Below are 136414 nucleotides of genomic sequence, written 5' to 3' on the forward strand. Positions count from 1 at the left end.
CACATTCCTTCTAGTCTCTAAACTGTTGTAGCCAAGCATACCCCGGAGAAACTCGGTCAAGTAGCACTCTCTCATGTAGAGATATCTCAGAAACTTTTTTTGGATTTTCTCTATCATAAGAGATTACTTCAGTTCATGTGGCCCCCAAGTCATCAAGTCACTCTTGAGTCTACTTCACATCAAGCAGTTTTAAATAGTTTTCTGTACACGTATTTGTTAGGAGCGCACTCAGCGGGAATGACATGTAACGTCAATGTGAGGTAATGCCAACTTGGAGCCGTTTTGTTGTTCTTAAAAACCTAGAAAAAGTAGACGTCATATCTTTTATCATTTAAAATCTTTTGCCATTAATTTACTTAATTATCTTGAAATATTTTTTTGCTTATACGTCATAAACATGTTATGATATTATTCATACAGTTTATACACAATAACAGAAGTTAACGTCATTCCATGTTTTTTCGCAAGGTGTTTTTCCATTTGTTTGAACAATTCAGCTTTTATCTTTATAAAGAATCATCATAAGATAGTGAATATTTGTAATCTTATCAGCATTTGATAGAAATATTGACGTCATAATGTACACACCTTTTTTAATAGAAAACAAATAAAAATAACAATATACCTACATAGATTTCATTGATTAATAATTCCCTTTCTGCACCCAGTGTGCATAAGGCATTAGTCCACCGACCAACAGCAACGTATCTTGATTATTTTTCGTTACACGAAGCTAAGAAGATCAGTCTTACGCTTAAGGTGCCAGTCTAAGAACTATAAAATATTATTGTATTAAAACACCTTCTTAAAAAAAATATTTATTTCAACCATGTTGGGAATCGAACATGAGACTTTTTGCATGGTAGGCAAACGCGCTGACCATTTGAAATATGGAACTTTAGGCATTTACAGGACTTGTGTATGGCTTATCATTTGCTCATTTAAATGGCTACTTTACACACTGTGAAACTTTCACTACTCTGCATAGTATGCAATATTCTGCATAATAAACATATTATGTTCGAACTATATTCGTATTACTTCAATTCTTTTGATTTTAACTGTTATTGTATAATATTAAATCAAATCCAACAAATGCTTGAAGATGGGCTTGTCAAGAGTAAGAATAGTTGGAGTGTGTGTATGAGAAGATGTATGAATGTTGAGGAAGCGAGGTCTTCATGCAAAGACAGAGTGATATGGCATTCTATCCTCTCTGCCTACACCTAAGAGAAAATGGCGTGATGGTTTGTTGTATTATATTTCTATCTATTTTTTTTTTTAATATTTTTTCTATCTTCACTGAGTACTAAATAAAAAATAATAAAATCTTATTAGGTAGGTACTTATTATTTGTTTACAGGTTTCAAAATGCATTATTTGAATTTTTTCTGTCTTGTATTTGTAATTGGGTTGAACAATTTAACATAACTTTATTGGTGCGGAGCCTTACTCACAATAATTTCAATTTAGTTATCATTAACAAACAAATACTTCAGTGCAATGTAACAGTTTTACGAAAAATGGTACATGTGTGTGACTGGAGTAAACATAAGTAATTTATTAAATAATATTCTCAAATACATTATACCGTTTTTTATAAAACCCTTAAAAACTATTTATATAAATTGTTGTCAAAGCCATATGATAATAACACAAAGAAGTTAATTATTTATATGCTCAAAATATGATTCATAAATAATAAAATATTCTTGGGTAATTGCAATTAACCTGCCAACCCTGTTCAAGATAGTTTGAGTTGACATAAAAAAAAATTATCAACTTCTTTCTGGATGACAACAGCGAATTTGCGATCCGTATTATAAACAACGCATATTTTATTATCTTGGTATTGATATGCTTACGATAAAAAATCTGAGCTTTGATATAATGTTATTGAATGCTGAGAAAATAGTCCCCAGCAAGTTTATCTGAAGGTCTTATGTCAAATTGAAAACAGATAAAATTGTTTGCTGGGGGTCGCTTATCAGTGCTAAGTTTTGTTTTTAAGGTTTTGTAAATAGTTTAGGCAACGTGAGATGTACTTACGTCATTGAACTTTGATTTCATACAAGATCAACAGAAGAGTGTGTAATTTTGTAAACATAAGGAAACAATATTATGACCATATGAGTTTGTTATGGAAATACCGATGAAGATTAAAATATGATGAAAAATTTATAGTTTTTCATCATTTAAGAATGTATTTGGTAAAAGATAAAAAGCAGAAATAATAATAGAAAGATAACACTGAACAACAGTGATTTTGTTAAAAGAATAATTATCACTGATTCTTATGAATTTGGCCTACTGAATCCGAATATGTCATCAGAATTTATCCACAAGGCACCATTTCTATGTTTTTGTTTGATTTACTTCCAAATAAGCATATCTTGCCTCTTTTTTTTTAATTCTTAAATTTTCAAAGCCGCTTTAAAACAAACTATGCATTTTTATTCTCCAAATAGTGTATAGGTCTAGATAAATTTGATTTTGGTGAATAACCTAATAATGGAATTTCTCAATATTAAATATTTGTTGGGTTTTACATGTATTTGTTATAAATTTGTAATTTTCTAAATTGTTCATTTCACTACTGTCATTTGAGAAGTGCGACAGAAGGTATGACCTGTTTCACACATTGAATAACCAAATTAGCGAACCAACTGTGTGAATAGTCTAGACAACCGTGTGTGGAGAAGTGACTGTCAAGCCTCAAAAGTATGAGAGCACCACGGTGAATGAGTTAAACTATTTCAAATACATTTATACATGTATTTTAATATTTTGTATCCACCTTGTTGAAATCAAACTATGTATCACATGCATAGAAGACAAATGTGCTAAGCTCCATACCACATAGCGCTAACCCTGTTGGTAACTGATTACATTTTTTCCTTATAATCGTATTTCATTAGGTAATAATATTGTGTACTAATCGGTCAATGATAGTATTGCATAATAAAATAAGGTAAATCATCAACCTATGTCATCAACAATATCTTTTATATCCCTATTGTATTTGTCCAAATTATGTTTGGTTAGTAGCTTAGTCTAGGACAATATTATCGTGTCCCAGCTTCGTAAATAGCCTTGACTGCGCATGATAGAACACTGGGACAAAAAAAATCAGCTATAGTTCACACTTGAAAGTCGCAAAAACTTTTTTTTATACCAAGATGTATTGGAAATCAATAGGAAAAATACATTTTCGCAGAAAAAAAGCGCGGCAGTGACACGCACACCCCGAGCAAGTCGCTATTGTTCTACAGTCCTGTCCGTGCGCGTTCACACTAGGACAATGTGGCCGGGCGCTGTGGTCAGGGAAATTCATTGTCCGCAGAGATAGCTCACCTGTCTATCTCTGGGACAATGTATTAGTCCATTGTCCTGTCCTCCAAATAACAGACAATAAGTAGGATTCTGGAACACAACAATATTGTTTTGTCCACGTGTAAATGCTATTTTAAGATTTATTGATATTTCAACAGAGATGGAGGACTTTTTTCAAAAGTGAATAAGCAAATCTAAAAGCCATGAATCAGGATCAAAAGCATCCAACTATCTTGTAAATATTAATTTCTATCTAATATCGACAAAAAAAAGAACAAAAATATTTTCACGGGGCGGCACTTTTCAAATATTTTTATCGCACTGCTCACCGTTTGTAGTCTATGGTTATCAGTTATCATCTAATGTCGCCTGCCAAACTAAAACGTCAAAAAATATTGTGCAATATCGATTTTTGCAGTGCTAAATGCCAATATTTTTTAGCATATTTAACTATCTATTAAGCAATGTCAACAGTTCTTAATAAACAGATTCCCTTAAAAATAGCTTACTGCTCACGAATTAATATAATTAAATTATGATAAATTGCGATTTCAATAAAAAAACATCTGTTAATACACTTAACCTGCAATTTCGAAATTGGTCAAAACAAATAAAATAATGAATGCGACTCGATTTTTAAATTATCCAGGCCAAGTATAGAGTATGCCGACGACCGTGGAAGGCCTTCCTCTTGATTTATCGCCTGACCCACCAATTGCTGACCCCTCAAAGATAAATCGACATGACGTAAGTTAGTTTTTGTATTTTTTTATTAAACGTCTACGTCTGCAGACATCTCCCCCCCGTAGCGCTATACAAACATTAATGTTATCGGGAAAACGTCTACTTATTTTTATAATGTTGTATTTGACGTCTTTGTTTTCGTGGAATAAAATTAATTTTGTTTTTCCATGATAGAAAACATGCATTATCACATTTCATAGAACTGTATGTATTAGCTGTATTAAATACTTGGGAGTATATGTTACTGAAAATGGCAGCTTTCAAAAAGAACTGGGAGTGCGGCTAGGAATAGCAAACGCCACATTCAACAGTATGAAGGCTGTCTATATTACTTAGTGAAAACCAAATGCCGCCTACATAACACCTGCATAACAAATACGCGAAATAATTTAGAAAAACGGAAAAGGTACCGACACAGAAAATTTCATTCTGATTCTTTTTCTAAATAAACAACCAAATCGGTTCAGTTTTGGTGTGCGGAAAATGGGACAACATAACGTCGATTTTGTTGATTTTAGTTAGGAATGCTCAGTCCGACGTGCAGTTTTAGTATTTGCGAGAGAGTGACAGAAAAAAATGGTCTAATACCTATTCATAAAAATTGTCTGGCACTGCATATCCTCTTTAAGTGCTAGATTTGATCATATCCAAACCGTCACAACACCCTTTTCTAATTTTAGTATTTTGCATGATTTGAATAATTACAAAAGGTTTAGTAATGCTTTATTTGTATGTGATTATGAATGTATCACTTGTAATTGTTCCTAAATAATAATGAAAATATGCATATTTAAGTATATTTTCTTATCTGACCTCTGATATTAACATTCCATTCCCTACTCATATTCCAACTCTCTTGTCCCCACTCAATAAACATGTATTTAAAATTCTATGTAAATATCTAGTAAAGTTTTCTAAATATTGAATACTAACACTAACTTGTATAGTACACCAACATATTATGTGTAAATATCTAAATAAACAAAAAAAAACATTAAAAAACTTGACACTGGCTGGAACACCCCAGTTAGAAGGTATAAAAGCCATAAAAAACGTAGAGAAAGAAGCTATTTAGTTTATAAGTTAATGTTAAAAAAATATATTATGGCAGCGCAGGTGTTGAAGTCTGGAAAACTAAAAAAAGAATAGTTTTATGTAGCCAAATATTCTATTCAGCAGTAATAATACGAGGACAGATTCATTAAGGCCCAGGTTACTATTTTAAATTACTATTTCATATTAATCGCTAACTAATGGAAACTTTTGCAAAGATATTCTAATATGTCTGTGAATTTTGTGTGGTTTTGGTAGCGTTATTTTGAGTGACAGATTCATCTTTATTACATTTAGATTACTCCAAACACCAAAAAATAAATTGTGAGGCCCAAAGTGGTGATATTTCTAGGTGCTCGGATCCTAATCAACTGATGCCTGAAGGGCCAAATTTCCTACCATGTAACAGTCGGCGATAGCCGACTGTTTCCTGCTAGTAAGATCTTAATATTTCACTTTATACAAAAACAGCTAGACTCAAATATGTTCTTCATATTTATGTTGAAATATCTATCAATACCTAAATTTGTATTGTTTTTAACGTCTACTCGTATCTTAATTGTTTTCTTTTAAATTAATCATATAATAAAATAGATTATTATATTATCGTATCATCATAATTGAGCGTGAGCATGCATTCAAATACTTACATGGAAACATCACTGGTCCATTTAAAAATAAGTTTCATTTGTATACCTGCAATTTATTTCATGTAGCTACTTTATGTTTCCAAAATATAAAAAATAAAATTTAGATTTAGCTGAATAGAAAATTAGCCATGACAAATAATTTACTTATGTTTTGATACATACAACAGGGATAGCATTATTTGTTTTTAGACTCATCAATACCAAATCTCGAGTGCTACACTGTGTAATAATCTATTTATTATTTAACTCTAATCAGTAATTCTCACTTATTTTTGTATCTGGGAGAAAAAAGTGTGACTCCGAGTAAAAAGTATATTTTTGTAACAATATGGTTTTTAACAACAATATTTTGTGTATGTCTTAATCCTTATAGACAAGTGCTGGTTTAAACTTTGATGAATTTCATTAAGATTCATCACCCCTTTATTTATCCCGTTTGATTTCATCATTTGTAACCCTGTCATACATTGATTTCCCACACATTTGTCTAAGAGATTACATTTTGGCCAGGTCGCTCTATCATCTTTTCTCTGCCGGCTTGTAAAATTAAATGGATGTTTTAAAAAGATATTCAATTACGGGTTACCGACAAAGATGTTTTAAATTTTCATACAAATATACACATTTTTGCACAGAAAATTTTACTTTATGGACAATTTAAATAACTCTGTTGACTTTCCATTGTAAATACCCTCAGGGATAAAGATTTATTTTATTTATAAAAGAACATTATTGGTTTCACAAATAATCACCATTATGTGGTATTTTTTCTCATTTTTTATGGGGCTGTAAAAACCTTTTTTTAAATCAGGTCTTTGTGAAAAATCGTTTTTTAAACTTTTTTAGTCTGGACATGAAACACCTAACACATGTCTGCAGATGTATTATACTTGTAATTCAGTGCAAAGCTTTAGTAAGACTAATTTTGTTTAGTTTACGCCTTGACAAAGAAACAATCGTGTTCTGAAACCAGTTGTCATGTCCATTTTAATTTAGTGATTTTGCATTTAAAAAATACGTAGTTAACTAATTTAAGCTATGATTTGTTTGTAGTTTGTCTATCAATGTCACTATCACACATATGTTGCCCTTGATATGTATTTATTTATTGACGGACTCATTCAGTCGATTTATTATTACTGTAATAGATAGTGGTACAATTCATAGACAATGATATAACATGCAATCGTTTCATTGAGAATAAAAATATTCATGATATTTACAATATTAAAATTAAGTTTTAACAGGGATAGAAAACTATCTTTACAAAGCTTATAACCTGTCATTGGCTGGTTTAAGATCACTACTCTTTGAAGTGAATAATTAATATCATAAATATTTTATTTACTTTAGCCAATATAGAATACAAATACATGGTTTATAAAAGAACATGTTTATACAATAGATACATTCAATATAATTTCCTTTTTATTTAGGGATGTAGCCACTCCACTGTCCCACAGGCACGTTCCGGAGTGTCAGTGTATTATTTATTTTATAAATAATTGTGCATACTTTCGCATTCATTGTTTTGTAAAAATTCAAAAGAAATATGAAAAAAGATTCTAAAACATAACATAACATAACATCAATCAAACGAGAAAAGACTTTCAAGAAATTAAAATTATATTCTGATATATGAAACATATTCCTCAGCTTCCTGTCTAGTTTTTTTAGCAATCCGTTTATGGACTCGAGCATTGAAAATATTGTTTTTCATTTTGTCCACCAATATGTCCTTGCTTAAAAAGTTGTATAGCTTAGGGGCCAGAAAAGTATAGTGCCTTTGTTTGTAATTTGTTTTTTTCTTTGGGAGCAGAAGTATTGTTTTTTGTATTTCCCTAGTGTCAAAAATTTGTTGTCCGTCATTATGTCTGTCAGAAATAATATTCACTATTCTGTTTATGTTAATTAATAAATCATTTAAGCACAAACCAGAATTTATTGGACAGTTAAATCAACATTGCCAGCAGTTTCAGCTAGATATGTCACCAAACAAGTTATTTCTAAAATGGCATTTACTGTAATATTCCCACGATCGTATTAATTACAGTATCGTTGGTACGAAATATACCACTATTGTACATTCATTTCATTTATGGTAATGATTTAAGTATTCAAGTTCATAAATGCCACGAAAAATATTTTGACCGCAATGAAAAATTACAATGCAGGTGAGTGGCTCGCTGTCTGTGCGATTTTATAAATTTTTCCGCATAATTCATTCTCCAATTATTGTCAATTTATCTTATCTTTCTGTACGCATAGCTTTCTATTTAAAATTCATGAACTGTTTATTGCGTGTATTTTACTTATCTTTATGAAATATTTATTCAGTGTATTTTATTATCAAGAAGTCAAACGGCTCACTCACATTGATACCCAAAATAAAACAAAAACCTTTGGATTTTCTCTTGTTGCGAAGTAATATGTGATTTTTACATCAATTAATATTCCTCGAATTAATTAAATGAATATATGTAAAATGACCTCTTTTATTCCAAGCCACGCAACTGTGTTTGCATAAATAGAAAATTAAAATGAAGTTGTTACGGTTCAGTAGTGAGTTTGATCTCTGACCGCCCCCTCTTGTGCTGTGCTGGGCCTCAGTGTCTGTTGGCGCTAGAGATAAGAGACTCGCTGTTTATATAAACTCGGAAACTCTGAACATATTCAGTTTGATTTCAAACCTAGTGCCAGTACCACCCTCTTTATATTATCCGTCGCGATCCTTCGCTGTTTGAGTTGTTTAGACTTCGAAAATAGTTAAGAACCAGATTTAATTGTATCGCTTCTCAATGAAGGATTTAAATTATTAGTGTGTTCACTCACACGAGACCTGTGCTAGAGCAAAGTATTACGAAAAACCGCCACGAAGAACTACATTTGAAAACAGTTGAAAAAGCGAAAAAGTTTTCTTAAAAGAACGCAGCGCTACGTTTTCCCAAAAGACTTTGTCAATCAAAAGTGTCGTACATTGAATTTAATTTTCATGTATTTTATCTCAGATTCATCAGTGGACAAAATGCATATCAGTCTATTCCGAGTGAACCCAATCTACTATTCCGACTATTCGGATACGATCACTGTTACCAGCTGTTATATTTAAAGCACCTGTCTAAAGACGTATGCTTCTTAATATTGACAGCTTTCTTGCAGTTCAAGCACACCAAGCGCAAAAGGCATTTTGGAGTTGTGTTTACTCCCGATTGAATGAGCTTCGACTGATAGTCCACGCTTTGACTTATTTCAACCTTTTAATTTTTTGAAAGAACTCGAAATATCTTTGAAAATTTCCTCGATTCATTCAGCATCTGGAAAAAATTACCAGACTTAATTGAGAGGGTATAATACCTGACGAAATTGATATTATTTGCTTTTGGAGAATCAAAATCTAACCTTCCAAAAAAGATGGATACAGCTGTAAGTGTAAATTCCTCTTATCACCTTTACATCCTTTAAATATTCGAGTCAACAGACTTGTAATGTGATTTTTCTAGAAACTAAGAGACATTTTATATTTGTTCTAGCTTCACCCAGTGCTTAAGGCATTCCTGGCGGGATCTGTTTCTGGAACATTCAGCACAGTTCTATTTCAACCGCTAGATCTTGTTAAGACAAGGCTACAGAATTTGGCTATTCCTGTGCAGACAGCTGTTGTGTAAGTATTAAGTTATAATACTAAAATAACTGCAAACATACTTCAAAATTTCAGTTTTGCATAATTTACATAAGAATATATTTGAGACTAATCATTGACTGTTTTTTCAGAGGTCGCAGTCAAAATGGATTCATAAATGTATTTACCAATATAGTAAGGCAGGATCATATTGCAGGATTATGGCGTGGTATGACACCGGTAAGTTTGTGATGCAATTAATTATCTAGTACTGATTAAAGTATGATGAAATTTTTCTACAAAACACCTCATCCTTTTTCAACGTTTCCGACGGCACAGATAATGAAACACATTTAAAAAAATATATGCATCCATAGTGTTCAATAAAAATTACTGTAATAAATGCAAATCTTACTCAATATTGTTAACTCAATTTAAATAAATTGAATACAATGTAATGTATAAATGTGAAATTATTTGGAACAATGGACAAATACATTTTTATAACGTGCATTCTTATTGTTTATTTAATAATTTATTAATGTGTATTCCACAATATATTTAAAATATAAATTTATTATTGTTAGGTATCCAAGAAATTTATATCAGTCAACACTAAATATATGTAGCTATTGATAAAATTCTGTGTTCTGTTTAAATTTGAGATAATTCATAATTTACTAAAGATAGCTTGTTCACATAGTTTCAGCAATTTTATTTCAATAATTATATCATGACGTATTTAAATATTTTATCAGACTTTGTAAATCTTATCTTTTGGGTCTGTTGACTGCTTAATTTTATCAAATCAACTATGATCCTCACATTTTAAATAATTGTTATCTATTTGATAAAAAAAGACGGCAGTTAGCGACAGAAAATAATACATTTGAAAGGTATTTTTCATTGTTTTTTTTCTCCATTTGTAAGCATAAGAAAAACTAGTAAACTTTCGAGGTAAAGTAAATGATAAATCAGCTAAAATATAATAGATACAAAAATACAACTAGCAATATGTACGTATAAAATTGATTGATATTGATACTAGTCTTCAATGGGAAAATGGGGTAAAAAAGGGAGAGATTGAAGAAGAGAAGGAAGATGTTTCTTCAGGCGTGATTTAAACAGAGCTACTGCAGAAACATCTTTGATAGTGGATAAGATAAGATTCCGCTGTCGAACCGGATGCACACAATATGAGTCAGAGAAGATTGTGGACTTGTAGCTTCAACTTAGAGGGTGCTTTGGTATCGATCTGCAGAAGTGCTTGTTGATGCATCCCTAATATAAACTGTAAAATGAAAAATGAATATTCAAACTACTATTTAATTAAAAAGGCACTCTCTTGTGACCCATGCTGTTTTCATTATTCTTGGTGTAGTATCTATACCTATGGTTATTTATGAATGTTAGTTAAACATTTGTTTCTTTTGTTGCAGTCTCTCACTCGTTGTGTTCCCGGAGTGGGTTTGTACTTCTCATCTCTTCACTTCCTGAAGGCGATGGCAATGGACGCTCAGGGGGGAGAGGAACTGGGGGCCCTGCAGACTGTCGGACTGGGTGTAGTCGCCAGGACTGTTACTGGAATAACACTCAATCCATTCACGGTCATCAAGACCAGGTAATAATTACATACAATCTGTTAGATCGAATGGTTACATATAATGGGGACTGTAGAATGAATAACTACAATAAAATTGTAATTTATTCTGTACCATCTTTTTTGGGTGATCTGATGTAGGTTAGATTTGTTCCGATGTTTCAGCTATTATTGCCATTTTAGGGTGTGTGACAAATTATATGAAAAGATTTATGAAAGAAGCTAGGAACGTATGTCAAAATAGACCTATGTGGCTTTGTATCCTCTGTGCTTACACCCACGGGAAAATAGCGTGATAATAGTAATCTATAAGGACATGGAAGTGTGTAGTAGGCAAGACGCTTGCCTCAGATATTCTGGATCCCGGTGAGATCACAATAATTGAAAGTTATTTTTTTGCAAGCCTGGGTATTTATTTATTGTGGTGCTTAAAAAACTGTAATTACTAGTCATAATAAATAATGTGTACTAGAAGGCTAACATTGCTTCATAATGCAGTAAGAATAGAAAATTGACCTCAACTTACCTTCAGATTCATTTGGAGACCGTGGCATTTTGACATTAATAAGTTGTTTTTTTTTGTTCACAGATTTGAGTCTGGAATGTTTGGTTATAACAGTGTTTTGGGAGCGTTTCGCTCCATTAGGGCTTCTGAGGGAGTTCGAGGGCTCTATTGCGGTCTCGGGGCCACTCTAGCCAGAGACGCACCCTTCTCAGGCTTATATCTCATGTTCTACACCAAGGGAAAGCAAAGCATTCCAAAAGGTAATTACCACTTTTATGTAACACAAAATGAGTCTACTTTCCTCCTTTATTTTTATTCGCTTTCACAAGAAGAATTGCACAAATAATTGTGGTCATCGTCTGTCAAATCAAATATCATCCGACCGACTTAAAAGTTCTCTCTAAAGCATTCTTGGCACTTTATGTTCCTCGGTTTCCACTCCAGAACACATCTGTTTATGTGGAACTTTATCCATCTATGATCAGACATTTGAGCGATGTGGCCTGCCTAGTTCCACTTCAACCGACCAAAACTTTGCACCAAGAAACATATATAATTTGTTTTGGCTGTAGGATACAATCATTTTTTTTTTCTCTTGATGTTATCTTTGAATAATTAATACAAGTTTCCAGAATGTCCTAAGATGTGCAGCGTTTTTAATATTATTTTCTTCAACAGAATGGCTCCAGTCTCCAACTCAGTCCAGCATCCTGTACTTCTCGTGTGGGATAGTGGCCGGTGTTCTGGCATCGGTGGTCACTAACCCCGCAGACGTAGTCAAGACTCGTATGCAGCTGTACCCCGATAAGTTCCCCACCATCCTCAGCGCCATCTTGTACATTAACCAGAACCAGGGTGCCTCTGGCTACCTGCGAGGAGTTGTGCCGAGGATGCTGCGGAGGACCCTCATGACCGCGATGGCCTGGACCATCTATGAACAGATCACTCGGTCCACGGGACTCAAGTAACACCGAGATAAAACTATATTTCAGAATATCTCCCATTCACCGCGTTTCGTCACTTATCACGGAACATGATTCAAGTGACTAGTGAAACGAACTTCTCAAATGACCGAAATAGCAGTTTCAACCAAAGACGATTTAAAGAGAGTGATGAATTAACCCAAAATCTGTCAACTTAAAGTCCATAGATAAACATAAAACTGGCACTATTGCCAGTGTTACTCACCACATGATTTTTCAATGGGGTAAAACCCTGAGCTTTGGCATCTCAAACTATTGTCAAAAGGCAGTTCAATCCACAGGCTATGGATTTATTTATTTGTTTACATGACTAATTTGACCATTTGAGTGTATTTTATTAATCACCGGCCTAGATAGCTATACCCATATGCAGCAATACTTCCAAATGAGTGTTGTATGCGAATAATATTTTCTCCGCCTGTTTCTCTAGCCAACCACCTCATGTAAACTTCAATTAAAACAATTTGGGCATCGAGTATGAGACGTAAATGTTTTATATGGAATTTCTAAATAAATGCAAGTACATGTTGAACTATGTACATCATCTCTCTATTATCTTTTTCAATCTTGCTTATTTAAAATCTTTGCTCACTTCAGTGTAAAAAGTATTTTTAAAAGTAAGTTTGTCTTTACATGATTAACTCTTTTTTTGTGCATTATGTAACATTATTTTTAAGATCAAATTAAAAACGTTACTCTATGCTGCAAAACACTCATTTTTTATGTGCAATAAACAATGTTATTCTTGGAGAAATATAATATGAATCAAAAGATAATGTTTTATATTTATGTACAATACATATTTTACAAGCCCACATTAACGTTAATGGAGAATAATCTCTTAATAAGTGGAATATGAAGATGATTCCAAACATCACTTAAAGTGTGATGTAATGACAATTATTATTACTTTTTCGCAGAGTTGTTTTTGATTGCTCAATTTCTTAAAATTATTTGTGTGATTTGGGATATATTTTAATAATCAATTATTATGATAATTTCTAATTTAGATTATTTGTAATTCTTTGAAATATTGGTGTTCAAGCAATGTACTCGAAACAGTAATATTATTTGAATCATGTTCATCTAACTCGATAAAAAAGATTTCCATGATTAACTCAAATAAAAATTAACCATTAAAAGATCTGTCATTACTTTTAAGTAGGTATCTTAAGTTTTTTTTTCTGATTTTCAGAATTTTATTGATGTTAAATGTTTTATAAATCTAGCCTCTCTTATTGAATGCGTGTCACTCAATTAGTGTTAATTACCAAAGATAAGTTAATATACTCTCTTCAATTTTAGATACGATTTTGATCTATGATCCAAAGGTTGATTTGACACTGAAATTGATACAATAGTAATGATTTGAATGCATTAAAATGCAGTGATATTCCTTCAGTTTCGTTCAATTAAGATTGGAATTAAAAAAGAAAATATGCTTGATTTCATATAAATTTACATTTTAATTTAATTGAACTGAACACTATAATATTAAGGCTATTGTAATTTTGTATAGCTTAGTGGTATTTAAATAATATTTAGAACAGAGTTTTATGTGTGATGGATTGGGAAATAATTATGAATATTTACTAAATTTTTTGCATATATTTTATGGTCATTCTGCTGTGATTTTTAATGTGATGTATACTGTCAAATTATTGTACATATTATATACTGGTCGGAGATGATTTTATTCTTGTATTATAGTTATATATAGTCTAAATAACTACTACACAGAAAAAATATAATTGCAGTCGGTAAAAATAGATTTTGGGTGTATTAATATTAATACATGACATAATACATTCAAATTTATTTTGGATGAAACGTATCCTGGTAAAAACATAATTCCAACATAGATTAACTGCGTTTGATAATCTTTGGCCTCTTCCCACATTTTGTTCACGACTTGTCTCGTCAGTATCTTAAAAACTTCTGCGCAGTTTGTTTTAACTTCAAACATATGTATTATTTATATCAATAAATTTTCTGACCTCTCGATTACGCAATGAAATTGTGTTACAAAATGTATTTATTTCAAATCAACCACAATGCGTTTTGCCATGCATAAAATATCACGAATTTAAAATAAAACTATGTTTTCTCAGATCAAAATAATATGTACGTAACAAGAACATCCATTGGACATTTAGATATTATTTTAAATCCTGCTTTTTCATTCTTTTGAATATTTCATAATCTGTGGGGGTTTTTACTTGTTCAATACACAATTGTTAAATAATTTATGTAGTTTATTGTATCCAGATAGTTACAATGTAAACGTCTACATAAAGTGAGATAAAATTGTGACCTTTGCTCTGAAATCACACATCAAATAATGTTGCGAGTCCTGCAAATTGGATATCACTCGGTTATAAGGAATAATATAACTCTTGACTGTATAATGAATGTTTGACATTAATTTTATTGGGAATTTTAATTAGAAATTAAGAATTTATGTGCCTATACAAATGCATGTTTGTAAAAAACATAAAAATGTAATCTGTTTTTATTGAAAATAAACATTTTTATACTACAAACAATTTTTTCTTACATTTTTAGAGTTTGAGAGTTGGGTGTTTTTTTTAGTCGGAATTGAGTTGAAACTATTAATTGAAAAAAATATTCTGAGGTATAAATATATCTAAAAATACTGTTTTTATAATGTTTTTTGCCTTTTGATATGGATTGTATATTTTCCCGATACATCCTATCTTCAAGACAACAATGGTACAAAAATATTTTGAAAAAACATGCAAACCTGTTTAAATTTTTATTGAACTTTCAAAACTCTTTTGAAGCTTTAAGAGAGCCTCATCAAGTTATTAAGGGTTAAATTATATTACACAGTTAATACGTTCGCTGAAACTTTTATCTCATAGGATCCAACTTATATGGACATCATAACTTTCTTATTTAAAAATAATATTTCACTTCAGATCAAACCGTAGTTGATGGTCTGAAGTAAATCTTATTTAACTAACACACTGAGACACTTTTTTGCTGACTTTTTTACAGGCACACAATATCTCCTCTTATTATATATTACTTCAGTCATTTCCTAAATGAGAAATACAGTTTCGACGGCTAAAGCCGGCCCGCAAACATGTTAAAAAAAAATGTTTTGGCCACTTGGGAAATAAGGTTTTTAAATATGGTTGCTTATGATAAATAGGGAGCATTCTTGACTTGCTGGGTGTTATTTTGACTAGACCATTACATTAAAAATATTTTTTTCAGAAAAACTAATGAACGGGGTTTTTAAAAATAGTACATTATAGATTTGTGACTTCTAGGCCCAAACAAATAATCCTATAACGGTTCAGTAAAAAAATACCTACTTTTCTTTGGATAAAAAGAACAATTACTAAAAAAAAATGTCAAATATTAATTTTTAGGATTTTAATTCTGAAAATATTAGTGTAAACTGTAGTTGACTGACTGGTTTATTTTACAAAGATTCTTCGGCTCCTATTTGAGACAGAAATCTACCGATCTGTCCTATCCTACCTACATGGAGGAATTTGCTAAAATAAAACAAACACAGTTCTTACTGCGTTAGTAAATCCAAATTGCATCAATAATAAAACCCCTCCAAAGATGTAAAATTCTGACTTACATTATTGGTTAAAGTAAAAATTCTAAATCAGTAAAGTGAAAATCGATTTTCATATTTCAGCTTATTGATACAATTGATTGCCACCGATATTTCTTTAAATAAGTTAGTAAACCAAGCTATATATGTATATTATAATTATGTCATTTTATAAAACATAGGTTTAACCATTTATTAAGGTTTTGTTTAATCACCTGTTCCAGTAAATCAAGAGTGTATATATTAATAATGGTAATTAAATATATACAGCTGTAACTAATTTATTCCAAATTATCTGTTTGCAAAATTAAAAATGACAACTGGGTAGCTAATTTTACAATAGAAGGCACTGGTACTTGATAATAATATGTACATTAAAATGTTGGGACTATGTTTTATTGACAAACCAATCATGTTTGTTTTTTAAACAAACATGATTACTTTATCCATAGGAAATATATTTACATATGGTGATCTACGTATAAAAAATATTAATTAAATTACAATATAAACATTACAAATTACGTAAATAGAGCTGCTTTTAAAAATAATACATTTATTTGATAAAAAATAAAAATATGTTTATCATTACAAGGTGTGTAAATGAAGAAATGAGACTGATTTATTTTCACTTACTTTTTTCCAATAACAAATACAGTTGCACATCGTCCCCTTTAAAGTTATCGTCTTGCACTGATGGCATATCCCTCTAAGTCCTGCCCGTCCATTACTTAATTTACACACTTCGTATGTTTCCAAGAAAATCGTAGATAGAAGTTTGATCAGTACAGAAAAAGAAATAAATGGAATCAAAGCAATACTCGTGTAACTTAAAATTAGATAGATAATGCTCAGCCTCCAACCAGTTCTTATGATCTTGATCACGACGAAACCCTGGTGAAAAATTAAAAGCGGTCAAAACTAACAAACATATTTTATTTTTTATAATTAAAGTGCTGTTTAGCCAACAAATATCATAAAATACTATGCTATTACTAATGCTATTACTCATTTATATTATGATTAATTGAAAAACACATCAATGTGTAAAATTTATTGCGGAGACAAACTCAGGTAAAAAAAAATAACAGAATAAAGTCACTTTCCGTACCTATATCAATTATAATATATATTATTGATTGCTTCGGTGTTTATTTTGTAGAACTCCATATTTAAACCTATAATATTAGAAATCAAACACTGATTTGAGTCTACTGAATACTTTATTTTACTTTTACAAATATAAAAACAACAATTGTCGCAAAGTTTTTATTTTTATATTTGTAAAAATAAAATAAAGTGTTCAGTAGACTCAAATCAGTGTTTGATTTCTAATATTATAAGTTTATAATATATTATATAAAGATTCTTATGAGCCCACAAAACGAGTTCATTTTATATAATTTTCAAAATATAAAATGGTATTAGGCACACGTGAATATTCAACAACATTAACATTGGGGAACACAATTTTCATTGACTTAGATCTCACACTTGTTTTTGACTAACTTTTGGCTTTGGAATTCAAAAATTACCCCAATTTTTGTCTAACATGTCAACTTTTTATGTTACAGGGTACCATATTTTAATCATAAAAGTCGTACGAAATATGTGTACAAAGAATAAACGAAAAGAAATACTAAATATACTGTTTACAAAGTATAATTTCATTCGTACAAATGCTATGTCATCGGTGATACTGCGTAATTATCGATTGATTTTTTGGTAGGGGATAGATGACCATGGCTGAAGTATACCTACCTCCACAGTCGAGGTAGGTATACTTTGGCCAATAGGAGAGCAATAGTGCTTCCTATGATCCAGCGGAGAGTGGTCATATTTAGATAAGCTGTAGAGAAAAAAATTGACACGATAGAAGAAAATTAACTACAATTTTGAGAATTGGCATTTTATTTTAAAACAGCTGAAAAATCAAACTTAACAGAAATTGTTAATAATCGTTCTCCAGTGTAATATAAGTTACCTTAAAACTTAAATAACAATATTCATTAAAATGTTATATAATTTCTAATAATGTATTCAAAAAGATAAATGCCATTTTGGAAATAAAACCATTTTAAAATTTCATGGAATAAATTAAAAAATAAGATGGATATTTTTATTTTTGTTAGACATATCCAAATTATTTTTAAGTGGTAGTTGGGCTACCATAACTAACAATACAGATATTTAAAAACAAAAATTGAACATATTATTGTAATACAGTGCGTTTGAATGTTTAATAACCCTATGTTGATGTGTTAGTGCCTGTCAGAGAACCAAGTAAACAAATTCCATTTGTGTTTATAGGCTCACTAGAATATTTTATTTGAAAATGTTCGGCCACACACACATAAGCATAGGTTTACTAAAGATTTGACTGGACTGTACAAAATATACTGTTTAATAAACTATTTGAAATAATGTATAAAAATAAGGGAGATATATCAAGTGGTTTTTTTTTTTTTTTAATAAAAATAAATATTTTGCGTTCTTATAATTTACGCAAATATTTCATTTTGAGGGCCATTTTCAACGAGTTGTAAATAACTCACTATTAGAAAATGGAAATCAAGTTGGGGTAGAGTGGGATTCGAACCACGGATCTTTGATCCGTGAGTCTGAGACACTAGCCACGGGACCACAACCCGATAAGTCTTGTTTTCTATGTACACTCGAGTGACGTCATAGTGGCTACACAAGATTTAAGCAAGGTTCCCGGTTAAACTCCCAATTTGGTAACCATAAAATGTTTTTTCACTGTGCAACAATTATTTTTGATCAGGTAGTATTACACACAATAAACTGAACTAACAAAAAAAGTATTTTATTTCAATGTAAAAATAACATTTTGATTAAATAACAACTTCGGGTAATCGAAGAAGATAAGTCCGCCTCGTAGCGTAGTGGTTGGGGCGTTCGTTGCTTGAGGTCCTAGGTTCGGTTCCTGGCAGGTTCTACCCTGCAATATTTCACTATTCCTGAATTGGACTTTGAGTGTAGGACTGATCACTTTCACATAACAGTTGACCGAGGTACGCTGCATTTGATGTTCCGATGTAGTGGCCTATGCATTACAGGATGGGGAAATGAAAATGAAAAGTGAACATTCAAAAGGTTTACCTATTTAATATTTGAATTAAATAGATTGTCGAAAAGGCTCTTTTTAGTGCTAAAATTATTAAATAAATTTAAATCATAACAAAATTGATACAGATATAACGTAATCGGAGTACCGATGCAGTCCCGTGTTGCAGTACCACTGAGTGCATAGGGAAATGATAAAGGTGATGAGTAAATACGGTAACATATTTTCAGTTCTATTTTCCCAAGCCATAACTACATCAGTACATATTTAACATATTTTATATCATGCCACACAGATTAGAAATTTTCTAGTCATTTGAGTCTCACATTTCCTTCTCAAGATGAAATTAATGGAATGACAGTGACTAAATGATTAGTAAATAAATTATAATTTGAACTAATTCATTTGGTACGAGGTTTGATCATTTCGTCTATTGCTGATTGGTCATTTGCATTCGGTAAGAAGTTGAAACAATTTGTCCATGGCTGATTGGTCTATTGTAATCCAAATGAATTCATTTGGTCGAGTTGGATCAATTTTGGTGATTTCAATTTTTATGAAGATTATTTTCATTAAAATAATGACTCTTTTTTCCTTCCTAAAATGACAATGCATTCTTGTGTCAATAGCAGTCCATACTATTGATATCTGTCGGTTCGTATACGGCGAGAATATCTTCGATCAAAGAGTTAATATCAGTTGAAATTCCAGTCCTCCATGCTTTCTTATCTGCAATAATTTTTCCATAATTGTTGGCTCGAACCGTTTTCAAAAACACTTCAGGCTCCACAAACATATTACTGATGTCTTTAACACCGTTAGTCTTAGCAAAATCATATTTATTGTTTTTTTCTTGTTGGTTTACCTTCATCTGATTGTTGTAGACGTTGGCCAAGAGATTGACATCGTCCGAGCATACGATGGATTCAATAACAGTGTCAGAATTAGCGTCGTTGTGAAATGATATGCAAATTTCCGTAGCGGCAACGTCATTTCTGACGTCGGCCTTATTTCTGAAGTGACTAATTTGCGTTATTCCTTTGTCTGTTTTGAAAAAGTTTTCATCCATGACTGGTCTTTTTATGACAGCTGATGTGTCTAAGATCGATGTTACGTCGATGCAGTTATACTTTTCGAGGAGTTTCATAAAATCGGAGATTATTTCAAATGATTTCTCCATAACTTCGATATCAGACTCGTCGTTCATGCAACCGAGTAGGGCCCCCAAGCCTCCTCTTAAAGCTAGTTCGTTTAAAATCTTCATTAACCTTGTTTTGATTTCTCTATCATTGAGTTGTACAATCTTTCTGTTTTCTTTGGAGAATGTGACAGAAGGAAAAACGCCGTCTATCATTCCTTGATGGCACATCTGACTGATGATTACTTTCTTCCAGAAGTCTAGGGCGGTGAGTTGGACTTCCCAATGCAGATCTTTGACAGCGGAGTGGAACATGGTTATAAAGATATCGTCCAGAGTACTGGCAGCAAACTTCTTTCCTTGGTACATATTGGTAACAACCTTGGCAGCCTCTTTTCGTACCAAACCTTCGGATTCTTCGTACAGAATTTTCATCATTTTAGCCTGTTAAAATAAAATAACAGGTTTTAAGAACAATTTTTAAAATGCATAAGTAAACAATTCGCATTCCCCCCCATCAAGGGTGCCATAAGTAAAAAAAAAAAAAAAACTGTGTTTTGTATGAGTATGACATTTAATAGAATTTGGAAAGTACCAAACTGCTTTAACTAAAAAGTTTAAAACCGCATACGGGTGTACACAATGGCACTCTAACATTATATTTATTTATTAACTGTCAATATTTACAATTAAAGATACTTTTATAAATAATTGTTGCTATCAAATATATACTAAGGTATAATTATATTGAGTATACTGTTTTAATTGATCTGCGGTTAAAACTTGCAAATGTCAAATTCTTCAGTCATTTTTCTCAGTTTGACGCATTTTGAGTTTTGGCACTCTAGACAAGGGTTGGATATGCTCTGTAGCATTTTTATCGCATTCATACATTTCACATCACATTGCGACTTATTTAGACTACAAACACGAGAAGATTGAATATTTTAATAATTTATTTGTTTGACTTTATCGTTAATAAAAATTATATTTTCTCATAAAGTAAAGATAATGATTAAAACCCCTTTCATATAGTGTATTCTTGCCCCTCAATTGACAACTGTAGTCACGTTGATCATAAAAGCTTTGTCACGTTGATCATAAATTAGCTTGTATACATAATTTCAATACGTTTTTGATTAAAAAAATTAACCTGTATTGGGTGTGCGCATATTTTGTTAATTAAAAAAAATGATTATATTTTGTACTAGTTCAGTATGTATATATACATACATGTAATTTTTAAACTTTTTAAATTTTCTTTCCCAGATTGCATAATGTAAACATCATTTTGAATTTATTTCCATGTCTAGTATTCTGTTTATTTTGTTATTTTTAAGTATTTTTCATACCCTTTTTAATTTGTAGTATATCATAATTTTAATTTTTCTGCTTTTGTAAATAATATTATAGTTTAAAATATAAAAACGTCTTTAAATAAATTTGTCATCTGTATGTCCCTAAATGAATTTTTTTTTAAAAACTCCTTGGGAATATTGTAAATAATTATGTATAATATGTTTTCAATTTAATAAAGAAAAAGAAAAAAAAACAGCTTTCTAATTTATTTATTTGCTTTACCACTAATTTTTTCGTACAAGGGGGTTAATTATTCGAATGAAGTCACAAGCTCTACTCTATTGAGTGTGTAGTGCGAGTAGAACTTCCATCAAGCAATTAATATTGCTGTTTTGACAATAAAGTTAGTTACCGGTAGATCAAGATACTTCAGGTGATTGTCCCAAACTACTTTGATTCGGACCATTGAAGAAATACACTTCAGAGCAGTAGCTCGTACGTAGGGTTCAGAATCTTCCACAGCCAGAGTGATGACCAGCTCTGGGAGCTCATTTTCAGTTATCTGCTGTTGAAACGGAGGGAACTCTAAAATAAATAAATAAAAACATCGGTTTCATGATTGAAATTATTGATCAAAAATGTTTTGAGTACGTCCAAATGTTTGTAGATGGTTGATTTCACTTCCTAGGGTTATTAAGATGTAAATTTATTGCAACAGAGAGGGAAAAAAATTATGAGAAGGGAATTTCACCGGCATCAATAAAGGTTTCAGCTCTTTTGCTTCACAAAAGTCAACAGATGAAAGAGTTGAGGAAATGATGTTTAAACATGGGCAGAATGGTGAATGTTACACAGTGTGTAAAGTGGCCACTTAAACCAGCCAATGACAGGTCATAAGCCCCATAATGCCTAGACTTTTATATTCCCTTCTCAAAAATGTTTTCCCTCTCTGTTAAAATAAATTTTAATTTAGTATTTTTTAATATCAATGCTATAATTTTAAGTTTTGTTATTATACCACCATGACATCACAAGTTCAATTCGGTGAGTATTTCAGACATTTGAAAGAAGAATCCAGTACCTGTCAAAACACATCAAACGTTAAAAAACATTGCTACCTGGAAGCCGGAAATCTATAGCGACACATAATTAATTGATTTTTGTTTGTACACTTGAACCTGTGACATTTCAAAGTAGTTCCATTAGTAGTGAACCGTTTTTATGAATACTTTAATACATTTTTGAGAAACTTCACGGTACAATTAAATGCACTAGTTTTTACCTCGTTTAAGAAAACATTTTTTTTATATTCAATTCCCAGTAACACTGAACTTCATTATTAGGAGCAAGCAGCTATCAGCTGATATACCCCTACCGAGTCTTTATGGTAAGCTTATTTCACTTCCTATGTATGTCCAATTTGTTTTTCAATGAATTAACACATGGTGCGAAACTATTTCTTGAAGCGGACCATTCCACGCACCCACAGATCTGCCAGAGATAAAATACTAGCCGGATTGAAGTTGGCTTCTCTGATTTCATAAAATACTATCTCAGTTGCATATTACGGCTATATGAGAAAATTTCATCAAGTTTGCAGTCGTAATGCTCGTGCATTTGATAAATTCCAATAAGTTCACCTCTTGCGTTTCTCTGTTCTAGTGTGGTCAGGTCAAGTATTTATTTATTCATTCAAAATTACACTTGTTTAAATATTAATGAGCTTATTAAGGTATTTTAGGCTGTGCCCGTGTCAAGCCATAATAATTAACAATAAAAAATACATAGTAAAATTAATTTAAGTAAATTATAATGACATGTGATGCAATAGAACAACAATCCAGAAAAACAAGGTATAAATACAAAATAATAAAATTCCGAAGAAGACAATGTAAAAAAATAATCAGATATAAATATTAAAACATAAATTATACAAATTTAAACTCATACAGAAGACTGCTGCAAGATATTGCATAAATTTATATACTATTAAGCGTGTTGTCCAGATGTCCCTTGAAATATATGTATGTTTATGTAATAATATTTCATTTTTGCTATTATTTAATTATGTATGTGCTTTCGCTTTCCATTATGTTGTATTCCAACTCAACACAGGGCTTGGGATACATTGTTATTATATTTTTTTGTTATATGTATGTATTTGTATGAATAAATAAAATCAATAAATAAATAAATATGTTACACTTATTTGTTAATAAATTTGTATAAACCACTTAATTTTTTTTAATTACATTTTGACCGGTTTCGAGGTTGCTACCTCATCGTCAGGAATTTAACTAACTTATAATTACACAAAGTTTATACAAATTTATTAACAAATAAGTGTAAAATGTCATACCACAAAGTGACAAATGTTTTTGATAACAATAAATAAATATGTAATAATTAATTTATTTTGTTTTTTGTAATTATGTAATCAAATATACAAAATAATAGTATCATTAAAATCAATAGAGAAAAAAATAATATAAAAACATAGTTGAAATGATAATAGAGATATGTTTTCTAGAAACTCAAACTATGCTATAGTAAGAAATGAGAGTGATAAATAATATGCCAAATAACAGTGAGTACTAAATTAAATAAGACAAAAATACATAATGAAAAAATATCAAGATATTTAAAAAGCAAATAAATGTATGGAAGAAACGTAGATTAGTAAATTTTCGCTAATCTCGAACATTAAAAAGATTGACAACCTTGTCCCTATTGATGTGCAGCAACCAATTGTAAACATTTTTATTAAATACATTGGAACTTGTAGAGTTCTTTATGGCTGTCGGAAGTAGATTAAACAATTTAGGAGCCAGGAAAATAAAGTTTCTTTGAGCTAGCTTTCAGTGAGTGGTAGGGCCAAGGTAATTAATCCTTCCCGCTGATTGCGTCTGTATATTTTGCTGTGTCCTGACTTTATCTACAGATTTCCAGAACTTCACAAGTGCCTCATTAACAAATAGCTGCCGCACATCTAGAACTCTACAATTTTTGAACAGTATTTTTGAAGGATAGCGTAAAGGAACTATGTGTTTATTTTAGTAAAAATATGGTAATAATCCTTACTACTTTCTCCAACATCCACAACAACGCACAGAAGTTCCATGGCGGAGTCTCTGATTCCCCAGTTCAGATCATGTAGCTTAGTAAAGATATTTTTCCCAATTTCTTCTATTATGGATCCTTGGGCTGTGTTCATCAATAAGGCTAAGTTTGGAGATAAAAATTTCTTTATTGTGAGCTGCGCCAGTTTAAACGCCAGAATGCTTAGCTGAAAAAAAGATATTGCTATATAAAGACTTAAAAAAAAAAAAAAATTTTTTAATAAAGAACATAAATTTATAAACAGAACATCCAAAAAAATTAGAGATTAAATCAGCAAAGGACTGGGACCCTCTCGAAACCGACGATATTTACAAACTAATGATATTCTGGTATTGAACTGGTACATATACTGACTTGAATTGAACTGGGACATATACTGAACTGGTATTCAGGTATAAAAAAAATAACATAAAAGCATAGACTGCGAAACAACACAGATTTCAAATTAACAAGCTCCATACATTAAGGCCTGTAACACGGTTTACATCCTAAGTACATAACGTTGCCTCAGAATAATAACGCATTACAGCATAGAGACGCCTTTTTTCTCTTTTGCATAGAACAAAAGCTTTATGTTCCTGATGGCTATTTCCAACAGTGTCAATGCAGGCTGTTTTACCTCCCGGCTTCCAGAACCAACCTGTCTCTGGTTATGCCGATTAGAAGAACAGTCAGGCAGCTGAACATTATCGAAAAGAGTATAAGAATGAAATTTTCTGTGTCTGTACTTTTTCCATTTTAAAAACATTATTTACTATATTTGTATTAAGTTAGTTCATAACATCTTATGAACTGATTTAAACTTTTATTAATATGACAATTTTTTATCAAAATTTCTCAATAACATATTTTTTCAAATTAATTTTAAATATTTAGTTTTTTTCTATCTCCTTTATTTCTTTAGGTAACTCATTGTACAGCTTCAATCCTTTGTACAATGAGTTTTGAGATTCTGTTTTTCTCCTCATTGGCAATCTTATCTTTGTTTACTCCTTGTTTCATATGTATATAATTTTGACATTGTTGGTTAAATTTTATTATTGTTTTTATTTTATTCATCTCCTTAATTATTTTATGCATAAAAATTGCTACATTATATTTAATTTGCTGCTTTACTGCTGTATATCGGACGTCTGAAGATGGCAGATAAAACTGGACAGTATTTTGGGTTATCGGACGATTCCAGCTCCCATACAAAAAAACTTTATCGAAAAAGCAAAACAATAGAGACACGCCAACGGTATATATGTATATTTTTTAAAGAAGAAAAATCGGTAAACATAAATAATTATTTAAAGTTTAGAAACATATACATACCTTAGGGTCCATATTACTGGTTTTTATTATACGTGTACAGAAATTATGTACACACAACACTTCAACAGACTCCTGCCAGGCGATACCGAAGTCCTCAATGTAAATATAAATTGCGTCTAATAATGTGTGGACAAGATTCACAGTTTCTTTATTATTGACACCTACAACCACATAGTTAGATATAACATTTTTCTCGTCGTACGAAGGGACGTAGTCTTGCAGGGCATAGAAGAAAGACTGGAAAATTAACACGGCTTGTGATTGGTTGAGATATTTTCTGAATATCACAGCGTGTTGAATAGCTTTGGTAATTACAGAGAGGTCATTTTTCTCTCTTATTAGATCACGGAATGAATACAACAGTCTCGTAGTGTGTTCGCATACGATAGATACTAGTTTATCAACATAGTTGTTCACAAACTCTGTTTGACAAAGTCTTAGAGAACACAGCATGGGCATTAAACACATGACTATTATTTGGTTCGTTAACTCCAAAGCCTTGCCATCTTTATCCAGCTCATACACTAAATTGTGATGAATGCGCACTTTTGCCATGAAAATAAAAGCAAAACTGCTGATTTCAAGGACATTTTCAGGATTCCGTTTAGAAATTAATGTTGTCATTGAATTGCAGTGAATCAAGCCGAACTCGAGAAGTTCTTTTGTTGTTATTTCCATTATGCGATCAGTGACAAATATTTTAGATAACATATGTAGATACAGCAATTTAGAGATATTTTCGAGAAGTTCTGTACTACGACAGAGTTGAATAAGATTGCACAAATGCCAATCCAAGTTAAACTTGGTGCTTAAGATCTCAATGATGATGTTAGATCGCCCGAAATGTTCCACATTATACATGACTTCATTTAAAATATTCAAAGATGGAAACAGGGCATGGTGCATTAAAGAGTTATCTTCGTCATCGATTAGCGTGCTCGACTTCCATCTGTTATCGAGAATAGGCGTAGTTATCACTTTGAGAATATTTTCGCACGCTTGCTCGTTGGATTGATCACTCAGTTTCCAAATAAGCGCCGAAAAGAATTTGCATCCCGCTCTCGAGAAGTAAATGGTTTGGTTTTGCTGACATAATTCGACACAGTCCATCCATTTACCACTTTCGTACAGCCACTGCACCCCTAAATCGTGTAAGGTCATTGCAGTCATGATCTCCAAGAGTGCAAGCTTGAAGGAGGGATTTTTTTCTGTCTTAAGGTCGAAAGATTCAAAGATATTCTTGTAAACATTGTTCATCAGGAACTTTGGAAATAGTGACTTGTTCTCGGTGGCCTTGGCAGTCAATCGGAGTATAAAAGATTTTATAAATTGATTAGCATCTTTGAGTGACCCGTTCCATTCTGAAGAGTAGTAAATAATCCATTCTGCTACGGAGGGTAACATTATCAGAGTATCAATGGAGCCTAAAAAATTAAAGAATAAAGGTTTTTAACAAAAGCCTCGTTGAACACTCTAAAAACTTCTAATAAAACGTTAGTAAAGACAAAAGGGCAATTTAACTAATCAAGTGAAACTTGATGTTACACATGACATTTCTGTAAAACTTTGAAAAAATCAAGTGCGTAATAAGCACGTAACTATCAATCGAACTACCGAAGCAATCAAATAAGTTGTGTAATTAGTTTAAAATTAAAAGAATGTAAATACCTGCTATTTTATCTGTCGACAAATGAGTCAAAAGACTCTCAAAACAAAAGTTCCCGCTGGGATTATACCCAGGCGCAGATAACTTGCAGAACACATCTTTAAGCTTAGTATTTAGAGTTATACTATCCATATTTATAGTGTTAAAAAAATATTTTGTTACTGTTCTCTCTTCATTTTTCGAAATCAATTGTTGAAATATTCAACATCTGTCATTGGCGGTGTTGTTACAAATGCGTATATTTACTCAATAGGCACTGAATTTACTTGTAAATCCGTCATTTTAAGTAGTCTACTATAATATGTATTATTATTTTAGGTAGAATATACTGAGCAAAAGCATGTATCGAAATAAGAGTTGAAGTCAAATGTCAAAAACAATCCAAATTAGACCGATAGCAGATGACATGGTTGATATCACAGATTACAGATATCTTTAGATAGGAAACTATGGTACTATATCTAAGCACTTTGGGCGTCGATCGCAGCGCTGTTTAGTGTGGCATACAAGAAGCTTTGACGATGGCGCGAAAATTCAAATCACTGCGTTGCATCGTATATTGATATTTATTGTACAATATCAATACAAAATTGCTTAATTAAATACAAGTATTAGCGCGCAATTTAATTTTTCTGTCCTGTATTTAAAAAAACAATTTTATATTGATATTGCACATTAAATTTATTATGGAATAGGAATACATAAATAAAAATTTAAAAAACATTTTTAATAGTTTTATTTTACTGTTAAAATAAATCCCTCGATTCTATTAGAAAGAATCGAGAAAGAAAACTGACACTCGTAAAATAATATTATATACATGTGTGGTTAGTATATTGGATTATCAAAAATAACAAAATTGTGCAGCATTGTGATCAGCATTGGATCCCTGCTATTCCTGGATGAAAAATATTTTCTTCGTGAAGATTAAGAGACATGGCATCAACAATCACCATTCTGAAACAAAAGAATATTATTAATGGTGGATAATTTATTTTATTTCACATTGACATTTCTAGGCTGCTGCTTAGGAATAAAACAGGAAGGAAGCATTTATAAGGTTACTAAAGAATAAAATGAAGTGCTAATATGCTAATATTGGATTATCAAAAATAACAATTGAGTATTATTTAAAAATTGTGCAGCATTGTGATCAGTATTGGATCCCTTCTATTCCTGGATGAAAAATATTTTCTTCCTGCACATTAAGATCCATGGCATCAACAATCACCATTCTGAAACAAAAGAACATTATTAATGGTGGATAATTTATTTTATTTCACATTGACATTTTTAGGCTGCTGCTTAGGAATAAAGCAGGAAGGAAGCACTTATAAGCTTATTAAGTAATGAAATGAAGTTCTAATATGGTAGGTAAGAAGAAAAGGGTATGCATGTATCTACTCTACTGTCTGCGCTTCTTATTCTTAAGTCTTTTATTATAACACTTTCTAGCTTGTAATTTGAGAGGATCAACAATGCAAGACTCTAATTTTTTTCGCCCAGTTAATAGAAAGTTAATTTGTTTACACCAAGAAAAAATATATAATTGCAATACTAAGTTAACAATAAAATCAAAAAGGTGGCCTCTATGTGCTGGACAAGATAAACATGCTGAATTTAATTTAGATAGTACTATTTCCTTCAAACTCGACATAACATGAAACTTATGGCAAATAGTCGGTAAATTATTTTTGCAGTGATTGACAATGGTATTAAAAACTTTATAGATTTTGATTGTTGGGTGGATTAAAGTATTTGGACCACATGCCCTAGAAGTTATTAAACTATGCCCCGGTAACTGTGTTTCAGATTTAAGATCCAGTCTACATTCACAACAAGATCCAAATTTAGATAAAGCCCGTTTTGCCACATAACCAGCTATATATTTACAAACCGCAACATATTGACTACTTTTCTGTCTTGAAGAACTTGTTGGTAAGGAGTGATCATCAACATGAAATTGTTCCTGTACTTCGATGTCCGATGTTAAAAAAAGTTTTAATGAATCTAAAATTTCACCGTCATCATTTTCACAATTTGCTCCAATGGAGTGAGTATGAGATAAGTTTGATATGAGAAGCGACTTAAAAGCATCTATAAAATTTGAACTAGAGGGGTTTATGTTACGTGCACCCTGACTTCTTACCATGCCAAAAAAGTTTTCAATGGGGTCTTGGTTAAGGTTACGTGGAAGCACAAAAGTAAATTTATAACATGTAAGTAATTTATTACTCAAATATGATATTGCTTCCAAAGTTGTAATCCAGTTACGCACTGTAGGTGGTACTGATATTTTTTGGTTTTTGGAATCTACAAATTTTACTGATTTTAAGATGGAAATAGCTTCCTGCCAAAATTTCCAGTGGGGAGATGTTAATCTGACTCCACAACGGTATTTACAAATAATACTATTAGCATTGAGAGAACTGCCATTTAAACTGTCGAAAAGTTTATTTATAAATAAGATAAGATCAGCAGTCTGTGATGCCCCATTGTCAATATCATCCACAGTATCTGCCAAAGATTTCATGGTAGTTCCTACTGTCCTGCTGAATACCTGAGCAGCAACCTTGACCTTCATTTTTCTTAGTTTGTCGGGGAAAATATGACTATCAGTTAATTTGTGCATTTGGAAAAAGTCTACCCCTCTTGCTTGATCGTATGTGTATGATTGTACAATATGGGACCACTTTGCTATTTTTGATACAGAATTTTGAACAAAATGTACATCTTTTACTAGCATATTATTTCTAAATCCCTTCAAAAGATGTGGCACATCAAACATTTGTACAATTTCATGGCCTTCAATTTCAAACCCGTGAACTCTACATTCAGTACCACCCCGAAGGTACAATTCACGGGTTTCCTGTTTCAGGATATTTATTGCACCAACATTTGAGCTACCTTGGTCACAAATTATTGAAACTAATTCCAAATTGCTACGAAAGATATTTGAGATTATTGATTTTAAGATAACAACCAAATCTGAAGATTTAATGGGTCCTCCTGTAAAAACAAATGCTAATGGTTGTTTCCATTTATTATATAAACCCTGTAGCATAAAAACACAAACGTGATCAGCAAAAGCTGGAGTACGTTTTCCTTCACCCAAGTCTTGGAATCCCTCAATAAAATCTTTATGTTTTTTGTACATTAAATTCTGACTAATTGACATCTCGTCAAACATCAAAGAGCATATTCGAGCTTTAGCAGAAAGATTTTGGGCGACCTCTTCCAAATGTTTAAATATATGCAAATTGGTACCAGGATTAAATGGGATTTTATTTAGCATTGTCATCAATGTTTTTCTGGATGGTAAGGAAAATATGCTTGAAATATATTTATAACTTTTATAGCCCTGCTTCATTAATGACAATGCAAAAACCTTATCGTTAGTTGTATATCTACGGCCCTGTTTTGTCCGTTTCTGAAGCCTCAATTGAGACTTAAAAAAACGGTATGTGATTTTATTTAATTTATTTTTAAAGGATACATGGCGCTCTTTGTTTAATTTGAGTTCCATCTTTCTAATCTTCATCTCCATGTTTCTTCTAGCCTTTTTAAACTGCAAACATTTCTTGTAAAGCTTCCTTTTCCTGGGTGTTAAATTTTGAGATTGGGTTTCATTTACATCCTTCAAGATGTGGTCATATTTTCGTCCTGTAATATAATATTTCATAATGATGCATTAAGGGTCCCAACATCATAATATAATGAATGCCTAACTATTATTGCAAAGAATGATAAAATGTAAAGGGATGCTGTTTGGAAATAAGCAAAAAGAAATACTAGCAGTTGGTTCTATTTACAATATAAAATTTCACTTCCAAGTTTGTTAATGAAAGTTCTTGGTTGAAGTTCATTGTATTTTATATCTTTAATAAATTTGAGTAGTATTAGGGTAATTCAACGGATACTAACGTCATAATTGAGTCTTTTTCAATGTGTTTTATCTATATAATGTAAAAAAATATTTATTCTGTATATCTTCTTTAGTTTTTTATTGGCTTTTTTCACTCCTAACTGAGGTGTTCTAGCCAGTGTCAAGTTTGAGATTAACTTATTTAAATATTTACACATGTGTTAGTACTATACATACAAGTTAGCATGTTAGTATTTAATATTACATACATTTTACATAATATAAAACTTATTTACAACTTAATACCATTTATAGCTACATATTTACATAAATTTTTTAATATATTATTATTGGGTGGGAACAAAAGAGTTTAAATAGTAATAGGGAATGGGACGCTGATTTTGGAGAGGTCAGATAGGAACTCAGGATAACATTATATATATTGTGAAGACGTCGACTCCCAAAGATTGTACAAATTGCACACTAATGCATCTGTATTCTGTATATCACTGTACATTGAACAACGATTAAGGAAAAATTTCATAAAAACAATAATTCAATTAGGTAATTTTTTTGATTCCCGATAGTAAATAATATAAAAATTGCACCACAGCAGGACAAGAGGGCCCATTACAGTGATCAATTACAGAAAAATCATATTATAATTTTGTGTTCTCTCCGGGAATCGAACCCGGAACCTTCCGTGCGTAATTCAAGCGTCTTAACCACTTAATGTTTTTTAACACCTCATGAAGTTTTAATGACGAAAAATTTATGTCGCATTTTCATGGAAACATCCGTTAGCATTATTCATAAACTGCATGAACATGATAGAAACAAAGTATCTGTGGATATTATGTAGAACGAAATCTCTCTGTCCAAGAACCAAGAGAAAATGCATTATTGAATACATGTCATTTGATACTAACTTTTTGGTGTACTCTGCTGAGGTGCACTCGGACCAGAAATATGCAGTGGGCCTGATATGTCATCAGCGTTGATATCTAAAAACATTATTAATTAGTAATATGTGACAATGTGTCAATGAGTCGGACAAGTAACTGTATGTATACATTTTAAGTTCTTTGAAAACACAAACAGCTTTAATATGCCGATTTGCTGGAGAAAATTATGGGTCAGAAATTTGTTTCAACTGAGAGGGTCACTTTCATGGTCATGTCATACGATATATATGTGCTATAAACTTTTTAATAATTAAAAAAGGAACGGCCCACGCTCAGACGATGTAGTCTTGGTCGATCACAAAAACGGCATTTCTCAATTTGCAGAAAATGTATAAAATTAATAGAAAAATGTAAAGATTAAACAACCATAGTGACATTACACATCCCTGTTTCACGCCTTTTGAGATCGCAAACCAAGATGTAAATCTCCCATTAACTCTTACACACGCTGAACTCTCCTGAATTTATTTGTATTGTTTATTATTTTTTTCTTTTTAACAAAGAAACAAAGATGTTTCTCTTTCTCTTATATATAAATATGTATATTTGTAAATTTTTATTACAAAAATAAAAAAAATATTACTACAAACCAGAAATAGGTTGGATGAAAGTCGTACCACTGCAACTGGCAACGCCTTCCGGGAGTGCACAGGGGTGTTCTTCAGTAACAGCTATGCCTACTGTAATTCACAATAAAAATAAAATGAACATCATACCAGATAACATAATGCAAGAACTTCAGGAAAAACCTTGAAAGATCGAGTAAGGCTTGAACGAATAGAAAAGAATAAGCTGAGATGGTTACGTGTAGAAAGCATTAACGACAATATAATAACTGAGATAGTACATAAGTCTGAAAGAAGGGGTGTAAGGAAATGTGAAAATTATAGAAAATACTTATCCGAACTCGGTTCACCGAGTAAATAATGAGAACTATTTTCGTTGGATGGTGACTTGTTAAATCCTATAAAATAAATACAAATTACCAACACCACATTGCGAAAGCACATCCTTACAATTGAAAACACACCATGCCACGACCATAACGACAATATAATAAATGAGATTGTACATGTCTGAAAGAAGGGGTGTAAGGAAATGTGAAAATTATAGAAATACATACCCGAACTCTGTTCACCAAGTAAATAATGAAAACTATTTTCTTTGGATGGTGACTTGTTAAATTTGGATGGTTCCCTATGAGTTGTAAAGATTGTCAATAAAAATTTGCAGGGCAGACAAACAGGACAAATAAACGTGCAACATGAGACAAATTCTTGAAATAATTATGTATGAAATATCATGCAATTTACCTGGCAATCCAATGGTAGGCACAGAGCACAATAAAAGCTGGATGTCATTGTATTGGCTAAAGTTGAATGCGTTGAAGTGTTTAATGCACACAAAACAAAGTCGATTAATTTCGTCATCTGATAAATTCATAAATTTGGGACTTTGAACACGATTGATCCATTCTTTAAATAAATGTGGATATCGTTTCGGAAAACGATGTAGTTTTTTCGTAGAATTACAATTCGGTACGCAACAACTCGGCATTTCGAAGAAAAAAGTGTAAAAACACAGAGAGCAGTGTGACAGCGATTTCGAATGGAAACGGATAAATTGGCGGTTCGTCTAGAAGGACGCCGGCCGGCACGGCGTGGCTGGGCACACGCCGCCGACAGTTGCGCCACAAACTGTATTGATTTACTAGCAAGTGGCTTGTGCGACATCGGAAGAATGACTAGAATGTCTTGTATTGGCTGAAAACTGCCTGGTTGATATGAAACGAAACACATGTCAAACAACATTATTATTATAATTTATTACAATTTGGCAAACTTGACATTTGCGAACACTAGAAAGAAAAATATGAAGCAGTGTTGCCGCCTTGTCATTTACATTTCCGCTAAAAAATATATTTAATCCGTCAAATTCCCGTAATAACGGATTTCCGCGAGATGTTCCGCTGAATTTAATCACTTTTTTATGAATAAAACCACCACACGACACTAAAGTTTTTGCTAAAATTTTCATGTTCATTCTTAAAATGAAATTATTATCATTCCTTTTTCGCACCTAATGGTGTATAGTGCACTGAATTGGTACACCAATCGCAGGGTATCTTGATCATTTCTGTTACCTACGTGAAAGTATATATGTCAAAAATGAATGGTAACCTGAGACAAAGATGACCAAGGAAGATGTGGCATGATCAGATAAACCGAAATCTTAAGTCTGGTCATGTCAAAAGCAGACAGAACCGAAGGACATGTATGACAAGATGTATGAATGTGGAAGAAGCTTGGAATGTATGCCAGGATAGATGTGTGTGGTGGTCCATTTTCTCTGCCTACCCCTACGGGGAAATGGCGTGATGGTAGTAGTAGTATTAGTAGAAGATGATCAGTCTTACGTTTCAGGTACCAGTCCAGGGACTATGAAATATTTTAGTGTAAAAACACCTTTTTAAATAAATATATCATGTCAACCATGTACAGAATCAAATCCGAGACTTCTTGCATGGAACGCAAATGCGCTGACTACTACACCACGAGGAAATCAAATAAAACTGCAATAAAATTATTGAAGTTAGACTGAATCCTTTTCATCTTTACTTTCCGCCGCCGCCGCCGTTGTTGGTCATCAAACTCAAATGTAGTAGATAGTAGTAATTCCGAACTTTTATTTTATACATATCTTTTTCCTTCAATTCCGCCAGGAATTCCGTCATCTTGAAAATCCCGTCAAATACGAAATTATCCCGCCTCGAGGGCGCTCTAATCCGCTAGATATGACGGAAAATCCGTCAAGATCGCAACACTGATACAAGGTGACCTAATGCATAGAAATATTTACCACAAAAGACACAAAACGACATTTATGACAAGCATTGATTTATACACCGCAAATGTTTTTTTTAACATTCATAGACAATTGCAATACCAATGCAAAACTTTTCAAGGTTATGCTTGGCGGTTTTGTAAAACTTTTTGAATCTAATTTTCCGGAAAAAGCCAATGAAATACAAACGGGGAAAAATATGAAATAAATTATTACTGAAAGGGGTTCAATCAATTAAAAATATTTAACTGTTAGATTCTGCGACCTTGTCATAAGTATAAAGGTAGAATTACATTGTTGTGTAGTGTTGAGGTGTGATCTGTCGTAATGGCGAGTTAAGGTAGAATTATATTGTTGTGTCGTGTTGTGGAGTGGTGTGGTGTATTGAGGGCTCTTTTGTAGTTTTTATTGATCATTCATTGTGTTTGCTTACCTTGCCGGTTTGCGCAGTGGTAAACAGAGACTCAAAATGCATTAAGGAGACATTTCTAGAAACATTATGTTGTGGTGCGTTGTAAAGCTCCATTACTCTGGGTTTATCTACTCGAATCACACAATTCAAGTTAATAAATAATTAACTTCCTGGCAAATTTAGTCCTAGTCTTTAGTATTTTAATGATTTACCAAGCTATTCTGGAGGTTATTTAAATACCAAAATAATAAAGGAAATTAATTTAACCCTTTAACTGACGGGACTTCTAGATTTCATTATCCATTTGATTCAGAATGAAACTTATTGTCATCAGTTTTATGCAATGCTCCTACATATATTGTATATTTCTATAATGTATATGAAATGGTTCTTCTTCTTCTTTGGCTTTTTTCACCCCTAACTGGGGTGTTCTAGCCAGTGTCAAGTTTAATTTATCTTAAGCTAGGGTTTCCTAGGACAGCGGTGCCCGTATCTTAACGGCCGTAGTGAACGGTGATGCGGTGGACAGCCGTCGTAACGGTGACTAGAAAATGATTTCCTAGGAAAACGGTGTTAAATGGTGTTGATAACACCGTTTTCCCAGGAAACCACTCTCTAGTCCCCGTTACAACTGCTGTATACCGCATCACCGTTCACTACGGCCGTTAAGATACGGGCACCGCTGTCCTAGGAAACCCTAGCTTTATTGAAATATTTACACATGTGTTAGTACTATACATACAAGTTAGTGTGTTAGTATTTATATTACATACACTTTACATACTATATAACTTATTTACAACTTAATTCCATTTATAACTACATATTTACATAAAATTTCAAATATCTGTTTATTGGGTGGGGACAAGAGAGTTAAAATATTAGTGGGGAATGGGACGCTGATTTTGGAGAGGTCAGATAGGAACTCAGGATAACAATCATTTATGGGGCATCCAAAGAAAACATGATTCAGATCTTCCTCCTCAAGCTGACATTCGCACATGGCAGAGTCCCGGACATGGATTTTAAACAAATGAGAACTATTGCAACAATGTCCAATGCGCATTTTGCTTATAGAAGATGTCTCAAATTTGTTCAGAATCACTTTGGAGAACCAAGGCTTTTCTGTTACATTTGGTTTCAATTGGAAAAGGTGTCTTCCCTTGGCTTGGGAGGAGGCTACCCAATATTCTTGCCATGTGTGAAGTTGCTTCTCCTTTGTCATAGCGAGGAGATCACCTAGTGGTAGAAAATTACTATAGGCAGGATCCCCGGAATGGACCGCCTCCTTTGCCAACTCGTCCACCCTCTCGTTGCCAGGAATACCACAATGGCTAGGGATCCAAGACATAAAAATACTTTTATTGGATGCCTCTGATAAAGTAAGAAGAAATCGAGTTTCCACGCAAAGTTCGTCCTCGGGATATGAGGATGGGGGGGATTTGATTTTTCGTAAGGCACTCAGGGAATCCGACAGGATAAGAAACATGCTATATTGTGAGCTTAAAGCGTATTTGACAGCTTCTCGGATTGCGATACATTCCGCTGTAAATACGGATGCATTCTTGTGCAATTTGTACAACTTTTGATAGTCGTCGTCTTCACAATACATAGCCGCACCCGTGTGGGTTGGCGAATCTGACCGAGATCCATCAGTGTAGATAATTCTCCAACCTATCCACCTTGATGACCGAATACGGTTAAATGTACACCGGAGCTGTAGGTGGCTTTCAACTCCAAATGTGAGTTCAATATTTGGGGCGTATATAGAAAGTTTAAATGGAAAACGATATAAGGGGAAGAAGGTCTTTAGGGTTAATGTTAAATTCAAAAGATTTGTAAAAATTAAAGCTGTTGACAAGTAAAGGGAGCAGTTTATGGGACCAGAAAAATGATGACTTCACACTGTCAGAGAGGGATTTTACTTTTTTGAGGAGCAGGTTACTCTTTTGGACGGAGCATTTTAGCAAAAACCTTTCCGCCAAATATTGTCTTCTCATTCCGAGTGGGGCATCAGAGGCCTCTACTTGTAAAGCATTAATTGGAGAGGACTTCATAGCTCCGATGACTAGTCTCAGACTTTGGGATTGAATCCGGTCGAGTCTTTGGAGATTCTTTTTTGAACATGGTTCTAAAAGGAACGAGGCATAATCGAGATGGCTCCGGATATACACAGTATAAAAAAGTCTCTGTATAAAAGGGTGGCTCCCCTACCATACTTGCGAGACTGCTCTTAACGTATTCAATCCGGCTTGACACTTGTTTACTATATGATTTATGTATAAGTTCCATGTAAGATGAGTGTCCAGAATTACTCCCAAGAACTTAATCTGAGTCATAAAAGGGGCTATCTCATCTCCATGCTGAATTTTTATGGTTGGGATTTTCCGATGTCTACAGAAGGTTATGGCATTACTTTTACCAGTCGACAGGTCTAAGCCATGATCCACTAACCAATTCCTGATATTTCTCATGGCTAAATTTAGTACATTTACCAGATTCTTTGGGTCCTTCCCATATGCATACATGAAGAAGTCGTCCGCGTACTGAAGCAAACTTGTCTCTGAGGAAACAATTCCGCCGATATCATGCGTATAGATATTGAAGAGTATATGAAATGGTTGTTACAGCTTGTTTTCAAAATTCGATTTCTTTTTATTAAATAATTGAAAACCTTAGATATTTTTTAATTTGTTGATTTGTGTATTTTTATTTTATTTTCTCACTCAAACATATTTGACAATTGTTCATTTTGATAATAATAATTTAATTGAATACATTATTTATTATATTAATTTTACGTTTTTCAAATTATTTTAACGGGATATTATTTATGTTCATAACTGAAGTAAGTATTATTTTCAAATTTTAAAATGCTTTATCGATTATTACACATTTTATTGTTGTTCACATACAATTAGTGAAAGATGTTTAATGTTTTTATTTTATGAAGTATAGTTATATATTTATATTTTTTATTGTATGTGAACCAAAAATAAATCACATACGTCTGAAAATAAATTTTTAAAAATACTTATAAAAAAATAAAAAACATTTAAGTTGATATAAAAATGTATTTATTGATAAATCAGGTATAAATATTGCTACTTCATATAAAAAATCCACAATTTACATTTCCAATATTTTTCCATATTAATTATAAAATACTCTTCGTAAAAAAAAAACAAATTAAGGATGTTTTTTTTTTACTTTTGCTTATTCTTATTATACTAGTGAAATTTTGTTTAATCGAGGTTAATCAATAAATTAATAAAATAAATATTGTAGATTTCCTTGCTTACATTTATTTTTTATTATTTAGCAATCTACTGGTTTAAACTTAACATTAGATGTATTTCTTAATTTTCTGTACAAAATAAGTTGCACTATGTACAATGTTTAACTCATTATTTCTTCAAGGAATGTTTGGAAAAAAATATTTAGATACATATGATAGAAAGGCACTATGGTTTGTCAATGAAAATATTTACATGAGTTTTTTTTTTTCAAATCGACCTACGGACATTTTTCAATAACATGTTTTTATTCATATAAGATAATACAGTAATCAATCAGATTTTTTATTTATTCAATGTAGTCATTCTGCCTAACCATTTAGAACCAACACATTCAAAATGATCGGTATTTTATTTTCATGTTGCTTGATGTTTGTGTCTTCGAATCTTGTTAAATGGTGTATGAAACATTGGTCTCGGTAGTTCATGAGATGCCATTGGATCAGCATGTATCGGGGGCATCACCAAAGTTTTAAAATCAGATTTATCTTCTGGTTTTTCATTGAAATATGCCCATCTTGTGGGGCTGAAACCAAAATCAAAAATCCAATCAAGATAACTTGTTATTTCATGGAAACATGTACGATGTCAAAAGAACTAAAAAATATATAAATATTCGCAACAAAATTTAATTCTATGGTCCCACATGTAGCAACCTCTTTTGGCAAAAAGCAATGGAATGTAGAACACCCCAAAATATTCAACAATATAATGACAGATATTGAGGAATTAAAATATGAGACAAATTTCAAAAGACTACACGTAAATAATGTAGCCATTGAATAATGTATGTGAAAGACTATTAAAATTAATTGAATTAAGTCCCAAACTTATTTTATTCTAGGGAAGAGGAAAAATGGATCACTGTACAAATACACATATCGTCACCGTAAACTGTAAACCTCGTAACTCCACGAAAAGCAACTTTTCAGGAGAGACTTAAAATGTAATTTCTTAATTATTATTTTGATGAACAAGGATATTTCTAAAACACATTTTGTTTTTTACTTACAAACGAATGATAATTTTTCGTTTTTAATATTGTATAATTTTTCATTACCTTTATAGAACCAATAAACGAAGTTACGAGGTTTACACTTTAGAAAACCAAACTCGACTTAGAAGTTACTAGCTAGTAAGTCATAAAACAGTTTTATTTATTTGTTTCAGAGTTGAGAGAGAAAAGAATGCACCGGACTCTGATCTCCAGTCAATTGACATGAATTATTTGACATCACATCGTCTGACATCACATCATCTGACGTTCTTGGAAAAAATAGCCCAATTGAGAAAACTCAATTATAACAATAAAAAAATAAGTAAACAATACTACTCTATAGGAAAATTACAGTATTAACTTTGATTTTAAAACATCTGTCAAATTATTAGTTTTTTAGATTGTATTTGAGAATGTTGAAGAAGATAGTTGATTTGCACCAATAATTCACTTAAACATTTTACAAAGCTGTTTTAGACGCCCACTCTTGTAAAAGATATTTTTTAATGTAAAAATAAAAAAATCCAATTAAAAATATGGACTTGCAATAAACAAGACGCTAAAAAATTAAAAGATTTCAATACAAAATGGCCGGAAAAAAAGAAGTTACGAGTATTGCATTTTAACTGATAAACGTGATGGAGTTTGGAGGTTTGAATTTTGATGTCAAATCATCTAAAACTATTTTATGCATTGTCGAGGTCACGGAAGATGTAAAATAGTTTAAACATTCAAATGGTATTCAAATCTCATTTTTGTCAAAATCGGGAGTTATGAGTTTTACAGTCTAGGGTGACAATATACATTATTTAAAGTCCTAATAGAAAATGCCAAAATGTCATTTTTGACAATTTGTGAACTTACAAGTCTTAAATAAATATTATATTGTGAAAGTACATTTTTTTTTAGCTGTTTTTCTTCATTGATATAAAAACTAACTATAATCTACCTATAATAAAATGCATAACCTAACCAGAAGACTACATATTCATGCTAAAATGCTCTTATGTTATACATGTAATATCGTGGGGTAATTACTACAACCAGGTAACTTCAAAATCAGGATTTTTGAGTTACCTACCAAAACACAAAGACGAGTCGGATTGAAAAAGTCCGTTTTTAGTGGCTAACTCACAAATGATGATTTTGAAGTTACCTAGCTGTAGCAATTACCCAGCTTTATACTATTATATTTTCTGGAAATAAATTAATGTATTCTATCAGTTTGTACGCAATATATAAAACATAAATGCAGAACTTACCTATTCTCGCTTGGTATGACCTCAAAGAACACACGATCATTCATTTTATTGGCTACTTTTGCTTGTGGAAAATTTTCAAGTACTTTCCTATTAACAGAATGTGATAATTCTAATTGCAAATCACCTTTTCGTTGCATGTCTTTGTGTGAGCCGCTGTTTTGACCAGATGAACTTTTGATCAAACTTCCATCATTGCTTTCATTTAAATCATCTTTTTCATCATCGTTTCCGAAAAAGTTTCTACGTTCATTTTTATCTGGTTTCCAGACATTATTATAATTTTCTTTAATAATGTCGTCATTTTCTATGATGCCCCCAGTTTCATTCGCACTTCTAGAAAGATATTGTTTCACGGCGTCATTATTCTGAGGATACTTATATAGAATGTTACCGATGTAAAAATGTTTTATCGGTTGTACTGTTGTGGATTTTGAGGGCGTTCGATGTACTTGTTTATTAGTAGTTTTTTGAGAGCTTTTGTATTTTTGATGAGGGTCAATTACTATCTGAATGTCGCTGGGGTGATGAGTTCCAAACTCTGAAGCTACGCTTATATCTACTGCTGGCTTTGGTCTAGATGGGCGCTGGGTAGTACGTCTGCTATAACTCGGTTTAGATTTATGTGTGAAAGAATAACTGTTATCACTATTGTCACTGTTGGTTACATGGTAGTTATCGTCTGGTCTCCAGGAAGAAAATTGTCCATGGTCACTTTGTAAAGGTTTGCTGTAAGTTTGGTCATCATTGTCTGGTCCTGTATGGTCATAATGGTCAGGTCTATAATTTGAAATGGGTTTTTGTGAAAATGGTCTTTGGTAATTAGGTCTTGTAAAAAGAGGAATATTTTCCTCGTCCGTAGATGTAGAAGAATAACCGTCATTGGTGCTGGTATTATCGTCAGACTGTGGAGGTTTCGGTCTAGGTTCGTTATTTATAAATATAGTTATGCCTGTAGAAACTGGTCTCAATGTCTGTGGTCGAATCGGTCTTGTATTAAACCCATAGTTGTCATCAGCAGATACTATTATTGGTTGACTATTATAGTTACTAGTTGTCTGGTCATTGTGATTGTTGTTTGAACCGTATTGTGGGCGAGGTCGATTAAACAAGTCAGGTCGTTTGGTTGTCTCTATATGACTAAATGTCACTAAACCATAAGGGTTGTTTTCTGTGGATTGATCGTAAGATGGTCTGTAATTGTTTGGTTTGTAATGGTTGTTGGGGTTTTGGTCAAAGTCATAACGATCTTGGGATATTTGAGGTCGGTAACTTGGATTTTGTGGCCTCAAATAACTAGGAGTATTTGTATTGTACGGTATGTCACTGTCAGAAGTTGGTCTATTATAGTCTGAAGTTGGTCTATTATAGTCAGAGGTTGGTCTATTATAGTCTGAAGTTGGTCTGTTATCGTCAGAAGTTGGTCTGTTATAGTCAGAAGTCGGTCTATTATAGTCTGAGGTTGGTCTGTTATAGTCAGAAGATGGTCTGTTATTGTCAGAAGATGGCCTGTTATAGTCTGAAGTTGGTCTGTTGTAGTTTGAAGTTGGTCTATTGTAGTCAGAAGATGGTCTGTTATTGTCAGAAACAGGTCTATATTCTAGTTTGTTTTGATTATAAACTGGTCTTTTGTTTAGGGAATAAGAATTGACATTCGGATATTGTATGTTAGGTTGATGTCCTTGTACTGTAATTTTTATTGATTGTTGAATTTTTTCATACTTTGGTGTTGTCGTCTTTGGAACTATATTTATTAAATAAGTATATTTTTCAGGTTCTTCCGTTGTCTGATAGTCTTGTTGGTACAGTGTTATAAGGGGTTTGATAACAGGTCGAAGGGGTCTGGTAGTTGTCTGTCTGTTATTAAAAAGGTTACCGAAGAAAGAGAAATCATTAGTTAGCATGCCGCCATAAGTTTTTACGGCGCTCTGAAGCTTATCTATAATACCTTCTCTAGAGGCAATTGTATCAGTGTCATTGGTAGTACGCTGTAAAGGAATGGTAAAGTCTTTTTGGTCAGGGATGGTAGAATTTAGAGAATCGTCAAAAGATCGTTTAGTTTCAGTAATTTTAGTTTGGTTATTGGATACTGCGAAAGAAATATTTTTTCCTAATAGTCTTTTGCTGAAGTCCAGTTTGTCATCTATTGTAATTGTGGTACTTCGAGGAGTAGGTTTAGTGGTCAAAGTTTGTCTAGTAAAAGGTCGGTTGGATGTTTTGGCTTTCAGTGGTTGGGGGGTTGATGTCTGTTTGGTAGGCTTGGTTGTTTTTGGTATATCAAGTTTATCGTCAAGTTGGATCAAGTCAGGGGTAATATCAGGTTTCTTTTTAGAGGTAGTTTTTTTATTAGAAAATAAGTCAGATAGTAGGTCGTTAAAAGTTTGGGTAAAGTCAGGTTGTCCGGTTGTCTGTTGTTTGGGTCTAGTCGTTCGGTCAAAACTGTTGATGTCATTGTCACTGTCGAAGTCAAAGCCTCGTTCAGTCCAAGGAGTCAGGTCAAAGTTACTCAGTAAAAAACTGTCACAGGAGATTCGCTCGTTGCGGAAATCGTCAGGGGGGAGGAAGACAAAGGGTTGAAGGGTTTCAACATTTTCCATAGTCTGGCAAAGTACTTGAGAAAGGGAAATTTTTCTGATTTGCTGTAGCTGGGCAGGGGTAAATGAGGATTGAAATCCGCCATTTTCGTACCTTAAAAGAAAATAAACCGAGGTTAAAAGTCAACAAATAAACTTTTAATAAAATAATTTCTTATATGATCAGGGATGGTTACCAAAATCGATCTCCTCTTCTAAGGTTAGAGAACTGTTGAGCAATGATACATGCAAATGTTGGTCCAACAAGACCTCCCACAACAGGACGCTCTGCCATACCTCCAGTAAACAGATCGATATCATCCACATGCCTGTAAAAAAATGTTAATAATTATTTATATATTAACTAAATAACTACATTTATTGATTGTCCTAGTCTAAATATTAACCTGTAAACATTTTCCATGTTCCGCACTGCTCGAAGTGGCATAATCTTGAGTAAATCTGACCAATTATCCACTGGCGTAAGTCCACAAGGTTCTCTCCAACTCACATACGGGGGTATTCCGTGATCCCTTCCTCTTTGAATATTGATGGAAGCCAAGTCCATACCGAATGTAAACCGACCGGATTGAAACAGGTGGTTGGTCAACTCGGGTGATATAAATTCATCCCTCCTCTGGGATGGTTGGTTGGTCAGACCCAGTAGGAGTCGATCCACAGCTCCAAAACTCCAAATGTTAGTGGGATTTGTTAGTTCTTCGTGAAGGGGGACATCTTAAATCAAAATTATGAAAAATAAATACCTTTATGAAAACAGCAAACCATTATAAAACAGGTTTAATATATGTAGATGCGAAATTGATGATCTGTGTTTGACATTTTTTTTTAATTTGATGGAAGATATCAGAAAAAAGTCTCACTGTTATCTGTAGGCTGGTGGAATTGATCATATCTCATGAAAGAGTCTTGCACGAGACTGTGACCAAATCGAAATGCTGCTGCTCCGAATGCATTTGCTGGATTAGGATTTATTTTCGAATTGTATCCACTGTAGAAACCTTTGTTCAACAGTTCCAAATCAAACAATTCGATTACTTCATTCCCTAGAGAAAAAAAAACAACAAATATTACGAGTTGAAGGGAAAATATAACTGCTCAAAAAAAAAAATATTATGAATAGGTTTTTCAAAAAAGTAAGCAATTATTGGTTTACCTAAGACAATGGGCAGGAATTCCCTGTAAGTGATATGTTGCACGAATGCACCAACTATTTTCCTTGTTTCTTGGTATATTTTTTCATCGCTCCAATGGGGGTTCAAATGTGCGAGCTCCAATGCAAGCCTGTAAGATCAATTCCGTACTGATTAAAATATTTTTAAAAGTTCCTTTCTAGAGAGCCTATCTAATGTTTTGTCTAAAAATAATAAAATCGTGTTATAAATAAGCCTTCAGAACGAGGAATTAAAAATTCATCATTTAGAATATTCAGATAGAATATCATCATAAAGCCTAAATGTAAACAATGATGTTTGCACTAATATATATTTTTTTTGGTTCTTGATAAGATTTGACACTTCAGAATGTAATTTTATGTTTAAGCAATGGCATGAATACATAAGTAATAATTTTGTGACTATCCATATATATTACAAAAAAAAAACATATTCCTAACTCGATGAGGCCAAGAGCCCTGTGTTAGTTGAGATACAACATAATGGAAAGTAGGAAGCATGTACATTATTAAAGAATAGCTAAATAAAAAATATTACAAAAACATATATTTCAATAAACATCTGGACAAAATGCTTAATACTAAATATATATATGCAATTGTGTAGTCACTTCCCGTAACATGTTATTTTGGGTAATATATAATGTTTTGTTGAGTAAATCACACCAACAAGCCACAGAAAGTGGCTTGGTGGGATTTTAGTAACTGTCAAAACACATTAAAAAAAAAAAAGTAAAATCTCGAAAGTGTATTAATAAAAAATACAAATGCTGAGAAGATGTAACAAGATGTAAGATGTATGATATTATAAAAACAAATTATGGTCGTCACATTTACTTTATACTTGATGTTTTAAAATTGAGCAAGATTCGAACCTGTTGTGTCTCCTAAGCCAAACGATATGCATGGCAACTAGACCCGGGTGTTCGTTGACCCTTCCATCTCCTGCCTTGAAGCAAGATGCATCCAAAGCTCCGCCTCTGCATAAGGCCTCAGTATCACGAGCCTCGGGAGGTAAAATGGGACGACGTGATTGTAAACGACCATACTGTAACATTCCTAAAAAACATAATAGATTTTCTTATTGATTCAGTTAATAAAAACTATAAAAGAACTATGATATCAAGGATGTATCAAACATTTAAATTTTGATGCTATTTTTCATTTGGAAGAATATGAACATTTCAACATAGGATGGTAGGTAGAGTTAAACTTTACATAGCGTTCTGTTAAGGTGTCAATCTATCTAGTGCTTATTTAGATAATTTTCTTTATATTTAAATGTAGAAATATTGTTATAATATCCTGCTTACCGTTTCTGAATATCCTGAGTTTGTCGGACTGTTTCGCCGTGCTGCTGTAGATAGGGGAGGCGTCTATATAGGCCGTCACTTGGTTCATCTGTTCCCTGTACCCCAGTTCACACCCCGCTCGAGGGGCTGGACTAGAGCGTACAAACTCCAGACAGCGGATTCCCCGAGGGCCGTAGAAAGGGTCATCTTCGTGCACAGAAATAGGCAGGCATTCAGGATGCTGGAATGTAAAATAACTTGTTAAATAGGTTTAAACTAAAAACAGGTAGCGTATATAAATAATATTAATTTAAAGAATATGTAGATATTATAGATGGATAAGTTTTTGAGAAGGCAATAAGAAAATTTAATAATTGTTTGTGATTTTCAGGTTTTAAACTTTTTCTTGTTATAATTTATTCGACCATTTAAAATATTATGAATAATATGCTAGAAAATGAGTATCATGTTTGACCCTCTGATCCATAGTCCACAACTCTACCATTATTTTTTTTCATTTATGGGCAAGGAATTTTACAAATGTTGCATGTGCGTTTTTATAAATATCACATGCGAGTTTTTACAAATCGATGGTAAAGTTTAAGTTATACGTGGTACACATATATAGTTCATCGTCTAAGAATTTTCAAACTTTTGCTGACCATAATAAATTTAAATACATTGTATAATGAAGAAAATTATTGCACAAATGTACTCGAGTACCATATTTAAGAAACTAAATTATGTTTCTCGGGGACCATCGAAATTACAGAAGCAAATTTTTACAATTTCACCCGCAAACATTTACAAGTTTCTGCTGAATTCTTTATGAAGAAATTTCAGATTACTAACCAGAAATTCACGCGACACGAATTCCCTCCCTCCGTTCCCACAGCACCTCGGCACGGATCCGTTGAAGCCGCGCGCCTGCGAGGACGACGTGACGTCATGGTCCAGGAACTGGCCCCACTGCATGAGCATGTGCGTGACGCCGCCGCGCGCGTCCGCCGGCGAGGCGCGGCCCGCGTGCACGGCGGCGCTGACGGCGCGCGCCGACGGCAGGCGTTCGCCGCGCTGGCCCAGCCTGACGTCCTGGACGCCGTCGGAGTAGCGCGCGGGCAGGAAGCGCTGGACCGCCGACAGGGCGGAGCCCCAGCGCGGGCGGCGCGCGTTGTTGCACGTGCCGTCGTGCGTCCGATACCTGTAAAGAAAATACAAGTATAAAATTCGTATGTAGTTTAAAAAATTGCTTGTTTTATGAAAATTCATATTGAAAATATGAATTATGATAGTTTGTTAGAAATTAATTTGGCGGAATGACATGAGCCGTTTTGTATGTACTCGTTTTTAAACCCAAAAATTATGAAAAAAAAACTTTTTTTTTTAATGAATTGAAAGTTGTCATTAGATTCGTAAAAATCTGTTCTAAATATTCAAAAATATTTTTTCAATATTATTTCCGATTTGTCAAAATACTCTATGAAGTAGGGAAAAAGAGGGACACTTGACCCCTCGGGAGACTTGTTCACCTAGCAATATTTCGACTTAACAAAAAAAAAAACTTCCTTTTTCGGCAACACTGGCCTGATATGTCGGAGTTCATTGAGAGCTGTCAAAATTCAAAATCAATCGAGTGAAGAACACGTCTGACTAAACTGTTTTCGCCAATTTTGAAACGAATTTCTTTAATATTTCAGCTTTAGGATCTGCTTTTAACATAAATGTAAAAATGATTGCTGTATTTATTCCATCTATGTGTGTATATTTCCGTTTATTTTATGTTAGCAGTCACTGAATCTTGTTCGTAGTTACCATTTAAAGAGGACAGAATACTTGACTAGTACTTGGGATATTTGATTTTCTCTGCTGTGGGACACTAGATCCCCTTTAGGGGCTTCAAATTATGAATAAGCTATCTAAGACAATTTTTTCATCTTTATGCAAGACAATAGTTTTTTTTGTCACTCACTTCGCAATATCAGTGTTGAATAATTTATTCATTTATTTATTTACGGACTTATTCAGTCCATTCAACAATGGTAAAAAAATTTCTTTACAATCCTTACAGGTACAATGGAAATAAAATATAACCAAAGAAAATAAAGCCAAAAAAAAATTCATAATAATTACTACCTCAAGACAATGTAAAAATGTTCTTTGGTTTAATTTTTACAAAAATACATTTTATGTCTGTGTTCAATTAAGACTGATTTTCTTTTCTAAATCATTTTTTGAGTTCTCTTACCCGTTTTATAATTTCAGTGTTATTTTCTTTTCTTTCATAAAATGATAATATCCGTAATATTATGTGTATGGTTTAAAGTTAATAAATTTGTTTTGGTTAATAAACTAGTGTTTTATTTATAACTTTCATGGTATGTCGAATGAAATTTTTCATAACAATATATATGAAACAAATCACCTTTATGAGGGGAACAAGTCACCCTCAATGAGGGAAATTGGTTTCTTTTCCCTTCTCTGACATTTTGGTTAATTCGTTTTTTATAAAAACAGTTATCTACATTTTGTAAAAGCAAATGAAGGACAAAATAAATTTGCCACCTATTGAGTTGCACAAAAATACCACAATCATAGTAGGAGAAAACTTATAATAAAAAATCCGAAGCGGGGATCAAGTGCCCCTCTTTTTCCCTAAATGTAAAAAAAAATTAAAATAATTGAAAAAAAACTAAATAACTACAATAATTAAATTGATGGAATAATAAATTAATAATTAAAAATTAAATTTGCTATTTTATCACGTTATGAATCAGATGAGACGCATTTTTTTAATTATCGACTAATAATATTATAATATAAAAATTACTGTTGGGAGCTATTTTTTGACGATGAAAAGTATTCAGAACGAGGAATTATAAGATCATCATCTTAAATTTCAGAAAAGAATTCATCATTATCTTCGCATCGTCAAAAACAAATAGAACTTTTTAAAATATTTTGTTTTTTCAATTTTCTTTACCGTTTTGATGCTGGGGGGCATCTAGGGTCTCCCCTCAGGGGGCATTGCTGTCGAAGGGGCGACTGCCGAAGAGAGGGGCGTGGAGGACGGACTTTGCCCTCGCCTTCATCACTATTACCATTGTCTTCATCATCATCATTCAATTCATCATCAGGTGTGACGCGGCTCTCGAGTTCATCGGGGAATCTGTTGAAAAAAAAGATAAGTAATTATTACAACATATCTATGTGAAATATTTTAATTTCTTTGTTTAAGGTGATTCTAAACGAAAATATGAAACTAATTATTCATAGATAGCTCTTTTATAATTTTTTATTGAAAAATGCTTTTTTTACGTTTATTTTCAATGGAAATTTTACAAAACTTGGTTTGCGGAAACTTTACATTTTTTACATTTACTTTGATTGTAACAAATACCACAACAATATAATTTAGGTCATTTTCACAAAATGGTGTACAAAACAAAAAATAAGATAAATAATTATTCGTTTTGTACACCATTTTCTGAAAAGGACCTAAGTTATATTGTTCAATTTTTTCAATTTTCAAGAATTATGGAATTTTTCTGACTACGCACTTATTTTTAATGAAATTAAATAATTTATTGCATTCTTAATTGTTTTTCTTCCATTACTTTATTTCCAATTTATATATTTTGCTTTATTTTTTTAATGTCGTTTAAACTATTATTTCTTTTCTTTATTAATTACTTTTGTTTACACTTCATGGATCCTATTTGATTTTTTTTTCTATTACAATTTACTTTTATATTTTTAGTTAATTTTAAAACTGCAACTTTCCAAAAAAAAAATTGCTCTTGTGTTTGGAAAATACCTTACCTACACTGTTATATTTATTTACTAATTTGAAGTTATATAATTTCAAATATACATGAAAAAATCAATTATACGAAGAGAAAAATATAAAATAACAATACTAATAATATTGAGTGCTGCTTTTACTCGGGTTCTAAAAATTAAATTAAATTTACTTTGAATTTATTTAGTGATCTATTATTTTTTATAGTTTTAAGCTCATTGGGGAGGTAATTATAATTTTTTATTCCTTTGAAAACAAAACTATTATGTGAGGAATTTATGAATTTTCATATTAATTTGGTATTTGAGTGACTTATTTATCTTTATTATTATTAAAATTACGTGTTTGTCTTATTTTCTATTAATTTTAATGATTGTATTATTTTGCATATTGGATTATGTTTACATATGCATAATTTATATTTTTAAAAAAGAATTTATTTTTAACGGGGAATTGAATATAAAAATATTTTCTTATACGCGGTAAAAATAAAAGCATTAAGCTGTACGGTGAAGTTTCTTGAAAATGTAGTAAAAAAATAATAAAAATGATTTTAATAAAAACTAACTACTTTGAACGACGTCAATGGTTCTTCTGATTCAACCAATGATAATCGAATCGAAGCTAATTCACCAATCAGCAGAACTCAACGAAGAGAACTTGTGAAGTCACACGCGGAGTAACTAAAATTGAAATTTTAGATACATGATATTTTGATCGGATTGTGGTCCGGAAGCTAGTGTATCGGACTCACGTCTCAAAGGTCCGTAGTTCAGATCCCACTCTACCCCAACTTGATTCTATTTTCTAATTGTGAGTGATTTACAACTCGTTGAAAATGGCCCAAAAATTAAATATTTGGGTAAATCATAAAAACTCAAATATTTCTTTACCAAAAAAAATATCTTACCTTTGTTACACATGTATTATTAAATAACTTAACTGTGTTGTATTTCTTGACTTCTATAAATTTTTAATATGTATGTTGTATATTGATGTGTTATAATATTTTTATGAATGTATTTATTTTAATATAGAAGAGTCCCGACTTAACACGGAATATTCAGGTCGGGTTCAAAAATTCGGGACACAAGAAGTATGTAATTGTACTATAATAAAATTGTGTAGTGTGTATTAAATAAATTAGTTAAAAAACTTAAAAAAAAAAAAACTTTTAAAAATCAAAGCGCTGATAATGCAATACGCAAAAATAATAAAAAAAAAGTGTTTTGTTTAGTTTGATAGTCAATTAACAAATTAAAAAATTGAAAAAAAACACCGAATTAAGAGATTATTCTCTTTTTAAGTTACTGCATTTTTCTCCTTGTTAATTATTACTGAATGTACTACTTAATATTACTTTTTAAAGTGATCAATTCATTAATTGACTGTCCTGATTTGCTGGAGTTGGTGTGTTTCCGTGTACCTGGTCGACTACCCGCCACAGATCTCCTTTTTGTTCTGCAAGATCTAGGACTAACTATCACATGCACTCGCCTATCCCTAGGCTCCATAGATATGGCAATCAGTATGAGGACAAGGCTGATATATTTGGTTCTGGACTTGATAGTTATAAAACGAGTCTGATTTCTTTTTTTCTCTCGCAATATTATTCTTAAACTTTTCTTTATATTTAAAAATGTTTTTCCTTTTTCAAATTTATGTATTTATTTCGTTAATATTTTTGGTTGCTTATGTGTATTAACATATTTGTTACTATTGTTATAGTTATGCAATTTTATAATTTTTTGTTATGTTTTTATGTATGTATTTTTTTTTTCATATTTATGTTCAATATATGTTAAAGGCAATTTATGGCGTTTATGTAAAATAAATAAATAAATAAACAAGTATAAACAAATGTGATTTGAAATAAATGAATATATATAAAAAGTATAATTAATCACAGACAAACTCTAGAAAATGAAACGCCAACACTTGTATGATACTAAAACAAATATTATAATATGATAGTTACTCAATAAACAAACATTTGGTTCTGTACACTTTCTAATTTTGATATCGTTATTTAAAACATATTTCACAGTAACTAAACGTATAAAGCATACCTCAACACAACATTCTCCATTCTCTCGTGCAAGCGACTCGTATGAAATTTAATGGATTGCTATCCGACCGCCATATTATATCCGAGTGACTTTCTTGGGTGGGTTATGGTCACGGTCTTAAACACCTACTCACTCGACTAAGTACTTGTATGTATTTATACAGAAGTCGGCAATAACTGGTTTGAGTGTCTATAGATAAATAGAAAATAAATCTATGGCTTGAAAATTTCTCCGCTGTGCCGTAAAATACAGATTTAAGTACGCTGTTAATTAAAATCATCGACAAATACATAGACATGCCCTGTACAGTAAAATATTTTTTAAAGTAGTGACACGAAAACTAAGTACTGTTTATTTATTTCAACGAGCATGAATATGCTACCAAAAAATGAAGGATAGGTACTCATTTTTGGTACGTAAAAAAAATTGTAGTATAACGTTAAGAATCGATATTCGTTTTTAATAGATCCCAATCAGGTTTTTTACTTAAATTCCTTATAATTTCGACCCATTTATTTCTTTTCACTGGATTTTTGGGAACGAAAAGATAATATTCACTCACGTACTTCTATCAGTGCATCATTGTAACTAAGAAGAGCTTCGCAATTGCGCCGTTGGGCGTAGTTTGACGTTTACAAAAAAATATATTTAATCATATTTCGCTCGGAGAAATTTCTCTTTTGTGGCCTCAAGGATGTTCAATGTCCTGAATGAACATATTAAGTTCTCCAAAACGAATGCCATTTTCAGGAGAGGTGTACAAGGTTGGCTTTTGTCTAAGGGAAGAGACCATTGCAGGAGACTGCTGCGAGACATTAAATAGATTTATCTGTAGTGCCATAAAGCGTGTTGTCGAGATGTTTATGTAATGATTTTTATTTGTGGTATTCTATAATAATATGTATGCTTCCATTTTCTATTATGTTGTATCCCAACTCAACACAGGGCTCTTGGCCTCATAGAGTTAGGGATACGTTAATCTTTTTTTTTGTAATATGTATCTTTAAATGTGAAGGATTGTTCTCTCCTGAGAAAAGCAAGGTGATTGGATTGACCATGATCAGAATGATGATTGAAATTCTCAGCAAGATATGTTGATGCGCAGGGGTTGCGAATAGTGTTATATAAAGAAGTAAGAGCAATTGAAAGTCCATGCGGTGATAAAGCAAAGCCACCTTAGTTCTGAATTCCAATTGTTGAGGGCAAAGCAATATTTGATAAATGTAAGATGCAGCTAGTGAGGGAGTGACGTGTCTATAGAATATACGTCAGTGCATGTGGTAATGTAAATAAATTCATACATACGTGTATGCATGTAAACGTTTAATGTACCTACGTATAAACAGTGAGAGTTCGTTTTGCGTTTCAAAATGCCGTGGATAACTTTCACTAACAAATGTGTCGTGCTACGAATGCCTGATGAGTTTTTTGTCGATAGGAATCTTCCGCCTTGGTGCGAACAATTTTTACCTCAAACGCCACTAGACGGACAGCACGCGGACTCGGAGAGATTATTAGAGATGATTATTATTAATGAGAAGCTTAGACGGCCACGCGATGAAAAAAAGAGAAAAATAAAGAGAAAGTGAAGGAGAAAGATGAAGTTGTTTATACGGTTTAACACGCTTTGTTATAAACATTACTAATTAGCTCCAGGAAACTGATAAAAACAAAGATTTACGACTTTTTTTCATGAATTTAAAAGTGTAATTAATTAAAGATTTAGTGTGAAATATTCAATGTGTTTTTTTCTGTTTTAATTAATATTTTAGTACTAACCCATTTGGTGCCAATGTTTCTATTTGAGACACTCCATTGATCGAAACGATTTCCTAGTTTTTGCAATATCGGAATACTGGTTTTTATTTAAATTTTGTGTGAGTTCCAGTTATTTTTGACCATCAAAATCACACGTTTGGCTTTGTCAGTTGTCATAAGAAGTGTATTTGTTGCATTTTTCCTTGATCGATAACTTTTTAAAATTATATAATAGGTATACTAGAATCCGCGAGTATTACCATTAAAAAAAAGGTCATGATAACGAGCGTTTTTTATTTAACTACAATCATAAACTACATAAAAAAGCCAATTTTATGAAAATGTAGATTATTTAACTAAAATGAGAACATTAGGACAATAGCAAAAAGAAAATATTTAAACATGAAAATAACGCTCTATTTACATCCAAAATTGTTTTAACTGTTTTTTAGCATCACGCGCTTTAAACATGTGTTTAAAAAAAGTGGTAAAAACATTTTAGAAGTTTATTGGATTAAGTATTATTTGAAGCATTATGTTTATTAGTTTGACTCCAGAAAAACCTTTTTTACAAACGGTGCATGCATCTACGAAACAAAATAAATAATGTTATTTGTTTTTTTAAATTGTTATTGTATTACAATATGTAAATACATATTTATTTTAATTTACTATATTTTTCTCTGTTAATCCGTATGGCTTAACACGGGCATAGCTTTTTAGGCCTTTTATGCATAGTGGCTTTTTAAGCCACAATAAGTTTGTCAATGTGTAAACTGTAAATTGATTTGAAATGAATCTTCAATTTTTTTTCCACAGTTTATGAAGTCATACAAATTTTTAAAAAAATTGCAGGGCGACCAGTATACTCGTAAATATGCAATATTAGGTATTTTAATAAATAAAAAATATAATAACTTATATTATGGTTTTGTGGATTTAAATACTAACGAGGTATATAAACTTATATTTTAACAGTATTTACGAGAACATAATATTCTTTAATTGGGCCTAAATAAAATACAAAAAAAAACAGTGAAATTATCACTATTATTACGTAAGGGTGTAAGGGTAGCCGGAGTGGTTGGATTTAAATGCCACAAGCATCTATAGCTAATGATTATTTTATTAAATAAAACTGAGCTACGCCGTCGGTGAAACTTTAGAAAATATGACATTTATGTCTCGAGAACTTAATAGGAAGTTGTAGAAAGCTGTTTCCATGTACAGTAGTTTAAGTAGAACCTAGATAGGTACGGTGAGAAAATAGCCTCCATTCAAACTAGAAATCTGTATACTTCTGTTTTCCTTTAAAATTACGTACTAAATACAAAGTACAAACATAGCAGGCTGTGGTAAGCAAATTGACATTATTTATTTTATCTGCACCGGAACAGGCCAAGAGGCCCAATCAAGTGGTGAAATATAAAATAGAACACCCAGGCTTGAGTAAAATCACATTGAATTTTTGTGATCTCGTGGAGAATCGAACCTTAACCCTCAGTGTGTATGGCTAGAGTATAAGCTATTACGCCACAGGGGTCAGCATTATAAATTGACCGATTGTTGACATTTTAAATATCCCTAAAAATATATTTTTTGATGTTTAGCTCTAAATTCCCAAAGAAAAGTGTTTTGATTGTTAATGATATTAGTCTATAGTTTTGCTATTTTTCTTGGAAAATTTAGTCTTTTCTTTTTGGTGGAAAAGAAATATTAGCGTTTTTATTATTACACAAATATTTAAATTTTGGTGGCCATTTTAAACGAGTTGTAAATAACTCAGTATTAGAAAATAGAAATTAGGTTGGGGTAGAGTGGGGTTCGAACCTCGGACCTTTGAACCGTGAGTCCGCAAATCTAGCCACGGGACCACAACCCGATTCATTTTTTAATTATTCAATTTTAAATCGGAAGGGAATTTTCAATATTCAATTGTCTAGTATAAATTTTATGATCTTTCAAAATGACAGGTTATTGTTGTATATCCAAATAAATAGTCCACAAATAACCAATTAGCAATGACGTCATCAGCTTTGCCTTTCTGTTAATAATGGTGCATAAGGCACTGGACTGTTGCACTAACCGCAGCGTTAAAATTATCAATTTTCGCTTCAGATGTCTATTAAAATTCTAGTGCAAAAATTCCGTTGAATCGAACCCGAGACCTCTCGCATGATAGGTAAACGCGCTGACCATTAGACCATAGAAATATAGAAAGTAATAAAATCACCCGTTTAGGCAGTTAAGTAAATGATTTATATTCATAATATTTGCAAACTTCTGTCAAACGTTATAAAAAATATCATCGAAAAACCAATATTAAAGACACATTTCTTAGGCACTATTGAATGTATTTTTGTTCTTATAATTTATTTTGTGCACATATTACAGATATTTGTTATTGACCTGCAATAAGTTTTTAAATGAGACAACATTATCTGCAAAATGAAATAAAGACAGATTTAACGTTGCTTTAACAATTTAAATACTTTTGCCAAAACCTTTTTATAAATTAGCATAAATACCAGTTTGTTACGTGAGGAGAGCTGTGGCGTGCAGGTATGCAATTTTATTTATTTTATCTTATGGCTGGGTATCAAAATTTCAACCTTCAGAATACCGACATTAATTTGTCTCGTATGCGATAAAACTCTTCGTAAAATAACCGTCTTATATATATTTCATATTGCATGTAAAAATATATGCAATTAAAAATAGTTTTTTCTATAATAGGCACATTGTAATTTTTTTTTTTTCATATTTTAATAAAATTATAAATTTTGGTAATTAAAGATGAATATTTTGACAAAGTAGTGATTTTGGGAAATTGCTGTGTGGACAACGAATAAAGTTTTGAGTGTGAAATAGAACTAGAACCCTTTACTGGTACTTTCGACTCGATAGCTACTCTCAGCTAAAAATCTCGAAAAAGGAAGTCGAGTGGAGTTAAGTCCGCCTCGTAGTGTAGTGGTTGACGTGTTCGCCTTCCACGTCTGTCTGGTAGGGTGGACGTGAAATATGAATAGTCAAAGGTACACTGCAATGTTTCATAGTTCCCACACGGGCGTAAGACTAATCACCTTACATCGTCTGTTTAAAAATGATCAAGATACGTTGTGATTGAAGTACCAATTCACTACCCTATGTATCACTGGATGCGGATAGGAATGATAGTGTGTAATTTTCGGGTTAATACAGACAACATCAATAAATAATATCAACATAAAATTTCATTGTAAATTACGAATAAAATAGTTTTAACGGGTGATAAATAAAGTTTAAATACATGGTTTTTCGTGGACAACGAAAAAAGAATTTACGTTATGGTTTTATCACTAATTTTATAATAAACATATATTTATTAAGATATCGAGGATTAATTCAATTTAAAAATAAATTGTAGAAAAATTAACCTCAAAATAAAAACGTGGTTTTCATCGATAAAAACGTGCTTTTTAAAGCTTGAAATTTCAGTTTATAATTAAGGTACAACAAATATATATTTAATGGTTTACTTTTAATCAGTTTTAATGAGATTTTAAGAAAAATAATAATAAAAAAACATTTTGTTCAGTTTTTTTTAGCAATATTTTTTTTTACAGAATTAGTTTAAGAGTCCTCCTTACTAGTAAACCTGTTCAAATTTAGTTTTACATATTTCACATGTATTTTAAATAAAATCTTAAGTATGAAATTTAGCTTGTATTTTGAGTCCAGTTAGTTGTAAATTTATTTATCGTTCTCATATCGTCAGTAAAAGTATTATATTAAATAACCGCTCGCGGATCAAGATGGCGTCAAATTAAAATTAAATTCGTAAAGGAGATTTTTTTATGGAATATGAATTTAAAACGATAGAACATTACAAACTTGTTACAAAAATAATACTTATTCAATTTGAAATTCACGCGGTTAGGTTAGGCTAGGTAGTATCATTTGAAATAAATGCTCGCGCATTAAAATGGCGTTAAATTTAAAATAAATTTGTAAAGTAGATTTTTTATGGAATATGAATTTAAAACAAAAGAATATTGCCGCGAAAAGATTGCTTGAATAATTTAAAAAACACGCGGTTAGAAAAATAACGCTAGAAGTTTTTAAATCACATTTCTTTGACTATAAGCAAGGAATTTGAAAATAAATTTACCATTTGTGTATTGGGGAATTTCCCGCCACGTTTTCCCGGCATTTTAATGTAGGCAGCGCGGTGCATTGCTCGAACAGAGGTAACGGCGACACTAGATATTGGCAAACGACTACGCTCGATGGCCGAAGGCAGCCGACTGATGAAATCGAAAACGATGCATCTTTTTAAATACAAGGCATCGTGCCACGCGAAGCCTGCGTACAGCAGGTGCTGCCAACTATTGTAACGATTATTCTCAGTCGAATAATAGTAATAGGATACAATTCATTAGTTTAGTTTACCTTGATAAAGAAGCTTGTATAGCTTTGAAATCAGTCAGCAGAAAAAAAAAGATTTAAAACAAAGTTGTTTTTCTTTATTCTATTGTAACGAATGATCACAAAGTTCGTGCTTCATATATACAATTAATGATATTTGAATTATTTCCATTGTAATTATAATTACTTTTTTGTTTTTGTGATTGAAAAGAATTTCATTGCTATTTGGGTTCAATATAGTTATATTTTGTGACTCTTTTTTTTAAAACAAAAAAAATGTTCTTAAAATTAAAAAAATTAAATGCAGAAATTGTCGAATTTTTCAAAATGTTTTTTTGTTTAATCTATATCTTAGCATATTATTTACAACATGAAACTGCCGTGTAGTATTCATGTAAAATAAAACTTTTTTCTTTATTTTTCTTTTTCACATTATATTGAAGATTTATACTATAATATATAATATGTATTTTTGTTAAGTAAAAGTTACTACGTGCCGGGTTTATCAATAAATAAATATATAAAAATCTGTAGGTCAAGCATATTAATATTTATTGCTATGTAAATTTATATATAAAATTGAAAAAAAAGTACAGTTTGATAGAATTTTACTGTTTTAGTATTCCAAAGTTCTGCTTATCAACAGACAAAGAGTTTCCCGATTTTTCCTCTTCCCTACTAGTGAGATTTTAGAGGTTTAGAAATTTTTTGAGATTTTATGACATTTTCAGAACAGAAAAAGAAAAATAGTTTGATGAAAATTATATTGTGATGATTTCAATAAGACTCGACATATATGACATATATTTCATATATTTCAAATATGAAATCAAAACTATTCAAAAAAGTACTTTTTTTAAGCAAGTTTTTTCGCAATGAAATATTAAAAAAAACCGTCGAAAATGCTTATCATGTCATCATCATAATGAATTACCCTTCCGTGCCTAATGTTTCATAGAACTCTGCTTTGTTATATTAAGAGCACCATCATAAGTTTTCGTTACATGAAGGTAAGGTTGGCGGCCTCCGTGGTGTAGTGGTCAAGACACTTGACTCACACACGGAAGGTTCCGGGTTCGATTCCCGGTGAGAACACAAAAATTAAAATGTGATTTTTCTCAAGCCTGGGTGCTCTGTGATGTAATTCACCACTGTAATTAGGCCTCCTGGCCTGTTGTGGTGCAAAAAAAAATGTAAAAAAATGTAAAATGTAAGATGATCAGTCTAATGCTTCAGGTGCTGGTCCAACACTAATGTTCTAGAGTAAGTCATATTTTTCAAATAAATATTGCACACCAACTATGTCGGGAATCGAACCCAGGACCTGGTAAGCAAACAACCTGTCTGTTAGACCGCAAGGCGGACAAAGAAAACGCATCAAATACGTCCTGATAATAGTTCTTAAAACAATAATTATGACTTAAATAAAAATAACACTCTTGTACGTATACTTAACATCTGAGCAATAATAATGAATCACTTCGAAAATTGATGTTTTTTAGTTTACTAGGTAAGTATGCAAAACTTTTCCTGTATATATTTTCTATTTGTACAACTAACGGCATGATTCTTAAATATAATTACGGGATTTAAATTTGTTGCAACAGAGAGGGAAAACATTTTTGAGAAAGAAATATGGGAGTCTAGGCATTTTAAGGGGGGAAGGCCTGTCATTTGCTGGTTTAGGTGGCTACTTTACACACATGTAATATTCACCATATTGCCTATGTTTGAACATCCACATTTTCTCAACTCTTCCATCTTTTGAATTTTGTGAAGTAAAAAAGCTGAAACCTTTATTATGTGGTTGAGATTCATCCGACTGAAACAATTCTCCTACCAGGCAACGCCTGAAAACAATTTTCTATACTTTATATTCTTTTACCGGGTAGTTAATTTAACAATGTTTTGAGTATGTCCAAATGCTTGCAGACTGGCTAAATTTCCTTTCTAGGAAGTTGTTCATATTTAAATTTTTTGCAACAGAGAGGGAAAACTGGTAAAAAAAGAAGTATAAAATATTGGAAAATTATTTTTAGGCGTTTCCTAGTAGGTGAATTGGTTCAGCCGGATGAATCTCACCTACATGATAAAGGTTTCAGCTCTTTTTCTTTACAAAAGTCAACAGATGGAAGAGTTGAAGAAAGTGGATGTTCAAACATAGGCAAAATGGTGAATGTTGCACAGTGTGTAATGTGGCCACTTAAAGCAATCAATGACAGGTAATAAGCCCTGTAAAAGCCTAGACTCCCATATTCCCTCCTAAAAAATGTTTTTTTCCTCTGTTGCAACAAATTTAATTATGAACAATTCCCTAAGGAGAAAATGCAGCCAGTCTGTAAGCATTTGGACATACTCAAAACATTGTCTAATTAGGTGGCCCCAAAAGCAAAAATATAAACCTTATTTTATGTATTTTAAAATAAAAGTCACAATTATTATTGTGCCATTGTTATCCCTAAAAACAATTAAACATAGAGAAGCGTGGATGTGTGTGTAACTGCTTTTCTGTAAAAATGAGCCATGCCATGCATTTTTCTTAGAATTACGTTTTACTTCATTCGTTAATGGTTGCCAACTCATGAATTTTGAGCCTATCATCATGTCGTCCGTAGAAAGTGTTTGTCAGGCTATCGAATACGATAATAATGGACAACGTAAAATAATAAAAACCGATTCGCATAAATAAGCAAAGCGCAATAATTGCATATGTGGATGCAGCATGCGATCAACAATTATTTGGACAGTTTTAATTTGTGTGTTTTTATTCATTGTTGGCTGAAAAAGAACAAATACAAGAAACGATGTTCTAAATGTTCAATTTAAATTACCGCGGAAATGCAAATTTTATTTATTCGCTTTTGTTTTTACACGAACATTGATCAAGTCATTTAATATTATGAAAAATATTGTTACATTTGACTGTTTTTAGCTCATAACCAGTACATACACTGGATCATGTCTTGAGATAGTATTTTTTTTGTCCTAGCTTCAATTTTATTAAGTTGTATTTTATTTGATTAGTACTTGTATTTTTCATAAGAAATTGTATTTACCATTGTTGGAATGGACTGCATAAGTCCGTCAATAAATAAATAAGTAGAAATAAGTTTCATCCATTTCCATTGTCATTTATTGTTGAACATAGAATTAAGAAAAGTCCAGAAACCGCATACGCGCATCAAACAGAAAGCGACTAAACTACTCATAAATGAGTAGGTTCACGTTTCGACCCATTATTTTCTTTGTAGACGTCGCTCAGTACGCAACTCCTGATTTGAATTCAACTATGCCGTGTTGTGTCCTTTTAAAGTACGGAAATACTGCTAGGATCTTAAAAAAAAGGATGCATCACATTTCATGTGTAATTAGCAAATGAATGTGTATGTAACAAATGCATTACTATCTTACTCTTGTTTCTTACTTATCTGTCAGATTGTCGAAGAAACAAAATGAACAGTTCGTTAGTGTTACTAGGGTAGTATTTTTTTTTACCCAACTTTGTTCATCTAATGAGAGAACTTATGAAAGTTGGATCTCGGATTAAACAACTCTATCGTGGACACTTGACCGACATTATCTTTAAAACATCAAATATTATTTTTACAGCTCCCCAGGGAGTTGAATCCAGTCCTTGTCTACAAAAAATCGGACAAACTCAAAATATTGTTGATAAATTACCTGGTCCATGAAGAAGTATAGAAATTGAAAAAGTAAAATTTTCAGGCGTTGCCTAGTATGTAGGTGAAATAATTCAATTAAATGAATCTCACCCGCATAAATAAAGGTTTCAGCTCTTTAACTTCACAAACATCAACAGATGAAAGAATTGAAGGAATATAGATGTTCCAATATGGGCAGAATGGTGAATGTTACACAGTGTGTAAAGTGGCAACTTGAACCAGCCATTCACAGGTCATAAGCCCTAGAGATGCCTAGACTTCTATATTACCTTGCCTTAAATGTTCTTCATCTCTGTTGTAATATGTTAATATAAACAGCTCCCCAGGGAGTTGAATCCAGTTCTTGTCTACGAAAATTTGGACAAACTCAAAATATTGTTTATAATTCAAGTTAAAACATATTCAATAGAAAATAAAGATAAAAAAAGCTAAATATATATAAAAATAGAAATAAATGTATTTGCATATAAATTACCTTAAATCAATACTATTACTCAATGGGAACAAGGAAAATGAAGAAAGAGGAAAGGCGGAGAGATTAAGGAAGAGAAAGGAGATGTTTCATGAGAGAGACATGACATGACTAAATTTAACTAACACTTAAAGATGGACTTCTCCAAAGTAGGAATAATCGGCAAAATTTTGTTTTTTTATTTCATGCTGAGTGAAGGTAACGGGATCAGTCTTAAGCTTCAAGTAATAGAATATTCAGAAACAATGAAGTATTGGAGTTTGAACAAAATTCGAAATATTTTTTTTGCGGAACCGAACCCAAGATCTCAAAAATGGTAGGCAAACGCGACAACCGCTTCACAACGAGACAGGCTTTTCTCCACTCGATTGCGGTTTTCAGGATTTTTACCTGAGAGCAGCCATCGAGTCGAAAATACTCATCCAGGATTCTGGTTCTAATTCACAGACTGATCTGTATTCTTCATTCGCCTGGATACAGAGTATAAGTTTTTGATTAAATTTCTCATTACTGTTTATTTCGTTTTCTATAATTTTGTTTATTTTTTGTTTCTTGTTAATATTACCACGAGATGGTTGACGCTTCAAGAAATGAAAAAAAGTTAAGTGCGACGCGACGCTCATAAATAAAAGAGAAAGTATTTTTTTATTTGATTAGAGATTTACTTATCACAAAATACTTTAATGAATTGAATTGTCACATAAGATCGCTTCATCGTATAGAATTTGTTATTCAAATATTAATATAAAACTGTGTGAAAAGTAGCACATTGATAGAAGAACACTTTTTACTATTAAGCCAATGATTTTGTCATATAATTTGTGAAATTTTATTTGGAAAAAAAGATATGAAAGTGTGAAGCATGAATTTATTTATATAATATTATTTTTAAACCTATGTGTGGCTATGATGTCACAAAAGTTTACATAAAATAATACAAGACTTGAAATCTTTTTCTTTTAAATAATAAAGTCGTATTTTGATATAAAAAAAAATAAAGTATAAAACAGTAACAGGCCAAATTTAGTATCATTTAAAAGTCGTCGATAGCTGACCGTTATTATTAAATATTACAGATTTTCTATTTCTATATTTCGCGTATTAATTAAACATCTTGCATATATATTTGATATATCCGTTAATTGTTGTGTGGTTTTGGTCGCATTATTTTAAGTGAGGAATTCTTCTTTACTACGTTTGTACTATATAGCAAAAAAAAAGCCTACAGGGCCAAAAAAAAGATGTCCGGAGTGGCGATTATATAAGGCCCGAGAGGCCGAATTTCTAAGCGTGTAATAGTCAGCGATAGTTGCCTGCAAGTGATAAATAATTCGCACAATATCGGAGAGGCATCTGCGACGGAGTAACAGAAAAAGTATGTTTAAATACTTATCAAACTTCTCTGCCATCGCATTTTCTTTTGACTACGCTCACCTACTCATACTATATAGGTACTTTACGTCTGTCCTGGGGTGGTGTTCTAAACGCAGAAGTGCGCATAGAAAACGCATTTTAACGTGTATTTACGTACTAAATACACGCTAACACGCAATTGCGTTCAGAATACCAGCCCTGGACGTTTGCTGCGTACATTGAGAAAGTACAGTGGTTTTTTATGTACTTTTTTTGTTAATACACTATCAATCTACGCATAAAAAAAATAAAAAATATCGTACTATCAGCGCTATGATTTTTTAAAGTTTTGTAATTTTGAAACTCCGGCCGTCACGTCACAAGGTCTAGTCGTAAAGTTCTGCTGTTTGGCGAGTTGGCTTCCCGAACTCCAGAAACAACACTCTATCATCGGTTGATAAGAAATTTTGACGAAGCTCAAAGTAGTTCATTTTTATTATTTTTTCATTCATTTCGAGATACTCCGCCGTATAATAAAATACTCTAATTTTTACTGCGTGTACGAAAACAGTTTTTATTTTCTAAATTCCAGTAGCACTGAACTGCCCAATTTTTCAACAGTTCTCTCAATCATTCCTCAAAGATATGAGTCGTTTTGGATTCTGCATGGACCATCTCCGGCGAACATTGATTAAATAATCAAGTTTTGTTTTCAAATTTAAAAATTTTAAAAAACTTATGGGACAAACGACTGTTCGTATATTTTAAACATTTATTTAACTCAGTGAAATGAATTATTTACAGAGAATACATATTAAGGAATAAAAATGTATGTTTTGTTATATAAATATATTATCTCGTCGTATAATCTTAATCTTTTAACACGTCCTTTAAATGTTTATTTGTATAATATTTTTATATTACGCAGAGATAAGGAAACTCAGATAAGGAACCAAAGGTGCAACTATTCATTTTGTATTCATACTTTATTAAGTCACTTCATAAAATCTTTTATAAAAAATATTTACGTAAACGTAAAATCAATATCAAATGTTAAAATATTTAAATTTAGATCAAAAACACACACAAGATTCACCCTATCCTAATGGTCGATAAGGTAGAAAATTCTGCATCTTTTAGAATATACAATATATATAATTTTACGGAACGTGTTTTAAATTGTAAAAATGAATGTAAACGATCTCCCTTTCCAAACTCAAATTTTTATTTTATTAGAGAGGTAAAAATGTTATTATTACGTACGTTATTTAGTACTTATTTTGCAAACAATTTCATCAATAGTAAAAAAAAAAACGACAGTAAATATTTGTATACAACCAGTTACCGACCTTTCTTTTTTTCCGGTTTCGAGACGTTTCCGTTTCTTTGTCAGGACAGTAAGTACACTAAAATGCAAGCTCTCACTTCCTGAATACTTAAGTTTTTTTTCCTCCCCCGTTCCTTCCCTCTTCACCACTCCTCTCTTCATAGTAGAGTGTAGATATTCAGTCAATTTTTACTTCTTAATTTTTTTTTTAAAGAAATTATTAATTAACCAACATTTTTTTCATATACCACTGATTTTATTTTTTACTGTTTTTTTATATATTTTTTAATCCAATCAACAGGCTTATGTAAGCCCTAACGGATTGGCATTAATGAGGATATATAACACTTAATCTAAACAGTCTTAAAATCTATTTACAAAAGGTATAAATATGGCGTAATATAGGCGGACATGGCAAGTGTGTCATCACGAGTCAGGAGTCAGGAGTGACAACAGCGATTTAGGTAGGTAGGAAGAAATTAAGGCAATATGCCTTAAGGCAATATGCCCGCCCTTATGCATATGTATGTAAACTGTTTATGTATATAAAGTGTTTAAATAAATCAAATAAACCCTACTATACAAACACCTTCACCATAATATTTGCAAAATTATATGAAATCAACGTTCTGATAGGACACGTGCTATTAAAAGCTAACACCAACGTGCACTGCAAGTTTTAGATTTTAATAGCATATGATCGATCAGCACGTTGGCTTTACATTTTTGTATAATGAAATAATAGAAAATTTGATCACGAAAAAATTGGGTAGGTGTAAATTTGTGAACTAGGTATATATCAACATATTATTTTATTTACCTCATCATTCCCATTTCGCACCTAATGGTGCAAAAGGCACTGCATTAGTACACCGGTCGCAGCGTATCTTGATCATTTTTGATACATGAAGGTAAGATGATCAGCCTCACGTTTTAGGTTTCAGTTGCCAGTCCGGCGACTATGAAATATTCTGCTGTGAAAACACCTTTTTAAATAAATATTTTTATGTCAACCATGTCAGGGATGGAACCCGAGACCTCTTGCGTGATAGGAAACCGCGCTGACCACTACACCACGAGGCTTATTTACTGTTTATTGAAATATTTTCATCCAATCGACACGTTTATTGAATATAAATATTGAACCTTTATGGATTGATACATAAATATAATTTAATTTATGAAATATACATAATATTTTCAAAAGAATATTAAACTGTGAACACTGAAAGTATACTTACAGAAATACACTGAAGTACATAACATATCTTTGCAAAAATTATTTTTTTTTCCAGAGAGGCGAGATATTGCTTGTCGATAAGTTCAGTAGCTCAATTACAAATAACTTTCGACGTGCTAATAAGCAACGTGATAACAATTTCTTTCCATGGTTGTTTATCGCATTCGTGATCACAATGGAACATCCGTGAATACCTAATATTAAATGTCAAAATATTTACGTTTCGCGTCGTATAATCCTGCTGCGCTATCACATAATTAAATTCCACAGGTCTAAATATGGAAAATATTCAAAAACTGCTATTTTTATTGATTTATAATGCTATTTATTGCATTTAGGCAGCGGTAGGCAAGCCAAATGTCAAGAAAAGCAGTCGCCATAGTAATTGTAATTTAATTTTCACTTTTTTGTATTAGACACTCCTTACTATTTTGCAAAAGCAATATATTGTATTTTTAAATAGTGAATGCCGATTTTTCGCCAGCGAACTGTATTTATTTACGAGGCAAACAAAAAACAAACCGACACGAGCGTTGACTTAAAGATTACACACGCGTTGACTTGTGACTGCGATAACTTAAGCATGTTAATTATTGTTCATTGTGATCGCTCAAATGCTTAGCATCTTTTTAAGCACGTCGATATTTGGCCAGAACACCCGAGTTGAGAGGTGAAAAGGCCATTAAAAAACGAAGAAGAAGCACGTCGATAGTTATTTGCGATTGAGCTACAGGGCAACGATATTAAACGCGAATTTCATCGGTACATACCGAGATGGTATAAACTAACATCTAAAATCATGTACGTACGTACGTAGACGTGTATATTTGTCTAAAATTTCAAAATATCTTAATCGATAACCTGAAATAGAACATGTTAAGAAAAAAAAAATGTAAAAATATTATATTTTTAATTTAGAAAACTTAATTTTACTTTGTAGATAAAATTAAAGATACATTTTAACATACCATTAGAATATGAACCCTGAAAAAGTGAGTTTCATTGTACGGGAACATAAATAAATATATTTGCTGTAAAAACACATGAACCAAGCTCTTTTTGGATACTTAATTGCAAAACCTGAGCATTCTTGGTATTGCATATTGGTAAAAAGAAGCCAGTGTACCATAATGTACTCCAACGTAGTCTAAAAACAGTTTTTCAATAAATACATCAGAATCACATTATCACAATGAATACATTGTCACCAGCAATATAAAGATTAGAAATCTCGGAAGAACTGTTTTATTGGGTCGAATTTCATGTATTTTTACAAAAAAGTTGACAAGTATTGCTATTAGGCAAATTCTACGAAGAAAAATGACAGAAAATACGATATGGCACCTTCGAAAGTGTATTAAAAACCGCGCTTTTTTGTCCGGACCACAAACGTTCGGTTATTCAATTTTCTGCGTTCTTTTTTCGAAATACAATATCTGAGCTACTTTCTCGTCTGCTTTTCGAATTTCAAGTTCACGGCTCCGATTGGCGATTAACAACAACAGCTGTGATTCGTGGTTTTTCATACACGATTATTTAAACATGTTACATATATGTCTAATGAGATTATTCGAATACAGCCAGGCGTTTAAGCAATATTTATTAGTACCTACTTATTTACTAAAGAGAGCGTAAAATCGGGATATTTATTGTAGTTTGTTGAACATTAATGTATTTTTTTAAATACAGAGAATTGTTTTTAATCTAATGACTTTAATTTACTATGTTTGCCATTACTTAGTTTTTTTTTAGATGAGCAGAATACATGTTATATTTTTAATCCTTTTTATTTAATGACACTTGCTTTCTCTCAAATGTTTGAATTTTTTGAAATTTCTAAGAAGTGATATTCTAAGAGTTGGTTTCGTAGTGGTCAGTGGATTTTCCCACGATGCAAGTGGGCTCGGGTTTGATTTCCGACATGGTTGACATTAAGTATTAATTTTAAAAGGTGTTTTATACTCGAATATTTCAAAGTCCCTGCACCGGCATGAAGCGTAAGACTGATTATCTTACCTGCATGTAACAAAAATGATCAAGATACGCTGCGATTGGTGTACCAAAGCAGTGCCAGATGCACCACTAGGTGCGGTAATAAAATGACGGTGGTGATATTCGAAGAAGTGAACCGAACCCAGGACCTCAGGCTTGGTCAGCGAACGCGCCAACCACTTCACTACGAGGCGGATTTTATCCACTAAATTTTCTTTTTCAGGATTTTGACATAGTCGTCGAGTCAAAAACACTCGTCCAGGGTTCTAGTTCTTTTTCAAACTCGGAACTGTACTCTTCATTCTCCCGGACACAGACATACAGTCTTGATATAACTATTATTGTATTCAAATTGCAATTTCAATGAACTTAAAATCAGAATTTCAATGTTTTATAAATCCCTTACATGAGTTATTTTACTATTTTCAAAACAGATCTTTTAAATTCAATGGACGTCAAATAAACTAAGTGTTCAAAAATAATTGAAAGCCGTCGAGTATTGTTCAATAAAATGCCAACAGCGATGCCAGGTACACATTTATAAAAACGCTTCAGATTCATTTAAATCTTTTATTTCGACTTTGTAGTTTGTACGCTTGAGAAAACACACAGACTGGATTTGTAAATGCAATAGCGCCGACTAAAGTGTAGGGGAACATGGTTAGGAATGAGCCATAGGGAGAAGTGAATCATCGACCATATGACTGTGAAATACGATTTAAAACGGGTCAGATACTCGCGTTCGTTCATTACATTCAGTTGTCTGGATCTGTCCGGATCTCGTCACAGGCGCACGAGCTGAGAGTGTCGTCCATGTTTTTCGATACGTTTCGATTTCGTTTTCGTATATCCTTCCTATTTAAGAAGCATATTTTTTGTTTATCATCATATTGATTTAATTTTTTGCATAATCAAATCCCATAGTGTTAAGATTTTTTTGTTTTTTAAAAAATAAAAGAGAAATACTTGAGTTCTTATTATTTACTCAAATATTTCCATTTTCAGACCATTTCCTAAAACGTGTTGCAAAGTAGAAATCGAGTTGTAATGGAGTATTTGAACTTCGGATCTTTAACTAGAATGTATTGAAATTTTGACAAAATGTATCAAAGTTATTAAAATATTTGTCTGCCGTATTCTTTCAATAATAATTCTATTTTTTTCCCCCTGCAAACAGCAAAAATAACAATTCACCGCTTTACAGTTTAATAATGTTTTAAATATTTGGTCAGTTAGCACGTGTACTTCGTGGTTTGGGAGCAAATTTAAGGTCATAACCATATTTCGTGCCAACACCTAATTTTCAGACTAATTCCTAAAACTTACTGGAAAATGGAAATCGAGTTGAAGTAGAGTAGGATTTGAACCTCGGATATTTAGCCAAAATGTATTGAAATTTAACAGAATGATTAAAAAATGATTAATTAGAATGTTTGTCTACCGTATTCTTTCAATAATAATTCTCTTTTGTCTTTTTCCCTCCGTGCAAACAGCAAACATTACAAATTAATCGCTTTACTTCCCATAAAGCATCCATTTGCATCAGTATTTAATGAAAGAATTTATGAATTTTGAAGAAAACATAAAATTATGAAAGAATTTTATTAACACTACCATGACAATCACAATGTTTATTTTTAGGTTGTCGAAACGTTTTTACGGGTTTTTTTCACATTTAGGCTCGCAAATCTTAAGTAAAATTAACCTACAATTTATAAATTGTTTGACATCTTGGCGATCGGTTCGAAACAATGTGAAGTGATCCAAAAGTAAGTAATGAAGTATGTAGTATCTAGAACTGTATTTGTGGTAAATATAAAATAACACATTTAAAAAAAAACTTCTTTTGGGTGCTTGAGGAGAACTAAACTAATTTTGATTGGAGAGGATTAAATCATAGTTAATTCCTACCCCGGAGTTACTACAATCTAAATGATTTTTTTCGTTTTTGTGTGCAGGTAACAAAAATGCCTCGAAAACATAAAAGAAAATTAAGAAATGCAACAACTGTCGAAAATATAATTAAAAATGCACCGAATTATGAATAAAAACAGCAAAAAAATATAAGAGAAGAAGAAAAAAAAAAAAACCTAATATTCCATATCCGTCATTACTGGAAGACGGTTAGACTGGTGATGATAACATACTTCTGGATTACATACATATTCTTCAGACTAATTGGTTTAATCCTACTCGTGTACAGTGAGCCAGCTATATCTTGCTATATTCGCTAAAATATACAATTACTTAAACGCATTACGAAATTCGTTTAAATATATACATTAAAAAATGCAATTAACTTTGCTAACATTGATTTTCTACCGCCCGCGTGCTCTGTAACCATAGGACATGTAATCTTGACTATATTTAAAAACGATTATTTAATAATTAAAAACTTTTTTTAGTTACATTTTTTTGTGCAGTATCAATGGATGCTAAATTTCCAAACGTCCGCGCGCTCTATAGCTGCAAGACGTGTTGTAATCTAGCTCCTATAAAAGTATAAAAAATAAGCATATTTAGAAATAGGGGACTAGGATCCCAACCACCTACGCGCTCTGTAGCTGCAAGACGTGTTGGGATGTTAATTGTACAGCGCCTTTAAAGTGGATTTTTCCTTAATTTGCTACATATGAATTATCCTGCATAAATCAAATAAATGAGCAATTTAATCTGCTGATTTATCTTGTTCCCTTTCCCCAGGACAACTATTTAAAAAAAATGGTTCACTCCTAACCGTGCTCCCCTATACTCGTCAAGTTCTTGAACTCTTAAGTTTGCTAGCTAATGGGGACACATTTAAAAAAAATGAACTGAATTCGGACTAATTTATTTTAAATGAAACTCACAGCACGATCGTATAAAATGTATCACGATTTTATTCTAGTCAAATTACTCGTAGATGCATATATATATAACTACTAAATAATTTGGTCTGTGTTCGTGTGAAATAAAATTGGAATCCTGGACGAGTATTTTTGACTCGATGGCTGCTCTCAAGTAAAAATTCTGAAAAAGGAAATCGAGAAATGTCCTCCTCGTAGTGTAGTGATTGGCGCATTCGCCTACCTTGTTTGAGGTCCCTGGTTTGATTCCTGGGAAGGTAGGCATAAAATTAAATTGCATGAAATTTAAAGAAATTTTTTGACCCCGAATAAAAGCATCATTCTATTTTAACTTTTTTATTTTTATTATTTTTTATTTGTAAACTTCTATTAGCATGAAACCAATACATAAAATAAAAAAAACTAAATCCATTACTATAAAAGAGCCGGGCTCTTGTGTTTGGCAAGCATAAAAAATAATATAAAAAAGGAAATAAAATGCATGACACAATAAAAAATATTAAATAAATAAGCAATTAAATAATTTTAAAAATTGACATATATCATATTTTCAATATACTACTACTACTAATACTATCATGCCATTTCCCCGTAGGGGTAGGCAGAGAGGATGGACCGCCACACACGTCTATCCTGGCATATATTCCTAGCCTCTTCCACATTCATACATCTTGTCATACGTGCCCTTTGATTCTGTCTGCTTTTGACATGACTAGACTTAAGATTTTGGTTAAGTAAACTCAGATTTACCCTCTCGCCTGATTTCAATAATGTAAGGAAATTTTTATTTTACTTGTCCTTAAATCTGTCCTTAAATTTATTAGTATTTGTATTTAACAAGTGTAACTGTTTTATTATTTGCTGTTTATCTTTTTATTTCGTGCATATTTTTTTTTGCTCGTGTATATTCTAAATTACATAACTTCAAATAACTAAATAACCGTAACAGTGTGAGTCACTCTCCAAGCACAGGAACTAGTCTCTTTTTCGGAAAGTTAGTCATAATATTAACTAAAAATATAAAAGTAGATTGTAATAGAAAAAAAAACAAGTGTCATTTATGTAACTATGTTAATTAACAAAAACATAAAAAAACATTTATTTTTCAAGACTGTTTTATACTAGTTTTTCATTTTCTTTGGATTGTCACCTGAAGCGTATAAATGTTCCAAACTCGGGGTCTCAAGCATAGTAGGCGAATGGGCTAATCACTACAATAGGATGCCGACTTATACCAATCCATTTCTCTTTTCAGGATTTTTACCTGGGTAGCCATCGAGCGTCTAACACTCGTCCAGGGTTCAGGTTCCATTTAACGCAGAACTGTATTTTTTATTCACCTGGACATTGAATCATTACAAGACTAGACATTCTCTAATCAAAAATGTTTTTCCTCTCAGTTGTAATAAATTTGAGTTTAATTTCGTTTTCAATGAATTGTAAATAAACCAAAGTAATTAATTGTTTTTTAGGTATTTTTATTTACATTTTAATGTTAAAACTACGGTGAATTGTTTTAAATTACTTATTTTTTTAGAGCATAACTAATTAAAAGTATCCCGCCGCGAACAGAATTTAATTTAGAACGAACATTTAAAAGCAGAGTTGTTTATTTCTGCTGTTTGGGGCCAATTAAATCAACATTTTACATTTTTGTTAACACAAAGAAAAAACCAGTCATTCGTAATTTGAATGCACAAAAAGTCTCTTAACTGGTCTAAAAATGGCACAGAATATTAGTAATCATGTTTTTTTCCTAGTTTATTGTATGAGAGCGCCTGAAGCTAGTGTAATTCGGTAGGAACTATTAAAGTCGCTAGTACATAAGCCTACATGGGTAAAAAAGATGGTCGCCCGATTAGACCACACATTTTTTATTTTGGCAAAAACGTAAGATGTTTTGTTGTTATTTTAAGTATAAACCGAATATGAAAATGAATATTACCAATTGTCTTGCAGAAACCAAGCGAATAAATAATTAGAATTCTAGCTTTCGAATAATTAAAAAAATATATAAATCGACGGCTCATTTCTATAAAGCAATTCCTCAAAAAAAATATTTTTTGAGTCACAGTATTCATTATTGTATATTTTTTTCACGCCCATAAGGATATCACATACATAAAAGTTATATATATAATAAGAGTACATAAACAACATAAAATTTAAAAAGTACAATATAAAGAAATAAAAGATAGAACAGTGTTGAGATATGAAGTTGGTAAAGAAAATATAAAGAAGCTGTAAAAGTGAAAAAAATTGTGTAAGATATAAAAAATCGAGTTTACCAAATAAAATACAAACATTTGAAAGAAAAACAGTTTAAAAGTTTAAAGCAGGTACATAATATTGCAATACAATATAGACAGAATTTTAACTTCTATTTGATATGGAACACATATTTGATTTTTTAAATTTACAAGGCTTACGTTAAATTAAAGACATCGATGTTGTTAGCATGTTGGTTCGCAAGTACATCCGTACTATTGGTGAATTCACGCTGTAATTGGTCGATGATGGACCGCAGTAGAACAGTGTATTACATCGGGTAACTCAACCAGGAACTCGCACACCAATAAAATTTCTGAGTTGACATCAATCGAACAATGATGTTATTATTTTTAATAAAAACTCAAGTCTTTTAATTTACGTATTAAATTTATGAAAAAAATACTTTTCGGAATTGGATACAAAAAATATTTTTCTTGCGCGGGGTGAAAATTAGAGCATTAAATTGTAACGCAAAGTTTCTTGAAATGTACAGAAAAAACATTTTGATAAAAACGCACAACTTTGAATGACGTCAACTATGATCTGAGAGCTATGGAAGATTTCCGGTCTGCTTGTCGCTTCTGGACCAATGGGAATAACTGAATGAGAATAAGCGGAAATGAACCTCTAAAGTTACACGCAGGGTTGTTTTAGAAATACAAAACTTTAAAAAATCGTAGCGCTGATTGAAATTGATGAAATGGAAATATTTAACGTAAAAAAACTATTAAATAATCGTTTAGTAATTAAGTAAAATTAATTCAGTTTAATATTATACTACAGCTTATTAATAGAAACCCGGGTAAAAATCTCGATACCGTGGCAATAGAATTATTATGTCAACCTCGTTTTATTTAACAATCTGACAGACGGTAAAATAATCGAATTCTTAAATTACATTATTTGTGAATTCGCTACTAACACATGAAATATGATCCCACTTTATCCCCTTTTAATTTATGCAGTATTTTGACACATAAAAAAGACACAACACGTCGTAATTGGACTATTATAATCTTATAGTTAATACTAAAAAAACATACATAATTAGATTTTTTTAAACAATGTGAAATTAATTATAAATTATGTTAAAAGGACTTGAAATTGCATTTAAAAAACAGCGAAAATACAGTCGATGTGTAGGAATGGCCATAAACGATAAAGTAATATCAATAAAAGGCATTACTGCACATCAGCCATTCGATATATTTTTTTCAAATCATTGCATTTCAGTAAATTACCTATTAATGAAAACTTTCGTTAATAAACCAGTCGTCAATAAATTTGAACGCACAAAACGTCTTAACTGGTTTGAAAAGAGGTATAAGATATAAGTTCCAGCTTCCAAATTACGTTTTCATTATTGCAGGTACGGAGGCTACTGACAGCGATCGTAATTCGGGAGAATCTATTTAATGTGGTACCTACTCGATTCAAATATTTAAATCAAATGAAGAACAACAGTTCTCAATGGAATATTATGGAATACAAAAAATATGGCGTCAATATAGAAAGTTGGTTATTCAAATAAGTGTAAATAACGCAAAAGAAAATAATTCTTATGAACGGTATTCGTAATAATTATCATAATTTAAAATGAATGATCAGCACAAATTTCAATGATTGTAAGTAAGTGTAAAGTATGCATCAAATAATCATATTTAAAGCGGGCTTACTAAATATAATATGCAACGACAAAATTGTTTTATAACAATATTTTGAATTTGTACATTTATTTGTAGACAAGGACTGGATTCCACCCCCTGGGGAGCTGTTAATATTTACATATTACAACAGAGATGAAGAATATTTCAGAGAAGGTAATATAGAAGTCTAGGCACCTACAGGGCTTATAACCTGTCATTGGCATTTAATTTTTTTTTAAATATATTATTTAATTAAATTTAAAATGGGTTTTGTTCAAAAAAAAATAATTTTTAAACACGTTCCAAATATTAGTTGTAGCAAAGGTTTTGTATAATTTATTTATTTAATGAAATGAACAAAGTAAATAAAAAGTGCCGTCAGGAAAACAACATATTTCAGAAAGAAGAGAAAAGTTAAATTTATGAATATTTTTTGTGTTACATGATTAAAAACACCGTTAATTTTTTTTGTAATTTATGTAATATTTAAATTATTGTTAGACGTCACTCCCTATTATGTACACGAGAATTGTTTTTTCTTTTACGTAGTGGGAAACAATAATGTAAATATATGTATTGAATTTATAAAAAAATTGTATTAAGTACTAATATTGTATACTTATATTTGTTTATCTGAATAAAAAAAATATACATATTTTTAACATACATATATTCGAATGTAGGAATAACTAATAAAGAAATACGCCTTCTCACTGGAAAGTAACAAATAAAAATACAGTGTTGCCATTTTCATTCAAAAAATATTTACGAGATTAAATCAAACAAAATAATATATGGAAATTTTATCAACAATGCCGTGCATACGGAAATAGAGATAAAAAAATAAGATTACCAATGAGGAGAAAAACAGTCTCAAAACTCATTGGCCAAGGGATTTAAATATACAATCAGTTACCTGAAGAAATAAAATAAATTAAATGATTGTAACAAAAATACTTTATTGGTTTTTTCCACTTTTATTTATAATTTTCACGAGTAACCGGATTTTGAGACTGGCGTCGGTCACGATATTAACCCGTCACTCGTGAAAATTATAAATAAATACAGTATTTTTGGTATCATTAATTAAATCGCAATTTAATCAGGAATGTGACTGGAAAAACTCAATCTATTTATGGAAATAAATGCCATCTTTGAGACTGGTATCTTTTTTTTATCTTCAAAAAAGTAAGAATGAATAATTCAAAATTTTATGATGGTAATTGAATTTTTTTTTTGGTCTGATGGACTGTTTTATTTGCTATATTATTCAATAAACAGCTTACACATTTATTTTTACTCCCTATTGCAGAACCGGTTGTAGTAAATTGACCAAGTTTTTTGGAATACTTTACTTTTCGGACTTCCTCATTGAAAATCATTCTGTTTAGCGGGATGAGATAGTCAATGACTTGATCAAAGATCAGCCACAACAATATACGTGCAGTAGAACTCTGTTCACCCGAACTTCAGTAATCCGGATACGGATCGTTATCAGGAAATAAAAAAATAAAGGAGATGTTATAATAACAAATAAAAAAGGGTTAATCTTGGTCAAAGTAATAACCAGCTCTCTAGGGGGTTGAATCCAGTTCTTGTCTACAAAAAATTGAAAAAAGAAGAAGTATAAAAATTGAAAAATATTTTCAGGCTTTGTCTAGTATGTGGGTTCAATCAGATGAATCTCACTCACATCAATAAAGGTTTTAGCTCTTCACAAACATCAACAAATGGAAGAATTAAAGGAATATACATATTCAAATATAGGCAGAATGGTAAATGTTACACAGTGTGTACACCAGCCAGTGACAGGTTATAGGCCCTGTAGATGCCTAGACTTCTATATTCCCTTTGCTAGGCATGTTTAAGTAAGTTTTTTTATATGATTTTAATTTGCCGTATTATTAAAAATAAATAAAAAGTGATCTTGAAGTAAATTTTGCATTATCTTAAAAAAAAATAGCCCTTATTTAATAATCAATTTATTTGTCCGGATTTCTGCATGTCTGGAAAACGTTTGGGACTCAATAATCTGGGTAATTGTGGCTTAACTTTATGTTTTTAAACTTATTAAAATACCATTACAAACTGTATTTACCCAATAACAATCTGTAAAAAGGCCCATGTATGAGCGAAAAAGATATGAAGATTCTCAGTATTTGAAAAACTTTTTGGCTTTGTGAAGATAGTGCTTTCACTGAAGCAAAACAGCTGAAACCTTAATTGATGCAGTTTATCTATGTATTTTGAAAGTATTTAATAAGATTTTTATTTTAAACATTACAAAAATTGTCAAGAATCGAATCTGAGGCTTCATGCATGGGATCCTATGCATCATTCGACGAATACAAAAATAAGACACCGTTGCAAAGTTATATTTTGTTGATTTTATTCCACAGAGAGAAACACTCGTTGATTTTATTAGCGTCTTAATTGTTGATTTCACAATCTTAGCATTTTTACTAAACTTTTTTAAGACATAAAAAGTATTAATCAACTTTTTCAACAGCACATTTGATTTTTTTCTCTATTGAGCTTTTCAAGTACTATAGGTGATCAATGGTTAAGATGCTCTACTTTCCTATTGTATTATATATAAGCTTTCACTTATTCTTGCAATACATAGTAGATGTAAACGTAAAACTTACACGCTTCACAGCTTTCCCCCATAGAATCAGAAAAAAGAAATAAGGAATACTTCTAATCGGAAATAAGGAAACAATTATAAATTAATTAGATCTCGTGTTCAAAAATATCTGACAAACTTAATATTTTTTGTAGTTTTTTTATTTTTTAATACAGGTACTACTGTGATAAAAAATAAGGTGAAATTTATAATTTAAAATACGTGGGATCTTTGATTCTGACAAATCTTTTTTTTTAAGGTTGGTAGTCCTGTCATTGACATTTGTGTCAAATTTCATGTCAATATCTGAATTCGTACAATAGTTGCGCACATGTTTTGTGAATAACAAAAAGTTAATTTAACCGTTTTTACAATGTCTGATTTTGTTGAGCAAAAAAGTTGCATTAAATTTTGTTTGTGGAATAAATTTTCTGCTGCAGAAACAGACCAAAACACAAATCCGCAAAAACAGAGCTTTATTTTTTTTTTAACAAAATAAGCATAAATAATGACCACAACTTGCAAAAAAAAAACATCAAAAACCCATTAAAAAATGTGTTAAAAATATTTTTTTAATTAAAATTTTATTAAAGAAAGCTTCCTTAAAACTCTTATACACTTAACTCAATTTCGTTATAAATGGTTTGCTGTACAAAAAACAAACTTGAACGACGATATAGAGCTAAAAAGTATGACCAAAGTGAGAAAGGTTTTTTTGATATTTTTGAAGCAAAAATGAATCACGAGATACTTGTTTAACATTGCATCATTCATCAAGAGTCGAAAAATTAAAAATGTTACGGATTTGGTGATCAAGATTGTCAACACAACTTCTCGTTAAATCTCATTAACATCGCTAATTTAAAAAATGTTTACTCATTAACAGAGAGTAAAAACGGAGATCTTCACCGCATAATAAGGTTTGTTGGCTTTGAAGAGGAAACAGTTTAAAACGAAAAGAAATTTGGTTCTCAAAAGAAATCTTAATAGTCGTAATGCTGAATTTGCCGACCACTGCCTTAGGCCAAAAATTTAACTCATCGTTCCACAACTATCTTAACTGCCTGATTGAATGCCGTGTGATTTTATTTAATTTAATTTTGTTGATTACATGTTCATCGTCGTTATAATTTCCCTATCCGTATCTTAAGAAGCGTAGGGCGCTGTATTTGAAATCCGATTGCTATTTGTCTTGATCAAATACAGTACAGAAATCATGTAATAAATGTAATAATCATGGCAAAAATCGCATAGTAGGCAAAAGCTCTAACAAGTAATACACGAAAGGGACTAATCTCCATTCGAGTTCTTTTTTGAGATTTCAATCTAAGATAAGCCAACGCCAACAAGCCGAAAACTTTCATCCAGGTGTCTGCTTATCCTATTTAACATACACAGGTAACAGTATTATTTGAGTTGATGAATATCAAACGGAAATAATTAATCCATAAAAATCCACCACAATGCCAATGTGCAACTGGAGGCGCGATGCAGAAGTCTAAATGAGGATTTACACATGTGCATGTAGTGATTAGTCATAGGGACTTGTCAAGAGAGGTATCATTATACATGACAGATATAGTGAAGGCAATGAAAGGTATCAATGGTAGCAGGACACCAAATGCGGAACACTGTTCAGGTGGATCGGAAGATCTGTTGACGAATAACAACGGTCCGCCTTCTTCTGACGAGTTTTCTGTGGTTTCCTCTTGAAACAGGTCACAGCCGAAACATCTTACTGATCCTTACATAAAATAACGAAATAAAGTTTTTCACTAAAGTAAATATTTTTAAGTAAACAAATAAATAACTATCGCTTTGAAGTATATATTAACCTTGTACATTACAAGCAAGGTAAAAGAATAATGCAACTACATATAAAAAAATGCCAATGTGGAATACTAGCTTCTTAATTGGAGTTTTTTGACAGTGTTTTCATTGTAATAATGAGGACATGTTTTGATTTAAATAGTACTGAAAAATATATTTTTTTGAATCACTACATTTTGTAGAACAGATGTCGAAAAATTATTTAGGTGGACATACCGGCGTCTGATATTTATCAACTCATTTATACTTATTTCACCTGAATACGGGATTATAATTTAAATTATATCGAAATTAATCTACCTATTTATTTCCCATAAGTGTTTGTGATTTGACAAAGTCAACATTCAAAGAAGTGGATTCACAATGCTAGGTTCATTTTGATAGTTCCCAACACCGCTTTCAACAGCTTTTACAATGAGAAACCATTGCTTTCTCCGATAACCGCATCTTTTATTTAATTTATTGGTATTCATTATCTTTTGTAACGTTTCAATAAAAAAACAAAGCTGTTGCCATTCGTTTCTCTTCAAAGAACTCCGAGTGCATTTTTCGTTGCATTTGTCACTATTAATAATTGCCTTACAATTACAGCTAATCGATTTTATTGTTCATTTCTTTAATTTTATATCACGTTTTTATATTTGAATCTATTTGCACTTGCATAATTATAACCTAATTATAAACTAGAGTGTTTTTACAAGTAATTTTAACTTAAACAAAAAATGTTTCGCCATTTCCATCAGATACCATGTTGAGTTATCGTGTACAAAATTACCCATCTGTCAACTTTAAATGCATTTATCAATATAATTTTATATTCAAAATTAGGTATGCATTATTTTCAATAATGTGAACGAAAATTTCAATAAATGTTAAACTAAATCCATAACTCAGGGTTCCCTAGTCTTTCTCTGAATTATTAATTACTCTGGAGAACGAAGATTAAATAGCGTAATTCCGAGATCGTTTAATAATCTCCCGAAAACCATTCTTTTCACGGAAGATTTTCAATTGTAGATTAGTCAATTCGTCACACAACTTGGAATTTTTTGGGATAGATCTTCCAGCTTTTCGCAGATCTCTCTGTCACTAAAACAGTGTGGGATGAAGACAGATTGGCATGGTTAAGTTCAAAGTCTAGTTTATTTATCGTGTTTATAAATATATTGTATACCCCGAAACTGAACCGATTTTAATTTTCTTTTCAATTTATTAGGTTTTTGGATTATCCTGGCTCCTATAAAAGACAATTTATACTAAAAAAAACGATAGGGACACAATCGTAAGTATCTATGATATGTAAAAAAAATCATCGCTCTAGTACGAATACCCAGGGAGAAAATACGAGAATGCGTTTGTATGAACAAAAATCAGACCGCGTATATTCATACGTACGTAGTCCAGTATTTTCTCCCTTGATTATAGCACGAGAGCGATGATTTTTTTAACGCACAATAGATATTTACTATTGACTTGTTTTTATTGTTTTGCTTTTTTGATAAATGATTTCTTACGGGAGCTAGTACCATAAAAAAAAGGACTTCATCCGGACGTAAACATTTTCGGACGCGCTGTATACAACTATAATAAATAATTTTGAAAAAATAAGAAGGCACCGATACAGAAAGTTTCATTTTGATATTTTTTCTTGTAAAAAAACTAAATAAGTTTTTTTTAGGGTGCGGAAAATGGGACAGCCAAACGTCGATCGAGAAAGTTGACAGCTTTAAATACTTAGGAGTTCAGATAACTGAGGATGGAAGCATGCACAAAGAGCTCGCAACCCGCCTAGGTTTGCTGGAGCAACTTCTAACATGATGCGTGTTGTCTGAAACTCTCGTCTATACTCGGTAAAAATGAAATACAGATTATTCAACTCTTGTATAATGCCAGTACTGTGCGAATCTTGGCACCTCATCAAAGCTCAGAACACCAAACTTCTGAGTTTTGAGATTAAGTGCTTGAGGAGAATATTATGTAGAAGTTTGATTTTATATCTAACATTGGAGTTCGAGAACGGACGCAGCAGACTCCTATAACAAGCGTCTTGAAGATGCAGCGGTGGTCTTGGCTTGGACGCGTGCTGCGCATGCCTCAGGAAAACTTAAACCCAAGTTGCCTCTTCTTCAACTCTTAAAAGACTGTGGTAAATAATCCCCTTGCGCACTGTGATGTAACATTGTGTTACCACTAGTAAAAGTCGGAATATTCTCAAGTCAGACATTAAAAAAAAAAAACATGGAGACATACTGTTTAATAATTCCTTCTCCATAATTTATCCAAATGAACATACAGTTTAGCCCCGTTGTAGAAAAATAAATTTAAAATCATAAATACATAAATACATATAACGCGCGTGCGTCGCCCATCGCTGTCATCAAACGACTAAAGACTGAATCTGTTTTGCGCAACACCCGACATAGAACAGCGTCTCTGTCTTCCTTGTTATGAGTTATATCTTTGTGCTCTCTCTTATACAGACGTGTTGTTAAATTAGCGGACATTCATTCTTCACGAAGCAGGATAAATATTTTTTGTAATAACATCCAGCATAGGTATACAGATTTTACTCTAAAAATCCGGTGTAAAAATGTATATTTGAAGATTACAAAAAATACATCATTTAAAAAAATAAGAAAGATATATCAAGTCTTGGGTCCTATGACGACTAGTGTGACATCATAGCCACACAAGAGTTAAACCTGCGGGGTCACGCCGTCTGGAAGGCCGTCAATGACGATCTTTCGACTCTATTCGGCGGAACCAAGAGGCGCTGGATTGACGCGGGAGGAGGCGAAAGTGATGCCTGGCGATAGGGTCTCCTGGAGGCAATTGGTGATGTCCACACGCTCTACTTAGGAAACGATGTGCAAAAGAAGAAGAAATGTCGACTTTGTATATTTTACTTTTATTATTTATTATTATTCCATGTCCGCTCCCTAGTTGGAGCATATGGTGTCCACAAAGATCTTTCAAGCGTCTTTGTCGGCTGCCAGCTCCTGTGCATCCTTCTAAGTCAGGTTCACGTCCCGTAGTTCGTATTTTTTTGGGTAAACAAACAGTATGTACACAAATACTGTCAATTTAGTTGTATATTAGTGTAAGACACTCATGCACACACTAAAAAAATTGTTTACACTTAATACGATAATTTAAATTATGTTCAATATAATAAATGTAAAAGAAACGAAATGAAAAAATAGGTTTTTAATAAAAAAATTAAATATCTGCTTCTCTCAAAATTTCTATGATTTTTTTTACCTAAATTTACACTCATTGTCTCAAAAAATATCAGTCTCGGTAAATATATTGTTATATTGGTCGCATATTCTAGGTTTTGTAGATTGTTTCAAATGGTTTGTTGATGCGTTTTCTGTGTAAAACAGAAGATTTTGTCTTGTCAGTCTAGACGGCACTCGGAATGGAAGTCTTTCAACTAGGTTAGAAAAATTAATTTGATTTTTTTTTAATTTGTATAAAAATAACTGGTCTAACATTATTCTTCGATTTTTAAGACACGAACTGCCAACAAACAGTCAGCAGTGTACGTCCAGGACGTCGAGAACTTGATGCTTTGTAAAGTAGCCAAGAAGGCATCCGCAGAACATGGCCAAGACAACCGTATCGCCTCCGCTTGATAACAGCTGTCACCGGAGTTTGTTGCGTTCGTTCTCTTATTACTTCATTCCTCACAAAGTCAAAGCACCGCACACCCAAGATTCTTCTGAGACACCTATTCTCAAAACTCAAAATTTTGCTGCTTTGGGCCCTAGTGAGGTGCCACGATTCGCATCCGTAGAGGAGAATACAAAGGTTTAATGCCGGCGTTTGATAGGTGGCATTTGGTTTACACTGAGTAAATATCCGATCTCCAGACAGCCTGTTTAATGTGGCGCCTGCTACCCCTAGCCGCACTCCTAGTTCTTTTTGAAAGCTGCCATATTCCTTAACATCTCCTCCTCGGTGCTTTAAACTCTCGACCCTTTCGATGACTTGGTTTGAGAGCCAGGGGATTTTGGGCATCAAGGCATCAAAATCATCTCCCCCTTCTTCTTCCCTTAATGTAATGTTTCATGATAAATATTGTAATCTTGACATACGTAATAACTGCGAAAACATGAAGTCTGAAAGATGCATAAATACCTGGGAGAAATCATTGACTGTCAACTTAAATAGACTAATCATCTTGAAGTAATTGTTAATAAACTAAGATTTTTTAAAATTGTTTAAAGACTAAATCTTTACGCCCAGCTAAATACGATTAAAATGGTATATTATGCACTTGTACAGTCATCGCTTTCCTATTGAATAATTGGATAAGAGGGAACTTAGAACAATCATATTAAACCATTAGAAACTGTTCAAAAATTTATATTTAAAAAAATGCTTCACAAAAATCGCACTTTTCCCTTTTTCCAATTGTTCCAAGAAGCTAAACTTTTAGACCTAAGACAAATATATTGTTTTCAATGTTTAAAATATATATTTAAGAACCAAAATTTATTTACAAGTAATTCAAATAGATCAAGTCAAAGAAGGAATCGTGTGTTAGAAATACCACGTCGTAAAACGAGGCTCGCACAGAGACATGCATATTTTATAGGCCCAAATTTTTTTTATTCTTTTTTTAATGATAATATTTCATTGATTACAAACTTCCAAATTTTCCTTCTTTTAAAAAACACGTACTATCCTGGATTCAAACTAAATATACGAACTCTTTTTTCTATGATATATTTTGTTGCCCTTTAACAATAAGGAATATTTTTTGTTTTTTTTTAATATTTTTTATTTCCTTTTTTAATTACTATAAAAAAAATACCATATTATCTTTTACAGAATATCTTATTTTTTCTTTCTTGTGTTACACAAAAATATTATAACTGTCCATTATTAATTATGGGAGCAAAAATTCATTAACATTTTCTTGTATACCCACGAACAGGCCATGCCTTTGTGGGATTTTTTTGTTTACTATTTTCACTATTAATATGTATTTCATTGCTATGTAATTATGCTTTATTTTTTTTATACTCAGTTTTATTTATTGTAAAAAAACAAAAAATTCGAATAAAAAAAAAAAAGGCATGAAATGCCACACAGTACATGGGTTTTTGCAATATTTATTTTTAAACCCATGCATGCGGAGTACTTATTACCTATTAAGGCTATCCTCAATGGCTTGAAGACCCCTACTAATTATTATTATTGTATATTTTAGTTAGGAAAAATTAGTCCGGCTTGTAGTTGTCTATTTCGCACAGGATTGGCTAGGCATTTGCAGAATATTGGCAGAAAAACGATGTTCAAATACCCATTCATCTAAATTGTATGGCATCATATGTCCTCTTAAAGGAATGACAAACTCGACTACTACCAACAGCTGTTTTAGAATCCCGGTGGACTTTCATGGCTATTATTTTTAAAATTAAGTTGATGACCGTGACCCACGCTTGTCAATGGTCATCAATTATTTTGTACAATCTATTGTACGTAGTGGTGTTTGGTTTTCGCCGTGAACAGAACGGAGCTGGACGTGGGTAGCTGAGGAGAAACGGGGACGACCAAAAAACGAGATAAGAAAGTGGATTGGCGAGTGGCGAGAAACTACGCGCGGTACTAAACTTGTACGAGTACTCTAAGAGCTGAGAGAAAGCAGACTACTGATACAAGTGATGCTCTGCAGATCGATTGCACGTAGTTATGCAGATAGCAGCCAGCCATAGAAAAGCGAAACTGAGATAATAGCACTTTTGTGAAAAGAGTGAATAATCAAATCTACAAAAAAGTTGTAATGCTTAAAAAATGATAAATAATACATACATTTGTTTTTTAATTGATGTAAAAAATAATTTAACAATGTATTTGAGCCGTTTTGATGATTTTTAAAGTCTTAATACGAGTATTTTGCAGAAAACAGACAGCAATAGTAAAACTCCGATATTTGTGTCATAAAGTAATAAAGATGTTATTTTATATTTATACGAGCTGAACCCGGCAATGCTTTGCTCTTGCTAAATTTGAGTACATACTCATATATATATATAACACTCTTTCCTCTATCGTTCTTGCTCTAACTATAATGCTTTTTTTTCGTCTATTGATATATTTAACACGCCCCTTAATTTATTTAAAAATAAATTAAAACTCATTCTTTCTAGCTGCGATACGATCCTACTTGCTATTGATGATGCTCACACTTAGACACACCTAATCACTTACTCCCACACAAATACACACAATCACACATCTACACTTTACTCTCATACAAATACACATAAACACACCCTTTTGTTGTATCACAATTTAATATGTATGATTTTTATTTAGAAACTTCGCTGATCTGTCTTTAAACCGTATCTTTTTTATGTTATTAGATCATTGTTGACTGTTTGTTTCTGTAAAATAAATGAATAAATAAATAAAAATATATATTAAATGAACTCAATCGAAAGTTTGATATTAATTATTGTATTTAGTCCAAATTATATATGTAAGCCACGCGGCGTAGTGATCAGTGCGTTTTTTTTACCATTCAAGAGGTCTTAGGTTCGATTCCCGCCATGCTAATCATGTTTTTTTTAATGTGTTTTTACACTAAAATATTATTTCATAGTTCCTGGAATGGCACCTAAAGCGTAGGGCTGATAATCCTACCTTCATGTTACAAAACTGATCAAGTAACACTGCGATTAGTGTACCAATGAAGTGCCTTATGCACCATTAGGTGCGAAGAGGGAATAATGATGACCTAGTTGTAAATAAACACTTATTTAATTTGTTGTATAAATAACTTTAAAAATAATGTAATTATCTGTTAAAGGTATTCCAAAAGAAAATATGAAACGAATTATTCATAGATGGCGCTTTTATAATTTTTTATTGAAAAGTGCTATTTTTACGTTTATTTTTAATGGAAATTTAAAAAAACTTGGTTTGTAGAAACTTTACACTATATTGATTGTAACAAATACCACAACAATATAATTTAGATTCTTTTCACAAAATGGTGTACAAAACAAAAAATAAGATAAGTTATTTTTTGTCTATGTATATTTATAAATATATAAATATTTATATATTTTTATTAATTATTATACAGTTATTTAAATGATATATGTTTTATTTTTCCAAAACAATCTGCTTTTATAAATTTAATTAATGTCATAACTTTAACTTTCCAAAAAAGAGACTTGCTCTTACAGTGTTTATTTTATTTTAATGTGTATTTTATTAGTGTTTACATGTAATATTTGAAAAATAAGTAGTCTTTTTTTTATTTTAACATTTCGGTATTTTAAACATTGTTTTTCATTGTTTGTTGACCATCTAAATAAAAAAAAATTAAAGCAGCCATCGACTCAAAAACAATCGTCCACGGCTCTGGTTCTATTTCACAAACAGAACTGTATTCTTCACCTGCCTGGACACAGAGAAAACTGTATTTACAACTATTGAAAAAATACTGTTTTATTTTTTAAATGAACAAAATATATTATTTTAATTTCCGCTCGGTTTTAATATTATACAAAACATAGAACTGTATTATTAATTCCGCTCGGACACAAAAAAAAGAACCACCTGTTTATTTTCTATCGAAAGAAATGAATACAGTAAAAAAAATAAGGCCTTGTTTAGCCAATGCAGGTATTTCATATCGTTAACAACTGCCAGTCGATTCTACTGATTGACAGCTGCTGTCTAACCCCAAATTATTATGAAAATAATACATGGTTTACAGATTTCTAAATATGGATTTATAATTGTATTACAGGTGATTTAAATGGTAGATAGCAAGAAAATAATTGAACAAAGCGTATGTACATACGAGTAATATAATACAAACGAAACATCATTTTGTATCGATTAATTATGAAATTATTTTTGTTTATCGCAGTAAATTAATTGAAACGCCTATTTTATTTTTATGGACCACTTCTATTTATGATTTTTATCAAACATATGTTTTAAACACCTTTGAAAAGATTGAGGCATAGAATTAAGAATAGTCTAGAAACCGCAAACGCGCATCAAATAGAAGGCGACTAAACTACTCTTAAAAGAGTAGTTTTACATTTTGACCCATTAGTTTATTTGTAGACGTCGCGTCACTCAGTACGCAACTCCCGATTCGAATTCAACTATGCCGTGTTGTGTCGTTTTAAGTGTAGAAATACTGCTGGGATCTTAAAGAAACAGGATGGGATCACATTTCATGTGTAATTAGCAAATGCATGTGTTAGTAGCAAATGCATTACTTAAAAATTTAATTACTTTTCCATCTGTCAGATTGTCAAAGAAAACAAAATGGACATTTCGTTAGTGTTGCCAGGGTAGTATTTTTTTTACCCTACTTTGATCATCTAATGAGAGAACTAATGAAAATTGGACCTCGGATTCTTTAACGCCGTGGTAGATATTTGACCGACATTATCTTTTTTTAAATATTATTTAACACGACATAAAAATATCCGTTTTATGTAACATAAAATTTATTTTATATTTAAAGTTTAAAGTTCATTAAAATCAATTACTCTTATTAAATGACCCTTTACTTATCTACTCTGTTATGTTAATCAACATTTCCGCGTGTACAATGTTTTTTTTACCTTACGTTTGTGTTATAATTATATTTATTCCCATCGTGCAACATTACGCGACGGCATCAAAAATGCGCGCGGCGAAAGTAAGGCATTGTAGGGGAATTATTGGGCACAGTCCGATGTATTCAAATATGATTCTTCTGGACTATCCTTAATTCTATGGATTGAGGTTATGTAAGTTTTAATATTCTTGGTATGATAGAATGATGTACTGCTATGGTGGTGGTGTATGGTTCAGGGTTCAGTGATTGTTGTTTTACATGAATCTTCAACAGATATACTGGTTTTTCCGGAAATTGTTTTTTTAAAATTCAATCGTTTTCGTTACCATGTTAGTTTTTGATGAAGTGAAAATTTGAAATTTGTATAGTTTATAAATATTGATGATGAGTATAAAGTTTAAAGATAGTTAGAAATAAGTTAATATTAAGACTTTTATTTATTTTGTTTGTACTATTTTCAGATTAAAATATTTATAGAGTAAACCTGATTATATTGTCGGCATCGCCCTGGTAATTGGTACTCTCATATTCAAACTTAGGAAAGAAGGTTAGTAATTTTAGTTTTGAAAACGGAGTACTTAAATTTATTATTAATTAATTTATTTATTTAAACGCCTTTTACATGTTTTTACATAAATATTTACAAATAAAGAAAGACATGTATTTTACAAAGAAGTAGCAAAAAATATATACAAATGATTTTTAGAAGAAAAAGAAAATTATCAAAAATATCCTCTTTACATATTAGTATAAAAGTGGAAATGACAGAAGTACATTTTTATATATGAAGACAAAAATGCATTTTACACAAAGAAAAGAGCAAAAAAAAAAATGAATGAATCATTACCAACTTATCAGTAGAAAATATATGAGGATACATAATTATACATACATATATTGCAATAGAAAACAAGAGTACATTTTTTTCGTATAGGTTGTATTAAAATAATCATAAAATTAGAAGAAGTTAGAAAAATGCTTATTTAGAATACATATATAATTCAATAAACGGTAAACAATTGAAATCAACATAGTATTATTTAGGTATTACAATTTGAATGAATGATTTACTGATACACTGCCTTTTAAAATTCAAAAGTGTTATATTAAATATATCTACGTCATTTGCGTATTCATTTGCAAATGTATGAATTCTCCTTATTGGCGAGTGTACACTGTAGTTTGTTGTAGATACATTTACATAGAATAGTTTATTAAATCGGGTAACCCGGCCCGGAACTCGCAAGTTAATCAGTTGTAACAGTACGGAACAATCAAATTTTGAATTTAATATTTTAAATAAAAATAACAAATCATTCAGTTTGCTTTTATTTTCTAATGTTTGTACATTTAAATATTTATTTAAGTATGAGTAATTAATATCTTCAACTGAAATACCTAATTTAAAATTAACGAAACGTAAAAATTTATGTTGAACTCTTTCAATATTATTTATATGTACTTTATAATATGGTAACAATATAACAGAGCTGTATTTAAGTTGACGTACTAAAGTACTAAATTTATCATGATTAATTATATTGTTGAATACTGGCCAAAGTTAATCGTTATTATTATGTTGGTATTCCTATTTAAAGCCACCTGTCAATGTGCTCAATTAAAAGTGCGAGAAATCGGAAGTTTCTAAAGATTTTTTTAAGGACAGCTGTGTTGAGCTTCAATTTTCAGCAAGGTATGCCTAACAAAACATCTTCGAAAAAATTGTGTGCCGAGATCTTGAGTAGAAAATTTCATAAAAGTCGTCGTGAGCCTAGCACCGTTTTGACAAATGATGAGGAGCGTACTTACTTGTACGATCTTAATGTACGATCAAGGGTTTCCCAAAAAGAAAAATAGATTTTTTAATCAGCGTACAAGAGTTTATGGTAAAACACAAAGGCTACACCCTTTTAAATACAATTTTCCAAAAAACAAAACAGTCGAAAACAAGTCGAACAAAATCGTCATTTTATCTAATAAATCTGTCAATTTTAATATCGATGAAGATTTAAAACAGTTAATAAAAAACAAACCTTGACCAAATTAATAACTATTTTTAAAAATGTTGGAAACAAATTTAGAAATAGAAAGAGCGTTAGTGTCTTTATCTGATTCATCATCATCATTCCCTTTCCGCTCATAATGGTGCATAGGGCTCTAGATTGGTACACCAATCGCAGCATATCTTGATCAATTTTGTAACATGAAGGTGAGGTGATCAGTCTTACACTTCAGGTACCAGTCCAGGGACTATAAAATATGTTTGATTATGTCCAAATGCTTGCAGACTGGCTGGATTTCCTCCCTAGGGAGTTGTTCATTCACAGTGTGTAAAGTGGCCACTTAAACCAGCCAATGACAGGTCATAAGCCCTGTAAATGCCTAGACTTCCATATTCCCTTCTCAAAATTTTTTCCCTCTCTGTTGAAATAAATTTAAATATGAACCCTGGGGAGGAAATCCAGCCAGTCTGCAAGCATTTGGACATAATCAAACATTGTTGAAATACTACTCGGTAAAAGAAGAAGTATTAAAGTTGGAAAATTGTTTTCAAGCGTTGCCTAGTAGGTGATTTGGTTCAGCCGGATGAATCTCACCCACGTGATAAAGGTTTCAGCTCTTTTACTTCACAAAAGTCAACAGATGGAAGAGTTGAGGAAATGTGGATGTTCAAACGTGGGCAGAATGGTGAATGTTACACAGTGTGTAAAGTGGCCACTTAAACCAGCCAATGACAGGTCATAAGCCCTGTAAATGCCTAGACTTCCATATTCCCTTCTCAAATTTTTTTCCCTCTCTGTTGAAATAAATTTAACTTTAAAATATCCTTAATATTCGAAATGTATCATACCAATCATGTCGGGAATCGAACCTGAGACCTTTTGCATGGTAGGCAAACGCGCTGACCATAACACCACGAGGCTGACTAAATCTGACGACATCTGATTCAGATTAGGCTAAACGTTGTCTTTTTGTCAAAATATTAATATCCGTTTAATAATTATAAAAAATAACAGGTCTTTTATTTTTTTTCCGTATTCACGAAAATGTAAAGGCGCCAATAACGGATAAAATTGTTTTGCCAATTAATAACTCGAGGTGCCAGTAAATGGCTGAAATTGTATATTTTCAATTATCTTTATGTATCTTAAAAAAATGAGGGATCCTCTGAGCACTAATTAAAATATTAAAATCAACCAACATTTGTTTATGCGACAAAAAAATAGTTAACATTAAAATTATGAATGTTTAATTTATAAATAAATATTACCTCAATCAATACGTTTGAAGTGATAATCATTGGGGAGTTATATATAATATATATATAAATATACTCGTAGACCCATTAATTTAAAACTCTGAAATCTCTGTAAAAAATTCTTTATTGATTTTAAAATCTGAGTAGGCAGATCAGAATTTGTTTATACACAGAAAAAAAAACATTGTTAATATAAATATAAATAATAAAAAACAACGTCATAGAATTGTTTTAATTTCATAAGTGATTTTTTAATTTTTCTAATTGATTTTCTTACTGCTGATATTATGTCACGTTCATAATATTTTTCGTATTTTTTTTTTATATGTTCCATTTTCTCACTCTTGAAAAATTGTTCATTTAACCTTTGCATTTCATTTATGTATTTTTGTAACTTTTTGAATATTTTTATATTCTTGGATTAATTGTTAGTGTTTATTTATTTTAAAATCTCTATTTACTTGTACATATATTGACTAATGGATTTATGGCCCTAGGTGTAAAAGGTACAATGTACCTTTTATTGAAATAAAATAAAACATAAATAACTTTTCGTATACCTGTTTCGATTGAATCGTTATTTCTACTAGTCTTAATGCGTTTGCTAAAAGAAATGTTTGACATGCCATACGGGATAATGAATACTTTCTAAGCTCAATTAATGACAGGTTCACATCATTGTATCATTGTATGTAGTAAGCATGTACATACTTAAATCTCTAGTAAAGTTACTTCCTTTCCAGCAAGATTTCAACCATTGTGTATGAAGATGGAAGCCAATCTCTTCCTCTCACTAAATGCGCAAAAAGGAAAATTACTTGAAAATTAACGTGAAAAAAAACTACACACTTTCAAGACGGAAAGAAGACTCTGAACAAATTAACGCTTTTAGACCTGAAAATATATTTAAAAAATAAGAAGGCTTGTTACTTTGTAATATGTATATTTTTCTATTTCAAAATACAACGATTCGAGAAATGTCACTTAACACTTTGGGTACCGGCCGGTTCTTAGATTGGGATTCATTGGAGTTTATAATAGCTTTGAAGTGGCCACTTTTTATCACAGAAGCGCATTTAAAATAAATATAAATCAGAACTATTTTAGATTTTCATTAAGTAAGGAACGAGGAGTAAATTTTCGGGTTCATTTATTGGTTGGATTCGATCATATGAAGTTGAGGTGACAAGTTGGTAGAATATATCGAAGTGGATAGATATAGTACAGAAGTAAAGTATACCGTCTCGGTATGTACCAATTAAGATAGCGTTTACAATTGCAGCCCTGGGGACCTAATTATGGCAGATGATAAGGCAATAACCATCGCCGCATGTTCGAGTGACAGGATATGATCCAGCCGAACACGTTTAGTAACTAAATCTTTGTTTGAGATGGCAAAATATAACATGTCTATCATATCTTGCTTTGTCGACCATTAGTCTATTATCTATTTTTATAAACCTTCGTAGATTGTATGCCATGTCTATTGAAAGATGGCTAAATATAGTATGTCAAACATATCTTGTGTTGCTGTTTGTTCTGGATGGCGAAATATGATATGTCTGGGAAGTCATGTAAAAAAAATGAATTTGCAAAATTGAACATGCCTTGATACCCAAAATCCCCTGATTCAATCAAACCGAGTCATCGAAAGGGTCAAAAGTTTCAAATACCTGGGAGTATATGTTACGGAAAATGGCAGCTTTCAAAAAGGACTGGGAGTGCGGTTAGGAGTAGCAGCACCCATTCAATTATATGAAGGCTGTCTGGAGATCGGATATTTACTCAGTAAAAACCAAATGCTGCTTATATAACGCCAGCATAACACCTATTTTCCTCTACTCACCAGGGCCCAAAACAGAAAAAATCTGAGTTTTGAGAATAGGTGTTTCAGAAGAATCTTGGGTACGCGGTGGTTTGACTTTGTAAAGAATAAATTAATAAGAAAACGGACGCAGCAAACTCTGGTGACAATTGTCACCAAGCAGAGGCGATACGGTCGGCTTCGCCATGTATTGCGGATACCTTCTGAGAGCTTTAACCACGCTTGCTTACTTTACAAGGCATCAGGTTCTCGTTCATGTCAGAACTACGGGACGCGAACCTAACTTGGGAGTATGCACAGGAACTGGCAGCTGACAGAGATGCCTGGTTGATCTTCGTGGACACCATATGCTCCAACTTGGGAGCGTATATAGAACGAATGAAAATAATTGAAAACTAAAATTCTAAATTTTTCGGAACCTATAAAACTTTAAAGTTGCACTTCTTGAAAATTCATAAAAAGTTACGAATCATAGTTAGCCATTTTTTCACTGATTTATTTTAAAGGTTCACTGCAATATTTGACTGTCCCCGGTCTGGCATCCGAAGCGTAAGGTTTGTCATCTTACCTTCATTCAACATATGAACAAAATACACTGCACGCGGGTGAAAATTTTGCTGGAAGAAACCGAGTGGAGATTAGTCGGCCTCATGGTGTACTGTTTCGTGTTTTTACCTGCCTATTGATAAATAAAATAATTAAAACAAAAAAAAAATCTCCTTATAAAATTGTCAATTAAATGTAAATATCGAAATCATAAATGTATATATATTCAATTACACTGTTTAATATTTGTGCTTTGTTTATTAATTAAACTTATTCACAATGAAAACAGATCTACAGAGATTTGAACACGATCAAAATATCGTAAACTTTATATTTATTTATTCTTTTTTACTTTATAATAAATTTTAACAGATGATGATGGAGATAAAAGCTTTTCTAAGAACTCATTTACTATAATTAGGCCCACATAAGAGAAAGGAAGAAAATAAAGATTCTAACGATAATGACCAAGTACCTACATGCGTTTTATAACGTACGCATTTTCATAATGAAGAAATTACCCTTTTTCTACGAGAAAAAAATCTTACGGCTATCTATGAAGCGTGGAAAAAATTGTATAAACAATAAACTTATGCAATTTATGCGTAACACTTTCTCTATGGTTATTGTTGATTTGTTCTTCAAACAATGCAAAAATAATACATCTTTACCTCAGAGATATAAAGCGCATGCTCTGAGATCTTTAGAATATACTAATTGAGGTAAATTGTGCGAAATTGTATTGTCAAGTTTTTCACATGAAATTTTTGCATAGAAAAAAGACAATTTAAATTCATGGATTATTTGATTGTATATTATGAATTTTGACTTTTTATGTAAGGAAAGTCAATCAGAATTATTTGAATGATACTTTTTTATCGTCTCTTTGTATACAGATGAATACTGTATTGAATTTGTTCATTTATTTATTTAACAGAAACAAACAGCCGACGATGCTATAATAATATAAAAAAGATAAGCTGTTAAGACAGACCAGCAAAGTTTTTAAAATAAAAATCATACATATTAAATTGTGGTACAACAAAAGGGTGTGTTTATGTGTATTTGTATGAGAGTAAGTATATAGGTGCGTTTGTGTTCAGGTGTGTGTAAGTGTGAGCATCATTAAATAGCAAGTGAAGTCGTATCACTGGCAGAAAGAATGAGTCTTTATTTATTTTTAAATAGATTTAGGGGCGTGTTAAACATATCAATAGATGAAAAAAAAAGCATTATAGTTAGAGCAAGAACGATAGAGGAAAGGATTAGTTTAGGATTTTACTAAGTATAAAAAATGATTTAAACAGGGGGATTTTTTTTATTTATTTATGGTTTTTAAAGTAAGTTCATAATGATTTAAATCATAATATTACAAACATTTAATTGAATCACATTTAGGATGCGGTGGTACAGAAATTCGTTAAATAGGTATTTAAACATAATTCTTTTGTCACTCTCTTGCAAATGCCTCCCTTACATTGTGCCTAACTAAACCTAGAAAAAATCAAGGTTTATTCCCGTTTTCCGCACCCCAAAACTGAACTGATTTAATTTTTTTTTTTAGTAAGAGTATCTGAACGAAATTTTCTGTGCCGGCACGTTTTCCGTTTTTCAAAATGATTAATCATGTTTGTATGCCGTACGACCTAAAACTGGGCGCTTTTATGGATTTTTGATGGTCCAAGCTACCATAAGAAATAATTGATCAAAAAAGCAAAACGATAGAAATATGGCAAACGCAAATATTTTAAGTGTGTAAAACTGTTATTTGCCATACACGGTTTTTCTGGACCAGACCGCGAAACTTTAGAGGAACATTGTTCATGATAAGCCTAAAAAGGTCGTAACAAAATTTTCCCAAAAAGTCGTTTTAACAAAAAAAATAAAAAAATAATCTCAAAATGTAATAAATCCTTAATTTCTCGGACAAGCAGTCCCTCCACAAACCCCTACTCCTCTCCTACCCAGCCGCATCCCTTGTCCGCGTCTGGTGCGTATCGCTTCGTTGGTCAATTACGATTTTATCGCAATTTTTTTCGTCGGGCTGGGGTAGGGATACTTGTCTGAGAAATAAAAGATTTACTCCGTTTTGAGATCATAAATAAAAAAAATAAAAAAATAAATCTTTTGGAAAAAAAATTTAGGATTTTTTTAAAAGCTTACCATGAGGAATGTCCCTCTGAAGTTTCGCGGTCTGCCCCTGAAAAACCATGTTTACAGGGAAAAAATACTGAATACGTTTGTTTGAGAAAAGTCAGACTGCGTTTCTCTTAATGATATAATTAATTGCGTCTAAATTTTCTATCATAATTTTCATTCTTGTGTAACTAATTCACTTTTAGTTTCATAATATTTCAACCGTGGACGGACATAGTAAGTACTAAAGTAAATAGAAAATAAATGATAATATAATTTCTATGGATAAACATACAGTTTTCACTAAGAGTATAATAGGTGCTTGTATATCACAGCGAGCAAATATTTTCTAAAGCTATTTCATTCAATTCAATTTTCTGCCTGATGATTTCATATTAAAATAATAATAACTTACATAACTTTTCTCTTCATCACTATCAATTGTTTTCAATTGCGACTTTTCTATGGAGGCAATGTATTATTTTTATTAAATTAATGGCTTATATTGGAAACCTTCTTTTTATGTTTGATTTCGTAAGATTTTTAACATTTCTGTAACGTCAACAGAGATGGTGAACATTTAGAGAAAGGAATATGGAAGTCTAGACATTTACAAGGATTTGTCATCTGATTTCTAAACTGAATATTTATTTTTTTAAATATAATTTTAATTTTTTTCCACAATAAACATACGGGGTAAAACAGAGTATTAAAAAAAATAGAATAATTACATAGCAATGAAATACATATGAACAGTAAAAATAGTAAACAAAAAATCTCACAAAGGCATGGCTTGTTCGTGGGTGCACACGAAATGTTTATGATTTTTTTGCTCCTGTAATAAATAACGACAGTGTTAATATTTTTGTGTAGTATAAAGAGAGAAAAAAATCGGTTAAATCTTCAGAATCCTTTAAGGTTTTTTTTTTTTAAATGTAATTAAAAGAGTAAATAAAGAGTATATAAAACATAAAAATAATAAGGGTAACAAAATATATCATAGAAAAAAGAGTTCATATCTTTAGTTTGAATCCAGGATAGTGCGTGTTTTTTAAAAAAAGGATAATTTTGAAACTTATGAAAGAAAATTAGCGAAATATTATCAGTAAAAAAAGAATGAAAAATTTTTGGGCCTATAAAATATGCATGTCTCTGTGCTAGCTTCGTTTTACAATGTGTTATTTCTAGCACACGATTCCCTCTTAGGCTTGATTTATTTGAATTACTTGTAAATAAATTTTGGTTCTTAAATATGTATATTAAACATTGAAAACAATATATTTGTCTTATTTCCAAAAGTTTAGCTTCTTGAAATAATTGGAAAGAGGGAAAAGTGCGTTTTTTGTGAAGCGTTATTTTAAAGATAAAATTTTGAACAGTTTCTAATAGTTTAATATGATTGTTAAAAGATCCCCCCCATCCAATTATTCCGTAAGGAAGCGATGATTGTACAAGTGTACAAGTATATATAATTTTAATAGTATTTAGCTGGGCTCGAATACTTAATTATTTTTTTTTAAATTTATTTATTTAACTTTTTGTACATAATGTTATTTTTACATTGGCGGGCTTATTGCCAAATGGCAATTTCTTCCAACCAACCAATAAAATAAAAATTTTATTTTTATAATTTAAAGTACAGAACATATTCATTAGAAAAAAGATTAAAAAGCTGAAAGTATATAAAAATAGAAATAAACGTATTTGTTTATAAATTTCACCTGCACACTAGGCAACGCCTGAAAATTTGTTTTCAATTTCTATACTTCTTATGGACCATTCCTTGTCTACAAAAATTTGGACAAACTCAAAATATTGTTGAAAACAAGGTTTGCTTGATGTATCGTAAACTGTTTATCATTACTCCATTTCAAAAGATAGAATGTTACGTCTGTTGTTATTTCATATTTGTTGTTAAGTGCCCTACCTATCTCAATTTTCCATCTTTGGACATAATATATGGCGAAGAAATGGCATGTTTTGCCAGATTGTAGATATCATCTCATAACTCAACATGTAAACCCAAAAAAATGACATAACACACTTATCTACCTTTCCACTGAATTATACGTCTCAATAAAAGTACTTATTTATTTTTAGATTGAAATATTAAAAAAAAAAAAATGATAAAGCCCATAAGTGTGGGCCGATAATTTCTTTTTTCTGAATTTCAAAATGTAAGGGGTCTAAAAACTTGCCTTTTGGATTACTCGGAATGCAAAAAATTTTTTGATACTACTTTTGGCCCTTAACCAGAGCTTGAAGTTTTCGAAAAAGTAATTTTTTTGCGCTAAACCAGCTGTCATTTCGTATTTAGGGAAGAAAAGTAGTCCAATTAAATTTTATAATGTGCATTAAACCTTATTAAATAAGCATCTCAGGGCGTGAGGTGCACTTTGTTTTGTAATAAATGGGTAGCATTATTTAAATGACCCATTGTTTTCGTCAATATTAGCCAGGCGCTCAACGGAATCAGTTCCGCGGAGTGTTATCTTTTTGCATTTCGGTGGTCTTAAAACGTGTTTGAGTTTTTAATGTGATTAAGTTATATCTTTATTAAAAAAAAAATAACTGTATCAATTTAAATAATTAGCAAAATATACAGACAGTTATACACTTCAAACCTCTGTTGAGGGACAAAAGTATTATGGAATATTTTTTTTCAATAATTTTTACGTCCAATGTGACCCAAAATGCAACTTTTAAGATCCCTTGACTTTGATGTATAAAAAAAAAATTCATACATCATCGGCCTACTCTATTGTATATGTATAATAATAATACATAAAATATTTCTTTAATTCTTCTAATTTTTTATTTTTGTGAAGACCTTTTCGTATATTGATGCGGGTGAGAATTTGTGTTTTACTACACGCCGTTTATGAAGACATCTTCAATTAAAAAAAATATAAACTTACTTGTCTTTAAGATGCATAGAGGCTTGCAATGCAGCGTATCCATACATGGAAAGGTTTCTGGCCTCTTCGGACTGCCAGTTGAAGGTCGCCAGATATCGTGCTGGGTTATCAGCCTCTAACCAAAGTCCTGCACATTTATTTTTAATTAATATTATTGTGCATATTCCTAAACATTTCAAATTTTTCTGGTGCAAATAAAGTTTCAATAAAAACATCCCCTTTCCGCACCAAGTGGTGAAAAAGACAATTTATCAGTAAATTAAATGCGCCGTATCTCAATCATCTGTTACCTAAAAGTAAAGTGATCAGTCCTACACTTCAGGTGCCAGTCCAGGAACAATAATATATCGTGATTTAAATAACCTTTAAAGTCAATATTTCACGTTCACCCTGAGACAAATCGAACCCAGGAACTCAAACATGGTAGATGCAGACGCTAAACACTACTCTGCGAGGCAAATTTACTTAATTTCATTTTTCATGATTTTTACCTTCAGATTTAGATTTTTATGCGTCCAGAAATAGGTCCAGAGTTCTGGTCCTATTCCTGGATGCATAAAAAAATAAAAACATGCAATTTTACATAGTCAAAAATAATCTGTTTTCAAAATAAATAAAACAACTTCGTTTTTAACCACTAATTTATTTATTTTTTCCACCTACCGGTTTCAAAGCAAACTAGCTTCTTCGTCAAGGTTTACGTAACTAATTAATTAATTCCTATTTTATGTTTATCATGTTAACTTAAGTTTACTGAAGTACTAATTAGTATTAATAACGTGGATATGTTTTTTTAAAATTCTACTTTTATACATCTAGTAAATCTTATCACTGTAACACTCCAAAAAAGAGACTAACTCTTGCTTGTAGAGTGACTTACACTGTTGTAGTTGTTTATTTATAAGAATTTATATAATTTTAATTATACGAGTATATGAGAAAAAAAACAAAAAGATAAAATATGTAAAGAAAAAAACATAAAATAATAATACATTCATACTAATTAACATTTAATGCAGTTTTTACACGTGTTCAAAAAATTTCTTAAGATTTACTTTAAATCTATTTATTGATATATTATTTTTAGTTCATCGGGAAGATTATTATAATTTTTTACACCTTTGAAGACAAAGCTGTTTTGACCATGACTTGTGTGGAATTAAGGAGTGAGTGACTTATTCATCTCAAAGTTGTTTTATATATTTTATTACAATGAATAACCACAAAGTTAGTGCTTCAAATATAAATTTTATAATCAGTATTCATTCAAAATATATTTAAAAAAACAATTACGTGTTTAACGATGTATATTTTTAAAATTTAACAATTAATATTGTACTCGGTTAAATTAATTAAGATGCTTACAAATATTTTTTTAAAACAATAGTTTTTTTTTTTTAACTGATAAGGAACGTACAAGATTTATTATTTTTAAAAAGCTACCAGAGAGCAATATGGTAGCAGAGTTGAAATATATGTATTATAAATATTTTATTTTGATTTTTTTTCAATTAGTTTTTTTTATTTAATCAGTAAACCATTACATTTGATATCTGAAGTTAAGGTGATACTTTACTAAATACATCAATAAACAGGGGATATACAACAATTATTTTAGAAATGCAAGTTATTTTAATAAGTACCTAAGCATGCTTTCAATTTTACTGATTCGTTTTTTTACAAGTTTTTAGAACGTTTCAGTTTGTGAATATAAATGATGGTTTATTTTATAATGTTAATTTATATTATAAATTTACGTTCTGTAAAGTTTCTTAAGAAAAGATGTAGTAAAGTAACCTTAAAATCAAAATCAATTAAATCTATTTTTACATAATTTTGAGGTATGGCTAACAACAACAATTTTATTTTATTTTTATTTTTTACTTCACAACAGTTATTCTAATAAAATAATAGCTATTCAGCATTATTAAATTTGACATTATGAAAGCAATTATACGATAGACTACAAGGAATCAAATTACTGATAAACTAAAATTAATGTAAATGTAATAAGTAACTCACCTAGATTATAAAGCATCGGCTCTTGTACTCCATAGAGTTCTTTCATTTTATTGAGGCCTACATCTATTGCTTCAAGGACATTCTCGTCTTCCGATATGGTTGAATTTTCAGGAGCATCATTATCAAATGATGATAAATCTATATCGTCACTAGTTTTCGATGAAATTGTATCATTATTATTTGTAACTGAAATATTAGTAACATTTGGATAAGTTACTGATTCTTGAATAACATATTTTGGCGTCACAGTTATTTGATCGTGTTTATCTGTTAATGAAATTGTAAATGATTGCGTAGTTACATGTCTATTAAATTCCTCGCTGTCTTCGACGAATTGAAAAGAATTAGCCGGTTGTTCAATGTCAATTTTATGATTTTTTGGTCCTTCAGTTTGTTCACTTCGGATATCGTCGGTGAGTGTTGTCCAGTATTGAAAAATGGTGTCATTATTAATATCCGCGACTTTTCTGGACGTTTTTTGCTCTGGTTTTGCAGTAATATCATTTTTATCGGTTGTGTCATCGTGAGATTTATTACTCGCGGAAAACGCGCCATTATCATTTCTATCAAATGAGGAAACGTGTCGCGTATCGTTGAGTATTGCGTGATATGGCTTTTCTTCTGGTTTTATTGGCCCATCATTAAGTGTTGAAACGTTTGGTTTGGGTGAATAATCTGCATTGGTTCTTGAGACAGTATCTTCGCTGCCGGTTTCGGCTTCAGAAATAGAGAACTGGTCGGTGATTTGTCGCGGTAGTTTTTGCGTTGTGTAATCTTCCGTTAGCATTACGCTTGTTGACGTTACGACACTCGAAGTCGAATCTTTTCCGGTAGAAAAATCATCGCCAATTCTCTCTGTGGTCGACTGGGTATGAAGATTGTTTATGTGTTGCAACTTCTGCCTTTGACTTAATTTGGATAGATTGTCGTCTGCGGTATTTTCTGATCTCATGTCACTGTGGTCCAGAGAAAAAGAGTTGTTGTGTACGGAGTAAGGAGATAGCGGTGGTGCGTCAGGATGCTGGCTAGAGGAGCTGTGTGCTGAAGAGAGGATAAGAAGAATGACAGCAAACAGCGGAGCGATCCTGAAGAATGGTGCACTGAAAAGAAAAGAAAATATCCAACTTGAAACTTTTTTTAGTACAGATTTGATAACATGCGGACAAAAAAAGTATTTTGGCCGTGGATAAAAGCGTTGATTCAATTATAATTATTAAGTATACCAAAGTGATCATAAAGCATAATATTTTAATATATTATTCTTAAATACAAATATTTTTTCTTAAATATTTTTTTTTGTTTATGTTATAGAGCGAGAAATGAACTCTGAACTCTAATAAATTGATTGCTAATTTTTTTTTTTTTAAAGAGAAATACTTGAGTTCTTATTATTTATTCAAATATTTTAATTTTCGGACCATTTCCTAAAAGTCGTAAATAACTTGTGCTGGAAAAATGGAAATCGAGTTGTGGTAAACTAGGATTTGAACCTCGGACCTTTGGCTCGTGAGTCCACAATACAACCACGGGACCACAACCCGGTTCAAAAGTTATTAAAAAGAATTATCAACGACGTTTTTGTACGTAAATTTTTACACACTTAAGTTTATTTTTTAAATTCCTTTTTCAGAATAAAAAGTTTTTATGGCAAGCATCAAATATCTATACTTATTAGACAAAATCATTTTTTAATATTTAACTCAAAATAAAACTAGATTAAATAGCATATTTCCAATAACTAGATAGTATTCGTTTTTTCGAAGGACTTTTTCAATGTACAATACAAAATTTAAAAATATAGATTACACAAACATCACTCTGTCAGATTTAAAATTTACACTAAAAATGTATTATGTAACTTAGTTATAGTTGTAACTTAATAAATATGTACATCTACCCTCCCCTCCTTATCTTCTCTTAAAGCATTTTTGTCCTTATCCCGCCCAATTTACAATAACTTAATGTTCTTATAATAAATATTTTAAAAATCTTTGATTATTGAGTACATGAAAATAAAAATTTTATATGTATAAAATGTATGTATTTATTTGATATGTAATATATTTTCTTTACTAACTTTGTATACTATGTGGAAATCTGTTATTAGTTCTGAGTTTATACACTATATCTGTTTGTTTACTAAAAATATGTATGTAGAACTGTTGATTTCCCAAATAAAATAATATAAATAGTTTATCCGCTTAGAAATTTTTTCTTCTGTCCCAAGTTCGTTTGTTTAAAAAGTCTCAGGTTAAATTTCCAGCATAGTTGACATGAAAGATTCATTTTAAAACGTGTTTTTCCAAAATAATATTTTAAAGAGTGATCATCTAACTTTCATGTTAAAAAAAATATCATGGCACACTGCTGTTGGTGTACCGATGTAGTGCCCTAACCACCATTAGATGCGGAAAGGGAATGACGATGGCGAGGAAGGAATATTTCCTTTTTATTTTAAAAATTTCAAAATTTTAGTCTGATAAAAAGTCATAGCCTATTTTGTTTACATAAAGTGAAAAAACATTGCTAATTATTTTATGTTGTATGAACAAAAACATTACATGGTTATCTAAGTAAACATGTATATGTTAATTAAAATATAAAATAAGATGTGAAGGTACGGTTATTTATAATTTTTCAAAAACACAAGGCTGTCATTATATAAATAAAATTATGAAAACACCTTTAACAGTGATGCAAAACGACTATTATTTACTTACTATTTTCCGTAATGTTTTGGCAACACAATTGAAATAAAAATAAGTAAACAAGAGTACGTAAGGGTAACAAAAAAATCTAATTATCTTCACTCACCATTTTGAAACACAAAACGAATCCATAATTATACACAATTTGTTGCACGAAATTTATTTACTTTTTGTCAAAATACGAATTACGTCATCTGCTTACTTTGAAAAAATAAATACGCTGAGTATTGCGCAATCTCGTAACAAGTTAAGTAGAAAATATTTGAATAATTGATTTATAAACAATTTATCCATTTGACATCATTTTGTAAGAAAACGTAAAATTAGCATTTTCAATATCTCTCTTTCCGGAACGTCAAAGTGTCAAGAAAAAATTGTTCATGGCAATTTAGTTTTAAGTGTCAAAATAGTACGAAATTTCCCGCCGAGAGTAATGTCAAAATAGTATGTGATTTCCCGCGTAGCAAAACGTCAAAATTCACCGCTGTGACGTCCGATTGTTTATTCGCGTTCTTGAACTTGAAAATAGTGATGCGACTTATCTAAACAGCAGTTTGACTCGAATTGGTCCTGAGTAAGTACTTCTCCCGATGAGGAAGTACCGGACGCTTCAACATGGAATTACAGTTATCCGACCTCAAGTCTAAACTATCTTGTGTCTCATCCTGTTCTTGCTGCGATTTGCACCGCCAAGAAGAAGAAGAAGAATCATCCGCATGTCATTAAACTTGATCCGAAAAAAGTGTGACAAAAGGCTGGAGGAAAAAACGCAGCCGAAAAGCCATTAAACATGACGAGCAAGTTACAAAAGCGACTGATTCAAAAATCAAGAATCAATTCAAAGAATGTGCATTAAAATGAAACGTTGATCGGGGATTTTTTATGCTTGCTCGGTTTGGTAATTGGACCTAAAGAAATAAAGATCTACACGTTGGTATTACAAAACAACATGGAATCGGAAATTTGTTTGTATGCAGTAATCATACGGTATGCAGATGTAAAGTTTAATGTTCGTTCTGTTATTTGATTGGATGGTAAAATGATTATTATGCTTGGGGCTTAATTCAGCCGGAATTGTAATATTGGTGTGTCCAATTTCCACAATGGAAGTAAGAACTGTTAATTATTGTGATTTTGACGTCTCTGCTATAAGTTGTGGTAACGGTGTCTCAACGTAACACACGATCGGCAAAATATTTTGAATTTAGAACTAATTATCTATGCACAGAATAAAACAAAATAACGAAATCCAACGCGATTTACAAACTGGTATGTTCATATTTTTTTTTTACTTAAATGGAGTCTAAATCATTGAAGAAAAGGTATGGATTCAATAATTATGGGTTTTATCAAGAATAGTATTAACACGATGGATTTATTTAAATATGGATATTCATACAAATACAAATACAAAATGGTGAGTGTTTTTACAAATCAGCTCATACTACTGTATATTCTTAAACTACAATCATAGAATTAAGAATAGTCCAGAAGGAGCGTAGAATCATATTTGAATACATCGGACTGTGTAAAATAATCCCCCCCCTATGCCCCACTTTCACCGCGCGCATTCGTGATGTCACCGCGTAATGTTGCACGATGGGAAAAAAAATTATCATAACACAAATATAAGGTAAAAAAAAAGCAATCTCTCAATTTCTCTAAAATTTTATTGTGCACGCGAAAATATTGATTGACACAACAGAGTATATCTACTACTTATCAGTAAAGGGTCAGTTAATAAGAGTAATTGAATTAATGAACTTTTAACCTAAAATATAAAACAAATTTATTTTGCATAAAACTGATATTTTTAAATAATATTTCATGTATTGAAGATAATGTCGGTCAAATGTCCACCAAAGACTTGTTTAATCCGAGGTCGAATTTTTATTAGTTGTCTCATTAGATGAGCAAAGTAGGGTAAAAAAAATACTACCCTGGCAACACTAACAAAATGTTCATTTTGTTTCTTAGACAACCTGACAGATGGAAAAATAATTCAATTTTTCAGTAATGCATTTGCTACTTAAAAATTCGTTTGCTAATTACACATAAAATGTAATATCATCCTGTTTCTTTAAGATCCTAGCAGTATTTCTACCCTTTAAAAGGAAACAACATGGCATAGTTGAATTTAAATCAGAAGTTGCGTACCGAGCGACGTCTACAAAGAAACTAATGGGTCAAAACGTAAACCTACTCATTTATGAGTAGTTTAGTTGCCTTCTGTTTGATGTGCGTATGCGGTTTCTGGACTATTCTAAATTCTATGACTACAATATTAATTTCCAAAAAGTTCTTGTTTCTTTCTGGAGTTTCGTCAAAAAGTACAGAAATCGTTTCATTCAATTGATTAATGAGTTTGCCTAACCAATCAAGAATGTGGCTCTCGTTGATTTTATGTATGCTCCTCCCTGGGGTACAATTGTGAATCTTCTCTATCCCCTAGAGAATGGTTAGTTTGGTGATATTTATTTTTTTCCATGCGACTAATTTTTGCATCATATATTGCCACACTGATGATAAAACGTCAAAAAATATGAACACGTCAAATCAAACATAATAATTTTTAATATTAAGTTTATATTTGAAGCACTAACTTTGTGGTTATTCATTATAATAAAATAAATAAAACAACTTTGTTTTTAGCCACTAATTTTTATTTTTCACCGACCGGTTTCAAAGCAAAATAATAATATATAAATACTCCCTTTTCTAACTAAGTTTAAGAGTAACATTTTTTAAATTGTTTTTTTATTCACAGATTCAACTGGCAAAAAAATTTGTAAACATATTATATTTCTCATACAAAAAACTTAATTTTACTTTGTAGATAAACTTGAAGATACATTTTATCTTTCCATTATAATCGAAGCCCTGTACGAAAATGATTGAATTCGACTTCATTAAAAAATCACACGTTTTCTATGCAAGACTAAGTTCGATACTGTGTGTATGTGTTCATAGCTTGTCAGTTTCCGCTCGACATGCGACATGCGACATCGTGACTTGTCATATAACACCCTACAATAACGATTACGGCACTAACAGTCAGCTTGTTAGTGCTCAGTTAGCTTGGCAGAAGACAAGCAAGCTTTAAGATGCGATAAATAAAAAAATAAAGCCATGTGGAAACAAGCAAACTGAATAATTGAGAACATATCTAAACTATTTTTTGAGTTCGCCCAAATGTTTGTAGACCAGTACTGGATTTCAGCGCGTAGGGAGTTATCAAGATCAGAATATTAAAACAGAGATGGCAAAAACTTTGAGAAAGGGAATATGGATGTCTTAGCTTTTACAAGGCTTGTGATCAGTCATTTGCTGGTTCAATTGGCCACTTCTGAAAGCACTTTTACCTATGTTTGATCATCCATATTTCTTGAAATCTTTTATATCTCAATTTTTGTCACTCATATTCCCAAGAAACTGTTTTAAAAATATGTCGTTTTATAAATGATTTATTTATTAACAAATTACAACAGGAATATAGAACAGTTTATAGAAAGAAGTTAAGGCATTTACAGGGCGTATGACAGTGACATTTTATATTTTTGTATATTTTGTAATATTGTAATAAAACCAACTGGTTCAAGAAGTTTAAAAATTGAAAAATTGTTTTCAGGCGTTGCCTAGTATGTGAAATAATTCGATAAGATATATCTCTTTACAACAATAAAGGATTCATTTGTAATATGTAATATGCCCACGATACCATAAAAAATGTTATGTCTAATGCCCACGATACCATAAAAAACATTATGTAATATGCCCACGATACCATAAAAAACATTATGTAATATGCCCACGATACCATAAAAAACATTATGTAATATGCCCACGATACCATAAAAAACATTATGTAATATACCCACGATACCATTAAAAACATTATGTAGTACGCCCACGGTACCATAAAAAACATTATGTAATATGCCCACGATACCATAAAAAACATTTTGTAATATGCCCACGATACCATAAAAAACGTTATTTAATATGCCCACGATACCATGCATATGTGAGCATTAACATAAAAATATTTTTTATTAAAATAGGTTTTACATGGACCACTCGTTAAAGTTTTTTTTAAATGCGATTCACATTGGCTTAACACAAAGACGAAGTGGATGGCATTTGGCAGAGCAGACTACTCCAGCATTACTTTACGGCTAGGAAATGAACTGTTGGAGATCGTAGACCAATTTAAATACCTGGGCAGTATTATTACAGTCTGTAGATCCAGTTGCGAAGGTAAAACGTAGGATCGAAATAGCCCGTAGCACATTCAACACAATATATTTTGCAATGATTATTTGAATTTAAAACTTAGGCAGAAAATGGTGATGTTGTGTTTGGTCTATTCTGTTGTATGGTTTAGAAACCTGGACTTTGAAAGCAAACACTATGAACCGGTTGGAGGCATTCTAGATATAGCTTCACAGAAGACTGCTTCGTATACCGTGGACAGATTTGGCCAACAATGTAGAGGTCCCTAGGAGAACTAATTATAGCAGACAACTGTTAAAATGTATAAAGGTCCTTAAGATCTCCTATCTGGGTTACATCCTGTGCAGATACAAGTATAAAATCCTCAAACTTATACTATTGGGCAAGATCGAGGGACAACGTGGACCTGCCAGAAGGCAAACGTCATGGCTGCGCAATATAAGAGACTAGATGTGTGAAGAGTTGTTCCGGGCAGTGCAAGACAAAGAGGCCTTTTTAGAAGTGATTGCCAACGTCGGGGACACTTGATACACAAAATACTTAGTGAACCTTACAGACTTTGTCCTGCCCGAACGTTAGCTTGCCTGCTATTACCTTGGAAAAAGACTTTTCATTTGTTAGTTGGTACCTAGGTACTTGTTTATGGTTGAATTCCAAACCATAAAATAATTAATTTTCAAAAATAGAATTCTTTTTGCAAATTTCAAACTCGGCTCTTCTCACAAACAGGGGTACACTTTATTAATGAATACGATTTAAAAAAAAAGGGTATTCAATGTCAGTTAATATTATTTTAGTATTACCAAAAGTCTGGTAAAAAGAAATAAATGAGAAGAAATTATAAGGAATGTAAGGAAAGAATCTGATTGGGATCCATAAAAAGCGAAGCTTGTTTGTAAACATTAAAAAAAAACCTTTTTAAAACACAAAAAAATAACATCCTTCCTTTTTTTCTGTAAATGCGTTCTCGTCGAATGCAACCCTGGTAGGTCGATGAAAAAAATATTTTTAATATCTACGAACACGCGCAGCGTAAAGATCTACATTTCGCTGAAAACCGCACGTTAATCGGTTAAGCAGTTAAGGAGGAGTTCAGCGACATCACACGTTCAGAATAATTATTTATATAAAAATACCAATTTTCGTACAGAAAGTTAAATTTTATTTAGACAAATTAAGGATAATGTGTTAACTTCCAATTTGAATGATATGAGTCTTGGAATGAAATATTATGATAATACGATACAACGATAATAGAGACATTTGTTCAGTGCCAAGATCAGATATTCGTTTGACATTACTAGTTAATAAGTAGAAAATCTGACATTCTAGTTGATTGCTTATATGACCATGGTTATAAGTATTAATATACAGGTTTAGATAGAAAATACAAAGGGTTATTGACTGTTGGACACGGAGTGAAATCACAGAAGTGTAGAAAGTTACTACACATATCTTTCAAACAGTAGATTTATAGATTTATGGGTAGAAAAAATGTCATTATATTGCTGTTTTGATGTCATTGTACTGGTCTTGTACATAATCAACAATATTTTGAGTATGTCTAAATGTTTGTTTAAAAAGGCGGGATTCCATCTCGAAGGGAGTAAGAAGATTGACCTTTAGAGTTGAAAAAAAATTGATGACTAAAAATGTATGCGTGTGGAAAAATACCGAACACAAAAATTTGTTATAAGTGTTAGCTTTTTCTATCATCATTATCGTGTCCCCTTTTTGCACCCGGTGATGCACAGGAGATTGTTTTTTTATTTAATTTTTTCATTTAACAAAATATTTTTACTTTTCAAATTCACATTCTACTGTTAATAATATTATTTTTAACATCTTCTGTAAAGGTTGTCTGAGTCTTTTGTTTAGTTTGTCTGGTGGTTTATTGTGCAATTTCAGTTCATGGTTTATTAGTCTCGATTGTCCTTTTCTCGTTTAAGAAGGTTGTATAGGATATTTTTCTGATATTCTCGTATTGTGTTCATGTTTACTGCAGCTTTTTTCGAGTTTTAATTCTTCGTCTACAAATACATCAGTGGCTAATTTATGAATAAATATTAAGGATTCTAGATTAAAGAGTTCATTTACATTTAATTGTTTAGTTTGTTTAAAAAGTTCTTTAGTTGCTGTTAGATAGGGTAGGTCACATACTAACTTTAATATTTTATTTTGCTGTCTATGTAGTCTGTTTATGTCATTTTGATTTCCTTTTCCCAATAGTAGATGCATATTACATATTTTAGTTTTCACATAGGCTTCGTACATTATTTTTTTTTCCTTTTTTGGAAAAAAGTTTTTGATTTAAAAAAAAGACCCGATAAAGTCGCTTTTTTGCTAATTAAATTGTTTAACATCTTCTGTAAAGGTTGTCTGAGTCTTTTGTTTAGTTTGTCTGGTAGTTTATTGTACAATTTCAGTCCATGGTTTATTAGTCTCGATTGTTCTTTTCTACTTTAAGAAGGTTGTGTATGATATTTTTCTGATATTCTCGTATTGTGTTCATGTTTATTGCAGTTTTTTTCTTTTTAGTTTTTTTCTTCGTTTTAATTCTTCGTCTACAAATACATCAGTGGCTAATTTATGAATAAATATTAAGGATTCTAGTTTAAAAAAATTAGTTAACGTAATGCAGTGTATCTCGGTCATGTGTCATTCTGCGATCAATTGCATATTAATTTGTAAATTTAGAGCACACAATTTAAATATGAAAACAGAGAATTTGTTTATTGAAATACATTTTGCTACGGAAAATTTTAGCAAAATATATATGAGTGCAGGCTGCCACAACGACTCTCTGCCGTGCACTGGTGAGGTAAGGTCAAGTTCAGTAATATAAGGTAAGTAAGGAGATTTAGTGGAATGCTCACAAACACAAATACCCGAAGGCACTACGTCATGTAGATTTAACATGTTAGAAATTGTAAGTTGCATAAATTGTTTAAATTACTTAAGTTAGTTTACATATGTCTTGCAGAATCAATTATATTATACGGAATTGGGGAGGAACTTACAAGTCATACCTTGATAGAATTTACAATCTTCAGAAAAACTCTTTATTGCACAACTGAACAAGGTACAATCAATCTAACATTGTAGTGACCTTTAGCAAAATGGAAAGCGCTTTCTAATAGATGCGTATTATATTTATATGTAGGTGTAAGTACTAATTGAATTGGTGCGATGATACAATATTTTATTTCATATTAATGATAAATATACTCGTTATAAGTAGAAAAATCATTTGTCACACAAACGTAGAATTGAAAAAATAAAGAAAAACTTGCTTTTAACAACACTGCTTGTTTAAATGTATAAACTTTAAATGAAAAGCGTAGTTTTTTCTCATAGATTTAGATAACTACAAAATTTAAAATACTTAAATCCATTTTTTTATTATTAAATAACTAAATAAAGCATTAATAAATTAACAAAATGAACTTCATGAACTCGGAAATAGTTATTACAACGTATCTGATATATGTAGTGTAGGGTATTGTTCCTATAGAACAAACCTTTTGAACTTTTTCAAAGATGGTGAATGTTAATTATATTATTTATTCATGCATTTCATAATATACACAGTTTATTGTTCACTTTGCCCAGCTGTATGAAACAGTACTTATGATTTTCTTGTTGTATTACTGTAGAATGTTTTATTATTGAAACTTTCTACTGAATATGCTGGATAGTTTTTAGGTTAATATAAATATTGGGTAAAAATAAATTCATGTTTAAAAAAAATAAATATAAATATTAAGCCAAATATGTTAGTATTATAAATGTTTGTAAAAGGCAAATTTGCCGTTTATGTTTATAAAATAAAATAAAATAAAATAAAATAAAATAAAAAAATAAATAAATTAAATTCGAACAATTCATTATTACGACAACGGGGAAAATTAAATTTAACGACAGGCACAATTTAGAAACCGATCACGTTCGTCATATATAATAAGCAATTGTAAAATAACGTTGCGTAGAGAAAATCAAATAAGGTTGACATACTTCTGTTACAACATGTATTTGGCTGGTTAAAGTATTTTTTATTTTTATTTTTTGTTTTTTAAAGCAATAACCCGCCATGCCTCTACTTTGAGGCAGCTTATGAAAAATACACCACAACACCCAGACCAACTGAGAAATAAACCTTTCTTGCAACTTTTTATCGATATTTTTTATTTATTATAAATTGTTACCCTCGAGGTATATAATATGTATACTGAATTTTTAATAACTAAGCGATATACTCATGCGGGTGCAGAAAACTAGAGTTTAAAGTTTTGTATGTTACCATTATACAAGTTTTATACAACTCTTTGCAAAATAGTATATTGTTTTTTCCCTGACATTACTTGTCTTGTTTTTGCCTTTTTATTCCTCTTTGGGATAAAATATTTCATTCATTATTCGTGAAATAGCGGAAAATTTTATTCACTAAAAATTCCCTCTGGTTCAATTGACTGTTCTAAACTACACTGCAAACTTTCTATCAATGTTCCTTCCGAAGTTTTAAGAAATAACCCTCTTCTTCACATACCTCTTGTTTTATCTAATTATGGGCAAAACTCATATTTATGGCGAACTTTGAATAATTTTAATGCAATAAATAAATCATTTAACAAAGATTTATTTGCAAACAATCTTAATGACGTAAGGCATTTGCTTTCGAAATAATTCGAAGTATTTTTTCTTTTGAATTAACATTTAATTACTATTCATTTTATGTCTGAGAATCTTTTTTAACTAACTGTGATGCTATTAGTGAAAACCTGTAATTGGCTTATTTGTTTTGTTATATATATATATAAGATAATTATAGCTGTTGGTTATCCAAATAAATAAAATAAAATTATTTTTTTAAATTCCGCCTTGGAAAAAGCTTAAATAATCAATATGAACATTTTTTGGGTGATCTCGTGTAAGTTGGATTTTGCTTTGATTGCAGGGTGAACTGAGTGTTTTGTAGAAAATTATATGCGTTTACCTACTAGTAATTTGTACCGTGTCGCAGTCGGCACATTCCGTGTCATTTTCACAGTTAGCCGTCTAACCAACTGCGCCACGGCACCTGTCATTAATTTTTATTTTGTCCACAGCCGCACTGAAGTAAGATTTGGTGTTTTTTTAAATATAACCAGCTGGTCCAAAAATAAGTATAAAAATTGAAAAATATTTTTGTAGTTATGAAATATCTTAATAAATCATAAATATTTAATTATTTTAACTTATAAGATCCATGTGTTCAGATTTAATATTTGTTAAACACTGTTAAAATAAAATAGGATAAGATTCATCAGTTAATTATACCTTAATAAAGAAGCTGGAACTGGCAGAGGAAGGATGAAAGCCAAGTGAACGCGGTTAAAGTGTGATCTCTTAGACAAATGTGTAGGAAATCAATGTATGACAGGGTTACGCATGATGAAATCAGGCGAGAATGTAAATCTGAGTCAAGTATAATTGATAAGATTAAGAAAGGGTCTCTGAGATGGTTTGGTCACGTAGAACGAACGGACGACGAAATAATGGTAAAACAAGTATATATGGTGAAAATGAATGGCAACGTGAGACGAGGACGAACAAGGAAGACGTGGCATGATCAGATAAACCAAAATCTTAAGTCTAGTCGTGTCAAAAGCAGACAGAACCGAAGGGCATATGTTTGAATGTGGAAGAAGCTAGGAATGTATGCCAGGATAGACGTGTGTGGCGGTCCATTCTCTCTGCCTACCCCTACGGGGAAGTGGCGTGATGGTAGTAGTAGTAAAGAAGCTTGTGTAGCTTTGAAACCGAAGGGTAGAAAAAAAATAAGTGCGGTTAACAAAGCGGTTTTATATTTATTTTATATATATGTTTGGATAATTTAAATAGCGCCATTTTTGTAAACATCGCCTCACGGGCGCTGTAGAATAAATAAATATCCCAGCACGTCTTGCAGCTACAGAGCGCGCGGACGGTTGGGATTCTAGTTCCTCGTCTCCAATTATAAAATATAACAATTTTGATGTATAGGAGCTAGATAACAGCACGTCTTGCAGCTACAGAGCGCATGGACAGTAAGAAATCTAGCCCCTATTTACATTTTTTTTTTATTTAACAGTGAAGCTTAAGATATATTTTAAAAACAAAATAAAAAGCAAATTATAATGATAGAAGTAAGATAACAACAAGTCTTGCAGCTACTGAGCGCATGGACGGTTAAAATTCTATACCCCATTTACTAAATTTAGATATTTGATAGTTGATAACATTTACAAAATATGATAAATATAATATGATAGCTAACATCACAAAAAGTCTTGTAGCTTTAAAACGCATTGACAAGTGGAATTTCAACAACATAAGAATGATTTTAAAAAGTTAACAATAAAAATAATTTTACAAAACACAATAATAATACATCGAGCAAAGAACTAGTAAGTATGGCAATTAAATGAACATGTAACAGCACAAAAAGTAAACGATAAAAAACTAAACAAAGATAGCATTCCTCAACTTATAATTAAGGTTAACAAGATGATAGACGCCACTCAAACACGAAGGGTACTTTTTTATTTAGGTTTGCAGTTTACAGGATCAGTTATATCAGTTTCATCAATTTTAAAATAGATGCCATTTTACAATGTAGGAATTGTTTATAATTGTTACCTCACGGCTGATGTTGTTTTGTGTAGAGTGACATTAAACCGTACGTGTTATCATACGGATGTTACTATGTTTTATTCAGTTTTACAATATTTACGTGTTGAGAATGCTAATTAAGAACGGAATATCACAACAACATGAAGAGAACAATATTTTGAGTTTATCCAAATTTTTGTAGACACGGACTGGATTCAACTCCCTAGAAAGCTACTAATATAATATGAACATATTACAACAGAGATGAAGAACATTTTAAAGAAGGTAATTTTTAATTTTTAAATTTTTTTTTTTTTTTTTTATATACGCCCGATGGGCATTTTTATGGACACATTTATACATAGAAAATTATTATAACAAAATAAGAAAGACTCGATGGTTTATAGTAGACTTTGTGGAAGCGGGAGAGAGGTGTTTATACTTGAATTTGATTCAGTGATCGTTTGAAAAAAGACTTGTTATCAAAGAAATCAAGACTGGTATGTTTGTTGGCAGACCTTAAAATTCTGGGTATAGGGCAATGAAAACCATGGTTAGTTCTATGGTTATCGGTATGAAAGAGTAAGTTTTGTCTGAGGTTTCTAGTTGGGATATTTAATTTTATTGAGCTCAGTAGTTCAGGCGCATCAAAGAGTGAGTTGAGAATTTTATATAGGACTATATGGTCGGATTTATTTCGACGGTCTTGAAGATAAGATATATTCATGGTAGTTTCTAACTCATTATACGTATATAAGTCTTTAGATAACCCCAACAGTAATATAGAAGTCTAGGCATCTACAGGGCTTATGACTTGTCATTGGTTGGTTTAAGTGTCCACTTTACACACTAACATTCACCATTCTGCCCATATTTGAACATATATATTCCTTACAATTCTTTCATCGGCGTTTACTATGAAAATTAATTCAATATATTGCATTTGCAAAATAGTAAGGAGTATCTAATACAAAAAAGTGATAATTAAATTACAATTACTACGGCGACTGCTTTTCTTGACGTTTGGCTCGCCAACCGCTGGCTAAATGCAATAAATAGCAAGATAAATAATTAATGAAAATAGCTGTTTTGGAATATTTTTCATATCTACACCGGTGAAATTCAAATATGTGATTGCGTAGCAGGATTATACGTCACGAAACGTAAATATTTTGACAGTTAATATAAGGTGTTCGCGAATACGATAAACAACCATGGTGAGAAATTGTTATTACGTCGCTATAGCATGTCGATAGTTATTTGTGATCGAGCTACTGGTACAGTAATAAAAGAGTGCTTGGATATTTTCCTTTTTTGTTTTATTTATTTAGCTCCGAAAAACAGATAAAATTTTCGCAAAACAAAATACAGCGGAAGTTGACCGGCCTCATTATGTACTAGTAAGTGTGTTTACTTTCCATTAAATAAATAAAATAATGTATTACAACAGAAACGAAGAACATTTAAGAGAAGGTTGTATAGAATTCTAGGCATCTTCAGGGCCTCATAAACCAGCAAATGACCTGTCATTGGCTGGTTTATGTGGCCACTTTAACTGTGTAACATTCACCATTCTGCCCATATTTGAACATCTTTATTCCTTTAATTCTTTCATTTATTGATGTTTTTGAAGTTAAAGAGCCGAAACCTTTATTTATGCGGGCGAGATTCATCTGATTGAATTATATCACCTACATACTAGGCAACGCCTGAAATTTTAATTTTTTAATTTTTATACTTCTTCATAGACCAGGTGGATTTATCAACAATATTTTGAGTTTGTCCAAATTTTTGTAGACAACTCCTCAACAACCAGCCAATGACAGATTGAAATCATAAATTATACTATGTCGTATAAGTCCTGATGTAATAGACCTCGAAACCGGTTAACGGTTTACAACTCAAAAATTTAAGTGGTTTACACAAATATTAGAAATAAATTTCACAGAAAATTAAGAAATAGGCGACTTATCAACCAAAAACTCCCCATACTAAATAATCAAATTAATTTAATTCAAATTTGTTGCAACAGAGAGGGAAAATATTTTTGAGAAGGGAATATGGAAGTCTATGCAGTTACAGGGCTAGTTGAGGAAATGCGGATGTTAAAACAAAGGAAGAATGGTGAATGTTACACACTGTGTAAAGTGGCCACTTAAACCAGTCAACGACAGGTAATAAGCCCTGTAAATGCCGTGACTTCAATATTCCTTTCTCAAAAATATTTTTTTCTATCTGTTGCAACAAATCCAAATCTAAATAACTCCCTAGGGAGGAAATCCACCCAGTCTTCAAACATTTAGTCATACTCAAAACATTTTTGAATTAACTAACTGGTAAAAGAGAAGTATAAAAATGAAAAATTGTTTTTAGACGTTGCCTAGTAGGTAAATTGGTTCAGTCGGATGAATCTCACCCACATGATAAAGGTTTTAGACTTCACAAAAGTCGACAGACGGAAGAGGTTAGGAAATGTGGATGTTGAAAAAAGGATGAATGGTAAATGTGACCCAGTGTTTAAAGTGGCCACTTAAACCACCCAAAGACAGGTCATTAGCCCTGTAAATGTCTAGACTCCAATATTTCCTTCTCAAAAATGTTTTCCCTCTCTGTTGCAACTAATTTAGATCTTAATAACTCCCTTGGGAGGAAATCCAGCCGGTCTGCAAAAATTTGGATAAACTCAAAATACTGTTGAATACAATTTTACTTTGAGTCCTATCTGTTTCTCTCTCCTCTCATTCTTCTGTTTCTTTCATTCAATATTTTATAATATAAATAGCAACGCGAGTAATTCTCAGTTAGTTCAAGTCCTGATGATGAAGAAGTAACCTCGAAACCGGTCGACGTTTAAAGTTTAAGTTAAGTGGTTTATACAAATATATAAATAAATAATATCGGTAAAATGTCATACCACATTGGGAAAAACGTTTTTTGATATTCAAAAACAATGATAATTATAAAATATTATTAGATCAATTGTATACCACTGCATATTTTTTTCGCAAACGTCAATAAAAATATAGAAAATATATATCACAAACTTCTCGTACAACGCCACCTGTTAACATTTTCTTGATATAGAAGAGGCTCTTTACAAGACGACTTTTACGATGGAAATGGTTTGAACCTTCGCTATTTGATAAATAATTGATCTACTGTTGAAATCCTAACCATAAATATCGCGTGTTAGTGTCGGAAAATTCCGATAGAGCTACGCAAATATTTTTAATTAGTTTACAATAGTTTCAATACTTTTTTTGTTATCGTTATCACCGGCAACCGTAAATTCATGACAATCAAATGGAAATTATATAAGTGTAGGGTATTTTGTTAAACTTACATTTTGTTAATGGGTCCTCCGCGCCTCCCGCGCAGCCCTTTCTTGAAGTTTTAATTCATTTATTGCCGCCACGGTTCCGAAAAGGACTTTTGCCGTAACTTGTTGCTGAAATAAATAAAGGTTTTTTAAATTTACGTTGTAAATCTGACTACATATACACGGTTTTTCGAGGTCAGACCGCGAAATTTCAAAGGGACATTTCTCATGGTAAGCTTTAAAAAAATCCAAATATTTTTTTTCCGAGAAGTAATTTTGAAATTTTTAATTTTAGTTTTTTTATCTAAAAATGTAGTGAATCCTTAACTTCTCGGACAAGCAGTCTCCACAAACCTCTACCCATCTTCTACGCTTCACTTGTCCGCGTCTGGTGGGCATCGCTTCGTTGGTCAAATACGTTTAATCTATATTTTTTTGCTAAGGAGGGGTAGAGGTTTGCGTAAGGGATGCAAGTCCAAGAAGTTAAAGATTTATTCCATTTCGAGATTATAAAAAAATATGTTTTTTTTAGAAGCCTTTTTAGCAAATATTTATTAGGATTTTTTTAAAGCTTACTGTAAAGAACGTTTCTCTGAAGTTTCACAGTCTGGCCTTGAAAAACCGTGTATATGAGGGTATTAAAAGCAAACTTAGATATTTGCGAAAAACTTTGAAAAAATAAAATTGTGAGATTTGTAATTATGCTTCACTAACTCAATGGAAAATGCTGAGTTTGCGGTGTCAAGTAGTATAATTAAAATCTATTTTTGCAAAATTTAGAGACGATTTTGAATTACGCTATTATTTAGGTGGGTAGGTTTTTATGTATAGATTATTTTGGCATCAATAACTAATTTTCCTTTTTTGGTGGATATTTCTAAGTTTTTTTTTACATTTTTTTTTTGCACCACAACAGGCCAGGAGGCCTAATTTCAGTGGTGAATTACATCACAGAGCACCCAGGCTTGAGAAAAATCACATTTTAATTTTTGTGTTCTCACCGGGAATCGAACCCGGAACCTTCCGTGCGTGAATCAAGCGTCTTTACCACTACACCACGGAGGCCGCCGATTTTCTTCTTAAAACCTCCCTCATGTTGCCAAAATGAATGGAAAACGAGATACGAGATATTAATTTTGGGGAAACCATATGAAGATAAATTATAGAAAAAAAAATTAAGTGCGAACATACATTCAACGCGTTATTTTCCAAGACGCACACCAATTTAATTTACATGCTTAACTTGAATATTATTTGTGTAAAGTATTTATTAAAAAAAAATATAATTTAAAATAAATCTTTCACTCCGGGTTCACGAAAAATACATAACATTTTATTTTATTTATTTTAGGAAAATAACGAATTGAACACGAAATGGATACAATATTAACAAAATAATGAGGAAGTTCAGTGGTACAGGAAATCGGATACAAAAATGTTTTCTTACTGGGTAAAAATGAAAGCGTTTGATTGAACGGGGAAGTTTCTCGAGAATGTGAAAAAAAATATTTTTTAAATAAAAATCGATTACTTTAAGTTTAAAGTTACGTTACAACAGTTTAGAGAATATAAGGAATGTTTATTTGACTACTCATTTTTATCGCTTGTTGCGCGATATGGTCGATAATCCTGAGATTACAATGAGCATTGGTTTGTATGTATTACCTAAGACAGTGTCAGCAAAGATTGTTTCATATTTCGATTACTAGGAACTACCTCCCGATGGCTATGCCTGTTGGAAAGGCTACCGCTATGCTGAAAAACATCGTTCTGGATGTTGATCTGTTCCATGTATCCGAAGGGATTTTCCGGAGTAGGATTCTTCTACTATTTTAAAAAGAGTTTGTTTATAAATTTTTTGTCTTTTTTTATAAAATGTGTGTCTTAAATTTTAGTTTGTTATGTATGTATTATTTCAAATAAATTAATTGAATTTAATATAAAAATGTTTCTCTTTTATAAAACTTCATTGTTGTAATATGTCAATTTTATTAATAAATAAAATATATGACGACTCACTTGATAACCCTTGTTGCTGCCTCCTGATCCTTTAGTGTATGCTTTGGCTGTGCATCCTCCTCCGGAGTACATGTTGTTATTGGCGTCCCTTTGCGATGATGAGAAGGGTGATTCGCAGTTTTGAGACATGACGGTAGTGGCAATTAGCGATGATTCAAAATGCACAGTTTTATGTTTTGAATTTAAAAATACACTTTAAAATTATTGGTTTGATTTTTGAACAACACCAGAAATCCGAAAGTTAGTTTTTCTCAATTTTTCGAAGCACCTTTTGAAGCAACTGCTGAAACAATAGAAAATTTCGTTAATGCAACCAAAAGTGCTTACAAACAAACAGGTAATACCAGACAACCCCAGAGAAATGATTTGCTAGAGAAGCTTTTTTGCTCTTTTGCATAGAACGAAAGCGTTCCAAATTTTGGTTTGGTTTTAAGTTAGGTTTTTAGTTTAACGACAAACTTGTAACGGACGTTTTCAGTTCGCACTTGCAATTTTCAACAATAGTACCAACGGTTCGTTGTATTGCTGTTATCTGTAGCTAACTTCGTAGTTAATAATCAAAGAATTGTTTATCTCCGTATAAAAGACAACAGACAACACTACCACGTAAAAAGAGCAAAGACTAATACAGGACAGTCGAAAAAACCATACAAACACTGCAATGACTTGCACGTCAATTTGATAAAATATTTTGTAGGCAAATTTACAGTAAACTTTAAAAAGCTCACGATGACTATACTGTTCTCATTAGCAAACAGGCAGGTTTTCGACAAAAAATCATAAAATATGAGGTTATGTGCTATTCCATGCAATTGATATGTATATGGCAAAAAGCAGCTAAGAAAAGTTTTAAGTACAAAAAACGAGATAATGTTTTTAAAGTGTTTTAAGCAGAGCATCTAGAGATTTATAAGCAAAAACACGATCCACTCTAGATATGACACATACAGGTTTTATAATAATGATAATTAATTTTATTCTAGTGGCAGAGCAGAGTCAATTTGACCTTATAAAATAAAATCATATTTAATTTTTACATACAATTTAAAGATAACTCACAAACCTCTCATGCACGCGTTTGTCCAATATTAAATGTAAAAAAGTTAATCAAACAGGAATGTTGCGTAAAGCGAAGCAACACAGATCAAAATAGACACCGAGTCGTTGGAACAATAGGCATCAACCTTCTGTAACTACGCATGCGCATCAACCATCTTCCAGGAATTGTCAAGCAGCCAGTAGGCCACATGGCAGCGGTATCTACCCACTATCTAAAAAAAAACAACCCTTCAGTATCTATCTTTATTTTGTTAACCATAATGTTGGAACAGTGCTTTATTTCAGATAGTGTTTTTCTGGGTTATTATGCCGTGTTTGTGGGCTTTGTATTGCCGACGTTTCGGAGCACATTGCAGTGTCCATCTTCAGGGCTGAAAGTATGAGTGTAGTTAAAACTACACTAAAAACTACACTCATACATTCAGCCCTGAAGATGGACACTGCAATGTGCTCCGAAACGTCGGCAATACAAAACCCACAAACACGGCATAATAACCCAGAAAAACACTATCTGTATTCTGAAGGCCGTGAAAACCTACGAACAGTGCTTTATTTATTTATTTATTTTATTGATTACTTCTTGGCATTAACACTTGACAAATTTACTTTGTTCTATGTTTATTTTAACATGCTAGAATTCCATTCGTCCACGGGCGAGCGCATGCGCTTTTTAGCTGCACGACGATTGGTAATCTAGCTTCCACATTTAAATGTTATCAACTAAAAAATACTTCAATTTTATAAATGGGGTCTAGAATTCCAATCGACCATGCGCTTAGTAGCTGCAAGACGTGTTGTAATCTAACTCCTTTTTATTATTTTTACTATTTTTTTAAATTTCATTAGTACACTTAATTTATTTATCAATTTCAACGTATTGCCTTCTTTTTTTACCGTTCATGCGCTCTGTAATATAATATATTTTTGAAAACCACTGAACGTAAGTTTGTAATTTTCTTTTATATTTCATTAGCACCCAATATAAATGATTGAAATTAGAGATTTATGTACATAATAAAATATTATTTTTCGAAACAATATATTTTATCGTGGAAGACTTTGATATTTTTAAGCCGGTTTTTAGCGTGTTTTGGCTAGTTTTTTTTCTGGTCCTCAATGCGTCTCAAAACTGGCTTTAAATAAATAATAATAATAAAACAGCACGCCATGTGGGCGAATTTCGTGTTTTGAAAACGTTATCTTCAATTTTAAATGCAGAAAAAAATTACTTACATTGTATTCAAATTAAGACAACGCTTTATGAAAATACACGCATTTACCTTCAAGCTCTATGACTAAGATGGTTTATGTTACCACTATTTATAAAATTAATAACAAATTATTATGGACTGGAAAACTTTCTCGGTTTTCTTCGAAGTTTCCAATTTCAAACGTGTGCACATCACGTGACAGTGATGCACATGGCGCCCAATCAGATCTCACGTTCCCTTTCGTTGTAAGCGATCCATACACTCGGCTAATAGATCACTGACCCTTCCGAGAGAGCAGGGTGAGTGTGTGTGTGCCTCGTATGCATGTATTTGTGTTAAAGGCTACCACTCACGAACCAACATTAAACGAGTTTTTGCCAAGCGGATTGATCTAATAACATCTTGAAAAGTAGTTTGAAACAGGTATTTGACTATGTCAGTTTTTGTGTTTCATATTCCGGAACGATTTTTTTTAAGAAGTTCTTTTTATCCTAAAAATTTTTCATAGATCATAGTCTGACGTTATTAATAAAAATAATTTTAAAATGCCGGATTTTTCAGAAAAATGTATGTCTTATGTAAAAAGCGGTAGATTCTGCAAAACTAATCGGTAGGGGGCGGGGGTGGCTAGCATATTGCCAGCCTTTAGATTCATTATCCTCCAAAAGCCATGAGTGGGGTGGGTGGGAGGGGTTTTGATGCTCTTGTGTCAAAAATTTACCGGTACTGAAAATCTTAGATGACCCAATTAAAAATGCATCTCAGAACAATGTCGGCCACAACGCCTGTTTAGACCTTAAAATGCCTGCCAAATGCGGCAAACGCCTGTCTATGTCTATAGTAACCGTAGACGCGATGGACTGCTCACGTGCTCATATTGCTTTTTCATATATTATAATGTTACAATCTCCGTGCCCTTTGTACCTTTAGGTACGGATAAATTAATAATTATTATGATGGCATAAACCCTTTCAATTGACAAGTTGGCCAGGTTGCCATGAAATGTGGACAATTAAGTGTCCTCAATGTCATCTCTTAACTTGTATTTGGAGATAAACTGGTCCGTCAATTTGTGCGCAAGATAACCCATCGTGTATGGTTACCTTAAAATAAATTATTAACAGCACACTGTTAAGCACGTGTGAGCAACCCCCGGCCCGTGAGACGTATCGATCCCCACGATAAAGTGGAGTTTTAATACCTATCTTTGGCCCGAAATTTCATTTTATGTTTACGTTTACTTTATACAGTAATAATATTTTATTGTCACAACTCTTTCATACTGATTTTAACTACCTCACATTATATTATATTTTTTCGTGGGTATGGGTTTTTTTTTTTGTCGTTCACTGAAGCGTATATTCTTTAAATTTCTTTTTCTTGTTTTTAAGAGCCAAAATCACTCGCAAACGAGTGGAGGCGTATAAAAAAAAAAATAAAAAAATAAAAAAAAAAAAAAAATAATAAAAAAAAATTCATACATACGTAACTCTAGGATATAATAGGATTTTACTAGCCTAAGACTGCAGGTATTTATCAAGAAAATAAATTAAATACAGATTGCATCTGTTTCGGGATCGTGTTTGTGTTTTGATACAAATGTCATACTACCCTATCCTATGAAATTCGGTGGCCCTTTTCTTGATTTTCACAGTCCCTGATCACATACTTTCCCGGCGGCGAGTCAAGAAAGCAACACTACATCCAACGACACGGAAATCCATATATCAACATCGATCGAAAATCCCGTGCGCGAACTATCAAATATCGTAAAATGCTGCTTATAAAATTGACCCAGTGCTATCCTGGAACTAGTGTCTTGGGAAACTCCTTGATGATTTTCTGAATGTTTGAGTTTGCTGTTTACCATAATGATGTGGCATATATATATATATATATTTTAAATGATCATGTTTCTGATACAATATAGTATTTGTGGTGATATACTCTTATGTCTGTCAACTAATTACTCGTCCCAACTCAACATAGGACTTATAGTCCCATGGATTTGGGACTTTGTCTCAAAAAATGTGTAATAAACTACTTATGAACTACTACGGAGGAAACAGTAAGTCCAAGTCCTTTCATTTTAATCCTGGAATGAAACTTTGAAAAAAAATTTATAACGCATATCGCAAAAAAAAACATGCCGCAATTTTCTTCAAACACGTATAGGGAAAAAGCAAACCATTGTTTTCAGCATCATAATTATTACTTTTTGATTTAAATTTCATTAACGCGTTTTTTTTTTCATAAAGTTTTCGCTGACTATTAGAACCTATACATGTTTTCTATGTATGGACGGTTATTTTGATATTTAGGCCCTCGGAGGAAAATTGGCAATCTGGCCCAGACTAAAAAAGGTTGCCCATGCCGAGTATAGAGGATATTACATATATATGTTGTCCTTAGTTTGTGTGGGTTAAATTTCTCCTACACAAATAGGCAGCTGTATACATATACATGAGTGGTTTATATTGGTATAGAACACAAAAGAATACTACCATTAGCACGAATTGTGTGAATTTTCATTTCTAACCTAATAACCCATTGTATCGGTTATTGGCCTTTTGACACATATTTTATCAATTAACACATCATAGTTTCCCTAACCACACCTAGTGATGCATACGGCACTGCATTTAAACACTTATTGCAGCGTTTCTAGACCATCTGTCACATAAAGTCACGGTGATCAGTCTTACGTTTGTCAGTTCAGGGACAGTGAAATATTGCAGTTTAAAACCACTTGTAAGTAAAATATTTCACTTTGACCCTGCCAGGAATCGAACCCGAAAACCCAAGCATGGTACGAACATGAGGTGTAGTTATCTCTACTCTCATTCTTTTACCTAAATAGTCATCGAGTCGAAAGCACTCGTCCAGGATTATAGTTTTATTTCTCGCTCTTAACTGTATTCTTCATCCGCCCAGACACAGCTCGGAAATATAACTGAACTAACATAACTTGCTTTCTAAATAACTAAAAATAAATTCTTTAAGTACAAGTGAACAAATTAATTTAAAAAGGAAAGATTAGAAAAAAATATATATTATCTGTAACTCTATCGTCGATTGGCCCCTTTACAATACGGGAGCCGTTTAGTAATTTAGCTGTATGTATTCCAAATAAAACAATTTTTCGAATTTCCTTACAAAATAAATTGAAATAAAATATTTAAGAATATGAAAATGAAATAAAACCCAAAAAATTTTTGAAGGAATATTAAAATGAAATAAAATAAAATAAAATGAAATAAAATAAAATAAAATAAAATAAAATAAAATAAAATAAAATAAAATAAAATAAAATAAAATAAAATAAAATAAAATAAAATAAAATAAAATAAAATAAAATAAAATAAAATAAAATAAAATAAAATAAAATAAAATAAAATAAAATAAAATAAAATAAAATAAAATAAAATAAAATAAAATAAAATAAAATAAAATAAAATAAAATAAAATAAAATAAAATAAAATAAAATAAAATAAAATAAAATAAAATTCAATTCAATAAAATAAAATAAAATTATAATGAAATGAAATGAAATGAAATAAAATAAAATAAAATAGAATAAAATAAAATAAAATAAAATAAAATAAAATAAAATAAAATAAAATAAAATAAAATAAAATAAAATAAAATAAAATAAAATAAAATAAAATAAAATAAAATAAAATTCAATTCAATAAAATAAAATAAAATTATAATGAAATGAAATGAAATAAAATAAAATAAAATAAAATAAAATTCAATTCAATTAAATAAAAATAAAAATAAAATGAAATAAAATAAAATAAAATGAAATAAATGTAAATAAAACAAAATGAAAAAATTAATTCTCGCTTTAAAGAAATTTTCTTCGTATTGATTTAGATTTTGATTTAGTATTTTGATCTATTTTCGGAACTTCGGAACGCAGTAATAATTCACGAATTCAATAATTAATTATGCAGGTACCTACCCTGATTATGCGGTTTTTCATAGTTCACTTTAAAACAATAATCAAAAACAGGGTTGAATATGCAGATTAGTTTATTGGATAAGGTTATATTTTATAAAGGTGTAATTTAAAGGTACGGAGCACGATATACAGTACGATTAAGACAAGCAAGTTGGTATCAGTGAAGTAATTTCATTCAGCGCATTGCAATAGTCGCATAGTAAGCAGTTGCCAATCATTGGATTTATTAAAGATTTTAATCTTTAAAAAAAAAACACTAAATAAAATATTTTGTCTTTGGCTGCTATTTTATGTCATTTGTTCATTCTTCTTATACTTGGAACCAAAATCCTAAACGAGCGTTTTTGACTCGGGTACACATTTTGAAAAAGGAAATCTAGTAGCCTAGTAGTCGGTTGGTTCATTCGCATACCGCTCTTGAGTTGGACATGATTTAATAAATTTTAAAAAACCTATTTTATGTTGTCTGTGCCCAGATGGTGGACAAAAAAAACACAGTTTAGCGTGTAAAATAGAATCAGGTTTTCACTCTTAGATAAAAATCCTGAAACAGAAAATCAAATGGAGAAAAGTTTACGTCGTAGCGTAATGCTTTGTAGGTTCGCCTACAATCGGTTCCTGGTAGGGTGGACGTGAATTATTATTTTTAGGGGTGGTTCTACACTGCAGTATTTTACTGCCCCTGTAGCTTAATCTCAAATAACTATCGATGTGCTAATAAGCGACGTGATAACAATTTCTCGTGAACATCCGTGAACACTTAATATTGAATGTCAAAATATTTACGTTTTGCGACGTATAATCCTGCTGCGCAACCACACATTTGAATTTCACTGGTGTAAATATAGAAAATATTCCAATACTTCTGTTTTTATTTATTTATTTATTATTTCTCATGCTATTCATCGCATTTAGCCGGCGGTTAGCAAGCTTACTGTCAAGAAAAGCAGTCGCCGTAGCAATTGTAATTTAAGTTTCACTTTTTTGTATTAGATATTCCCTACTATTTTGCAAATGCAATATATTATTTTAATTTTTTACAGTAAACGCCAATTTTTCGCCAATGAACTGTATTTATTTACGAGATAAACAAAAACAAACCGACACAAGCATTAATTTAGAGATTACACACGCGTTGACTTATGACTGCGATAACTTAAGCGTGTTCATTATTCAACAATGTGCAAATGATTATGTGCAAATGCTTGCAGACTGGCTGGATTTGCTCCCTAGGGAGTTGTTTATATTTAAATTTATTTCAACAGAGAGGGAAAACATTTTTGATTTTTGAGAAGGGAATATGAACGTCTAGGCATTTACAGGGCTTATGACCTGTCATTGGCTGGTTTAAGTGGCCACTTGACACACTGTGTAACATTCATCATTCTACCCATTTCCAACATCCACATTTCCTCGAATCATCCATCTGTTGACTTTTGTGAAGTAAAAGAGCTGAAACCTTTATCACGTGGGTGAGATTCATCCGGCTGAACCAAATCACCTACTAAGCAACGTCTGAAAACAATTTTAAACAGTGTGTAAAGTGGCCAGGTCAGAAGCCCTGTAAATGCCTAGACTTCCATATTCCCTTCTCAAAAATGTTTTCTCTCTCTGTTGAAATAAATTTAAATGTGTTTATTATTGTTCATTATGATAGCTCAAACGCTTAGCATGTTTTGAAGCACGTCGAGAGATATTTGTGATTGAACTACTGGAGCATCAGATTGATCACTTTACTTTCATGTAATAAATTACGGAAATAAGCTGAATTTGGTATCCAAATGCAGGAATGATGATGATGCCAACTATTTTTCTTCTGTTACTAAATTTCGCACGCCAAATGTTGTTGACCTCTATGGCTGCAAAGCATAACTTTCTCTTCTTTCAAATTCCAATCAAATATTACATTTGCTAGTGTAGGGAAACAGTCATTATTATTGGCACCGGCTAATGACCCCAGCCTCCGTCACCTGTCAGCCACCGGGACGAGTTTTCACAATCGCAGTAATAACAACCATATTATATTTACACCGCCTTCGTGGGAACGGGGTGACAATGAGAATCAGTTGCACAATGTCATTAAGTAATGACTTCATTGAATGCGACTAAACTGAGGAAAAATAAATCAACTTGTCTTACAATGTTGTCATTCAATTTGCACGTACACATCTCGTCCCGTTATACGAGGAAAACGTTTTAGTTTTTAAAATAATCATCATCGGATCGCTGTCTTATGTTACCACAATTGGAACGTCAAGGTTCGAAGTTTGATTCCTATTTTCGTAGTAACGGTATTCATACCTATTTAAATACAGTTGTCGCATTAATATATATTAATTTCACAATTATTTCATTGTTTTACATTTCAATTTATATACTAATTGAAGAATAATATCGTCGGTGAGACTGCAATTTCGCGTAACCTGTTTTTTTAACGAAAATATTTTGCAGTAAATTCTTTAAATGAACTAATAGCCGTTTTATTTTTAAATTATTTCTATTTACTCTAAATAATGATAGGTTTTATAATGCTCCTGCGGTATTTTTAATTGATTAAAATGGTAAAAAATAATGTATTAACGTAACACTTTTTAGGTTTCCCTGCAAAAATCAATTGATAATAATTACGTGATATTGCAGAATCACGTTTTTATTTTTAATCTTAACAATCTTAATTAATTTACATCGATCGATAAGGTGGTTGATAGGTTTCCTCATAAGGGTTTTTTTTTTTAAAAAAAACAAATATTTTTTTATAATCATTAATCAATAAGTCCACATTCACTACACACTCTCGCATACGCACAATACTCACACACCCATACACATATACACACACCCTAAATATATATACTCACCCTAACCAACATGTACAATAATAAAACGGATACACTAAATAAGAGTACGCATTGTCTTTTATTAATTTTATTTTATTGTGACTATTATTACCATAATTATTGATATACATTAAAAAAAAACTTATTACTACTTCGAGACTTAATTAATAATCTAGTAAAATTATATTCGATTGTATAAATTGCATCTATCCTTAATGAAATTTTATTAAAATTGATTTTATATAAATTCTAATAAACTGCTTTCATAACATATAATGAAAACTAAATTTTGGTCTATAAACAATTTTTACTTTTTCTTTTGTGACAATTGGTGTTCACATATAATTGGTGAAAGATGTTTTGTGTTATTATTTTTATTTTATAAACTGTATTTATATTGTTATATCTTTTACTGTTTGTGAACTGAAAAGAAATAAATAAATAAATGCTGTTACTCCACAAAAATGAGACAGGTTTTTGTGTTTGGGAAGAAACTTACACTGGATAATTATTAAACCGAGTATTAAAAAAACAATAAAAAAAGAAATATAATCTAGACATTTTTGAATTAAGCTATATATAATTTGATTATTTGTTTTTTTAAAAGTGTTCCTTTAATTTGTTAATAAGTTTTTATCTCTTATTTTCTTAATAATTTAAGTATGTTAAGTTTTAACTTATTCGTTTTTCATTAGAAGAAATGATTTTTTCAGTAATTTGTGAAGGTTTTTTAAGCAATTTTGCTGAAATTGTTTAGTTTAATATTTTTTAATAAACATCCAACCACGTCGTTTCCCAGAAGGGGTAAACAGAGAGGATTAAACGCTTTATTAATACTTAAGTTATTGAACTAAAATCAGTCTATGGGGGATTCGAATCCCCCCTCCTTCGGTCCGGCTAGGTTAAAATATATGAACAACTGTTTAAAGACGCTGATGCGGCAGTCAAATGCGCCGTTTTTTCCTTTACTGTGGACAAATTTTCTCGTGATCGTTAAAAGGTTTTTGCATCGCGGCGTGCGGGCTCCGAATAATTACCGTATCTGGCGTACTATCCTCTCTCGGCACGTCATTACCTTGTCCAGATCGTGACCACGCACGGCCCGGATAGTCGGTCACAAGTAGCCGGGTACCAGGTCACAGATAAACCGCTATTTTGTCCAGCGTAATATTTATTTCGGACGGGAAAAATCAATGGAAGTCGGTGATTAACAACGGTACTCATGGGCTGAAGACGAGACGTATCAATGCGCATGAATAATTTGGTTTTGGGACCAAAAATGGGCCGCCATCTTTGTTGCGGTTGATGTGGTCGAGAGAAATTGCTTTTAAATTTAAATATGTGTACTCAATATTAATTTTAAAAATCACATAAATCTGTTCAAGGTGCCAGACTTTGGAATGAGCTAACTCTTCATTAAAAAAGTAATCCTTCTTTGGCCACTTTTAAGTCATTCATCATTCCATGTCCACTCCTTAGTTGGAGCATATAGTATCCATGAAGAACCTCCGTGCATCTCTATCGGCTGCCAGCTCGTGTGCATCCTCCCAAGTCAGGTTCTGCTCCGAAGTTCTGACATAAACTGCCGACAAACAGTCAGCAATGGACTTTTTATTTTTTTTTATATATATATATTTATATTTTTTTTACATTTTTTTTTGCACCACAACAGGCCAGGAGGCCTAATTACAGTGGTGAATTACATCACAGAGCACCCAGGCTTGAGAAAAATCACATTTTTAATTTTTGTGTTCTCACCGGGAATCGAACCCGGAACCTTCCGTGCGTAAGTCAAGCGTCTTGACCACTACACCACGGAGGCCGCATATGAAATATATATATTTATTTGGACCCCTGTAATAAGTAGCCCTACGTGTCATGTACAAGGCTAAGTGCCCTATGCACCACTGGGTCCAGTTCAGGAAACACTAATGATGAATTTACCACATGTAAAAATGCTCATTGAAAAAGTACCGATACAATATACCCATTATATTTTTGATAAAAAGATACTTATTTTTTATCACATTTGAAATTTTGCAGTTTGAATCACCTTTAAAATCAATATTTTATTTCCAACCGGCTAGGAATCGCACCCAGTACCTCAAAAATTGTAGGCGGACGTCAACACGACGAGGCGGACTTATCTCCACTCGATTTCCTTGTTCAGAATTTTTGCTTAAGAGCATCCATTGCATCGAGTATAAAACAGTCAGAGTTCTGGTTCTGTTTCAAAATACAGAATTGTTTTCTTCACCCGCCTATATTTACGATTGATGATTTGATTCGCATTTGTATTTTCATAAAGTAAGAACCCGCGAATAATTGTTTATAGTACATTGGGATCCTATTGTAGATTCAACTTCGTAGAGCTACTTATGTAAAAATAAAACAAATATTAAAAAAAAAAAATGTGATTACTTAAATCACTGAACGATAAAGGGTTAAGTTCGCATTGCAGAAACGGGGCATAGGTTCAACATTGTAAAACTGGGTCTAATATAAAAATTTGACTAACCAAAACGGTTACCTTCCGTAGCAACAACGGACTGTTCTAACAGTTATAGTTAACTGGACTAGATTTTCAATCTTAGTTTAATAACCACAATGTTAACATTTGTATGAATATAAAGAACATTTTTTTTTTTATTATATGGTGTTTATTATTTTTTTTGTTTATTAGTTTTTTTTATCATCATACCATTTCACACACCAGATGGAGCATAGGACACTGGATTGTTAAACTAAATGCAGAGTATCGCGACCGTCTGTTAAGGAAAGTAAAATGATCGTAAAAATTAAAGTTTAAATTAAAAAGTTACTTTAGTCGCTCTATTTATTTACCTGCATAATCAGCCTCGTGGTGTAATGGTCAGCGCATTTACCTACCGTGCAAGAGATCTCGGGTTCGATTCCCGACAGGGTTTATTTGAAATATTGATTTAATAAGGGTGTTTTCATACTAAAATATTTCATAGCTCTCTACCTTTATGTTACAAAAATGATCAAAATACGCTGTGATTGGTGCAGATAAGGAATGATGATGATGATGAATACTAGGCAACTTCTTTTTGAGGGGGGTCGTATTTGCTTTTGATTGAGCTAGCCGGTGAACACAAGGGCAGATATCAGATATTATTATAATTATCTGTATTTTATCTTACCTTTCAGCCAAACAAACTTTGCATTATATTTATTTTATGTTCGCCCTTAGAATCTCCTTTTACTTAGATTGGATGAACATTTATTTATTTATTTACTTATAGTACTGCTTTTCATGGATTCAAAAAAAAATAAAATTATATGGTACACTAGTAAACAACCTTTTTCAACAATTTTTTGAGACCAATTAGATTTTTATAAGTTATGGTTGGAAAGTAAATTTTTTTATGGTTTATTCCTGCTCAACTAGTTATCCATATCGTGTAAATGATTATTTGAGCATCTACATGCGTAAGGAAGGCAAGCACACCTTTGTGTTACAGTGTATAAATATAAATTACAAAATATTCAGAAAAGTAACAGAATAAAATATGATTAAATTTAAAGCAGATAAAATATATCAAAAAAATATTCACACGACATTAAACGCGGCGGCCTCCGTGGTGTAGTGGTCAAGACGCTTGACTCACGCACGGAAGGTTCCGGGTTCGATTCCCGGTGAGAACACAAAAATTAAAAAATGTGATTTTTCTCAAGCCTGGTTGTTCTGTAATGTAATTCACCACTGTAATTGGGCCTCCTGGCCTGTTGTGGTGCAAAAAGAAATGAAATGAAAAGGTCTCTATTTTATCCACGATTTATTTATATTATAACATACATCTTTATATCAGAATCCAACACGTGAAAAATTTGGGACCCAATACGATTACTTCTATTAATATGTAAAATTTCCACGCCTGCTTCTTAGTAAGAATGTGATTTTCGAATGTCAGATAATTCACACATCAAATATTTATGTTTTTTTTATTCTAATTTTTATTTATTCGAAGTGATGCACGTATGCAAATTTGGGTAATCAATGTATAAATTCCCAAACGATTCCATTTATATCCTTTCTTCGTCTTATCTCCGTAAGATACAATTTATCAAAAAAGTAAAAAGACCAGCAAATGGTAAATACATATAGTATAAATAACTCAAGGAAATCCAGCCTGTCAGAAAGCGTTTGGACATACTCAGAACATTATTGAATCTTAGCAATGTGATTGCTTTAAACTTGGATTGACAAACGAGGCTATGATTATTTTTAACGTTATGATCATTACGTGATTTGAAGTAGGTAATACTTTTCTTTTCAAATTGTTCCGTAGCCTCAAACTTTAGGCAACAAAAGAAAAAGAACGGATTAAAAGACACAGTATACAAGTTTATATTGCTCCCATACAAACTTTATCACTACTGAATGAGAAGTCACACTATTTTGTAAGTGCCCGTACAATATACAATACTTGCAAACTTGAAGAGAAACAGTTAAGGTTTAAGTCTAAGTTAGAAGACAATTTGAGCAGTATCTTTTTTTCTATTCTGATTTGATCTCACAATGCTAAAAAATAAATTTAAAAAATTGGACAAATGCAAAATGGTATAATAAATGTCAATCCACTCTAAATTTAACGTCCCGTTTGAATTCGGACAATGCGAGTGAATTTTTAAAAAAATTCATTGATAAATTTCATAAAAAGTACATGTTTATGTAAAATTGTAAATATGTCTACTTTTACACATCTAATAAATGTTATAACTGTAACTCTCCAAAAAAAGAGACTTACTCTTGTGCTTGTACTGTTTTAGTTGTTTATTTATAAGAGTTTATATAATTTTAAATACGAGTACATGAGAAAGAAAAATAAAAACATAGGATATATAAAGAAATAGACTTTACATTGATCATCTTGTCTTTGTGTATGTGTCAGTGCCAAATAGCTAAATCAACCACTCAATTGGGCGGCTAGGCTATTGATTTAATGCCGAAATTCAATTGAATGGCTAACCACCAGCAGTATACATAATTTTTCTGTACGTGTGATGAATTATTAATGTTCTAATATTGAATTCAAGTAGGCACCTAGGTGTTTGTTTATGGTTGGATTCCAAAACATAAAATACATATTTTTTAAATATGGAATTCTTTTAACAAATGTCAAACTCCGCTCTTCTCACCAACAAGGGTGCACTTATGTAGGAATATTGAATTTAATAATACTTTAGTATTAACAAAAATCCAGTTAAAAGAAATAAATGGGTACAAATTATAAGGAATCTAAGGAAAGAATCTGATTGAGATCCACAAAAAACAAATACTGTTTGTAAACATTCAAAAACAAACTTTTTTTAAACACAAAAAAAACATCTTTCCATTTTTTTGGAAATGCATTCTCCTCGAATCGTAGATTGATGAATAAAACATTTAAGCTCCATACTTCTTTTTTACATATTAGATTGAAGATCTTTTTATCTAGTACTTATCTGTGTATATATTTTAGTTAAGTTAATATTTACACCTGATCATGGGTAATTCAGAATGCCCGAAACAAGTAGAGTTATAATATATTAAACTTTTATGTGGTAAAAATTATAATGTGTTTCATTTGAAATAAATCCGATAAATGCTATAAATGAAAAAATTCACAGAATATTAAAAGGTCTACATTTTATCCGCCTGCTAGTCATATTCTTATATAAATTGCAACTGACAGACGTTTTTATGTCAGGGTCTAACATGTCAAAAAGCTTGGGACCCAATACCGTAAAACGCCTTTGAAAAATGAGACCACTTTTACAATACATGTAAAATTTCCACGATTGCATCTTAGCAAAAATGTGGTTTTCGGATAACAGATAATTCACAAGCTTTCAAAAATTATTGTTCTTCAGACATCTTATATTTAAGCTTTTTGATTCTAATTTCTATTTACTCGAAATTATACAGAAATTTGGGAAATTGATGTATAAATTCCTGAATGATTCAATTTATACCCTTTCTTCGTCCTAGCACCCGTAAGATACAATTTATCAAAAAAGTAAAAGGACCAGTAAATGGTAAATACATATAGTGTGTAAAAAAAATCACTGCTCTAGTCGTAATCCAGGGAGACAATACGGAAATAGGTTTTAATTTTTTTATATTTTTATTTATACTTTTACAATTTTGTATGGTGCCAAGAGAAACATTATACAATAAGTATAGTGAAACATGCTTTAAATTAGTTATGTAACATAGTTAACATAATAAAAAAATAAAAACGTAATTAATCTAATTTACTTAAATATCATCGTCAACATAATAAGGAAAATAAACTAAAATAATCATAAAGAACCTAATAAACTTGCAGACAAAATTTCATAATCAGGAAATATTTTTTTACCTTTTTAGCTTGATCCACTCATCGATCTGTGCGCAACTCACCTCCACTATCCATTTCTTAATAGCAACTTTATATTGAGAGTACTTACTAATTTTCCTTATAGGCGATGAAAGCAGATTGTACACTTTAACCGAGTAGTAGGCCAATCCTCTTTGACCGAAAGTTGTATTGATTTTAAGTTGATTTTGCAGAATCAGAGTGGAGTATCTAGGTAGAGAATAATGTTTGAGTGCGTACAGTAACATAGCTTTTACACAAAGTTGTTTTACAGATGTAACATTAAGATTTACGAATATACCGAGGGAGCTATATCTAATTGGGACTCTCAAGATAATTTTTATTAAAGCTTTTTGTGCTATGATTATTTGTTTGATCAATGTGTCATTTGCACCTCTTTATCCAATTATTTCATATTCCAAAACTGATTGACTTTTTGCGTTATTTATTTTTAGAAGTTATTTTAGGCTGATTATATTTCTTATGGTCCTATTTAAAATTCTCAACTCACTCTTTGATGCGCCTGAACTACTGAGCTCAATAAAATTAAATATCCCAACTAGAAATTTATTTATATAATAAATTACAATGAACTTCCATCAAGAATTTTCACTTACAAACTTAAATGTTTTAAATAACGCGAACACAGCAACCCTGAAACGATTGTATAAAAGATACCAGTCTCGAAGATGTCGCAAAAGCGATGAAATCGGTCACTGGATATTCCAAATTTGTGGATTAAAGTATCCCTCGTCTTTTATTTAGATAATAAAAAAAACATAAATTGAAAAAAATATTAAATAAATAAATTAATAAAAAGTAAATTTGCTTTTCAATTTATTTTTAACACGTTCAATTTGATTATTCCATCTTAAATTCCCATCTATATTTATACATAAACATTTAATTGAATCTACTCTGTCCAACGATTGAAGTAAAGTGTATATTGTACGAGTTGAGAAAATACGAGTAAATGCATTGTCAATATTTTAAGCCAGGAGCCGCCCGTGCAGGGTAGGTAAAGTGA

General features: G+C 31.6%; 4 protein-coding genes and 1 long non-coding RNA gene across 9 annotated transcripts; 2 read left to right on the forward strand and 3 right to left on the reverse strand.

The window, feature by feature from the left end:
- The first annotated feature begins 3667 nt into the window (after positions 1–3667).
- LOC148278604 (mitochondrial glycine transporter-like) lies at positions 3668–13258 on the forward strand. 2 transcript variants are annotated; one of them, XM_088231160.1, is made up of 6 exons: positions 3668–4080; positions 9311–9441; positions 9552–9639; positions 10839–11020; positions 11589–11764; positions 12183–13258. In XM_088231160.1, the coding sequence occupies exons 1-6, from the start codon at positions 3997–3999 to the stop codon at positions 12470–12472; spliced, it is 951 nt and encodes a 316-aa protein (XP_088087286.1). In that variant the 5' UTR covers positions 3668–3996; the 3' UTR covers positions 12473–13258. The 2 variants fall into 2 exon arrangements, with proteins under 2 accessions (XP_088087286.1, XP_088087287.1); XM_088231161.1 differs by lacking the exon at positions 3668–4080 and adding an exon at positions 8456–9203.
- A 5633-nt stretch (positions 13259–18891) lies between these two features.
- Positions 18892–28131, reverse strand: LOC148278605 (integrator complex assembly factor Brat1). The gene is made up of 5 exons (XM_088231159.1): positions 27716–28131; positions 26048–27471; positions 24692–24896; positions 22023–22195; positions 18892–20755 (listed from the first exon to the last, which is right to left on the reverse strand). The coding sequence occupies exons 1-5, from the start codon at positions 27843–27845 to the stop codon at positions 19796–19798; spliced, it is 2892 nt and encodes a 963-aa protein (XP_088087285.1). The 5' UTR covers positions 27846–28131; the 3' UTR covers positions 18892–19795.
- A 301-nt stretch (positions 28132–28432) lies between these two features.
- On the reverse strand, positions 28433–34293 carry LOC148278606 (uncharacterized). 2 transcript variants are annotated; one of them, XM_088231153.1, is made up of 5 exons: positions 33857–34292; positions 33134–33223; positions 32508–32582; positions 31210–31376; positions 28433–28948 (listed from the first exon to the last, which is right to left on the reverse strand). In XM_088231153.1, the coding sequence occupies exons 1-5, from the start codon at positions 34098–34100 to the stop codon at positions 28934–28936; spliced, it is 591 nt and encodes a 196-aa protein (XP_088087279.1). In that variant the 5' UTR covers positions 34101–34292; the 3' UTR covers positions 28433–28933. The 2 variants fall into 2 exon arrangements, with proteins under 2 accessions (XP_088087279.1, XP_088087278.1); XM_088231152.1 differs by lacking the exon at positions 28433–28948 and having other exon boundaries at positions 28978–31376; positions 33857–34293.
- Positions 34294–35447: 1154 nt separating this feature from the next.
- Positions 35448–41034, forward strand: LOC148278607 (uncharacterized). Its single transcript, XR_015823153.1, has 2 exons — positions 35448–35727; positions 40266–41034. It is a non-coding gene; the product is annotated as an uncharacterized LOC148278607 (long non-coding RNA).
- Positions 38860–118057, reverse strand: LOC148278608 (uncharacterized). Of its 3 annotated transcripts, none has more exons than XM_088231163.1 (13): positions 117953–118057; positions 101039–102138; positions 99017–99143; positions 49389–49574; positions 47261–47609; positions 46430–46649; positions 45992–46175; positions 45099–45226; positions 44806–44988; positions 44332–44659; positions 44122–44253; positions 41355–44039; positions 38860–39621 (listed from the first exon to the last, which is right to left on the reverse strand). In XM_088231163.1, the coding sequence occupies exons 2-13, from the start codon at positions 101988–101990 to the stop codon at positions 39453–39455; spliced, it is 5643 nt and encodes a 1880-aa protein (XP_088087289.1). In that variant the 5' UTR covers positions 101991–102138; positions 117953–118057; the 3' UTR covers positions 38860–39452. The 3 variants fall into 3 exon arrangements, with proteins under 3 accessions (XP_088087289.1, XP_088087288.1, XP_088087290.1); XM_088231162.1 differs by lacking the exon at positions 117953–118057 and adding an exon at positions 103853–104419; XM_088231164.1 differs by lacking the exons at positions 99017–99143; positions 101039–102138; positions 117953–118057 and adding an exon at positions 58185–58325.
- Positions 118058–136414: the final 18357 nt, after the last annotated feature.

Source organism: Micrasema longulum, unplaced genomic scaffold (assembly GCF_059751315.1).
Source record: "Micrasema longulum isolate JH-2025_06_02 unplaced genomic scaffold, ASM5975131v1 h1tg000857l, whole genome shotgun sequence".
NCBI lineage: Eukaryota > Metazoa > Arthropoda > Insecta > Trichoptera > Brachycentridae > Micrasema > Micrasema longulum.

Excerpts from the sequence above, each read along its gene's own strand:
- LOC148278606 (XM_088231152.1), bottom strand. The coding sequence starts at position 34,100 with ATGCCGAGTTGTTGCGTACCGAATTGTAATTCTACGAAAAAACTACAT. Across the intron at positions 32,583-33,133 it reads TTTCATCCAACCTATTTCTG|ATATCAACGCTGATGACATA; the intron begins GTTTGTAGTAAT and ends TAATGTTTTTAG. Across the intron at positions 31,377-32,507 it reads TCAGCAGAGTACACCAAAAA|GACGAAAATATGACCACATC; the intron begins GTTAGTATCAAA and ends ATTATATTACAG.
- LOC148278605 (XM_088231159.1), bottom strand. The coding sequence starts at position 27,845 with ATGGATAGTATAACTCTAAATACTAAGCTTAAAGATGTGTTCTGCAAG. Across the intron at positions 27,472-27,715 it reads GTCGACAGATAAAATAGCAG|GCTCCATTGATACTCTGATA; the intron begins GTATTTACATTC and ends TTAATTTTTTAG. Across the intron at positions 20,756-22,022 it reads TGAAGTATCTTGATCTACCG|GCTAAAATGATGAAAATTCT; the intron begins GTAACTAACTTT and ends TTATTTTAACAG.
- LOC148278608 (XM_088231162.1), bottom strand. The coding sequence starts at position 103,878 with ATGGATTCGTTTTGTGTTTCAAAATG. Across the intron at positions 44,989-45,098 it reads ATTCCTGCCCATTGTCTTAG|GGAATGAAGTAATCGAATTG; the intron begins GTAAACCAATAA and ends TTTTTTCTCTAG. Across the intron at positions 39,622-41,354 it reads GTCATACCAAGCGAGAATAG|CCCCACAAGATGGGCATATT; the intron begins GTAAGTTCTGCA and ends TTTTGGTTTCAG.
- LOC148278604 (XM_088231160.1), top strand. The coding sequence starts at position 3,997 with ATGCCGACGACCGTGGAAGGCCTTCCTCTTGATTTATCGCCTGACCCA. Across the intron at positions 9,640-10,838 it reads TATGGCGTGGTATGACACCG|TCTCTCACTCGTTGTGTTCC; the intron begins GTAAGTTTGTGA and ends CTTTTGTTGCAG. Across the intron at positions 11,765-12,182 it reads AAAGCAAAGCATTCCAAAAG|AATGGCTCCAGTCTCCAACT; the intron begins GTAATTACCACT and ends TTTCTTCAACAG.